At 43.1% G+C, this 121,896-nt stretch overlaps 2 protein-coding genes across 7 annotated transcripts in view; one reads left to right on the top strand and one right to left on the bottom strand.

Annotated features, from left to right (window-relative positions):
* Positions 1-13,234: 13,234 nt before the first annotated feature.
* cip2a (cellular inhibitor of PP2A) lies at positions 13,235-69,565 on the top strand. 6 transcript variants are annotated; one of them, XM_078232946.1, is made up of 22 exons: positions 13,235-13,345; positions 14,665-14,768; positions 19,762-19,909; positions 24,260-24,369; positions 24,900-24,994; positions 27,731-27,827; positions 34,169-34,291; positions 35,711-35,856; positions 37,412-37,487; positions 39,191-39,418; positions 43,884-44,043; positions 44,887-45,028; positions 45,299-45,398; positions 49,998-50,116; positions 53,499-53,679; positions 56,300-56,374; positions 60,042-60,152; positions 62,163-62,359; positions 62,850-62,963; positions 63,102-63,184; positions 65,625-65,764; positions 68,460-69,565. In XM_078232946.1, exons 2-22 carry the CDS (start codon positions 14,667-14,669, stop codon positions 68,628-68,630), a joined length of 2,718 nt encoding a protein of 905 aa, XP_078089072.1. In that variant the 5' UTR covers positions 13,235-13,345; positions 14,665-14,666; the 3' UTR covers positions 68,631-69,565. The 6 variants fall into 6 exon arrangements, with proteins under 6 accessions (XP_078089072.1, XP_078089075.1, XP_078089076.1 ...); XM_078232949.1 differs by lacking the exon at positions 37,412-37,487 and adding an exon at positions 37,759-37,804 and having other exon boundaries at positions 13,241-13,345; XM_078232947.1 differs by having other exon boundaries at positions 13,253-13,450.
* A 45,683-nt stretch (positions 69,566-115,248) lies between these two features.
* LOC144506192 (immunoglobulin kappa light chain-like) overlaps positions 115,249-121,896 on the bottom strand; it is a 74,158-nt gene continuing 67,510 nt past the window's right edge. The window contains exons 5-6 of the mRNA XM_078232047.1: positions 117,628-117,732; positions 115,249-116,685 (exon numbers count right to left, since the gene is read on the bottom strand). Of these exons, the coding sequence (XP_078088173.1) occupies positions 116,558-116,685; positions 117,628-117,732 (233 nt within the window). The 3' untranslated portion in view covers positions 115,249-116,557. The remainder of the gene's footprint in view (positions 116,686-117,627; positions 117,733-121,896) is intronic.

Genomic DNA, 121,896 nt, shown 5'->3' with positions numbered 1-121,896 from the left:
TCATAGAATCATAGAAACCCTACAGTGCAGAAGGAGGCCATTCGGCCCATCGAGTCTGCACCGACCACAATCCCACCCAGGCCCTACCCCCACATATTTACCCACTAATCTACGCATCCCAGAATTCTAAGGGGCAATTTTTTTTAACCTGGCCAATCAACCTAACCTGCACATCTTTGGATGTGGGAGGAAACCGGAGCACCCGGAGGAAACCCACGCAGACACGAGGAGAATGTGCAAACTCCACACAGACAGTGACCCGAGCCGGGAATCGAACCTGGGACCCTGGAGCTGTGAAGCAGCAGTGCTAACCACTGTGCTACCGTGCCGCCCAATATAGATTTAGAGAAAAGGAAACTCCCACCCTGGGAATCCTCTTTCCTAGTTGCAATAATCTTTGCTTGGGCAAGTGAAAATTTTGCCAAAACAATGCTTTCCAGGGACTGACAGGATAGACAGGATCTGACGTATCCAGGCAGAGGCCTAATTTCCAGCTGTTCTACTGCACTCTTGTTGCACTTGCGATAGAAGGTCATGTAGGTTTCTAATTTTCAGTCCCTGATTGTTTCATTCACATTCACACCTCTTCCTCAATGTGGCTTTGTACTGCTTGTGAAAATTTGGTGAACTACCTGTTTTGCAACATTATTCAGAAGGAAGGAATGGAGAAAGGGAGATTATGATGATGTTGCATTTTCGCTTCTTTATCTTCCTCCCTCTTATTTATTTTCTCTTCCTTCTGAATTTCTATTCCTTCTTTTGTTGTTTCTTTAAATCTGTTCTTTTTTATATGCAATCACCAATTCAATCCAAAACCAAAAATTTAAGCGTCAATTCTTGCTTGGTTTTATTAGTATAACTTTATTTCTGATGTGTGAGCATTCCCTTTTTATAAAAGAATGTAGAATCTCTCTCTCTTTTTGAGTGGGAGGATCCAATGCTGCACCTGCCATGTGTGAGGACTTGCAGTTTGAAAAGATCTCCCCAGGTTTACCAGTCATTTTAAAAAACTTTTTGTTGCATTTACTGGTTTACTTTGACTTCTTTGGCAGTATATTCACTGGCTTATTTTTTTCTCTGGGTTCCTGCTTTGACTTTTCCAGTCTCTCTGGGGTTGTAGTTGAGAGAAAAAAAGCTAGGATGAATCCGGAGTGCTTTCTTTTAATTTTAAAAACTAATTGCTACTCCCAGCCTTTGCTAATACCTGATTCCCACAGCCAGTTTTACCATAATGCAATCAATGGTGGTGTGGTCTGCTGGGAACTGTTCCTTGATGCCAGGTCCAGGTCTGTGATGATTTTTAAAACTATTTTGCTGGAAAATGCTTCTCATCACCGGTTTGTCTAAAACTTGTTTTTGCCGACAATCTTGCTGGAAAACACATCTCGTCGCCAGTTTTTATCTTTTGCTGTTATATATTAATGCGGTCAGCTCAAGCTAAAAGGATGAAAGGTTTCCACACAGTGCATTACTTAACCAGTTAGTCGAGTGTCATTAGATAGGTGTCGCTTGCTTACAGTCCAGGATGGTCATGATGTGGAGATGCCATTTCACCTGATGAAGCAGCAGCGCTCCGAAAGCTTGTGAATTCAAATAAACCTGTAGGACTGTAACCTGGTGTGGTGTGACCTCTCTTCTTGTCCAGGATGGAAAAGAGGGAAAAACCATGCATGCTTCTGATGACGTCACTATATGTTATGTGAATAATCAAACAGGGATACATTGGTTTACAATACATTACAAGAGGAGAAAGTAATATTGTGGTGCCTGTTACCTTGAGACTTGTCGGTTAGTACAAGGCAGAGGTTAAAAAGGTAACAAACATAACATTGCAATCAAAACTCAAGTTTACTGCATTAAAGGCTGATAATGCTTTATTTTCCAGATCCTGCTTGTAGTTTAAGTGGCTGTATTTTAAAATGGATGTTATGTAATAAGTCACTAAAGTTTTTTGTTCTGGAGAGAGAGAGATGGAAGTCCTCTAGGGGGTTAATGAGTAATGGGATTTTGACTTTCATTCTAAGCTCTTGTTCTGTAAGTGAACACTCGAAGACTCCCTTTGTCTCCCCTATGCTCTGTGACAACTGCTCTTTGAAGTTAATAGATTTAAACATTTCATAAAAAATGGGTTTTGTGTGAAAATTCACTTTTTCCTTCAGGTGTTTGAAAAGGTATCTTGAAGACTTGAGATTCAGGACACCAGTTATTTCCTTGTTTCTCTTTTTAAAAATAAGCGTATGCTCATTTAGATTTAGCTTTAAGTTAAGATAAATCATAGAAATCATAGAAACCCTACAGTGCAGAAGGAGGCCATTCGGCCCATCGAGTCTGCACCGACCACAATCCCACCCAGACCCTACCTCCACATATTTTACCCGCTAATCCCTCTAACCTACGCATCCCAGGACTCGAAGGGGCAATTTTCTTAACCTGGCCAATCAACCTAACCCGCACATCTTTGGACTGTGGGAGGAAACCGGAGCACCCGGAGGAAACCCACGCAGACACGAGGAGAATGTGCAAACTCCACACAGACAGTGACCCGAGCCGGGAATTGAACCCGGGACCCTGGAGCTGTGAAGCAGCAGTGCTAACTACTGTGCTACCGTGCCTCCAATAAAGAATAAAGAAGTTATAAGAATGAAAATATGTACATTTTCATATATATATATGTGTGTGTGTGTGTGTGTTTGCATGTAATGAAGGATGTGTGTGAGCTTTAATGTGTTTTCTTCTCTGAGTTGTAATTTGTGTGAAGTCTCAGCACTTTGAATCAAACACCTTACGATGAAGATTGTTCGTTGGATTAAACGAAAGTATAATTAAATAAATCAATCTTTAAGTTATAAGGTCCGAGTTGATATTTTGGGCCAAAAATCACAATTCAATACACTGAAGGAGATACTGAAAAGGACCAGTCTTTGCACTACCCTCTTTCAGACTAGCAGGGAGTCAACTCTTTCTAATAGCAGCTTGAGCTTTTAGGCTGTTCTACCTCGAGCAGAATGGAACATTTGTACTTTTATTTAGTGGTAACTGCAAATATAATAAGGTTTCTAGCAGCTTTAAGAACCTGAGATTTTATCTGTTGATTTTCAATGCCACAGCATGGTTATAGTCCAGAAGTTTTATGTTACCTTTCAAAAAAATAACTGAACTGACTTTGACTAATTCTTACCAATGAGTATCAGACTTATGGTAAATTACTTTTGAAGAACAATGATACCATCTAAGATAAAGAATGTGTCGATAGACATGTGGGACTTTTAATCTGGATGCAAATTCACACATGAGAAAAGGGTAGTTTTAATTTTGATGGTGTAAATTACAATTTTGAAACAACTAATCCTGAGTTGGATTGACAATGGAAACTTCTTATAAAGTTTAAAGATTTGAGGTTTGGTTCCTGATAAAGTTTGAAAAGAGGAAAGGGATGTTTTTAAGTATTGACAACAAATAAAACTAATTCAAAATGCTGCAAGTTTCTGTGTTGAGAAAGAGGTTTAAACTGTCGCTGTAAATCTATTCCCAAAATATAAAGCCTTGAAGAAGTTAGGCAGAGAAATCCAATCAACACCACAAGCTATGTGAATTTGGATGATTTTAAAATGAAAAAAGTTAGGCACGATTTAGCCAGTTACTTATGAGAAAGTAAAACGTTGATCAAGGGGAAGAAGCCAAAGAAGCAAAACAAGCTAATGCCTGGAATCAAACAGAAATGTTTGATTTCTCTTTTAAAGAAATTGGGTGGAATTCTCCCCAAAAAATTCTAAGTGGCGTATTTGCATAAAAACTGGAGTAAATCTTGCTGCTTTTTTCAGTGTGACTTTCAAAATGAATCTCCCACACTCAGAGTGCCCTCGCATGAATCATGATGAAAATCAGTGGGCGGGGCCTATTCCCACTGGCGAGGCCGGCAGCAGAGCACGGAGCAAGACATTGCACATGTGGCAATCTGTCAGCACCAAGATTGGCGCATACGCAGCAGCCTGCACAGCCAGCCTCCCGATTGCTAGCCAGCTCGATTGCTGGCCAGCTCCCGACCCTACATTGCTGGCCCACTGACCACCACCGCCGCGCCCCCCCCCCCCCCCCCCCCGCCAATTGCTGGCCTCCTGGATGTCTCCGGACCAAACTCAAACAAACCACCCCCCCCCCCCACCCCATCTCTGCCCCGTGGGCAGTGCCAGGGAGGCAGGCTGGCACTGCCAATCTGGCAATGCCCAGGGGGCACCCTCCTTACCCACGACCTCCTAGGGGATCTCTATGGCCCCGCTTCACTCCAGCGAGCCAGGCTGCCAGCTCCCCGTTAGTGAGACGCTATTGTAAACCCCGCTGAATGAAACACTCCTGGCGGGGGCGGTGGGGAGAGGCTAGCGGGCCCAGAGACTTCAGTCCCAAGACCGCTAATGTGATTAAAATTCTAATTTAAAAACTTTAATCAACGCTGGAATTCTGACGGCCAGAGACGCGCAGAGGCCGTGGCGCCCGCCCTACATGGCCTCCGTTTATGTCTCTTGCCCTCATTATGCGGGATTTTACGGCCTCGGATTATCCCAAAACTATAAAGTCCTGCCCGAGGTCAATGACCTTTCCAAGGTCCGTCCCTCGCCCACTCCGATTCCTGTGGCAGGCAAGCCAGTCAAATTCCAGTCATTATATGAATATTTTAATGGGCTGTGAGGTGTCTCCAGACAAAATAAACTGTATAAGGTGGTAACAACTGCATGTGTAAAACTGTACAAGGAAATGGTTATGGGATGGGTATAGAGTTAGGGAAAAATTACACAATGTACAAACCTTTCAGAGAACTGAATTTCATAATCTGGCCATCGCCTGAAACATTGGAATCATACAGGGAAAAATAATTAATATCAGGAGACAAAAGCTCCCTTTGATATGAAATGGTTAACATGGCTTTAAAAAGTAGGAAAACTTTTTTAAATGATCATAGCGATAGAGAAAGTGACTCTAAGAGAATCTTAAGATAATCGTAGTCAGAGGGAGTAAAACTATTTAAAGTAAATGTGCAAGGAATTTTTGATTGAGACAATGGAAGGGTAAGGAGAAATAATACTTTTAAATTATCCACAAGTTGGATACAGGCGAAAGGAGGGTGGGGAAAGGATGGGTGGATGAATTACTGACCATATTAATGTGCCCGCAAGCTACACTAAGTAGGATGACAAGATGAATGCCATGATGACTGTGGTGAACCATCGTTGGTTCACCACTGGGGTTGTTATTGTGTTACTGTTGGGCTAGGGTGTTGTTGTTATGGGGGTTGTACTATGTTGTTGGGATAGGGTGTTTACCTGTCCTAAGTGTTATCATGGCACACTCCAGTGGGGTCCCGCCTCCGGTGGCAGGGTATAAGACCCCCTGCTCCGGCAGGACCCCTTCAGTCTGAACGGGTGAATTTGTGTTAGTAGTTTCATTGTTAATGTATTAAAGCCTTCAGTACTAAAGCCTTGTTTCCGGGTGCTCATTGAGGTGCATCAATTTAATACATTAACTGAGAATATGGAGCAGATCCTAAAACCGGATCGTCTGACACTGGACCCACGTGCGGTCGGTGCAGCTAACACGTTCGAACATTGGTGGAAGTGCTTCGAGGACTACCTGGCAGCCTCGGTAGCTATCACTACGGACAGTGATAGACTCCAGGTCCTCCACGCAAGGGTAAGCGACACGATTTACCTAGCCATTCGTGCAGCTTCCACTTACCAGGGTGCCGTCGAGCTCCTAAAGAATAGGTACATTACGCCACCCAACGAGATCCACGCTCGTTATCTCCTCGCTACACGACGTCGGCAGTCGGGCGAGACCATAGAAGACTACGCCAATGAACTCCTGCAGCTTGCCAGGGCTTGTGACTGTAAGGACGTCTCCGCCGAGCAGTACATGCACGACCTCGCCCGAGACGCGTTCGTAGCAGGGGTAGGGTCCTCGTATATCAGACTTAAATTACTAGAAAAGGGGAAACTCAACTTGACCCAGGCAATGGGGATGGCCGTGAGGTTGGAGGCGGCGTCGAAGAGCTTGGCGCTGTACCCCGAGGACCACGTGCAGTCAACGTGGTTGGAGCAAGCTCTGCTCCCTCCTCGCCCCGCGAACCCGCGCTCCCAGATCGATTCGACGACGGCGGCAGCTCCAGGGGGCCAGCGATGCTATTTTTGCGGTGGGGCTAAGCATCCACGGCAGCAGTGTCCGGCAAGAACGGCGATCTGCAGCCAGTGCGGTAAAAAAGGCCACTACAGCAAAGTCTGCAGGTCCAAACCTAAAAACGGCAGTGCAGCTTGTAACCCTCCAGAACGGAGACCATCTCCTTCGGCGCTGCAGTACCCACGAGGTCCGACCACGTGCGACCTCAGGACGGCGCCATCGTGGCAAACAGAGGAGGAGGAAGGCCACCAGGAGTCGCTGCGCTTGGCGCCCTCGCCCATGTGCGATTCATGGGGGCGGCCATCATGGTCCACGACGACTAGGAGCGACCAGCAGGGGTCCTCAGCATCCACATCGGCAGCATGCAGTGACGCCCAGGGGCCAACGGTGGCGTCGATCTCTCTGGATCAGACCAGGCATTTCAGACTGGAACATTCTATGATGGAGGTAAAGGTTAGTGGCAGAACTGTAAATTGTCTGTTTGACAGTGGGAGCACCGAAAGTTTCATACACCCTGAAACTGCTAAAAGGTGTGGACTCCGGGTTCTCCCTGCCAAGCAGACCATTTCCATGGCATCACAGTCCCGGTCTGTACCGATCCAAGGACGATGTATGGTAACTCTTGAGGTACAGGGCACAGTCTACGAGCAATACAGGCTCCTTGTGTTACCTCACCTTTGCGCGCCAATTCTCCTCGGACTAAATTTTATGGTCCACATGAAGAGTGTGATCCTACAGTACGGTGGGCCACTCCCTTCACTGGCCGTAGGGAACCAGCCGCAGCCTCCAAATTGCCCAAAACGCCCCGCGTGCAATCTATCCACCCTGAAGATCACGACACCATCCCTTTTTAAAAATCTGGTACCTGGCTGCAAGCCCATCGCTACTAAAAGTAGGCGTTACAGCGCTGAGGACCGGATCTTTATTAGATCTGAGGTTCAGCGGCTCCTCAAGGAAGGGATCATACAGGCCAGTGCTAGTCCGTGGAGAGCGCAGGTCGTGGTAGTCAAAAGCGGGAACAAACCTCGGATGGTCATCGACTATAGTCAGACCATTAATAGATACACGCAGCTGGATGCGTATCCTCTCCCGCGCATTTCTGATATGGTCAATCAGATTGCGCAGTACCGAGTGTTTTCTACCATAGACCTTAAGTCCGCCTACCATCACCACCACCACCACCACCAAACGTTCCAGGATCCCCTGCACCATCGCCTCATCAGGGCCGGCCGGCCCGGGAGTCTTTGAGGGGACAGCCAGATGTTGCTTTGAGAGAGCCACCGCAAGCACCTGCTCCGGTTTCGCAACCGGTGTTGAGAAGATCGCAGCGTCGGTGTGGTCCTCCAGACCGTCTGGACTTGTGAATCCTGTTATTTTTTTTTGTCATTGTCTGTTTTCATCCACCCCGCCACCTTTGGTTCCTAAAGGAGGGGTGAATGTGGTGAACCATCGTTGGTTCACCACTGGGGTTGTTATTGTGTTACTGTTGGGCTAGGGTGTTGTTGTTATGGGGGTTGTACTATGTTGTTGGGATAGGGTGTTTACCTGTCCTAAGTGTTATCATGGCACACTCCAGTGGGGTCCCGCCTCCGGTGGCAGGGTATAAGACCCCCTGCTCCGGCAGGACCCCTTCAGTCTGAACGGGTGAATTTGTGTTAGTAGTTTCATTGTTAATGTATTAAAGCCTTCAGTACTAAAGCCTTGTTTCCGGGTGCTCATTGAGGTGCATCAATGACAGGCAGAGTTATGCACCCACTGCGCCCCCCACCACCTCACCCCCCAACCAGGGAACTGACCCCGGAAGTGAAGAAACGAGGTAATTCATAGGTGGAATAACAAGATGCATTGTAGAGTTGTGCCCTGAGGTGAGGCAGTGGACCGGGAAATAAGTGAGGAGGAGCAGCTCCCTCGGGATATGCTAGAAGTAGGAGATAAGGTGATGGTTAAGGAGGCACCAGAACAGCTGGGCTTTGCCCCACAACAGATAATACTGAGTACTGTTATGTGTACTTTTGGAAGCATTGGGCACAGGCAAATGCTCACATCTCGCAGCCTGTTTCTGTTAGCAGGAAAGCAAACAGCACTCACTGAACTATCTTGTTTCAGATAAATCCTCAGAATAATGGCAGTTTGAAGGACAGCAGCAGCCATTACACTTTTCACAATAGTAACTGGAGCATGGAAGGGGAACATCAATAAAAACCACTTGTCTGCATCCAGGACGGTACGTGCAGATACTTAAAGACAGGAGTGGAGAGTGGATGCGGAAACCAAGCATTTGGATTGCTGAGTCACTACTGGTAGTCATTGTGTCATTCAGGTGATATTATTAAAAGGGGAAGTCTGACTCAGGTAACATTACCCTGACTTTTTGCACAAATGACATGGCTGGTTACATGATGTAAAGGGAATGTTCGACACCAGCTTGGCGGTTGGGTAATTCTGGTATCAGAATTAGGGGTGGGGGCATCTTGAGGGTGCCCAACACAGGAGTGATCATTACAGCGTGATGGACTAATCTACCCCCATTTGTTTGGGAGTCAGGATTGGAGGAACAACATTGTCATGGGCAACGTACAAATGTTATTAATCATTTTGGTTGTAGCAATACAAGGTGCTTTAATTTGTCACCTTGTTGGTATCAGAAACTCACTTGGTGCCCAGCCACCATACCACCATTCCTGGATGGGATGGTCGGAATCGGGAAACCCAAAGTCATATTACATGATGCTACAATGATTACCCTAGAGGTGACCTACAAGTTGACCAACTGACCTTGTTAGCCGATTGGGCAAAACAACAATTACAGTTCTTCTGCCCCCTGGATAGCCAGAACTGCAGGACGACTGTGATTTGCAGTCCAGGGAACTGAAGAAAGTTGTGGCTGTACAGGTTGAGAGGGAAGGTATAATGGAGGTGTGAAACTATTATGTCATGTCATCATTAATGTAACATATTCACAGTCCAAACGGGAGGCATATGACATGTTGGCTCAGGACCTGATAACATTGGGTCAGATATTGAAGATATCAGATTTGGTGCTGCTCCTCGACACTTATACCGGACTGTGAAGAAATGAGACCGTATCAATTTACATGAAGAATGATAGGAATTAGTAGTTACATAGCCTGCAGCAGGAGGACTGGGGCACACGATAAAGTTCTGATGAGTATACCACAGGAATACACTAGCGGAACATATTGGTGGGGGGCTTGAAATACATTTTTGTTTGCTTGAATCTCACAGACTCGAGAGTTGTCTTTTTTTTAACCACAAAACCACATTTTCCGTGAAGCAGAAATCATTGTTGGATTACCACTCCGCTAAAAGATTCCCCAACTCAACGCTGCTCCACATATCTTCTGGGATATTCCGAACCCGATTTTTCCAGAAATGCAGACTGCTATGTCCCTCAAGGTCCTTCTTTGAAGCGGAGTAGAGGCAGGGGAAGATTGGAAATGCCCCTTTTTACAGCACCAGCTCCCGTAGGGGAAATTCAAATGCCCAATCTTTGAATGTTAGTAACTGGATAAATGAATGGATAGGTTGGTAGGGTGGGTGAGTGAAATGGTGGGGAGGTGTTTAATTAGGTCGGGTGGGTGAGATGGGTATGTGGGGAAAGTGGATAACTGGGCAAGGAGGGTGAGTGGGTGAGTTAGTAGTCAGCTCTGGTTGGAAGCGGTAGTCAGGTCATGGGCTAGTCAAGTTTGGTTAGAGGGGTAATAAGGTGGCGAGGGGGTTACATGGTCAGGAAGGATGGTCAGGTTAGGTTGGATGTAATTGGAGATCGGCGGGGGGGGGTGGGTTAATTGGGTGATCAGAGGACTATTTGGGTCAGGAGGGTTGTTTGAGGAGTTTGGGGGGTAGGGATAGTTGTGAGAGGGGGGTCAGTGAATGATTTGGAGGTTAGTTCTGGAAAAACCCAGAAATTAGATGAAGTTTTAATTTAATGTTTCTGGATAACTATCTGGATAGTTCTATGGAACTGTTCCAAGTTTCCGACTCTACCTCAGATTCCAAGACGATTCCCATGGAGATCCTATGTCAGGACATCTGTACGGTCCCAATGTGAATCCTCAGATTTACAAAAATCTGTGGATCTTTAATTATGAGGTTACTAATTAACCCTTTAATTTGGCAGACCTTCCCAAGAAGGCAATGTTGGTCTCTCACTAGCTCTCCAGTCAGCAGATAAGACCTCTGTCATCTCTAAAAATTTGGCCCTTAGTCTCTGCCAAAACAAACAGTACAGCAAAGGAACACACCCTTCGACCCACCAAGCCTGTGCTGACTCGTGACGCCTTTTTGAACTAAAAACCTTTGCTTCTACACAAAGAACAAAGAACAATACAGCACAGGAAAAGGCCCTTCGGCCCTCCAAGCCCGCGCTGCTCCCTGGTCCAAACTAGACCATTCTTTTGTATCCCTCCATTCCCACTCCGTTCATGTGGCTATCTAGATAAGTCTTAAACGTTCCCAGTGTGTCCGCCTCCACCACCTTACACAGTCCATATCTCTCTACTCTCTGCCTTTCATGTATCTGTCAAGATGCCTCTTAAACATTGCTATTGTATCTGCTTGCACTATCTCCTCTGCTTGTAAAAACCTTGTTTTGGAGGTCTCGTCTTGTCTCATTGGATCTGTCTCCATCCCCTTGGCCCTCCAGTGAAATGGCGTCATCCAGACTCGAAACGTCAACTCTGTTCTCTCTCCACAGGTACTGTCAGACCTGCTGAGATTTTCCAGCATTTTCTGCTCTTGGTTTCAGTACCCAGTCCAAACTCCATTCCCTAGCTACCGACTCCCTCCTTCTCCCTGGATACAGACTGTAATTAAGCCGGTTCGATTGTTATCTTTGTGACACACTTGATCCTGCAATGAGCTTCTGACATCATATTCATGTAATCGCTGAGGAATAATGCAGATCTCTATCATCTGACTTCATCCCACCTCAGCTCATCTACTGCTGAAACTCTCAATCATGCCTTTATTACTATCAGGCTTGATTATTAGTATGTACTCCTGCCAGGCCTCCCCACATTACACATTCTGTATAATGTCATCCAAAGGTCTGTTGCTCATATAACTTACTTAGAATCATAGAAACTCTACAGTACAGAAAGAGGCCATTCAGCCCATTGAGTCTGCAGCGACCACAATCTCACCCAGGCCCTACCCCCTACATATTTACACACTAATCCCTCTAATCTACGCATCTCAGGACACTAAGGGCAATTTTTAGCATGGCCAATCAACCTAACCCGCACATCTTTGGACTGTGGGAGGAAACCGGAGCACCCGGAGGAAACCCACGCATACACGAGGGGAATGCGCAAACTCCACACAGACAGTGACCTAAATTGGGAATTGAACACATGTCCCTGGAGCTGTGAAGCAGCCGTGCTAACCACTGTGCTACCGTGCCGCCCCAAATGCTATCACCACTCTGTTCGTTGACCTGCATTAGTGTCTGGTCATGCAACATCTTGATTTTAAAATTCTTATCTTTGTTTTCAAATCTCACCAACATGGCTTCACCCCCTCCCTATTTCTGTGACCTACTACACTTCCACAAACTTCAGAATATCTGGGCTCTCTAGCCTCTTTCGCATTCCCTGTTTTATTCACTCCACTGGTGGCTGTGCTTTCAGTTCTTTCAGTTCTAAGCTCTGGAATTCCCTCCCTTAACTCTCTTTCCTCCTCTTTAAAGCATATTTCTTAGACCAAGCAGCAGACATAATATCTCTTTAACTCAGCATTTTGCTCGCATGTCCACATATAGAATATAGAACAGTATAGCACAGGAACAGGCTCTTTGGCCCATGATGTTGTGCTGAACATGACGCCAAACATGTCCATCCTAGGACTGCTGCAATTCTCCAGTGAAGCCAGTGCAAGCTGGAGGAGCAGCATCTCAGCTTTTGGTTGGGCATATTGCAGTCCTTGGGACTCAACATTGAGTTCGACAGCTTTAGATTGTGACCTTTCTCCTCCATCTTAAATCTATTTTATTAACTATCCCATACATGCATTGCCTCAGTGCAACTCCCCGCCTCCCCCCTCCAAACAGGCCATCTGTCTTTTGTTTGTAAAGTTGCTGCTTTTTGTTGCAATCTCTAACACATTCTTCCCTCTTTCAGTTCTGACCAAGAGCCAAAGGACGTTGAAAAGACGTTCCTTCTTGTGGGACAGTCTAGAACAAGAGGATATAGATATAGAGTGAGAGGAGGTAGGTTCAATACTGAGAGGAGAAACTACTTCTCAGATGATTGTGAATCTGTGGAACTCACTGCCCCAGAGTACAGTGGAGGCAGAATCAATTACCAGATTCAAGAAAGAAATAGATATGTTTTAGATGAAAAGTGGGATAAAGGGCTATGTGGAAGAGGCAGGAAAGTGGAGTTGAGATCAGGATAAGATCAGTCATGATTGTGTTAAATGGCAGAGTGGGCTCAAAAGAGCTGAATTGCCTACTTCTGCTCCTAATTCCCTGCAGCAAGGTGGCCCAGTGGTGAGCACTGCTGCCTCACAGTGCCAGGGACCCGGGTTCAAATCTGACCTTGGGTGACTATTTTTTGTGGAGTTTGCATGTTCTCCCCATGTCTGCGTGGGTTTCCTCTGGGTGCTCCGGTTTCCTCCCACAGTCCAAAGATGTGTGGGTTAGATAGATTGGCCGTGCTAAATTGCCCCTTAGTGTCGGGGGAATAGCAGAGTAAATACGTGGGGCTATGGGGATAGGGCCTGGATGGGAATTGCAAGCTCGATGGGCCAAATGGCCTCCTTCAGCACCGTCGACTCAATGAAAAATTCCTGTGTTCCCATGACTCGAAAAGTTAAGTCTGCTTCCAGATGCTGTCAGACGTGCTGAGCTTTTTGAAGCATCCTCTGTTCTCATCTGGTATCTCCTCATGTGGCTGGCGTCACACTTTGTCTTATAATAGCCCTGTGAATCACATTACAGGTGCTTTCCCCAGCCAGTTGTTGTTGAGCTGACAGGGAATCCCAGCCAGGAGGCGGTACCCTCGCTTTGTGACGTCAGAGCGCCGCCCGCCCATCGGAGCGAACCACCGCGCAAGCGCTGCTCAGCGGGCTGGTCAAAGTATATGCGGGGAGGTACTGACTCACCCTTTGGGACGCGGCCTACAGGCGTTTCAGTAAAAGGATTAAACCAGCCTCGGAGGTCAGAAATCCAGCGACACTCTTTAAAAGCGGAGCAGTAACGCGCGCGGTTCCAATCACACAACCGGCCGAGCCGCTGCCTGGACAGAGAAACCGTTGGGATGTGGTAAACCGTGGGGAAGGGGGGGGGGGTGTGCATGTGAGGGATGAGTTTAAAAACACGCCCTAATGCAGAACTCACTTGATTATAACTACAAGGGAATTTGCTGGAGTAATAACATCAAAGCCTCAGTATCTGCAGCAGTTTTCTTCTTATTAGTATTTTGAGCGAATGCTGGTTTGTTCTAATTCCCCCCCCCCGATCCCTTTGCCGCAGTGGTAAATGCCGACCATTTTAAACTGAGCGCGCGGGCTGGAGCGCGCTGCGACCGTTAGGCGGTCAAACCAAACCTCTGGAACGGCAGTGACCCCCCCCCCCCCCCGGTATTGCCCCTCCGACCAGACCTGCTCTCCCCCCCCCCCCCCTCATTTGAGCTGACCGCCTCCCCCCACCAAACCCACAGGATACTCTTCCCCCCGCCCCCAACTGCCGCCTGGCAGCCCCATCATCCGATCTGATCGTCCCCAGCTGACCTGAACAGATCTGCCTGCCTCTCCCTCCCTTTTGGGCTGGCAGGTGGTTAGCACTACTGTCTCCCGGGACCCGGGTTCGATTCCCAGCTTGGGTCACTGTCTGTGTGGAGTCTGCACGTTCTCCCCGTGTCTGCTTGGGTTTTCTCCCACGGGTCTGTAAAATGTGCTGGTTAGGTGCATTGACCCGAACAGGCGCCGGAGTGTGGCGATTTGTGGAATTTCGCAGTAACTTCATTGCAGTGTTAATGTAAGCCTACCTGGTGACACTAATAAATAAAGACTGCCTACCGCACCGCCTGACCATCCAGAGCTCCCATACTGGACCTGACCCACCCTACCCCATGTCTGACTTGACTCCTACTCCCCACGTTCAACCTGATCTGACCCCCCCCTCACCCCGTCCAATATCCTCACTCACCATAATACTGTAAATGCTTACCTTATTTTTAATGGGATCATTAAACTCACCTTTATGGCAGCTAATGCCATAAAAGAAAGAGTATACCTTCCTTTGCTGAATTTCTTTTGGACTCCAACACTGCCTAAATTGCACCTGGCCTGAATCAAGAAGGTCGGTGAGATGAGCATTGAAGAAATTTAGCACAGGTAAGTGGGTAGGGAGTGGCAATCTGGTACTGTTTGCCATTCAGGGGATGTTATAACCCAATAATTTATTTATTTTTGATAGAAATGCCACTAAGATTGTGAAATCTATCAATGTAGTAAATTCTGTTTTTTGTTACCTAGAAATGGATCCAACTTCTTCCATGAAATCTCTGTTACTGGCTATTACCCAATATAAAAATGCAAAAACAGAAAGCAATGTTCTGCAAGTACAGAGACAATTGGATGTAAGTACAGCATTTGTTGGATGAAAAAGTTGAAATGTAATAATACTCTGGGCAAGCGTGAGATGTTTGTATATATGTGTGCAATCACACTGCAAAAACAATTAATTGGCTATGGAATGCTTTTGACACTAATTTGATTTCCTCCACCTTATTGCTGCTCTCCCGTCCCCCCTCATTCCCTAATTTTTCTCCCTCCTTTCTCTAATTGGCATAAAATTCTTCTCCATGGTTTTGACTCTAACATTTATAATGGATTTGTCTTATGTCGGTACTTGTAACAAAGAAAGCCTTGTTTAACTGTGTCAGCATTTTATAATGGAACAACTTGTAGATCCAGGGTGAATAGTCAATCTTGTGTAAAGGTTGACACTAACATTTGGCCAAAAATAGTAACACTTTCTACTACTTATGCTCCTAACTCACAGATCACAATCAGTTAGGATAGGCAACAGCACCACCTCCATGATCATCCTCAACACCGGTGCCCCACAAGGCTGTGTTCTCAGCCCCCTACTATACTTACACACCTATGACTGTGCGGCCAAATTCCCCTCCAATTCGATTTTCAAGTTTGCTGACGACACCACCGTAGTGGGTCAGATCTCAAACAATGACGAGACAGAATACAGGAATGAGATAGAGAATCTGGTGAATTGGTGCGGCAACAATAATCTCTCCCTCAATGTCAACAAAATGAAGTCATCGACTTCAGGAAGTGTAAAGGAGAACATGCCCCTGTCTACATCAATGGGGACGAAGTAGAAAGGGTTGAGAGCTTCAGGTTTTTAGGTGTCCAGATCACCAACAACCTGTCCTGGTCCCCCCCATGCCGACACTATAGTTAAGAAAGCCCACCAACACCTCTACTTTCTCGGAAGACTAAGGAAATTTGGCACGTCAGCTACGACTCTCACCAATTTTTGCAGATGCACCATACAAAGCATTCTTTCTGGTTGTATCACAGCTTGGTATGGCTCCTGCTCTGCCCAAGACCGCAAGGAACTACAAAAGGTCGTGAATGTAGCTCGATCCATCACGCAAATCAGCCTCCCATCCATTGACTCTGTCTACAGTTCCCACTGCCTCGGCAAAGCAGCCAGCATAATTAAGGACCCCACGCACCTCGGGCATTCTCTCTTCCACCTTCTTTCTTCGGGAAAAAGATACAAAAGCCTGAGGTCACGTACCAATCGACTCGAGAACAGCTTCTTCCCTGCTGCTGTCAGCCTTTTGAATGGACTTGCCTTGCATTAAATTGATCTTTCTCTACACCCTAGCTATGACTAATAGAACATTCTGCACTCTCTTGTTTCCTTCTCTATGAATGGTATGTTTTGTCTATATAGCATGCAAGAAACAATACTTTTCACTGTATACTAATACATGTGACAATAATAAATCAAATCAAAATCTCTCCCATCGGCCAACTCTTACCCTCTCGCCAACTTTCTCCTGCTCGTCGCTTTCTCTCCTGGGTCCTTGCTGTGAGCAAGGACTCAGGAGAGGGGTGACGAGATGGAAGAAGTGAGTGAAAGGAACAAGCGAGGGAGTTGAACAGGAAAGTGGCCTGTGGGAGAGAATCTCGGGGAGCAAGAGATTCCATACCAAAGCGGCATTGCTCTGTCGGCCCCACCACAAAACTATTTCGACTGTACAAAAATATTACTTGTGCATAAGTCAATAACTTGCCTTTTACACTAGCTTATATCATATTTTTGGAAGGTGTGGTGAAGGAATTTCTTCTGCAAATTTCCCCTGTGCTCAGACGGGATTGTTTTGTGTTTTTGAAACATTCAGTTCACTTATTGTAATTGCCAATTGTATGTTGCCAAAAGGCAGTTGAATTTATTAGACTCGCCTTTCAAGGAACTGCACAGATTCCTTTATGCCGTATGATTCAGTCAATTGCCAGTTTAAAGCATTTTGGGGCTCAGAATGTAGTTCCTTGTTTTTGAAAAAAAATCTTTATTTTTTTTTCTTGAATTGAAAATGTGAAGAATCCAAAATTACAGTTATAAACAAAGCATTGAAGAAACATGGAAGGATCGCTTGGACTCGAACAAAATATTTGGTTGCTTTTAAATTTAATTAAAAGACACCTTCCAGACCGATAACAAAAGCTTCATTCTGGTTAAAAAACCTGTGTGTGCAGTACGTCTATAACACTGGCATCTATCTAGCAATGTGGAAAATTGCCTAGGTATGTCCTGTACACACAAAGCAGGTCAAATCCAACCCAGCCAGTTATTGGCCATTAGTCTATCTTGATCATTAGTAAAGTGATGGAAGGGGTCGTCCGCAGTGCTATCAAGTGGCACTTGCATAGCAATGACCTGCTCACTGATGCTTAGTTTGGGTTCCACCCGGGTCACTCAGCTCCTGAGCCTGTGTTCAAACATGGACAAAAGAGCTTAACCATTTTTGTGCTAATGACCAGAAATTGAATACTGTGGCCACAGGAGCAGGTCAGAGGCTAGGAATCCTGTGAGGTGCAACTCACCTCCTGACTCCCCAAAGCCTGTCCAAGACACAAGTCAGGAATGTGATGGAATAGTCTTCACTTGCCAGGATAAGTGCAGCTCCAGCTACACTCAAAAAGTTTGGCACCATCCAGGACAAAATAATCCACTTGTGGATGATCATCCACAAGCATTCACTCTCTACACCACTGATGAATAGTAGCAGCAGTGTGTACCATCTACAAGATGCACTGCAGAAAGGCTCTGATGCAGCACCTTCAAAACCCACAACCGCTACCACCTGGAAGGACAAGGGCAGCCGACATGGGAACACCACCACCTGCAAGTTTCCCTCCGAGCCACTCACCATCTTGACATATTGCTGATCCTTTGCTGTCACTGGGTCAAAATCCCGGAACTCCCTCTCTAGCAGCACAGTTGGTGTACCGACACCACAGGGACTGCAGCGGTTCAAGAAAGCAGCCCACCAGAACCTTCTCAAGGGGCTGGGCAAATGCTAGTTTCGCTGATGACACTCACATCCATTTATGAATTTTTAACAAAAGGATATCTGAGTGGGGAAATATTTTGTTTTCTTATCTTCAGTTTTCCCTTTGATATTAATGTGAAGTAGTAGAAGAATTGTTAGGCTGGTTAACAGCTGAATATAAACACCACTACCATTGTCGTAGCAATCATTATACCAGCAGATGGTGGTCTTGTCTAGCAGTTTTTTTTTGGCTCCTACAATCCATTTGATGAGGAGGGGCTACTTCTCAGTTAGATAAAACATCAGACTACTGAGTATCTTTTAGAGATCATTAGAAAGTTACAAGCTACAAGCCATTGCTATCAGATAAGGGGTGCCTCAACCTAGAGAGTACTTTCAGGTGCAGGTTGTCGTCTTCCCTTTGTTGCTGACAAACACCAGAAATCCACCATTAAGCCATGTGCAAATCTGGTCACCACATGTCTGCGATTTTGATAAACGTCATCCTCCCCTCCTACAATACATCCTCCCCTCCAACACTCCTCCGCAGTGACAATAGACCAACAGTTTCTTCTAACCCAGTGAAAAATCTGAGCCTCCAGCAGTGTCCCACTTCACTATGTCAAGGGACCATAGTGTACCCCCTACCCGATACTAAATACCAGGGCTTGGAAATTTCTGGGAGCCTGCAAGTTGAAACTCTCGTCTGTGATCTGACTAAGTAAATGACTCTGGATCGGCTGCGGATGCCTCTAAAGGTGCTGCAGCAGCCACCATGGCCCAAGCCCTCTTCTGAGCAATTCCCAGTACAGGAGTTCATTCCTTTGTGAGAAGGTTTTGCGCCTCAAAAAATTTCAAAGCGACTAATCATAGAATCCCTACAGTACAGAAGGAGGCCATTTGGCCCATCAGGCCTGTAATCAGTGACAATCCCACCCAGGCCCTATCCTCATAACCCCACACGTTTAACCTGCTAATCCACCTGAGACTAAGGAGCAATTTTCTTTTTAGTATGGCTAACCTGCACATCTTTGAATTGTGGGAGCAAACCGGACCACCTGGAGGAAACCCATGCAAACACGGGGAGAATGTGCAAACTCCAAACAGGCAGTCACCCAATGCCAGAATTGAACCCGGGTCCCTGGCTCTGTGAGACAGTGGTGCTAACCACTGTGGCATTATGCCGCTTACCATTGTGTTACCCTGTCTTGATTGTAATTTCTGTCAGGCCTTTTGAACAAGGAAATTACAGAAACTCCTCAACCTTCGTCTTTAACATGGTTTCGGATGCCTAAGGTTTCCAACTGGAATTTTAAGTCCTGGTTTGGAGAGATTAGAATCTCAGCCCAGAATCTTGCTCATATTCCAGTCTACACTGCCATTGCAAATGGGGCTTGTGTGTCCCCCAACTGGAGAGCCTAGTTATTAGACTAATTGGCACTTATTGCATAGTTTTGCTTTATATTCTAAGCTTGAAGACTGTTAAAGGATAAAAATTAGATACATAGATTAAAAGAATTTAATGAAATAGAGACTATTGATTTATGACTTTCACAGAATAATAGTCAAACATCAACAAATTTTCCAGTGTACCCTTTGATACAAATGGAATTTGACACTCTCATTCCGTTAGTGGCCCTGATGTCACTTACATAGCTTGAGTGTCCCTTTTATAAAATAATATCTTTTGTACTAATGCTTATAGAAAAAATCTAAATGATCATAGAAACATATAACAATGTATTTTTGAAGTTATTGAATATACTGTATTCTTCAAATGCTCACTGCAATGTTCACATCTTAAGGATAGGCAAATGCTTCTCCTGTTCAATTTACAGTTTAAACTCTGTAATTTGTATTCATTTTGATGAAAAATAGAATATTGGGTGAAATGAGCTAAAATGACAACTGATTTAGAAGATTCTGGATAAGTAGACAAAGACCCAAGGATTATATTTGGCATACTGTTCTTGACACAATGGTTATTCATAGTGTAGAAATATCGGGGGAAATCAAATTTTGAAATATTCTTTTATCCTTCTAGGTAATTTGCGGGACAAAAGCAGTAATGATATTTGCAACAAATCAAAGTTTACCAAGTGAATGCCTGAATAGCCTTGTGGAACTTGTTGGTGATCCTAACACAAAAGTTACATTGACTCTAAAGATTATTGGATTGCTAACGCAGTTAGGTATGATTCATTTTGATAGATTAAATTGAATGCTGTGGTTCAATTACATTATCATTTTTATTTTCATTTTATACTGTATTAAGGTGTCTTCATACATGAATAGTTACAAGTTTAAAAGCAAACAGATGTTTATCTATATCAATATTAGGTCTCCTTTAGGGAATAATTTATACAGTGGTTCACAAACTGAACTGTGTCTGCAAGTGGGATGAGACATATGCAGATGACAGAGTGATGTGATAAAACCACAATTAGAATAAAACCAACAGCATTAGTAGAATGTGAGGGAAAAAAAATGGTCATAATTGCAAACTAAAAGCTCAAAAAGGGGATAGTAATTACCAAAGATTTGAAAGTCATAACGGCAGTAATTAATATAAAATAACTTGAGGCAGAAAAAGCTGTATGAGAACTTATTTGCCAGAAACCTGTTCTGAATAAGTTTGAGAACTATTAGCTTATATCCTTTGTTGAAAGAAGGTGATTATTGCTTCAGAAATAAATACACAGTATTTAAGGAATGTTATACAGTGAAAAGAGGCAAGAGTTGTTTTTTTTTCTCCCAAAAAGAAAGGGTAGGAAGAAAATTTGAGTCCTTCAAATTTGCATCCAGATCTGGAAAAGGTCAACCCCTTCAGTGCCATTTTGGTTGAAGGCAAGTCTGTCAGATGAATGTTCTGAACAGACCTCCTGTGACAGAAGAAAGACTAAAGAGGAGACTGACAAAAATGAGTATTCCTGTTTAGTTTTAGCAAGGTAAGAAGTTTAACAACACCAGGTTAAAGTCCAACAGGTTTATTTGGTAGCAAAAGCCACACAAGCTTTCGGAGCTCTAAGCCCCTTCTTCAGGTGAGTGGGAATTCTGTTCACAAACAGAGCATATAAAGACACAGACTCAATTTACATGAATAATGGTTGGAATGCGAATACTTACAGCTAATCAAGTCTTTAAGAAACAAAACAATGTGAGTGGAGAGAGCATCAAGACAGGCCAAAAAGATGTGTATTGTCTCCAGACAAGACAGCCAGTGAAACTCTGCAGGTCCACGCAACTGTGGGGGTTACAAATAGTGTGACATGAACCCAATATCCCGGTTGAGGCCATCCTCGTGTGTGCGGAACTTGGCTATCAGTTTCTGCTCAGCGACTCTGCACTGTCGTGTGTCGCGAAGGCCGCCTTGGAGAACGCTTACCCGAATATCAGAGGCCGAATGCCCGTGACCGCTGAAGTGCTCCCCAACAGGAAGAGAACAGTCTTGCCTGGTGATTGTCGAGCGGTGTTCATTCCTCCGTTGTCGCAGCGTCTGCATAGTTTCCCCAATGTACCATGCCTCGGGACATCCTTTCCTGCAGCATATCAGGTAGACAGCGTTGGCCGAGTTGCAAGAGTATGTACCGTGTACCTGGTGGATGGTGTTCTCACGTGAGATGATGGCATCTGTGTCGATGATCCGGCACGTCTTGCAGAGGTTGCTGTGGCAGGGTTGTGTGGTGTCATGGTCACTGTTCTCCTGAACGCTGGGTAGTTTGCTGCGGACAATGGTCTGTTTGAGGTTGTGCGGTTGTTTGAAGGCAAGAAGGGGTGTGGGGATGGCCTTGGCGAGATGTTCATCTTCATCAATGACATGTTGAAGGCTCCGGAGGAGATGCCGTACTCACCTGAAGAAGGGGCTTAGAGCTCCGAAAGCTTGTGTGGCTTTTGCTACCAAATAAACCTGTTGGACTTTAACCTGGTGTTGTTAAACTTCTTACTGTGTTTACCCCAGTCCAACGCCGGCATCTCCACATCATAGTTTTAGCAAGGCAGCTATCTCTTTAAATCCAGTCACAATACATACGGAGTTGAAAAGCCTGCTGAAATTAAAATCCATATCTCAGCAACATCCAAATAAACAGGGGAGGCTATGGCCTGGCGGTATTTTCGCTAGACTATTAATCCAGAAACTCAGCCAATGTTCTAGGGACCTGGGTTCGAATCCCACCACGACAGGTGGTGGAATTTGAATTCAATAAAAATATTAGAATTAAGAATCTACTGATGATCATGAAACCATTGTCGATTGTTGGAAAACCCATCTGGTTCACTAATGTCCTTTAGGGAAGGAAATCTGCCGTCCTTGCCTGGTCTGGCCTACATGTGACTCCAGAGCCACAGCAATGTAGGTGACTCTCAACTGCCCTCCAAGGGCAACTAGGTATTGGCAATAAATGCTGGCCAGCCAGCAACACCCATGTTCCATGAATGAATTAAACAAATGAAAATGAGCTGTTCGGTTATGTAAGTGGCAGCTGATCATTTTTGAATGTGGTTATTGAGTGCAACAAGCATATGGAGCAAGTTAGTTGAAAGAGGGCAGGCACGTTATTTGGAACTGTCAAGAGATTTAGTTTAGCCTCACTCCCACAGAAATGATAAATACTAGAAACACAATGTTCTACCAAAGAATATCAGATTGATTCCACCTTTCTTATTTTTCCTTTTTGAGTTAAATTAGGGAATTTCTGCTGCCGATGTATATAAGACCATAAGACATAGGAACAGAATTAGGCCAGTCGGCCCATCGAGTCTGCTCTACCATTCAATCATGGCTGATATTTTTCTCATCCCCATTCTCCTGCCTTTTCCTTAACCCCTGATCCCCTTATTAATCAAGAACCTATCTATCTCTTTCTTAAAGACATTCAATGACCTGGCCTCCACAACCTTCTGCAGCAAAGAGTTCTACAGGTGCACCACATTCTGGCTGAAGAGTGTGAATTTTAAAGGATCGTCCTTTTATTCTGAGGTTGTGCCCTCTGGTTCTAGGTTTTCCTACTAATGGAAACATCCTCTCCACGTCCACTCTATCTAGGCCTCGCCGTATCCTGTAAGTTTCAATAAGGTTCCCCTCATCCTTCTAAACTCCCAACGAGTACAGACCCAGAGTCCTCAACCATTCCTCATATGACAAGCTCTTCATTCCAGGGATCATTCTTGTGAACCTCCTCTGGACCCTTTCCAAGGCCAACACATCTTTCCTTAGATACAGGGCCCAAAACTGCTCACAATATTCCAAATGGGGTCTGACCAGAGCCTCATTCAGCCTCTGAAGTATATCCCTGCTCTTTATTCTAGCCCTCTCGGCATGAATGCTAACATTGCATTTGCCTTCCTAACTGCTGACTGAACCTGCACGTTGACCTTAAGAGAATCTTGAACAAGGACCCCCAAGTCCCTCTGTGCTTCTGAGTTCCTAAGCATTTCCCCAAGTCCTTCTGCAGCCCCCTGCTTCCTCAATACTATCTGTCCCTCTACATATCTTTGTATCATCTGCAAACTTAGCAACAGTGCCTTCAGTTCCTTCTTCCAAATCGTTAATGTATATTGTGAAAAGTTGTGGTCTCAGCATTGACTCCTGAGGCACACCACTAATCAGCTAGGAGCTGTTCTATAGTTGCTAGTTCTTGGTTTATTTAATAAATTGCTTAAATCTTTTCAATTGGAAACATGACCTGATATTCTAATGTTTACCTAAGGTAGAAGAATCCTGCCAAGGTGTAGGACAATTTATCACAGTCAAAGCAATTAAAAGGTTGTGTGTTTTAGACTGAATGCATTATGTAGAGCTATTTGAGTATCAGAACTAAGATACTTTTGAAGTTGCAGCAAGCAGGACTCACCTTGCAAATTATCTAAATTGGGAATGCTAAAAAATCCAAAGGAATAAGAGTAGAAAGACACAAAAGACATTCTCATCACTGTTTTTCTGGAGTGATGGGCTTGAGCTAAAAATGAGCTTTCCCGTTTTAAATTTTTGATGATTTTGTGACTTTCGGTTTATTATAAATCATCGTAAAAATACCAGCTGAGGCTTTTTCTTCCAAATTAATGAAATCTAATAAAGCTAATCATTGTAATTTCTGTATAAAAGTATAATTTGGTTTATGGTCAGTTAAGATTAATTACATGTATTTTTTTAAGGACATTTTTAAAATCCTTTGATTCTTTTTTGCTTTTCTGGTTTTCACTGCTAGCCTGACAGCATAACAGGCAGCCCACTTTCAAACTTGTGTGGTTCCATTACCAGTAATTGAGAGGTGTGAGAGGACAAACCACAGTGACTCACTCCATGTGTGGAAGTGTCTGACCTCACTTTGGTGTCTCCCTATAAAGAACATTGAAACCAGGGCATCCCTGTGAGGGGAACCACTTTGTTATAGAGTGTAGTGGTAGTTTAATGAACTACACTACCATTATATTGCACTTATAATTACAGAAATGGGCATTTTGTTTACATGGAACTATTTCACATTATTGCACTTGTCACCAGTATCAGTTTTTAAACATTTTATTTTATGTTTCTATTCCAGCATCAGACAATGAAAGTAGAGAGACTTTGCACACATACAACCTCATCAGTGCACTTGCTGCAGTGGTTCAACATTACAGTTCAGCTCCCAATGAACAGGTTGTACTGCAGGTATGAATCTCGTATAACTGACAGAACCACCTTTTGTAGCTTTGGCATGGGAAGAGGAAAAGGCTCCAGGATGGAATAAAACAATAGATGTTAAATTATTAGAAAATCAGAGGAGTGTTTTTAAACAACAACTACTATCAGACCAGAATCATTTTGTTAACTGCCTTTCTATGATATTTAAAGATTAAATAGGACATCGCACCCAGCATAACAATTGCTGATCCTTTTATCTAAAAGTAATGTAAAGCAGAGTAGAGAGTTTTATTTTCTGATTTTCCTTTTATTCCAACCTGTTTAATAGATGTTATTTTCTTTGACATTTATTATCTATCAAAAATCTCCAAGTAAGTTTCAGATAAATACAATTAAGGATTTACTATCGCACTGTTCTGTGGCTGTGTATTTCTTGCTCTTGAAAATAATTACATTAAAATTTGAGCACCAGAGATGTATGTAATTATTTATAATGTATGTATTGATTGCACAGCTTCAAATTTTAATAAATTACTTAATCATTTATTTTTCAACAGAGCTTGCAGCTTCTACAGAAAATGACTTACAACACCAGAGTGTTTAATTGTAGTGCAAATATTGATGTGCTGATTGCTTTTCTGGTAAAACATATGTAAGTTTGAGACAACTTTATTGTTACTAACAACCTGATTAGAACATCTTGTATGTTTTATGCAGCTTTTAATATTACCTTTGTATTGAAGCTCTCACTCCTTCCTAATGTCTCTGCAGACCATTTCCAATTGCTTTCACATTACTGATCGCTTGATACTTTACCACCTGGTTTCTCAGTCACACTCATCTGAACAAGCAAATGGCTATCTGTCCAACGGATTATCCCTCCTTTTTGCAACTTGTTTTCACCCTTTTCAAAGCCAGTTATTGTCATCCTTTTTTTAAATTCTCCATCAATCCTACCTCTGTCAACGCCTTTCTATCCAACACCTTCAAAGATATAGTTGACACATGACCACATGCTCACATCTTTCACAAATTCTGTTTTAAGTTCTTCCAATCATCTGATTTCCAATCTACTTAAAGCACAGACTAGGCTGGTCAAAGTTGATGAAAACTTTGTGTGTTGCACTTGTTCCATCTTGTCATCTTTAGCCCTTTGCACTATTGAACGTTGTTATCAACTACCTTTCCTCCACAGTCTACTCTATGTAAATATGTGCCAGTACACGAACAATTTCTCATCCCATAATCACTGCTGTCTCGCATATGTTCCACAGCCCCATACTTGGTTGTCCTCTTTACATAATTTACAGTTTGATCCTTAGCAATTTCAGTGACACCAGAAGAGGGTAAGCTTTTATGAGAATGCCAATGACATCCAAAACTGCCTATTTATTACTACCAAACAGACATTTGTTACACTTCTGATTGTTCGTTGGGGCCTGGATTTCCTTTAGCCTAATGTCAGTAGAAACAAGCAACCTGGTTTATACTTTCACTAGCATCTCCATGTCATGACCTGAACTCTTCTGTGATGTTCTTTCAAGTTAAATTCAGTGTTGTCTTTTTGCTTAACAGTTAGTCCATCATTAAAATTACATTTTCAACCTCCAAGCATTGTCCGCTAGCACCTCCTCTTCATTGCTACGGAAATGTTGCCCATGTCTTCACCTTTGCATTGATACCTGATTCAACACGTCACAACATTCAGCTAATCCAAAACACTACTTTGTCTTGTCCACTATAATGCCCTTCACACCCCTCTCTCCTGTTCGAGTTTGTGATTTTTAAGATGTGAAATGCTAACTTTTTCAGCTCAATTTCTTAATTAATGAAATAGGATACACCTTATATAATTAAATTTGTGGAACCTCTTAAAGGCAGTGATTCTAAACTGGAAATGGCTACAAACAAGTATAAAAAGTGAAACTGGGGAAACATCTTCTAGCTGGGCATGTTACAGCCTTCTCGTCTCAACATCGAATTCAACTTCAGATGATTAGCTCTACCTCACCTCGACCCCTTTGCTTTCATTTTATTTATTTTTAATGTTCTTTACCTTTTATTGTTATCTTTCTTTCTTTTTCTTCTCCCTCCCCACTCTTTCCCTTTATCTTATTTCCCCTTTCCTTACTTTTCTCCCCCTTTGCTTCCCTTTTCTCACTTTTACCTCTCTCCTACCCATCTCCCCCCTCGCCCACATGTTCAACTGTCACAATTTATCCTCTGATTTCAGTTTCTCTGCCACTTGGCCATTCACTTCTTCTAGTCTCTCTATGGATTGCCATTAGCACCTCTTCACCTTTCCCCTTGTTTTTGTGACTACGACTCATCTTTCATCCCCTCACCCTATAGTATAAATAACTCCCACTTTCTATGCCCTTTAGCTTTGACAAAGAGTCATCTGGACTTGAAGTGTCAGCTCTTTTCTCTCCTTACAGATGCTGCCAGACCTGCTGAGATTTTCCAGCATTTTCTCTTTTGGTTTCAGATTTCAGCATCTGCAGTAATTTGCTTTTATAAGAAGTGAACATATTGGACAGTATGGGAAATTAGATGTTCACTTAATTTTTGTATTGAATAAAGCTCTAATGTAGAACTTTATTACTTGCATAAACATGAATTTAAAAGAAAATTATACTACTGACTTGAAGGACAGAGTTTTGGTTTGGACACCAGATAATCAAGCTCATGGCAACAGATTGAATAGTAAAACTTTGTTAACTGCAAAATACAGGCAAGATATAATTACTCAATCTAGAGGACAGATGTACACTATCTTATGTCTGTCATGCTACCTAAGTGCTCATGCATCACAGAAAATTGAGTTGTTTTGACTGTTTATAGATCAATCTGCTTATTCAAAAAACGCTTGTAACTAACATCTGTGTTACTTTCCATTGTCTTCTAAAGATTGGGTCATTACCTAATGCACTGTTGAATCATTTTCCAACCATCCTGTTTGCAGATGTTAATTTTCTACCATGACATGAGTTAGTTACAACAACTTGTACATAAAATATTCTAATTATATATTTAATTTCAATATTGTCCACAAGTAATATTAAACCGTAGCATGGTGAAATCAGCTGATTAGAAAGTTTGACTGGTCAGAGTTTTAATTGAATTTATCAGCTTATTTGCAATCCAAGTCTGTTTATTCAAAGAAGCTGGAGTTTTGCTTTACGATATTTACACTTAAACAGACCAGATACTGCATAGCCAAATGACTACCAGTTCTAATTTGTTAGCTAATTTGCAGTTATGACCAGTCTTTATTTGAAAGCTTAATTTTAAGCACCTTATTGCAGGTAGTAAGACGTTATTTTAAAGTAAGGTGTCTGGAAAAATCCCAGATGAGCAAATTAATGTGAATTCTGTTTGAATTTAGTCAAGCCCCAGAAGATGAGCTAACCATGCCATGTCTAGGGCTGATGGCAAACCTGTGTCGTCACAATCTTTCTGTTCAAGCCCATATAAAATCTTTGGTAAGAGCTTTATTTATTCATTAATGTATTTTTTTCTTTTTGGATTATACTAAACTGAAATCATGATCGCAGAAAATTTAATTGTTGAGTCTATTTGTGTTAATTCCAAGACCTCGTCTGCTGAGAAAAAATGCCCAGCTGAGCAATTTAAATGAAGCAATAGAAGAAACATTTTTTTTGCACGAGCAAACCAACCACTGAAATGCATTATTCAAAACTTGAGCACTACACAAGCTGTGCAATCAAAGTTCAGTCATTTCATAAAACTTCAATTGTCATTTGCTTCCTGAAAACATATTCACAAAGTTGCACATCCTATTTACCATCACAGTATTGGTTCAGTGAGAATATTTAGCTTGATTGTATCTGAGGTCAGGGCCTCCCACATTATTACAATCATGGTTATAATTCAAAAAATAGTTTATTAGCTTATTATTTGGGACATCCTGTGATAGTGAAAGGTGCTATATAAATACAAGGCTTTCATTTTTATGTTAACAGTAGACTGAAAGTGGATGTGGCAATTGCAACAAAAAGAAACAAGATCCTCAGGTACACTGCTTCAGACTCAGCTGTAGCTTGTTTAACGCCTCAAGCTTGTTCCACCATTTAGTTGAGTCTTACTTGCCCTTGATTCATTCCCCAAAATAGCTTTACCTAAAAGAAAGCCCATTAGAGTGTTCTTACTGGCTTGTCATGCCGGTTGATCAGTGTGGCAGGCCAGTAAGATGAAAAACCTGTCAACCATTCTGTTATTGAGAAGTGCAGGATTGTCAGGGGGCTTGACAGGGTAGTTGCTAAGAGGTTATTTCCCATTGTGGGAGAGTTAAGGCCAGAGGGCATAATTCCAGAGTAAGGGGTTGCCCATTTCAGACAAAGACAAGAAGGATTTTTTTCCCTCTGAAGGTAGGGAATCTGCAGAATTCTTTAACGCAGAGGGCTATAGAGGGTGAGTCGTTAACTATGTTCAAGGCTGAGATAGATTTTTAATCAATAAGGGAATCAAGGGTTATAGGGATAAGGATTATCTCATCAGATCAGTCATGATCTCATTGAATGGAGGAGAAGACTTGATGGCCTAAATGGCCTACTTCTGCTCCCTATGCCTTATAGCTGACAGTGAACACAGGTCAAGGGTACGTAACTTTAACATTGTCTTATCTGGAATAGAAATATTGAGTACGAAATTGGGCTCAATGGCACCTGTTGTTTTGGGTGCCATCAATGGCATTAGAGGTCTGAAATGACTTGATGCCAGGGCTGCTATTCTTATATTTAATGTTCCAGGTGACGTGCTTTCTGAACGCATGCTCAGTTATGTGACTTTAAGTGGCAAGATTGATTACGTTGCCACTGGCTTTGAAAGTGAATGTTGTGATGACCTTTTCTGGGTCTGGTTCTTTTGAGGTTGTGCCAGAGATATTTGTAGCATCCTGCAGTTTACCATCCACTGTTAGCATGAGGGAGACCATTAAGTCTCATTATTCCAAGAGAGCACACTTCATCTTATTCCCTGTTGCCAGAGGTAGAGTGAGCACGGGGATTATGTCAGATTGCAGGTGCAGAGTGCCATTGACTCCATGCACATTGCTTTTCAGGCTCCACATGGCACCGTCAAGTACTGAAACCAAAAAGAATTCCCCTGCTGCAATATCCAGCTGATGTGCTGCTTAAGGTCATACATCATGCAGGTCAATGCCCAGTGTCTGTGCAGCAGGCATGATGCCATTATTTCATGTCATTTTTCTGCACCAGCTGTACTTCAACCATCGGGGATATCTAAAGGGTAACAACTGTGCACTACCAGTAACTGCATTCCCCAATTCCCTGTTCCTCAACAATTCCACACTTTTGTATTCCCTCTGATGTTGAATATCACATTGTCCTCTTGGCCACGATGCAAAAGGTTACCACGCTCCATACCAAATTTGTATTGAAATCATGCCATGTTGTGTATAAAACTCAATTAATTGTCCTGGTTCATTCTCTTATTGCCTGTTCTGTGTGTCTGCTTCACTGAGTTCTTCTACGTCATGCTGTCCTTGTGACTCCAACATAGCTGGTGGAAAGCTGATAACTTAGATTGTAGGAAGCTACTGATGGCCTTGGAGGATGACCTACAAGGTATTGCTTCATCATCTCAGCATGAGCAATCTGGCTGGCTGACATGCAACATCAAGGACCATTGGGATGAGGCAAGGGGACAACAAGTGTAAGTGCCACAGAGGCACTGTTGCTCTCAGAGGTTGGCATCTCAGCAATCATAGCAATTTGTTGGAGGACACAATGTTGGACTTTTAATACATGCTGCAAGCCCCTTTGAATGCTTTTCTGCAGCCAGGATGACAGCAGTCTAACGTTGTGTGGTAGTAAACTTATTTTGCATAACCTTGAAATGAGCTTCGACTTCAGTTCTCTGGCAACTGACAGAAACTGCTTATTCTACAGTTGATACTGAAATATCAACTATCATGATTGGGTCCACAATGCATTGATAAGAGTTGACCATCACTTCCGTGCTGGAAAGGCTGAGCTCTAAGCTGTGTGCAAAATCTTCTGTCAAGTTGGTGCTGGATTCCTCCATATTCCTTAACCATTGAGTACAGGCTTTCAAAGTGCAATGAATTCTGTTGTGTATACCTATTGGCTGCCTGCTCTAGCCTGCCCCATTGAAATGTTCATCAGAGTTGTGAGCTGCAGAACTCATGTCTGATGCCCTGGTGAGCTGGTACCTATGCTATCCTTGAAACTGGACACAAATGCACTGTAGCCAGGGCGGTGTCTCTCAATGTGCAGATCCTGCCCCTATTCTATCCTTTTATATACACGTATCAGTATCTGGGCTTTTTGGCCGCAAATGTGAATTCAAATGACAGGATGCTGACCTCATGACTCTTGGTTTCCTCAACTGCCTGACCAAGTTGCACTTCTTGGATATCTGAAAAGACGAGGTACATGGGTGAAGAGGAGGAAAGGCACAGGTTCATTCTTACACCATTTGCTGCTTGTATGTCAGATGAGATTGTATGATGAAGTGGAATTTGAGAAAAGAATTAGTTATGTGGATTCCATTGTCTTCATTGGTTTCAACCTTGCAGGTGGCCATGGCCTCAGTTGTGGCATTCCCAATGCTGCTGTCATTGTCTCCTCCATTGGGGTTAGAGCATGCAGTCGTGCCCCCTTCTCCGGTTAATTCCTGCAGTCTTTGGGTGTGCATCACCTCTAAGGGTGAGTGATGTCAGTGAGTGCCATACAATATGCCTGAGTGATGTGACTGTTGTAGGTGGCACGGTGGCACAATGGTTAGCACTGCTGCCTCATAGCGCCAGGCACCTGGGATCAATTCCAGCCTCTGGTCACTTTGTGTGGAGTTTACATGTCTGCGTGGATTTCCTCCAGGTGCTCCAGTTTCCTCCTCCAGTCCAAAGATGTGTGGGTTAGGTTGATTGGCCATGATAAATTGCCCGTTAGTGTTAGGGGGATTAGCAGGATAAATACTTTGGGTTATGGCGCCTGGGTGGGATTGTTGTCGATGCAGGCTTGATGGGCCAAATGGCCTCTTGTACTGTAGGGATTCTATGAACAGCTGACAATGCATGAGATGTAGATATGAGGCTTGCAACCCTGCTATTTGAGGGTTTATTAGGTATGAATCCTGATGGTTTGCTGCTAGGTGAGCAATGGGGTTCTGATTATTTGAGTAGCAACTGAGGCTTGTGCATCAGTGGTAGGACATGGTACTTGATGCATTCACAGACTGTTACCATGTACATTAGACCTCTTGTGACACTACAACTTATTCTTTGGGACTAGAATCTGGCATTGATGACCACAGTTACCTGCCTCCACTGCCTTTTCATAATGTTTCTGGCCTTTTGGACCCCTGTGGATGCAGCACGGTAGCTCTTTTTTCAGATCCTCCACCAAGGCCTCCAACACAGGTTCAGAAAACTGAGCTGCTTGCATAATTTGGTGAAGAAGGTGAATACATGGCAGATAAAGTTCAATGTGGAGAAGTGTGAGGTGATGCATTTTGGTAGGAAGAACATGGACAGATAATAGAAAATAAGAGATGCAATACTTAAAGGGGTCCTTTCCCTCCCCTGAGTTATTTTCATTAAGTATTTAATTATTTACTGATATTCTGTCAGCATTAAACTTGTCTTCAGGTTTTAGCATTCGTCCAGGTTTTGACTCTTTCTACAAGTAAGTTATTTACTTTCCATGTTTTGACCTGAAGTTTACTGAGCAGCAGATTTTGAACTGGTTGATCACAATGTAGAAACTTCACTGCACCTGCTCATCCTTTCTGACAAGCCAAGTTTGTTTAACCTTGGATCAGTATGGATAGGCAACAACACTTCTTCCATGATCATGGAGCAGCACGGTGGCAGAGTGCTTAGCGCTGCTGCCTCACACTGCCAGGGACCCGGGTTCGATTCCTGGCTTGGGTCACTGTCTGTGTGGAGTCTGCACATTCTCCCCATGTCTGCATGGGTTTCCTCCGGGTGCTCCAGTTTCCTTCCATAGTCCAAGGATGTGCGGGTTAGGTGAATTGGCCATGTTGCATTCTCCCTCAGTGTACCCGAACAGGTGCCGGAGTGTGGTGACTAGGGGATTTTCACAGTAACTTCATTGCAGTGTTAATGTAAGCCTACTTGTGTCTAATAAATAAACTTTACTTTATCCTCAACAATGGTGCCCCACAAGGCTGTGTTCTCAGCCCCCTAATATACTCCTTATACACATATGACTGGCCAAATTCCCCTCTAATTCGATTTTCAAGTTTGGCCATGATAAAATTGGTTTGCTGACGAACCACTGTAGTGGGTCGGATCTCAATGACGAGACAGAGAATCTGGTGAACCGGTGCGGCGCCAATAATCTCTCCCTCAATGTCAACAAGATAAAGGAAGCGTAGAGGAGAACATGCCCCTGTCTACATCAACGGGGATGAAGTATAAAGGGCCGAGGTCTTCAGGTTTTTAGGTGTCCAGACCACCAACAACCTGTCCTAATCCCCCCCCATGCCGAAACTATAGTTAAGAAAGACACCAACACCTCTACTTTCTCAGAAGACTAAGGAAATTTGGCATGTCAGCTATGATTCTCACCAACTTTTACAGGTGCACCATAGAAAGCATTCTTTCTCGTTGTATCACAGCTTGGTATAGCTCCTGCTCGGCCCAAAACCACAAGAAACTACAAAAAGTCGTGAATGTAGTCCAATCCATCACGCAAACCAGCCTCCCATCCATTGAATCTGTTTACACTTCCCGCTGCCTCGGTAAAGCAGCCAGCATAATTAAGGACCCCACGCACCCAGGACCTTCTCTTCTGCCGCTTTCCGTCGGGAAAAAAAAAGTCTGAGGTCACATACCAACCGACTCAAGAACAGCTTCTTCCGTGCTGCCGTCTGACCTTTGAATGGACCTACCTTGTATTAAGTTGATCTTTCTCTACACCCTAGCTATGCCTGTAACACTACATTCTGCACTCTCATTTCCTTCTCTGTGAACGGTATGCTTTGTCTGTATACCGTGCAAGAAACAATACTTTTCACTGTATGCTAATACATGTGACAAAAAATTAGAGGAAGGCTAGAACATAAACATAGAACATTACAGCGCAGTACAGGCCCTTCGGCCCTCGATGTTGCGCCGACCAGTGAAACCAATCTAAAACCCCTCTAATCTACACTATTCCAATATCATCCATAGGTTTATCCAATGACCACTTAAATGCCCTTAATGTTGGCGAGTCCACTACTGCTGCAGGCAGGGCATTCCACGCCCTTACTACTCTCTGAGTGAAGAACCTACCTCTAGTTGTTTTTGCCTACATGATCTAGTTCAGCAAAACTGATCTGGCACAAGGTCAAGCTAAGATGTTGATCATTTCCTTTTGGGTGACAATCGTCTCTTTATTTTCCTGTAAGTAGAGAAGATGGTGGCAAAATGCTAAATTTCTGTCCTACAGCTTTTATTTACCTGGGCATTCCTCCATGTTTGATTTTTGCAGGTGGCAGGAGTTTTGTTCTTCTGGGTAGCCATGTAAACTACTGTTTCCACAGTGAAACACTGCACTTTAATGGGAGAGATCCAGAACTTGGGAACCTGATAATCACTGTTTGCAGTGTGTTGTACTGGTCCTTGGGGAAGAAATTTAAATTAAGTACATTTAAATCTGTGGTATTATTTTGTAGTTTCAAGTTGAATTAATATAATTTAAGCTTAAAACTTCAAATTGAGCAGACTATAATAATAGATTTTAAAGTATTTGATCAATTGGAAAAAAACATTTAATTGAATGTTCTCATTTTAACATTGGTATTTCCACAGAACCACGTAAAAGGATTTTATCGGTCTCTTATTAAATTCTTAGCTCACAGTAGTTTGACGGTGGTTGTTTTTGCACTTTCTATATTGGCAAGCGTAACTCTCAATGAAGAGGTTGGAGAAAAGGTAAGACCTGAAATGCCTTTTGTTGATCTTGTTCTTGAACCTTCCTGTTGTTGATGGGTTGGGAGCCATTATAGGTCAGTGTAGACTTGGGCAAGAGCAGAGATAGAAGTAGGCAGAGGTGGAGAGGATGGGTCAAAACTGGGTCATATAAGGCACAGAAGCTGCGCATATAGTCCAGTTCACCCTGAGACAATGGCCAGAAAGAAGGCTGGCATTGGTGGCTAAGAAACAGTTTGTGTGGAGAGGATTGGTGGAGAAAATACTAGCTTTGGTCTACCCAGTGTTAATTCAATTTTAATTCATTATAGTCCCCGTATAGAACAAGCAATCTGCCTGATGCCAAAGCACTGAAGAGGTGATGGTGAGGTGGAGCTGTGAAACCCTACATGTAGCGAGCAGTTTTGCCAGAAGAGGATAAGACCTTATTGTGCTGGATGTGCCCCAGCAAGACTTTGTTGATGAATGGCTAAACCAGTTGTGTATTCATAAATGTCCAAGTCTGTGTTCAGGGAATCACCATGGCGAAAGATGGTTTTACTGGAGAGAAGGGTATTAAAGGTTGTGGTTAAGGTATGATTAGCTTAGTGATAGAAGTATCACAGAGAATGGAGGGCCAAAGACTAGACAATTGTAAATTTGAGTATTTCGTTACGTGACTTGGGCAGGAGAATTATTTTGCAGGTGGATGTGGAAGGAAGTGCTATTGGAACAGGGATGTGAGTGGTGTGGATTCAAAGAAGCAATCCAAGGTGTCTTTGTCTGAATGAGATAATGGAAATAGAGAGGTCATGTGAGCTAGTAGGATCGAAGGAAGTAGGGTGCAAATATGGGTATGAAAAGTTTTAATGAAAGGAAGGATGGACAGACTGGTAGATCAGGTAAACTAGTTTGGGCTACTTAAACATGATCAGCATTCCTGGACTCTTAAGTCTTGGCTTTTTAAACCTGCCATTATTTGCACTTGGGTAAGTTTTTAAAAAAGCTCTTGGGAGTGTGTATGCATTACATTTCTGCGAAATATACTGAGTAGCAATCTTATAAGTATACAAGTTTCTTACAAGTGTTGGAGAGTTTCTGTGCACTGTGGACATCTAACTAAAGGGGTGGAGAAGGCAGGGTTTGAAAACATTGCAGTAGAGATAGTTACCTGATGACCTGCGAGTACAGTAAGAAGTCTCACAACACCAGGTTAAAGTCCAACAGGTTTATTTGGTAGCAAATACCATAAGCTTTCGGAGCGCTGCGAGTACCTGCGAGTATACATAGCTCCCCCAAGTGCCTTTAGGGAGGCATTGCATGCATAAAACAATTTGACATTCAAATTATTTTAAGTTTGTTGCTGGTCAATAGAAGGACATACCAGTGTATTCATTCTCTCATTCCGGTTTCTGTGTCTCAATGTTTCTGTTTTAAATGCAGCTGTTTCATGCCAAGAATATTCACCAGACATTTCAACTTATATTTAATATTCTGGTGAATGGAGATGGAACATTAACCAGAAAATATGCCGTAGATCTTTTGGTGGATCTCCTTAAGAATCCCAAGATTGCAGATTTCCTCCAAAGGTAGAGTGTTCTTTGCTGGCATTGTATGAAAATTGCGCCCAGGACTATCTGATCAAGGAGCAACTAATGCCAAATAACTGTAATGTTTTTTTAATAATTTCATTAGCTGTGCATCTAATTTTTTTCAACTTTAAATTAAATGTTTTGGTAGCTAGTTATTTTGATATACAATACTCTCATGATGCCTTCAGATCTACAATTTTGAAATGGGAAGGAACATCTCAGGAGAATGCGGTGTGTTCCCAGCCCAATCTTTTTGTGCAAAATACAATTGTAAATACGTCATAAGCTTAAAAATCTCATTATTTTGGATTTATAAAGATCAGCCATTTCAGGTTTCTTCAATCCCCAGAGGCTTGAAGTAACATCACTGACTTGCCACTGAAGAGGAGATGTTTGACTGTTGGCTGTGTAGGGCATTAACAACCCATTTGGCAGTTTTTTCAAATTTTTTGTGCTTTTTGCAATCATCAACTCAAACTCCTGTGATGCCAATCTTTAACTCAAAATCAGAAGGTTTATGGTTTGAATCTTACTCCAGACTAGGATGGTATTCCAAACAAAACTAAGGGAGTACTTTGGAACTGTCAAATTATTGAGATAGAACTAATATGTAATCTAAACAATCTTAGTTCAATGGTAGCAGGCTCAACTTTTGAATTTGAAAGTTTTAGTTCAAGTTGTACTTGAGACTAAGCATGTAGTCTCGGCTGCACTGAGGGACTGCTACACTAACAGAGGTGCTGTCTTTTGAATGTAAAGTTAAATCTGGACCAGGTCTGACTTCTAAGAAATCCTATTGGAGAAAATTTAAGGCCAATGTTTATCCTTCACCAACATTGCAAAGTTAAATGGTATGGTCGTTATCTCAGAGACTTTGTTCATTACAAATTGTTTACCATATTTCCTGTACTACAATATTGACTACACCTCAAAAGTACATCATTGTAATTTTATAAAGCATATGAAGCACTTTCAGACATCCTGAAGTTGATAGTGCTATACACTGGAAGTTCTTTCTTCTAATCTTGGTATTCTGTTTGGAAATCTAAGTTTAGATACACGGAACTCAAGTTTGAATTTTGATTTGGCCCAACTGTTCTGTAGTAAATGCAGTAATTTGAGTCCACTATTTTGAAACATTGTCAAGAAGTTTCGTCCGTTGTGTGCAAGTTCTTTGAGGATAGCACCAACTCCAAATAACTGCTGACTTTTTGATTCTTGGATTCACTCCATTAGTGAACAGCATTTAGTTGAAGGAAGGACAGGTGTTCCTTTATGCTGGAGCCTGTTTCTTTGCTCAAATTTACAATGAAATAACTATAAATTGTTTGTCTTGTTTCCATGCTTATAATTGCTACTTTCTTTCTTTTCATTTTGTTAAACCTCAAAAATGCAAATCCCTAGTAATGTTTTGATTTAACATTATTGTTATGATGTCATCTCGTAGTCTTTTTCCTCATGCAGAATAGATATGTTTATTGTAGCAATGTAAGAATATGGTGGATGTTGCAAAAAAAGTGACTTGATGTTCAAGTTCTTTCTCTCATGTTAGGTATGAACACTTTCAATCATGCCTGGGTCAAGTGTTAGGCCTTTTGCGCGGTAAGGACTCCAATTCAGCAGCCAAGGTATGAGCTATTTAATTCTCAGGTGTATCACAAATGTAAGAAGGAATGTTTATTTAAGTTAGAAAGGATTTTGACGTTTAGAATTGCACTGTTATCTTTGAAAGTGATTTTGCTAATACTGTTTTTGTTATAACATGATACTTGCTTCATAATCTGCATAATTTAACTAAACTTGTTTAAATCTTGAAGAAATTTTCTAACCTTACTCGAATGAATGTAAATACTTTTTCTCTCTCCATTTTCTCCCTACATGGTTCTTGTGGTGCTACAGGATGTTCCCTTCCTGTTCAATTTCTCTAACATACCCAGCCTGCGAGGTTTGCAACATTTTCAAAATACTTCAGACTGTGTCCTTACCTGCACTTGCATTATCTTAATTCTTCAGAGCTTTACTGCCTTGCAGTGCTCCTGTAAATTGATTTCAAAGTCCCGATTATCTCTTTCAAATCTCTAAAATTCTTCCCAACCTACCTCGGCAATCTTTAATTCTTCGGAAACTAGGTTATTCCTTATCTTCAATTTCCTTTGCACCACTCAGCTCTGATTCAGATTGTGCATTCTTGTTCAAGATTCTTCCAGAAGAAATAGTTTTTTTTGTATCCACCCTACTGTTTCCCATATCATTTTAAACACCTCAATTAGATCATCTCACTCTTTATAAACTGAAGGAACTAGCAAGCTAGACTCATTGAACACATTGAGTCCTGTTATCCTTCTGGTGAATCTGCACAGCACCTCCTTCAATTTCACTATATCTTTGTTGAGGGTCAGTGTCCAAAGCTGAACCTCATTCTCCAGATGAGGTCTGACCAAGGTGTGCAGATGCAGTGTAAGTTTAATTCCACTGCCTTGCAGATAAAGTTAGCATTCCATTAGCCATTTAAAAATTTGTGTACATGGACACTTAAATTTCTCCTTTAAAACTGCTGGTTCCTCACCATTAATATTCTAATTTATCCTTCTCTGATCCAAAGTGAATTACCTCACTGCTACCTACAAGGATGTTGCATTGTCCGAGTTTATACACTTAATGAATTCATTTGAAGTTTTATCTCTTGCGGCACTATGACACAGTGGTTAGCACTGCTACCTCACAGCGCCAGAGACCAGGGCTCAATTCTCTGTGGAGTTTGCACGTTCTCCCCGTGTCTGGGTTTCTTCCGGGTGATCCGGTTTCCTCCCACAGTCGAAAGATATACCGGTTAGGTGGATTGGCCATGCTAAATTGCCCCTTAGTGTCAGGGGGATTGGTAGGGTAAATACCTGGGTGAGGAGGAATGGGCCTGGGTGGGACAGTTGTCAGTGCTGGCTTGATGGGCTGAGTGGCCTCTTTCTGCACTGAATGGATTCTTGATTTTTCTCTTTTCTGTATTAAGAGCTAACACCAAACAGTTAATTTTACTTCATTGGTATGAGTGGATCCAATTTGATCTTTCAGTAATGTTCAATCCCAAGGAAAGGCAACAAACAGATGGTATAGTACAGGCAGCATGGACTTTAAAGTAACCAATTTTAAAACAAGTAGCACAATTGTAATATAATACAGCTAAAAATCGTTTGGTCTTCAGTGATGTGTAGATAATAAGAGTGCACAGAGGGATACAGAAAAATAGAGGCTAAAGTTAAATTGGCACCATAGTGCTTCAATATCATCTTGAATGTTGTGTAAAAATTTGGTTTAATGCAACTTTTCTCCCCCACAGATCCTTGAACTCCTTCTCGCTTTCTGTTCAGTGAGCAGTCTCAGGAGAATATTGTGTCATACAATGTTTGGAACCTCCTCTGAGCAACGGATTACAACAGCTAGCCTCAAGTCGCATGTTAAACCTTCAGAGCCAATTATCACTCTTATCCATTGGTCAAGTCAACCACTAGAGAACTCTGAGAGGTGTTCATTGTTGGCTTTGGTTCTTCTGAAGGAGCTGTTTGAGGTACACATTCTTTGAATGCACCTAAATAATGATTGACGGGAAAAATGTATTTATGATACCTAATGCCCAGCAAAATATTATGCTTTTATCTGTAGCCAAGTTTGCTGACAGTACCAAGATAAATGGTAAAACAAGTTGCGAAGAGGATAATGTCTGCAAAGGATTAAATGAATGAATGAAAATTTGTCAGATGGAGTGTAATGTAGAAAAATGTGAGGTTATCCCCTTTGGTAGGAAGAATAACAAAAGAATATTAGTTAAATCAAGAGTATAGAATCCTATGGTTATAGAGGGATTTACGTGCCCTCGCACCTGAATCACAAAATTAGCATGCTCCTACAGCAAGTAATTATGATGGCAAATTGAGAACTGCTTACAGTTCTGGTCTCCTTATTTATGGAGGGATATGCTTGGAGGCAGTTTGTAGGTTCACTTTGTTGATTCCTGGGCTGAAGGTGTTGTATATGAAAAAAAGGTTGAGAAAGCTCATTGAAATGTAGGCGATTGGGAGGTGATCTTATTGAAAGATATAAGATTCTGAGCGGGCTTGACAGGATGGATACTGAGAGAATACTTTACTTTGTGGAGAACTGGGTTTGGCTTGATCTGATTTGATTTATTATTATCACATGTATTAGCATACAGTGAAAAGTATTGTTACTTGCGCGCTATGCAGACAAAACATACCTTTCATAGAGAAGGAAACGAGAGAGTACTGAATGTAGTGTTACAGTCAAAGCTAGGGTGTAGAAAGAGAACAACATAATGTAAGGTAGGTTATTCAAAAGTCTGACAGTAGCAGGGAAGAAACTGTTCTTGAGTCGGTTGGTATGTGACCTCAGACTTTTGTATCTTTTTCTCGACTGGGTGCGTGGCGTCCTTAATTATGCTGGCTCTTTGCCGAGGCAGCAGGAAGTGTAGACAGGGTCAATGGATGGGAGGCTGGTTTAGTTTCAGAATAAGGGGTCGCTCATTTAAGACAGATGAAGAATTTCTTCTCAGAGCATCATTGGTATTTGGATTCTCTAACTCAGATCAGGAGGTTGAGGTGGAGAGAAATTTCAAATTTAAAGGAATTGCGAGTTATGGGGAGCAGACAATAAAGTGAAGTTGAGGCCCAGATTAGATCAGTTATGATCCATTTGATTGATCATGCAAATCCAAGGGGCAATATGCCTATTACTGCTCCTGTTTCTTTTATGTTTTTAGTTCTGACTTAATTGTGGACTCTGCCTAGAAGTTATAGCTTTGCAGAATAAAGTTTAGCAATGGCATATTATAATGCCCTATTTCACCACCTGACCGTATCTATATTTGCAGCAAACGTTACATCAGACTTGACTTGGAAAATTCAACAAGCATTCTTTCCTAATGTTTACAAGTAATATGAAGGGAGAGAAACGCAAGCATAAACATCCAACTTTGTTTCAAAATTGTACCTCTAATCTTCCGCAGTTAAACAGTGTCAAATGAGCTCAGGTTGACTGTATACTAATGAACTTTAGTGCTGATAATAGAGGGTTATTCCTGTTGCTGTTATATGATGCAAGTTTCAGTTGTGTGTAGTTTCGAAGGTTATCCAAGGCTATCATTCATTATCATTTCTCAGTCGCCAGGCATTGTATTTAAAGTTTAAACTAAGTGGAAAATCCAGTCAGTATATTTGTTTTTGCTCATCTCCTCGGCCCATAGAGTGCATCCATCATCAGAACACTTGCACTATATAGATAAATAATGAAACATGAATCACAGTTGCGTTATTCTTTTTTTTAAATGTAGGTTCGCTCACCATTTTTTGGATCACTGTGGGATTTCTGCCTATTTCCATTGTAATCATAGTATGTTTAATGTTTTCAAAATTTCTATTAATTAGGCAGTGTTCCAGATCACTACACCTGTGTTCAAAATGTCTGGGGGAGGTGTGGTCAATTGTGGAAAATCAATTGTGGAGTTACTGACTTAAATCAGATATTAAACTGTCCAACATTTCCTAGGTATGTATCGGAGTAAATCCCAGGTACCTTGGCCAAATTCCCACCCTGAGCTTGGGGGTTGGAGATATTTATGGAGGATCATATGTTTCCCCCTACCCACCCCATCCATCCACGTCTTCAACTCCTGCCCCAAAGCTTAAATATGTATCCCCTAGCTAGTGGCAAACAGCTCATTCTTCTCCACCTTAACTCTACCATAATCTTGTATAACTCCATCAAATCTCACCTCGGTCTCCTTGGCTTTAAGAAGAGTAAAGCCATCTCCTCCAACTTAACTTGTAGCTAAATTCCTCCATCCCTTGAACCATTCCAGTAAATCTCCCCTGCACTCTCTTAAGGACCCTGCTAAACATTTCATTACCAGAGTTAGATGTAATCTAATTGTAGCCTAATCAAAGCTTTATAAAGACAGCATAACTTCTCTGCTTTTATGCTCAATATTTCTTTGAAGCCCAAGGTCCCAGATGCTTTACTAAGTGCACTCAATGGCCCAAATCTTCCTGTCTCCAGGTTGTTGAAGATGGTATGTGCGTCAAGTCCCTGTGTAAGTCCTGACTTGCAGTGGCTGATTGCCTGCTGCCTAGGATCCTCCGCAAATTTCTCCAACCTCTGAGCTCAGGGCGAAGATTTGGTTTAGGTGAGTAGGATGTACCCTAGATACTTACCCAAGAAATGTTAGACAGTTTAATACTTGATCTAACTGGAGAACACTACACTCTCCCTTCTGCCAAAATGCATCATCTCACAATTGTGTCTTAAATTCCATCTGACATTTGTCTTTGCATTCTGCTAGCCCATTTGTCCTGTTGCAACTGATAATATCCTATGCCACAACTTCCAAGCTTGATATCATTGGGAAATTTAGCTCAAGTCATTATCTGAAAAACAGCCATTTACCACGACTCGTTATTCTCTGTGCTGAAGCAAATTTTTTACCCAAGTTGACACCAACCCTCCGATTCCATGTGGCTCAATTTTGGCAGCCAACCTATTATGTGGTACTTTGTATGGCTTTAGAGAAACCATTTGACAACACCCATCACATTCCCTTCATCAACCTTTCCTGTTATCTCAACTTCAGCTAGATTAGTCAAGCTTTGTACAAATCCATGCTGGCTCTCAAATAATGCACACCTCTTCAAGTAAGTTCCAGTTGATTTTTTTTCCTCTGTTTATTCTGAAATTTTATCCACCACTGATATTAAATTCACTGGCTTATGGTTACTATAAATGTCCTTGCACTCTTGAATGAAAGTGTCTCATTAGCCACTCTAATCCCCTGGCACCTTCCATGTATCTACACAAGATTGGAAGATTTTAAGTCAAATCCTTCTGCTATATCCACTTCCTGTTTCCTTTAGCAACTACTATGGCTTATCCAGTCACGGCATAGCCAGCCTTTCGAGTACATTCTGCCTATCAATTTTCACCACATCCCTTACCTCTGCCATCTCCTATGCTACCAATGTTTGGTCAACATTCTCTTCCTTTGTAAGCATTGATTCAAAGTACTCATGAGGGGTTCTAGCTTTGTCCTGTGCCTCTAGGTGGGGCTGACCCTCTTTGTCCCCAATAGACCCCACCCCTGCCGCTTAAAGTCTGCTTTTGTTCTCTATCTCGCTCTTTTCCATGTCATCTAAGGAACCTTGGCTCTAGTTGTCCTAACTTTCTCTTTTGTTGGAATGTACCTAGCCTGTTACAACTTTTCCTATAGCTAGCTTCAGTTTCACTTTACCTTAGCTCGCTGTCCCCACATCCCATTGATAGCCCACTTTCCATTTACAAGTTCTAATTCAGATTGTTTGTTGCCTTTCTCCATTACTAATCTAAATGTGATGCAGTGATGATTCTTACCCAGGTGTTCCCCCACATACCTTTGCTCCGCTTGGCCTATTTCTCAACATCATATCTAGCAAATTCTCCTTTCTTATTGGACCAAAACGTGCCTGTCAAGGAAGTACTCCTTTCCTTTCACCTTAACATTATCTCAATGAATATATAGATAATTAAAAGACCCCCAGTTTAACCACTCTATAGTTTTTGCACGTTTCTAATTTCTTGGCAGACTTGCTCCTCTAGTAAAATAATTACTTCAAATTCATTCTAATTTCATTGTTAGAATTTTCATCCTGTTGTCCTTAGCCCCACTCCTTTGTGCTTTTTAATCTTTAACTTTTTGGTCAAGTTTTACTTGAATAGGAAGGGAAGTTGCAATAGATGCGGTTGAACTTTTGATTTCGATATTAATGATAAAGAAGTCCATTATTTCCTTCCACTTGTTCTTGAAGATGATTGTGACGGGGGTAGTGGAGGGAGATATTTAAAGAGATAGTTGGAAGTGGAGAAAATAAACTAGAGATTTTCTTTGCGTTCCAAAATTATCCTGGAACAATGAACAATTTAATGAAATAGTTTATCCCAGACTTGGACTTATTGTGTAATTAAACTTTATTTTCTGTAACATTATGCAGGAAATAATGGATTGTACCCTTTGGACTACAGTTGAACCATTTATGGCGCTGCTTTTTCCTGTAATCCTGGAGCAGTTAAAGACTCCAGATCATGCCCAAGAGGACACGCTGACGAAAAAGAAATATGATCGAATTGCAAAAGCTCTTGATGTCCTATTAGATATCCTTTCTGATTAGATGCAGTTAAGTGAACTGTTGAGCACTTAAATAGATCGCGAAGGAATTAAATTCTGAGCTATTTCTGTCCATTGGTTATATGCATTTCTGGTCATTGAACTTTGTCCTTGTTAATTAAATTTACATTCTGGGCAAAAATACAGCGAAATGTACTCGATGTGAAGAACTTTCACTTTGGGAACTTTCAACATTGAGATTTTCTTCAGTCTTGATGCAGAATATTCTTCATTTTTTTCAGCCCCTATACACAGCTAAATACATCCATCCTGCGACTAAGGGGTGAAACACTATGATTGCTGACTATATGAATCCAAGTGCTCGTGTATATATTAAAGCAAAATATTGTTTCTAATCCTTCAACTAGGAAACAACAAATTAGTCAATGTAACAACTTGATTTGTTGACTTTAGATTCCACCAATTTGGTCGTATCATTTTGAGTGTGTTCCTTGTTCTGGATGTCATTATAGAAGTTGGCATGTTATACCGTTGTGAATTTCTTGTCTTGTTTATGATAGTTGAGCTTAATGATTTATCAATGTCACAAGCCTTTCTAAAGCACTGGCAAAATGTTTTTTTTATGGAAAATAATCCATTGAGTGACAGTATAACTTCCTGATGCTAAAACTTGTGTATAATTTGACAAATACTAAATGATCAATTTTTTTGGGATCATTACAATTTTGTATTTTTACCTGACTAGAGAACAACCTACTGACTTGAGAACCAATCTCAGACTATTAAAATTGTAGCATGTAAAGCTGAGCTGTATTTGAAGGAGCAGGAAATGAACAAAACATTTGTCCTTTTCTTTAACTATGTTTTACTGCTTTGTGGAGATGAAACAATGAAATTGAATGTTGCTAAGGTTCTCACAGCCAGAAATTGTGTCTCAATTCTGGAATATCAATTCACATACAATAGGATGGAAATTGGCCTACGAAGCAATATCACAGATGTGGAGCTATGGTAAGCAGTGGGGTTGCCTTGCAAAGTTTAAGAAAAAGCAGAATTACCAAATAGTTTTGTTTTCTAGTATTAGCTACAGGAAATGGATTTATGAAGCTCAATCCGTTGAAGCTCAAATTTTAAAATTCTTTCATGGAGTATTGACACGTTTATGTTTATCAGGGACTATATATGGAAGTTAATTATAACAAGCACTTGGAGTCTAGAATGAGTTTTTCATTGACATCTTTCTGAATTGGTGCTTTTTCTCCTCCTGCTCTACATTAACAGTAAAATAGGTGCAGATGTTGTCCTGAAGACTCTCAGCCTTATGAACAGTGTCAAACAGTTGGTGCCGAACATGGAAGCAAGCTTTTATAAGATTTTGCAGGTAATACTTAGACTGGGTTTAAAAAACAACTTCTATGGGATATCTTTTTTCTTTCTGCTTTATTCAAATTAAAAATAATGTATTGCTTGTTAAGTGTTCGTCTTAAATTTGTAGAAAAATGTCACAATTAGGTAGCACAGGGTAAGATGCTGTGGTGAATGGATGGCACTTGCCATTCATTAAACTTGCAGGTGCCTTTGATTTTTTTTGTGGGCTTTTGCTTGGCAACTTGAGGTCATGATGGGGAGTCTAATAGCTGCCATCCTCAACAAAGATCACTGGTCAGTTCTAGAGCACAATACTTGATTGAAAAGAATTCCTTATGACACCTCTGATTCTTTTGCCAATCACGTTAAATCTGTGTCTTCTAGTTACCAACTTCACTGCCACCAGAAAATGTTCCTCTGGGTGAGTTTTAGGCAGGGCATACCAAACGTTAGAAACCAGGTGTTGAAGTGGAAACTTTCCTGCTTCTTGACTGTGATAGAAAAACTCAGCAAAGTTCGTTCCGACAAAGCAACTAATATTTATTTACGAAAGACTGCATGCAGCTTTGGCTGAAAACTTGAGTTCAGAGAGCAGTTGGTACAACTTGCTAATTCCTCCTCAAGTTCGCAATTACACAAAGAATCAGTTCAGTATTTATACATAATCATTATCAGTTTGCGTGACCAGAGCATATTCAGGAATTCGTTTAGTAATAGAATCACAAGCAATGTCATTAATCATGTCATAACTTGTTGACCTCCTAGAACTCTCTGTCTCATCATTCATACCCTTATCTTGTCCTTTGATGGAACAGAAAAAGGTCAGTGACTCCTTCATCCCTGACCTTCTCTTGTCTTATTCATACATCCTTAAGTGATGCGGAGTCAGCCTTATCAAGTCTTACAGGGGTCTGGCATTTTGAAATAGCCTTGGTCAGCTGTTCTTATATTGTACCAAATAGCTGACCAATTTTCCCATCATGCTATTCCTTAGTTCGTACAACTTCACACAGGTAGCTGCAGGACCAGCCATCACAGAGTAGGTGGATTCTGGGGATTTGTGGGGAAAGGAAGAGATTTATAAGATGCCAGTGCAAGTAGAATGGAGTGATAATGAGAATTATAGAGCTGGGAAAGCTTGTGGAAATTGGGTGTGGCAAAGTCATGAGGATGAAAACAAGCAACAGAGGAAGCAATGCCATGATGCCTTAAATCAACTCCTCACTGAGGCACTCTGAGTCGAAGCCAGTTCAAAATAGCATTTTTAATTCAAGCAAGTCATGTAGATATAAAAGAGTTGACAAGATAAACTTTTTTTATATCTTTAATTATTATTAAAAACGGAAGAAATGCAATTTCATACTTGAAACAACAAATTTTCAATGTCAGAGGTTGTTTCGCAGTAATTAAAACTTACCTGCTGTTAAAAATTCGCTTGAATGGATAAGCCCTATTTTTTTCTAGTGTGTTTAGTAGGGACCAGAACATAATGATAATTTAGGCTCACCATTTTTAGAGCAAATTGGACAACAACTTCCAGCATCTGTATGTGCAGATAAATGCAGAAATCAGAATGTTGTCCAATTTGTCCTCCAGAAATTTCATTCTAACAGTAAATCAGCAACAATTTCTCAAGCATCTAAACACGAGGATATGAAGTTGTAGTACTTAGCTACCAGATACACAAAATGAAGACTTATGGAATCGGGGCAATGTGTTATCATGAATTGAGGATTGGTAAGCAGACAGAAAACAAATGAGCAATAAACAGTTCATTTTCAGGTTAAAAGACCGTAATCAGTCGGGTACTGCAAGGATTAGGACTTGGCCCTCAGATATGTCTATGTGGATTAAGCTTCATATTATTTCTAAAGTGCCATGACACTTAAAATATTTTTTTGTTTCTATTTCGTAACATATTTAATACAGAAAAAGCCAAACATTCCACAAATCATTCTATCTAAATTGACCCCTTTATTTCTGAGACATTTTGTTAATCAATTGCAAAATTTAATATCCATGAACCTGTTCAGATATTTCTATTTTCGTTTTGAAACTATTATACCTTAAGTCCAGCCACCTGGTATGATATTTGCACATACTACCTTTGTAAGGAAATTGTGTAAATTATCCATTATCTTTAATTTTCATCATAAGTCTCTGTCATACATAGAAACATACATAGTAAATAGAAGCAGGAGTCGGCTATTTAGCCATTAGGGCTTGCTCTGCCATTCATTATAATTTAGGTCCTTCTTGAAATCACATAACGTTTTGGCCTCAGCTACTTTGTGGCAGTGAATTCCACAGATTCACCACTCTTTAGGTGAAGAGATTTCTCCTCTCAGTCCTAAAAGATTTACCCCTTGTCCTCAAACTATGAGCCCTAGTTTTAGACTCTGCCGCCATGAGGAACACTCATTCTGAATCTACCCTGTCGAACCCTGTTAGAATTTTCTGAGATCCCCTATCACTCTTATAAATGAATATAATCCTAACCAGATTAGTGTCTCCTTATATGGCAGTCTTGCCAGTCCAGGAATCGGCCTGGTAAAGCTTTGTTGCATTCCCTCTATAATGAGAACATCCTTCCTCAGATAAGAACACCAAAACTGCACTCAGTACTCCAGGTGTGGCCTCACCAATGCCCTGTACAATTACAATGCAGCATCCCTATGCCTATGCTCAAATCCTCTTGCTATAATGGTCAACATACCATTTGCCGCCTTTACCTCCTGCTGTACCTGCGCGCTTGCTTTCCGTGACTGATGCATGAGGACACCAAGGTCTCACTGAGTATCCATCTCTCCCAATTTACACTCTTTCAAATAATCTGCCTTCCTATTTTTGCTACTGAAGTAGATAACCTCACATTTATCTGCATTATATTGCAAATGCCCATTCACTCAGCCTTTCAAATCACACTGAAGCATCTCCGAATCCTCCTCACAGCTTAGCGTCCACCCAACCTTTCTGCAAATGTGGTGATAATACACTTGGTTCCCTCATCCAAATCATTAATATATAATGTGGACAGTTGGGGTCCTAACAGAGATCCTGCTGATACCCCACTAGTCACTGCCTGCCAGTTGGAAAAAGATCGATTTGTTCCAACTCTTTGCTTCCTGTCTGCTAACCAGCTTTCTATCCATCTCGAGACATTACCCGCAATCCCATGTGCTTTAACTTTACATAGTACACTGCTATGTGAGATCTTGTCAAAAGTCTAAATAAACTACATCCACCAGTTCTCCCTGTTCAACTCAGTGAGTTACGTCCTCAAAGAATTCCAGTCAATTTGTCAAGCATGATTTCCCTTTGTAAATCCATGTTGACTTTGTCTGATTATATCACTGCTTTCCAAATGCTGTTTTATGAAATCCTTGATAAAAGACTCTAGCAACTCCCCTACTACTGACATTAGGTCTGTCACTGGTCTATAGTTTCCTATTTTCTCTGTACTTCTCTTTTTTGAATAGCAGACTTGCTCTCCATTCTGTAGAAACCATTCCAGAGTCCAGTCATTTCTTTGTTCCCTGTTATAAAGCCCCCCATTTCTGACTCTAAGGGGCCTACATTCATTTTTGTCAATCTTTTTCTCTTTACAAACCTTTCAAAACTTTTATGGTCAGTTTTTATGTTCCTGCTAAGTTACTTTCATACTCTACCCCTTAATCAATCTCTTGGTTTACGTTTGCTGCATTATAAATTGTTCCCTATCCTCAGGTCCACCACTTTTTCTTGCCAATTTGTATGCTTCCTCTTTGAATCTAATACTACCTCTAATTTCTCTTATAAGCTATGGTTTGGCTGCAGTTCCTTTTCCACTCTTGTGCCAAATAATAATAAACAACTTTTGGAGTTCCTTGAATGCCTGCCATTACCAGTCCACTGTCCTTCCTTTCAGTAATTTTTCTGGTCCAACGATTGTCTTATATGTCCTAGTTACCATTATTGAGATTCAGGACCTTGGCCTCAATCAACATCTTCACCATCCCCCATGATAAAAAATTCTATCACATTATGGTCATTCATCCCCAAGAGTTCTATCACAGCTAGATTGCCAACTAATCCTCTCTCATTGTACAATATCCAGTCCAAGATGGCATGTTCCCTTGTTGGTTCCTCAACGTATTGGTCTGGAAAACCATCCCATATACACTCCAGAAGTTCCTCCTCTATTGTACTGTGACTAATTTGACACTCCCAGTTTATATAGAGATTAAAGTCACCCATAATTATAGATGTTCCTTTATCACATACACCTCTGATTTCCTGTCTAATGCTATTCCCAACGTTACCACTACAATTTGGTGGTCTGTATACGACCCCACAATTTCATTTTGTCCCTTGGTGTTTCTTAACTCGACCCATACAGATTCCATATTGTCTGTGCTAATATCTTTCCTCAATATTGTATCAATATCTTCTTTAATCAACAATCCGACTCCACTACCTTTTCCTTTCTGTCTGTCTTTCCTAAACACTGAATAGCTCTCTCATTCTTTATGTCCCTCCAGGAGGACATGGAGAAAAGTTAAAATAGTAAACCTAAATAATGGTACAAAATATGGATGTTATTGCTGTTTACAGTTTTTTAATGTTTCTTCAGGACCAACGACTTACTTCACCATTGTCGTTTGCTTTGACATCTGAACACAGAGAGCATGTACAGTTTGCATTAAAAATCCTATTTGAGGCAGCACCTTTGCCTGATTTTCCTGCTATAAAGTAAGTTTTAAAGGTATTTGATTTATTTTTTCTGTTGCATGCTCAGAATCATCGTGACCATGTGCCATCAATTTGATAACCAGCGTAAATCAATAAATATAATTTTGTTGATATTAGTTACATTGCATAGGATAACACCTCAACTAAAATAGTGGACAGAGCGATGTCAAACAAACAAGTAAAAGATTTATTGAATATTACCAACAGTAAATATTAGGCTACAGCAAAAGCAAAATATTTCAGAAGCTAGAAATCTGAAGTCAAAACAGAATGCTGAAAATAATCAGATCAGGCAGCTTCTGTGGAGAGAGAAATGGGTTAGGTGGAAGATCTTTGATTTGACTTGGTCATTGACTTGAAATGTCAATGCACTCTCCACAGATGCTACTTGACCTGCTGAACATTTCCAACATGTTGTAATTAGCAGGTTCATATTTTAACAAGCTGACAGTGTTGATGTCTCATTTTCAAATGGTATGCCAAGTTCTAAGAGCTACGTTCCTTTATGTTGCAAAATATGGGGAAAACATGTTGTTTAGTCTGTCATGGCGCAAATTACACTCAAGAAATGTAATCTAACTGAAAAGCGTGAACTTTGTTGCAACATGGCATAGTATTTATATGAGCCCTTTCAGCGGCCCACAATATCTTTTCTGGTTTCTGAATTGCAAGTGCATCACAGTACAGACAGATCATCCAATATACCACCTACTAAACTAAGTTGATGTATGGGAAGAACTTATGGAATTGAGGCTCAGTGGTTTGATTAGCTGAAATGAATGGCTTGGAGGTTAACTGCTATTGATAAATTATCCTTCTTAAAATACAATACAAAATCTGTTACAGGATGAATTACATCACCAGTATTACCTATTTCCTCCTATATATTTTGTTTTCAACATTTTGGCTGAATTTAAAACTTCTGGTATGTTTTGAAATTTCCTTGCTGTGTAATTACAATTGCAGTGTTAATTCTCTCCTGGATATGGTGAAAGATGAGGAAATTTTCCCTGAAAGGGTTCAAAATTGACGATAAGGAAATGTTGAACAGATTATTGGTACTGAAAGTTGACAAGGGACTGGGACCAGCTGAGATGCATCAAAGAATATTGAAGGAAGTGAGAATGGAAATTTCAGAGCCACTGGCCATAATCTTCCAGTCTTCTCTGATTCAGGCCGGTTCCAGAGGACTGGAGATTTGCAAATGTCTTTGCCTTGCTCAAAAAGGTGTAAGAATAGCCCCAGTAATTATAAGCAAGTTAATTCAATATCGGAAAATATTATTTGGGAGATAATTAGTAGTCGCATGGAGAAATGTGGGTTTGTTTCAGAAGAGCCAGTCTGGATTTCTAAAGGGGAAATCGTGTTTATCTAATTGCTGACATTTTTTGGTTTGGAGGTGCCAGAGTTGGACTGGGGTGGGCGCAGTAAGAGGTCTCTCAGCACCAGGTTAAAGTCCAACAGGTATATTTGGTAGCACGAGCTTTCGGAGTGCTGCTCCTTCATCAGGTGAGTCACTCACCAGTTGGACTTTAACCTGGTGTTGTGAGACTTCTTACTGGAATTTTTTGGGGAGGTAATAGAAGGGATCGACGAGGGTAATGCTGTTGTGGCATTCATGGACTCTCAGAAGGCATTCAGTCCTTTGCCATGCAATAGACTTGAGAAAAGCTATCACTCATGGAACAAAAGGGACAATAGCACTGTGGATACAAAATTAGCTGAATAGTAGGCAAAAAGTAATGGCAAATGGATATATTTCGGGCATAAAGAAGGTTTGTAGTGGTGTTCCCCAAGGATCAGCAATTGGGACCCTTGATATATATTAATGATCTGGATGTTGATGTGCAGGGGACATTTTCAAAGTTTGCGGATGATGCGAAGTTTGCATTGTAAACTGAAGAGGGGGACAGTGTAGAATTTTAAAAGAACGTAGACAAGTTGGTGAAGTGGGCAAATAAGTGGCAGATGATGTTCAATATGGAGAAATGTGAGCTGATGCATTTTTGCCAGGAGGCACATGAAGAAACAATATGAAATAAAGAGTAAAATTCTCAAAGGGGTGCCGGACCATAGGGACCCGGTTGTATATGTGCATAGATCATTGAAGGTTGCAGGATGTGTGGAGAGAACAGTTAATAAAGCACATATTATTCTGGGTTTTGTTGATAGCGGCATAGAGTACAAAAGCAAGGAGGACACTAGTTAGACGTCTGCTGGAATACTGTGCACAGTTCTGGGTGCTGCACTGTAGGGAGGGTGAGAATGCAGAAGAGGTTTACAAGAATGAATCCAGAGATGCAGTTATGAGGATATGTTGGAGAAATTGGCACTGCTCCTTTGGAGAGAAGAAAGCTAAGAGGAGATTTGGTAGAGATGTTCTTAATCATGAGGGAGCTAGAAAGAATAGATGAGGAGAAACTGTTTCCTCTTGTAACAGGATCAAGAATGAGAAGGCACAGATTTTAAGTTATTTGCAAAAGAAGCAAATGTGAAATAAGAAAAAACTTTCCACAGAGTGGTTTGGCTCTGGAATGCCCTGCCTGGAAGCGTGGTGGAAACAGGTTTAATCAAGGCATTCAAGAGGGCATTAGATTTCTTGAATAGAAACAATGAGTGGAATTTTACGCCACTTTTCGCCCGTTTTGCAACGGGAAAATGTTGCAAAATTGGGCATAAAGCGGCTAGCATGATTGGCACTGGTTTACGCGACTGACACGATGTTACGACACCCGGATTTCCACGTGGTCAGCCACTCGCCGGAAATAGGCGAGAGGCTGATTAATTTATTTAAGTTTATTAAAATAGTGATTTGCGTGTCTTTAGTGAGCCTGGTGCTTAATCGTCCAGGCTCGCTTGCCTTTATAGCCTCGCAGGAGAGGTTCTCTCTGGCAAGGAAAACACCTGCTCCCCATTAACAGGGAACAATTGTGTTGGCCTCGCCAATGGAGCCAGAGGCCATTAAGACCCCCGGGGCGTCAGCGTGCATGATGCGGGTGACCCTTGGGCACTGCTGGCTGGGGCCTGTGGGGACAGGCCAATGGCTGCCACTCTGCATGCAATCGGTGGGGGAGGGAGGGGGTCCGCGATTGGTGCGGGAGTGAAAACTCACCCAAAAAACAGATCTGGAACTCTCCCATTTTCAGACTAGCTGGGCACTTAGAAAAAAATGTCGTGAAATTCCACCCAATGTGCAGGGTTAGGGGGAAAGGCAGGGGAATGGCACTTAGTCATCATGCTCGTTTGGAGAGCTGGTGCAGATAAGATGGATCAAATAGGCTCCTTCTGTGTCATAACAAATCTGTGATTCTGTGATATGTTGCCCTGAATATAGAAATGGTCGAGGACAAATTTTACACTTGTGCTGTTTTGTTCCTTTCAGGCTTGGGGAAAACATTGCTGCCAATAATGCATATAAACAACAGAGCACTGACCATGTAATGAAAAAAAATCCTGTCCACCAGCAATCAGCAAGTTTTGTAACATCAAAATGTTCAAGTACAACCAGTGCTGCCAGATCCAATATTCATGAGTTGATTGATAAATTACAATTAGGAACGGAGGTTTGTACTGCATGTTAATAGGCATTATGGGTTATATGTTTATATATTATTGTTTGCTTATAATATCGCACTGTCTTCTGGCAGATATTGACACTTTTTCAGAAGATACTAAAAATGCTATTGGACCAGTGATTCATCTTATTAATCTTTATATTCCATCATGGGATGTAGATATTACTGGCGAGGCCAGCATTTATTATCCACCTCTAAGTGCCCTTGAAAAGTTTTGGTAAGTGCAGCCTAAAAGTGCTGGTGAAGGTACTCCCAAGTGTTGTTTGGGAAGGAGTTTCAGGATTTTAATGCAGAAATACTGGTGTATTTCCAATTCAGGAAGATGTTCGCCTTGGTGTGGGTGTTCCCATGCGCCTGTTGTCTTTGTCCTTCTCTCTGATAGAGCTTGCTGGTTTGGGAGGTGCTGTTCAAGAACTCTTGGTGAGGTGCAGCAGTGCATCTTGTAAATGATACACACTGCAACCATATTGCACCAAAAGTGAAGGGAGAAACGATTCAAGTTAGTGGATGGGAATGCCAGTCGTAGATGGAATATCTTGAGTGTTATTGGAACTTTGCACAACCAGACAAGTGGAGAATATTCCATTGCATTATGATAGTGAGGATCTCGGGTGGAGACAGAGAGAGATTATCCATTCACATCTTCTGTTTGAAAATGGTTGTGTATATTTCAAGCTTGTTTTCTTTGCATTTTAGCACTGAGCTCCAGCACCATTGAGGATGTGGGTGTTCATGGACTCACCTCCTTCCATTAGTTGTTGTAACAGTCCATCGCCGTCCACAACTGGATATGACAAGTTTCCAGAGATTTGATCTAATCTGTTGAATGTGGAATCGCTTGGTTATATGTGTACTATGATGATTCTGTTGTCCAACATACTTGTAATCTTGTATCTTAATCTGTTTAGCATCTCATTTTTAGTATGTCTGGTGCTGCACCTGGCATGCTCATTGGCATTCTTCATTGAATGGAAGTTGGTTCCCTAGCTTGATAGAAATGCTGGTGTGAGGAATATATCTGGCCATGAGGCTTCAGATCGCAGTTTAACACAATTCTGATGCTGCTAATGGCTCAAGGCACATGAGATCCCCAAATTTGAGGTGTTAGATTTCTTCTGAATCTATCCTATTGGGTAGTGCTGCCGAATCTTCAATGTGAAGGTGGGACTTGGTTCCAGAAGGACTTTGCAGTAATTACTCCAATCAGTACTGTCAAGGGTAAACACACATGTGACACCTTTGTGAGGACATGTTCAGACATGGTTTTCCTTCATGTTGGTTTTCTCACCACCTATGACCGGCCCAATCTGGCAGCGACATAGTTGTGATTCTAATGTACCACCCAGCTAAAATATATTTTGTGCCCTTACTATCTCGGTACGTTTTTTCGACTGCTGGTCGAGGGAAGGTGATAGCTGATAATCAGCAGAAAGTTTCCTTGTTTGATCTGGTGCTATGAGACTTTACTTATAGAACATAGAACAGTACAGCACAGAACAGGTCCTTCGGCCCACGATGTTGTGCCAAGCTTTATCTGAAACGAGGATCAAGCTATCCCACTCCCTATCATCCTGGTGTGCTCCATGTGCCTATCCAATAACCGCTTAAATGTTCCTAAAGTGTCTGACTCCACTATCACTGCAGGCAGTCCATTCCACACCCCAACCACTCTCTGCGTAAAGAACCTACCTCTGATATCCTTCCTATATCTCCCACCATGAACCCTATAGTTATGCCCCCTTGTAATAGCTCCATCCACCTGAGGGAATAGTCTTTGAACGTTCACTCTATCTATCCCCTTCATCATTTTATAAACTTATGGAATTAATGTTGAAGTCAATCACAGCCTATCCCTCCTGACTATATACCATTCTGCCACTAGAGGTGGTAATGAGGAGCCTTGGATGTTGCTGGAGTTGGTGAAATGTATGAATCTGAGTATATTTAAGTCCAGATGCTGATTGATTAGTCTGTGGGACTCCTCTTCCAGTTTTGGCACAAGTCCCCAGTTGTTGTCGACGGGGATTTCAAATTAACTTGTTTTGGAATGTGGATATTGCTGGCAAGGCTGTCATGTATTGCCCAATCTTAATTGCCCTTGATAAGGTGGTGGTTGTGAGCCATCTTTTTGAATAAAACTAGCTTCCCAAGACATTTCAAAAGGTAGCTCAGAGTCAACCACGTTGAACTTGTGTCTCCGGAGCATTCGTCCATACCTGTAGATTACGAGTCGCCATGCTACCAAACGCCCATATTTAATCAATGTTAATAGTCTAATTGAGGAAAGTGGAGCAATATAACATAGACTACATTGATGATTGAGTCTCATTAAGAAATTTAGCTGTAAGAATTGTTTGAAAAAAATGAAGGTTAATTTTTTGATTGTAACAGTTTCCTGAAATTGTGTATTGAAGCTGACCTCGAAGCACAAATGTTGAATTTTTATTTGCCATATTATATGCTTGAGTTTCACAAACTATTTTGTTGTCAGTTTTGTGCAAGAAATAAACACCTGTAAAAATATTTATATTTAGTTCTCTGCCGAGCATTCTGTATTGACTTTCTTTTTATTTAGCTGCTTAACAATACATTTAATATATTTTTACAGCTGAAGGAACAAGTCAAGGATGTGAGGCTGTCAGATATGATGGATGTATATGAGCAGAAACTTTCATCTCTTGCTGTAAGTACCTGTTGAATTTGATATTTTTAAACAGGCAGCATTGAAAATTGATAAACCAAAATGTGCCATATGTTATCGGAACAGAAACCACATGATGTTACATCAATGAAATGTTCTTCTAAAGTTGACAAAAATAAGAAAATACTGAAACATTTTAAAATTCTCTCTTGATTGGTTTCAATATGGTTTCTTTTGCAACTGAATGTGAACAACATGATGTGTTGAATAACATAAGCTGCACTTATTTACTCTCCAAGTTCAAAGTGAAATTCTTCATTGTGATGTAATGCTTTTGAAATCATCCTAATAATCTACCTCCGCTGCGCATCTATAAATGTCACGTCTGATGATTTGGTGTTCTTTTACTGATGTGAAAAGCACTATGTATAAAGTTGTAAAGAGCTTATTAACTGCATGGAAAAAATGTATGAAATTGTAATTCTTTGCTCCTCGGTGTCTTGTAAATTTGTATTATTTGTGTAGCTGAATAGATTTTTACACATCCTGCTTGCATTTATATAGTACCTTGAGCACAGTGAAATATTCCAATGTGCTTCACAGATGCATTAGCAGACAAAATTTGACACGGGGCTACATCAGAAAATATTAGGGCAAAGATGTAGGTTTTAAGGAATGTCTTAAAAGTAAAGAAAAAGGCAAAGAAATTCAGAGGGGGGATTCCAGAACATAGCGTCTAGACAAGGAAACCGTTGACTGTAATGCTATTATATTTTATAGTTGCACTATTTTGAGAAAGTGAGGAAAAAGGTTTTTTTATTATCTGGATTTAAAACTGCTGCAATTTCTAAATTCCTGTAAATAGTTTAACTGTGATATTGGCTAACAGCAGAATAGAGATCAGACTATCAGGTCTTTCTGCAGAGGTTCGAAGGGATGGCTCACATATACAATCAATGCAAGGTGCATTGAAATACAAAACTGCTTCAAATTGACATGAAAAAATGAGAAAAGACATAGGAGCAAGAGTAGGTTCTTCTTCTCTTCAAACTGTTTTACCATTCAATTAGGCACTGGCTGATTTATCAACCTCAATTTAAAATTTCAGTTGCCTGGTAGCCATCGGCTTTTGAAGAGGAAGAAAGGAATAAATGTTTCCACAAACATTTGTGTGAAGTGATGCATTCAGATTTCAGTCCTAAATTGTCCAGTTCTAAATTAAAGATTATGCTGTCATGTTGTGGATCTCTCCACCAGATGAACTAGTTTCTCCAGCCATTCTATGTAATCCATTAATCATTTAAAATACAACTCTCATTGCGTAGAGCAGGCCTGTTTATATGACTCTGAGCTGACCATGAATACAGCAGCTAGTGTTACCTGAAGTCCTGAAGGTGGCAGGCAGCATAGTGTGGGACTGCTATTTGCTGGCACTGTTTCTGATCAAGTTTGTTCCTTCCTATTGGTATGTTCAGAGAGACATTTTGTAAACGCTTTTTGTTTCTCTTTAACACAAGTTTCAGCAACAATTTTAGCCGGCCATTTGCCTCCTAATGTTCTACTCTTACCGTTGTAGCAATGGTGCATTTTGTGGTATATAATTAATACAATAATGTGACATTCGTCATTCTTGGTGAAGGGTTACTCTGTATATGCAAGTTTTGAGAACAGTGGCCTTGGAAGTGAGATAGTGTGTGTGGTGGGCCTCAAAAAGGAAGGGGTTGGAGTTGGGCCTGGGCAGGGGTGATAGGGTCATCGGTTCTAGTGGGGGGGAGGGGTTGTGTGTATGGTGGGCCTTGGGGAGGAGTAGGGGTCGCGACAGGCCTGGGGGGGGGAGGCGTTGATCGATGTCTGCTATGCACTGGGGGGAGGGGGGGGGAATGATGTTGGGTATGGCGGGGGGTGGGGGGGGGTGTGAAAAGTCTGGTTTGATACAGTAGGTGGAGGAATCACATGGGTTGGAGTTTCTGTCGGTGGGAGGATGGGGTTGGTGTGGGGGACGTTGTCAGCAGTATGCGGGGGGCGGGGTGTTCAATGGGTCTGTTCAATAGCTGCGAAAAATAAGAGGCTGTAATTCTTCTAACCTTCTCTGGGTAACTATTGATGTAATTCAGTCGGAACCATCCAAAGTTTGTGTTTCTTTGGATGGTTCCCAGTGCAGGGCAATTGCCCGGGGAAAGTTTGCACTTCTGAGCAACTGCTGTGCAAACCTTAAACTGGAAACCTCCAAAAGGGATTCCCTCGCGCATCTTTGGGGCATCTTCGATTTGATATTCTGGAGGTTGACATCTGCGTCTCAACGCCTTGTGCAGAGAACGGATTTATAGAAACCGAAAATAGGAGCAGGAGGAGACCCTTCGGGCCTGCTCCGCCATTCATTATGACATGGCTGATCATCCAACTCAAAAGCATGATCCCGCCTTTCCCTCCTATCCTTTGATCCCCTTCGCCTCTAGTGTTATATCTAACTGCTTCTTGAAAACATACAATGTTTTGGCCTCAACTACCTTCGGTGGTAGTGAATTCCACAGGCTGACCATTCTCTGGGTGAAGAAATTTCTACTCTGTCCCAAGCAGCCTACTCTGTATCTTTAGACTGGTTTTGGTTCTGGACACCACACCATAGGGAGCATCTTTCTTGCATCTAGCCTATCTAATCTAGTCCTGTTAGAATTTTATAGCTTTCTATGAGAACCCCCTCATTTATTCACAAGAACCTAATATTTTGGGGGTTTTGTCATTTTATTACATATACATTTTAGTTTATGGTATTGCGGGTGCAACAATATAAAATTTATTCGATTTTCTTTTAAACTTTGGTCGAGACTATGACAGCTAAGAGATATGAAATAGTGTGAGGAAACATCTTTCCTTTTTTGACTGCTGTTTTACATGGTGCAGCAAACTTTAAATAAGATTGTTCTCCATTTTTCCTGTAATATTTTTCTTTTCAAAGGGTCAGAATAAATGACTGTTTTTTGGAGTGGAAGGCGGTGATTAGTGGGGCACCACAGGGATCAGTGCTTAGGCCCTAGCTATTCACAATATACATCAACAGTTTGGTTGAGGGAATCATAGTAATATTTTCAAGCTGATGACTAAAAAACTAGGGGGTGTTTTGAGTGATGAGGAAGAAGTAAAGAAGCTTCAAGGTGATTTACACTTTGAGTGAGTGGCCAAATACATGGCAAGTGTTGTATAATGTGGATAAGTGTGAAGTCATCCACTTCTGTCAGAAAAATGGAAAACAGAATATTATTTAAATTGTGATAGTTTGGGAAATGTTGATGCATAGAAGCACCTGGTTGTCCTTGTACACCGATCATTGAAAGCAAGTATGAACAAATGTTGGTTTTGCTTGCAAGAGGATTTCAATCTTACCTCAGCTGTACAGGTCTTTGGTGAGACCACACCTGGAGTGGTGTGCGCAGTTTGGTGGTCTTACCTAAGAATGGATGCATTTGCCAAGAGAAGGTATGCAGGATAGTTTCACCAGACTGATTCATCTAGAGATGGCTGTCCTTCATTTATACCTTTGCATGCCTCCCTTCTGATACAATAGCATGTGAACTGAGCAGGGCCTTAAACATCCTTACTTCATTTGATTTCCATATTTTACAATATCACAGATTGACGTTTTGAAACGTGTTTTGATATTAACAATCTTTAGCATGAATATAATTGAAGTTTAACTCTTTCTTTTGTTTAGTCCAAAGAAAACCGTTTGCAGGACCTATTGGAAGCAAAGGCACTAGCCCTGGCACAGGCTGATCGTTTGATTGCCCAGTACCGCTGTCAGAGAGCCCATGCAGAAGCAGAGGTATTTTGAATATATTGCAAGACAGATAAGTAATTTTAAAGATACTGGCTGGAATTCTCTGGCTGTTCACACCAGCGAGATTCTCTGGTTCCACCGTGTGGCTTCAGTGGGAATTCCCATTGACAGCTAGACCAGAAGATCCCACCGCCAGCGAATGGGGCATGGCTGAGAAAAACAGAGCAGGAGCCAGAGAATCTCACCCATTGTCTCTCTTTGATTCAGTCTTTCAATTCAATTAATCTTTTGATTGGGTACATTATATAATTGAATTCAAATTAGAATTTTTTCAGCACAGAAATTGACCCAACATTGCCTGGTATAGACTAACTCCCTAGGTTCTAAGTTTCTAATTGTGAGGATCTTCAAAATCTAGCAGAGTAAGGCACTGTTGGATTTACCACACTAATGTCGATTATAAGTAACATTAAAAAGTTATCAAAAGTGAAGTGCCAGTAGAATGCAAATCTATTTTGCAGAAGCTGCAGTTCTTTTAATCTTTGGAAATGAAGGGCAGTAATCAATTATGGTTAATATTTTTGTAATTGAACAAAATTTAATGGGGTTTATAAAAAACGTTGAAAATTGCACAGCTTCTGAGTTATCCATTCCGTTTGTCTGGGAAGCACGTTAGAAACCACAGTAAATCCTTTTCATTTTGCTCATTTTGAAATTTGCATCAGGAGAAGGATTTCAGGCATTAACTGTTATTTACTGTTCTTCCTTTTAATTAACCTTACCGCTTTACTGGGATTTTAATTGATCAATTGGTATAGAGTTTTGGGTTGAGCCAATTTCAATTGGAATCATTGATGATATTAGGGTTTGTAACTTTTATGTGAAGGAAAATGCTTACCTGGCAGTGGATAGCGCCACTGATCAGGGTAATCGATAGGTTTAACCGAGACATTGCTAATGCAATTTTTCGAAGACATTTCGGTCTTTTGGCTAAGATGAAACATCAGATCAAGCCCAAGGTGGGGTGCAATGCCTCATCTTGTCAGCTTGGATTTTGTTTGTGTCTCTGGTGGGAACCATAAATTGGATTCTATGTGAATTTGATTTTTTGGGATGGAACAATTTTTTTTTGAAAGCATAGAATGCCGTGTGGCAGTGTGACCCTCCCCCACCGATCACCCCTAAATCCTGCCTACAATAGGCCCCACCCCCTTGGCACTGCCCGATGCCTGGTGAGCAGTGCCAAGGTGCCATCCAGGCATGGGCACTTTGCCCCTTGGGCAGTGCCAGGGGGCACAGGCTAGCACTGCCAAGATGCCCATGCCCAGGAGGGACCACGCCCGCAGCCCAACTCCTGGGGGGCCCTGATCTTTCTTTCTCTCTCTCCCCAACCGCCCCCCCCCCTCTTTATCCCAGGGGGGGTCTCCTGCTAGTTCCCTGAAAGTGGGGAGCTACTCTAAACCCCACCGGAGTGAAATTGTACTGGCAGAGTGGGAGATGCTATCAGGCCTGGAGAATTCAGTCCTGGGCCCGATAATGACATATCAATTACATTACAAAAGGATTAAAATCACTTACCTGGTCTTCCTGCTGGTTTCCTGCGTGGTCCTGACTGCGCCTACTTTCTGGCGGTGGGGGACGTGCATGCAATCAGGAACGCATATGCGAATTGGCGCGCACGCGCGTCTCCCAACCCAACGCACCAAAAAATTAGCGGGTTGGAATGGGAGAATCGCCCCCATGATCTCCAAACATGGCACCAACTTTCACATGTATTGATGGTGAACTCTACTTTTTCACTACCATCATAGACACCAAGCCTGCTACAGCAGTATGATTGCTTGTCTGATATCACTTGTCACTGCCCTTATGCACTAGTGATGTCTGATGATTTATACAGATCAGGTGTGTATTCCCTGGGTAATATTTAATGTCTTGAACATTGAATTTTCACTTTTTTTTCTAATTTGTATGTTAAGGCAGCTTCAATCTCTACTTTGTACATTCATTCTGAATTGTTCCATTTTATAAATTTGGATATTTTTTGAGTTGTAGGCACGACAGTTAGCTTCACTTTTAATGGAAGCAGAGAGAAAAAATGAGGAACTTGATGGAGCGCTAAAGACACAACTGTTGGAATCTGACCGTGCCAAGGCTGATATTGAAGAGCTTTATCAGCACAATTGTAAACTACAGGCCGTTTCTGAAGAACATGAATCCTTAAAAGTTACTTCAAAGAGTCTTGCTCAAAAGTAAGTTTGAGTGATATCCGCTCCGATTTTGGTGCAATTTTCCATCCTGTCATTTCAAAAAATGAATTACAGTGCCATCATGGTTCATTGTAAAGAAATGACTGTGTGTATGGCATGGAGCAATAATCTTACCAGTTTTGTGCTATCGTTTGGAGGCCCAACGCTTGTCTACAAGAATGGGGGAGGATCTTCCAATAAACCACTGGCATCCTTCGTTCAGCACCCTATTTCAAAGTGACAATGGATACATGGGGGAGGACATTAGGAAAAATAACTTGTGGCACTGAGGGCATTGTAGCAGAGGAGAGAATGTACCATCATGGGAGTGGGCTGAATGAACCTTGATGTAGCAACCTACAGGAGTATATTTATATTTGTGTAACTTTTTAAAAGGTTAAATGAATTGTATTTTTGACAGAATAACTTTCTTGAAAATATAATCCATAAATTCAATTTCAGATTTGTTCATTTACACAAACTTTCTTTTTAGCCTTGAGACAGTTGAAAGGCAACTTAAAGAACTACAGATTAAACACAATTCCTTAAGTGAACAAAGTGAATTGTTCAAAAAGCAAATTGAATCCCTTAAACAACAGAATGACAGGTAAGTCCATTTTCCAACCTGTGATCGGATGTAGTATTTATAGTTCCTAAGTCTATCAGAATGACTTGAAGTCATGTTTGTCAAGTGTAAATTCTTTTAAGGAATCGGTAAAATTTTGTTTTTCTTTTTGAATCTTAGATGCCTTGCTCAGTTAGCAGAGATGGAAGCACAGAAAAAGGATCTATGCATTCAGTTAGAGGAAAAGGACAATAAATTAATGGGTGCGTCTTTGGTTTTTCACTCACCTACGTCCATTTGTCTGCTTCAAAATGTATTTATTATTTGAACAGAAAAGTGAAATGTGCCACGGAGTGATGGGATGTATTATATTACATTTGTATGGTCTTATGTGTTCCAAATGGTTCAAGTCATCGGGAAAAACCGTCATTGGAAATTTGTGTGTGATCCTATTGGGAACTTAAAAGAAGATGGAGCAATAGGAAAACTTTATAATAAATCTTCCCCTATCTTAAGAGCATTTAATTTATGTTAGGATTGTGCTTTTTACCTTGCTTCAAAACTTTAGGTAGATGGCCCAACAGGAAACAGTTCTCACAGCTGTGCCACAAGCAGATGTAGGACAATCTACCCAAAGTCAGAGGCCCCTTACGCTGTTCTACATTGGTCCTTTGTTCATGTCGAGCGCTAACACAATCTTAGAAGTTCATTGCATTTCATGCATTTCTGTAATTGGAGGCACACGTCAGGGAAATAATTCAATTCATCATTTGAATTAAAATTACGGTTACTGTATGAATTGTAGTCACTTACAGGTATCAGGCATGCGGTTTGTACATGAATCACAGTGCACATGTTCCTCCATCTTCTAACATCTCAATAGTATTTTCTTTTTATCAAAATGCTTTTGAGGACCTGAATGCAGGAAGATTCCTTTCAGGTTCTATCTTTGCAACTGTTCTCCCATCTTTGAGATTCATGAGCTCCTGCCAGTCTACCCAATGTAGCAGACTGGCATGTTGTGTAAATTTGATCAGCTATACGTATACTGAAGTTGCGTAATTTAATGCTAGCTAAGTTATTCTGGTTACTCAAGCTGCTTTCAGATGCAAAATCGCCTAGGGAATAGACTGGGCTGGGGCTTGATTAATATTGGGGACTGAATTAGGGAGCAGTCCTACAAGAGGACACAGCTTCAAAAAAAAAGAGAACTACAGCACTTCTGATGTGAATTCTACAGTTTAAATGAAAAATTGCAATTTGTTAGAAAGCAGGGATAGTTTTAAGTGATCAATGTTTATATTTTTGGATATTAGAAAAAAGTATAGATTTCAGTGAGTTTAATGTTTGTGTAAGAAAGGGTTGAAACTCTAGTTAGATTCAAGTTAAACAAAGGTGTTTGCATGTATGGAGGTTCGGTTTCATTTCAAACAATCTGCATTTTGCTTAGATTATAATGTAAAAAGCGAACAAAGGTAGAGAATGACTAAACAGCAACCAGGGATCATCTTTAAGTTAGAAAGACCTTTTGTGTTCAGTTTTAACTGGACCCAAGGCAATTGGGGTTTAGCAGCTAGAGAGGGAACAGTTCTCACACAGCTGTGTCAGACAATTGAGTATATGGGCAAGAAAGCAAGTCCCAGAAATTAAAGAACAGATCGTTCTAGAAACCAGGCAATGAAAAGAGAGGTACCAGGAAGGTGGACAGCAAAGGAGCAAAAGGAACTGGAATTTGAACAAGTACTGTTTGTTGGAATTCAAGTAATTCAAGTAAAAGGCAAAGAAAATGTTCTGAGTTAGAGACAGCTGCAAGAACTAGATTAAAGTGAGGAACCAGATATCAGAGGTAAATCAAAAGTTTGGCGACAGCCTATGAAGCAGTAGTGTTCTATCGGTGGCTGGATACCTGAGAGATTGTGTAGAAGCTTGAATACAATGGCAGTTCAAGGCAGAAGAATACTGAAAGGAGAGTAGGAAATGTTGGAAGTGGATCCTTGCTGAAAACAGCTGAGGAAAGCATTGTTTAAAAGAAGATTCTCAGTTATGTCTTTTAGAGAGTGGAGTTTGGGAAACACTTTGTGTGGAATCCAGTGAGGCCACTTGGCTCATGGTGTAGTAATCATCCGAGGGGATTTGAGGAGGAATCCACAGAAGTTCTATTGTGTAGCATCTGCCACTTGGTTTCAGAGTACAGTGTATCTAACCGCATTTGGCCTATTACTTTACAGGGGCTATGTACTTACTGAGATTATATAGCATAAGATATGTTTTGTAACTTGTATTATCCATAAAAACCTGAATACATTTCTGAAAATAAGTAAAGGAGTATTGTACTGGTCGAACTTTTCATGTTTAATGAATGTTTTGATTTTTTTGTTAAAAGCTAATTGGCAGTCCTGTAAGTGGCCTTTTGAGCCAGGGTTCCATTCTGAGACCTTCCCATCCAGTATCAACATTAACTGGGATTGTAACATGTTTTAGTCATTTCATCAGTTTGATATACTGATGGGCTGAAAAATCTCAAGCAATAGGTTATATATACCTTGTGAAAGTTTAAAAAGTTATGTTGTCAGTAGATAGCAGGAAAGTGGCGGAAAGGCATCAATACGACAGAGCATATGTGATTGTAATAGTGCTGATAAATCTGCACTCTGCATGTTAGTCTTAACCCACTAACTTATTTTTTTTGTAACAATTTGACAGGTTTGGAACAAAATTTCCGAGCACAGCAAGAAAAAATAAAAACAACAGAGAAGGAGAAAGAGGATATGGAAGAAGCTATTGACGTTCTCCGAAAGGAGCTTAGCAAGACAGAGTTAGCCAGGAAAGACCTCAGTATTAAGGTAACTTTTATGTATTTAGACTTGTTAATCTTTCTGCCTTTCAGAAGATTGTTGAAGCACATGTGAAGATTACAATATCCAGATTGAGTTGCTGTGTCCTCTTCCCTGCATTATACTAGAAATAACTAAATTTTCAGGAGTGAAAGTAAATTTCTCATTACAAGGGTTGCAGGTACAATTGCATTAGAAACCAGTGTCTCTGACTATAATCTGAGACTATCCAGGATGTTCTGAATATTTTGTAACACAAATTTAATTGGGAATCTAAAGTCGCTAATTAGAACAAAATAAATAAAAGCAAATTACTGCGGATGCTGGAATCTGAAACCAAAAGAGAAAATGCTGGAAAACCTCAGGTCGGGCAGCATCTGTAAGGAGAGAAAAGAGCTGACGCTTCGAGTCCAGATGACCCTTTGTCAAATCTGACACAAGATGACAGCTTTGACAAAGGGTCATCTGGACTCAACATCAGCTCTTTTCTCTCCTTACAGATGCTGCCAGATCTGCTGAGATTTTCCAGCATTTTCTCTGTTGATCGCTAATTAGAACAGTGGGTTCCAAAGCTGCCTTTTACCTCAAGATTCGGATATACCTAAAGGGAACAGAAAGTTTCCTAACTACTGTTTTGAACCCAGCACAGGATAATTTGATTGTTTGTTTTCAAAGGCATCCCTTTTCAAGTTGGAGCACATGTCATAAGTCTACATAAATTGGCACTCATGCTTAACAACTAATAATTTGAGAAATTCCTTCTTGCATACTTAGGATGTGCTGTTCTGAGTTTGATAATCCAAAGTATAAGGAACAACAGCTATTTACGTTAACTGTCCAAGGTGCCAGATAAAATTTATTCCATCTTTTTCTTTACGAGTACACAAGTGGATCAAAATAAATAAACCTAACCAACAGTGGGTAGTAGGTGTTTGCTGAAATCATCCTGAGAAATAATTGCACTAGTGTTGACACATTGCTAATTTTTTATTGAATATGAAGAATAATTTCTAGTAATTTTTTTCTCCACAATATTCTGTCTCTTTTTGAATAGCGAAAATGAACTAATCACTCCCATAATTTACTTTTGTATTAATTGGCTTGGATGAAATGGTAACTTCACTTCATTACTGTTAAACGTCTTCACATTTTGCATACCATGCCTGAGTTCTCCATTGCATGTACGTTATCCAATTTCTTGTGGAACTTTTGTGTATTTCAATTTGTTGTTATGTTCTGGAACTCGTTACTAGTTTGGGCTGTAATTTGAATAAATATATTGGCCTTGAGGTTCTGCGAAGTTGTATTGTTTTTTTTCCCCAGTCCAATTTGCACAAAATTGATCAAACCAGTGCAAATAAAATAACATTTCAAATGCACTTTCAGTGTGGATTGCGATTCCAAGATCTTTTGCTCGCAATACTGGCCATAGAATCATAGAATCCTACAGTGCAACAGGAGGCCATTCAGCCCATTGAGTCTGCACCGAATGCAAACCCACCCAGGCCTTATCCCCATAACCCCATGCATTTACCTTAGCTAGTCCCCCTGACACCAAGGGACAACTTAGCATGGCCAATCCACCTAACCTGCACATCTTTGGACTATGGGAGGAAATCCGAACATCCAGAGGAAACCCACGCAGGCATGGGGAGAACGTGCAAACTCAGCACAGACAGTGACCCAAGCTGGGAATTGAACCCGGGTCCCTGGTGCTGTGAGGCAGCAGTGCTAACCACTGTGCCACCGTGCTGCACCAAAGGTCGCCTGACCAGGATGCAAGTAGATAAAATTGATCATCGTTGTACATTTCAGCTAGTTATTCAAATTGGCTCTAAAAATTGAAGTTCCATTTTTAGGACCAAAGCCACTAATAATTTTCAAATATTAAAGAAGGAAACAATCCATTGTCTACCAATGAAACAAATGAATGGGGTTCAGTAGAATACTCTCAGCTGTTGGTCTAGACACTGATTAAAAATTATTTTTGTGGGTAACCCATTTTCAGTTGCATTTGTAAACTTGCATCAGGTTACCACTTAAAATATTCCTTGATGTATTTAATACAAACAAAGGTTCAGACATTCCATCTGGTTGTGATGGTTCATGACAGATCCTATGTTTGATGACAAATTAATTTGAACTGAAAATTGTGTAAAAGAAAATTGCTTCAGAAGACTAATGCAATTTGCACTTGATGTTGCTGTGTCTAATGCGGAAACAAGTATACAGATTAGGAGCAGGTGTAGACTACAGAGCCCTCGAGCCTGTTCCATACAATATAATGTTTCCCTTGATATTAATATTCTTCTGTTGGTCCTGACCAGTGCAAGATAAAAAGCTTTGACAAAATGTTTTCTTTCAACAGTACTCCAGTTTTGTATTACCAATGACTCGCTCTCTACTTTTGTATTCAATTCCCCTCGTGATAAATAGTAACATTCTGTTAACTTTCCTCATGACTTGCTGTACCTGCATACTAACCTTTTAGGATTCATGCACTAACATATCCAGATCTCTCTGCATTTCAGAGCTCCGTGCTGCCATTTTTTTGGCATTATGTATTATTTTTGTTTATTTCCTGAATAAGAAAATTATTTAGATTCAGGAACAGATATTTAGAAATTAGTTTTGTTTTACATTAATAAATTTGTTGTTCTACACTCTTGCCTAATATAGATGTTCATTTTGTCCCATTCTGCAGTTGTCATCTCTAGAAGTGCAAAAATCCCAGGTAGAAGCACGATTGCAACAAAAAGAAGCCCTTGTCCAAGCCCAACAGGATGAACTCAACAAGCACTCTCAGATGATAGCAATGATTCACAGTCTGAGTAGTAGCAAACTACAGTCAAATACAGTAAACCTCAGTCTGTAGCTTTGTGATTTTATTGTTGAGAGAAATGGGGATTGACTCCAATATTTGTTTGTAGTCCTTGCATCTGATGCATTATATATCCCACCTATACTTTTAATCAAAAATTTGTCACCATTAAATTTTTTTACATTTTCCTTTGAAAGTGAATGTTTGATATTGCTAAGATCTGAATTGAACTGTTTTGAGCACATTTACTGGCAAGAACTTGGTAGTATTTGTAGTTAAATTTAGTGTAATAGTTCAAAACTATTTCTGACTGCATTATCCAGCTCAACATGTAGCGTGTTACATCCTTTAGCCATAAACTGACTAACTGCATAGATAGTTCAGGTCAAGACATGTACTCTTTTTGGTTAGTACTGTATCTTTTGAGTCAATATAACTTTGACATTGGAAGATAGCTGTCTCATACTTGAGCAACTGTGTGTCCTAGTGAGAAGAATGCAAAACTAGAACTTTCAAATTATGTTAATAGTAGGTGCAATTCAGTTGTCTTGTTGCTGTCCTGGATTCTGAAATGCATCAGCTATAAAGCAGCAGTTCATTTTATCTTGATCATAAAAAAACTGTGCATAAGCTAATGAATAGCACAATGTAAATGTATGGAAATGTTTTTTTTTTCAATGTTTTTATGAATGTCCCTGACCAAATTGGGAAAACACTGCTCCAAATTTAAAAAGAAATCGATTTGCAGATTTTGGGTTCAAAATAACCAACATTAATCTACTAAAAAATCACTGCACTTGCACATTCCAGTCACTTTTTTGCTTCCTGTTCACCTTTGTAATGAATTTTGATAATGTTTTAATTATGCTGTCATCTCTATATGTACTGTCTAATTTTCAGTTGGTTATATACAGCCATGCAATTCTATTACACATTTTAATTTCTTTCTTTTCCTCATACGAAATAAACTTTTTTCAAATTAAAATATGCTTAAAATTGAATGCAGACTATGGTTTATGCCACATTTGTATATGCTCAAACTTTGTTTTCTTCTCAGAAGGCTAGTGTTTATACTTTCAAGGAAAATTTTCTTAATCTCAGTAAAGCTGCAAATGTATTGTTGAAGTTCTTCTTGTCTTTCATGCCCATCCGTCCTCTGGCTTTGCACTTCTTCACCTCACTCCCACTCTCTCACCCCTGTACAATTTTATGCCTTTCCCTGAAACTCATTTCATTGACCATGCCATGCACCAGATCAAATACTCACTTTGGTGAGACCTTGTAGACAGAGTTCACAAGTGAACAACAATAGGTAGTGGTGGCACAGACAGCAGTGGGAATTTTACGTGAGAGTACAGCCTCTCCAAGCTTGCTCAGCAGACCGTAGTTGCCGTATCCCATAGATTGTTATAGAAAAGAATTATTGAGAGCATGAACAGCAAATAATGTGTGAAGAGCAGGCAGGGTTAATGTTTCAGATACATTAAGATGTGCTCTTCTGTGGATAGAGTGGCCAGCACCATGGAATTTATGTATTTAATTTTTAAAAAACATGCGCACCTTAAATATAATTGTGCAGACTCTGGATATCAATATGTCTGACAACACAAATAAGATGACAACTTTGTCTTGTTTCTTGCAGCATCCAAAAGTGCTCTCCAATATTGATAGGATTACTGCAAGAGGGACAATGGCAAATGCATACACTGATGTTGGAACTTCGCTTGGTGCTACCACTTCAGCCATTAGCTAACATGCCTTCCCTTTTGTTAGTTTGGTTTGCCCCTGCACAAGCTTCAGTGGAACCCTCACTGGCTCTAAACCCTGAGGATGTCAACTAAGAATGATTTGTGTCGGTTACATTGTGGAGAGTTCCATTGAATACTTGTGACGGGGGTCTGTTAGTACAATCCAAATGAATGTTGTATTAATAAGGGCATCATAGGCAGTGACGTGAGCAGCTGGTGATGCATCTCATCACCTCACCCATGCCTCTTCAAAATTGGCAATAGAGGATCTGAGCTCACCAAGGTTCCCCTTGAGATCCAAAGCTTGCTTCTGCACAACATTGTGCAGAGTTCAGTAAACCATGACTATTCTGGAGATCCTGGATGGTGCATATCAAAGGGTTTCTCCAAATCTGTCTCCACATCATAAACACATGAAGTGCATCTTTAACTTGCTCGTGGCATGTATGATCACTGATCTGTTGGTCAGTCATATATACTGTAGCACTGTTGTGCTTCAATGGTTGAGTTTCTGCTAAATGTTATCAGCCAAGGTTTAAATGGTTTTGCCTCATTTTGATTTTATTTTATTATTGTCATATGTATTAGCATACAGTGGAAAGTATGGTTTCTTGCACGCTATACAGACAAAGCATACCGTACATAGAGAAGGAAAGGAGACAGTGCAGAATGTAGTGTTACAGTCATAGCTAGGGTGTAGATAAAGATCAACTTAATGCAAGGTAGGTCCGTTCAAAAGTCTGATGGCAGCAGGGAGAAGATGCTTTTGAGCTGTTTGGTACGTGTCCTCAGACTTTTGTATCTTTTTCCCGACACAAGAAGCTGGAAGAGTATGTCTGGAGTGCATGAGGTCCTTGATTATGGTGGCTGCTTTGTCGAGGCAGCGGGAAGTGTTGGCAGTGTCAATGGATGGAAGGCTGGTTTGAGTGATGGACTGGGCTTCGTTCATGACCCTTTTGTAGTTTCTTGCAGTTTTGGACAGAGCAGGAGCCATGCCAAGCTGTGATACAACCGGAAAGAATGCTTTCTATGGTGCATCTGTAGAAGTTGGTGAGAGTTGTAGTGGACATGTCAAATTTCCTTAGTCTCCTGAGAAAGTAGAGGCGTTGGTGGGCTTCCTTAACTAGACTGTCCGCATGAAGGGACCAGGACAGGTTGTTGGTGATCTGGACACCGGAAAACTTCTAGAAGTTACCCTTTTAGTGTGCTTAAGTCTGATGAAGTCAGGGGACCAGGGCTAGTGCAAAATGAAACCGTTTTGGTAGCTCCTCAGAAACCTTGTGCACAACTGCAGAGTTATCCTTTTGTGGGTTACACATTATGGAATCTGTTGCCAGCTAATGAATACTTCTGATCTGGGGTGTTCTGATTTGCTGTTTACATTTGATGCATTGTATGTGTGTGAATCTATCCAGAGCTGCAAACCCAAACACTTGCTTACTGTAGTTAGCATCGCTGCAGGCAATGTTAATATAATTGATGTCCCTGGAAACTAATAGTGTGTTTGTGGGCTGCAAATTTGGAGAGCATGAATATGTTATCAGCAGAATGATCCAAGGCAAAAATGCTAAGTGTGTACGTGACTTTGCCAGTGACAGGTAAATATAAGGCAAACAAAATATCACTCAAAAACAGAAAATGCTGGAAAATCTCAGATGGTCTGACAGCATCTGTGGAGAGAGAACTGCCTACATTTCAAGTCTGAATCATCCTGACTGGAAATGTTGCCTCTATTCTCTCTCCACAGATGCTGCCAGACCTGCTGAGATTTTTCCAACATTTTCTGTTTTTATTTGGTTCAGCATCCACAGTAATTTGCTTTTATCAAAATATCACTCATTCTGATAGAACAAAGCTTCAAGTATAATAAGTACATTCAGCAAAATTACTTTAAACATGCTTTCCCACTTGCAGGTAAGAAAACAGCTGTGAGTATGGAATATTTATTGTTTAAAGTTTTATTTATTAGTGTCACAAGTAGGCTTACATTAACACCACAATGAAGTTACTGTGAAAATACCCTAGTCGCCACACTCTGGCACCTGAACCTATATTTCCATGTGCTATATTTCTAACTCACTTGCTACCATGTTCTAATCTTGCTTTAACCAGCTAGTTTCAGGAAGCCCATGGATAAATTGAAAAGTCTGTAAATATCAGTAATTTAGCAATTAATATGTTTACTTGCCAAGCTGCCTCTCCTGAGGGAGTTGGGTGCGCACAGCCTAATGCTCGAGTCAAAAGTGAAGGAACTGGATTCCTGACTTGCTGCTGTTTACCTGGTTTTAACATTCCCAGCACCACTACCCTTTGCATCTTACGTTGCTATTTTACTACTTTACTATTTCTACAGGGACTGCAGTGGTTCAAGAAGACAGCTCACCACCATTTTCTCGAGGGTAATTAGGGATGGGGGAAAAAGGTGCTGGCCCCACATCCCATAAATGAATTTTAAAAAGCTTGTTATTGGAGGCTTTGTCTACGAAGCTGTACACAGAATCATTTCATGGTACTATTCCTAGACTCATACAGCACAGAAACGGGCCCTTCGGCCCACCAAGTCTATGCCGACTATTAAATGCCAATCTATGTTCATCCCATTTACCAGCATTTGGTCCATAGCCTATTATGGCCTTGACAATTTGAGTACTCATCCAGATGCTCTTTAAATGTTGCAGGAGTAACTGCCTCCACCAACCCCTCATGTGGCGCATTCTGTAATTTCACCATCCGCTGGATGAAAGTTCTTTTCCTCTAAACCACTTGCGCCTCACCTTAAACCTATGCTCTCTGTCCTTGGACACCTCTGGCATAGGGAAAAGATTCTTACAATCTACTCTATCTACGCCCCTCATAACTTTGTATACCTTTATCAGATCCCCCTCAACCTCCCCTGCTCCAGGGAAAACAAACCCAGCCTATCCAGTCTCCTCATAGCTGAAACTTTCCATCCCAGGCAACATCCTGGTGAATCCCCCCTGCATCCCCTCGAATGTAATCATGTCATTCTGATAGTGTGGTGACCAGAAACGTATACAATATTCCATTTGTTGCCTAACCAATAAGATTGTACCAAGAACTCCCAGCTCCTACATTCTGTGCCTGGTTAACGAAGGCAAACATTCTGTAGGCCTCCTTCACTCTCTCGACCTGTGCTGCCACGTCAAGGATCTATGGGCTTGTATACCAAGGTCCATTTGCTCCTCAATACTGCGGTAGGGACCTACTGTTCATTGTGTACATACTACCCTTATAAGACTTCCCAAAATGCATCATCTCACACTTATCAGGATTAAATACCACTGCCATTGCTCTGCCAAATTTCCCACCTGATCAATATCAATCTGTAGCCTAAGACCTTCTTCCTATCGACAACTCTTACAGACTTGAAGCATTTTCACCTCGGATATAATTTTTAATCAAGTCTGTTGCTTGGAAAAAGCTTGGTTTGTCAATTATGTAGGATATTTTAATCGAGTGGTTTGATCCCCCTCTGAAAGATGCACAAATCTGAATCCAATAAATTTGATCAATCTGTGACTTCAAGAGTTAAAATGACCAGAGAGTGGGAATATTGCTGAACAGAATGACTTTAATGCTCTAAACTCAACAGGCAGTAATGTTTTTGACTGTCTCCTGCTCTAGTGGAGAAAGCTAAATATGCACAGTAATGCACAACATATCCTATACATTTTCTGCAATTTACAGAAGGAGCCACATGTCCATTTGTGCCGAGACTAACGAGGAATTCGATGAATAACTCATCATTGACAAAATAAACGGTTCAGCATTCTGAACCATTCAGAATCTCTTGGTAAAGTTTACACGCAGAGCTGCAACAATTGAGCTAAGTAGTTTCATAAATGGTGACAGCGCTTCAAGCACCATAGCTGTCTTTATGTTCAACACAGTAAGAAGTCTCACAACACCAGGTTAAAGTCCAACAGGTTTATTTGGTAGCAAATACCATAAGCTTTCGGAGCACAGCTCCTTCGTCAGATGGAGTGGATATCTGTTCTCAAACAGTGCAAACTTTATGTTCAACAGCAGAGGTTGGGTAATTGGTAGGTTTGTGGGCATATCTTGAAGTTTTTTCATATAAATATGGTGTGGATGATATGCTGACTGATATCAATGTGATGGGGCCAGTCTAAATTCAGTAACTGTTTGCTTTCAAAGTCCAGGTAAAATTCACCTTGCCCTTGGAATTCTTTGATGGGATATACTACTGGTGTAAATTACGTTTTAGCACCTTAACCAAGTGATTTATTCATGTGAGAGCATTGATGGTCAGTGTTGATGAATTAATTTGCCGCAGCTCAGTCTGAGCTTGACTATCTTGTGTCTAGGTATGTTTAGTTGAGGTCACTGGAAAATGATCAGGAGCCAGTACATTAAATGATTTTTCTCTATCCAGTGGTTTATGAAAAAATAATCATGACATGAACAAAAAGTGTGATGATATACAAATAAAACAAGCAATCCTAACTTCTAACCAATTTATAGACAATCATTAAAATAAAAATGATATAAATAAAAGGATTGACATATCAATTTTTCAGCATACAATTAATCATGGTGCATTACAAAATATATATCTCAATTTACACACAGAAATGCAAGATCTATTGCACTGCATTTTCTATTAAAGTCCACAGATCATATTGTCAGGTTGAGTTCATTAGATAATCAATTATTTATATACTATTTATAAATTTTATGATTGGGCTGCCTTATACTTTATTCATTCTTTATCTTATTTGTGGAATGGTATATTTTCTCTGTTCTATAGCACATCTACTTTTTGTGTGTTTTTGGCAAGAGATGGTGACAATGAGCAGTGAGATTCAAATTTGCTTGTGAAGTCTAATGAGAACTTCTTCTGCCTTTCAGCAAAGGAACACTTATTTTGTTGTTAGTGTGACAGCTTTGGTAGGCATTCCCTGGGATCCGTTTCAGTGCCTAGTTTCTGAACCATTAAATTTGTTCACATGCCCTTTGATATGTCCAGCATCCAAACCGGCACTGCATATTCAACAGTGAATCTTTGGAGCTATTGAATACTGATTAAGTCAATTTGAAATATGTTGTGATGTTTGCGAAGCTGTAGCATGTAAAGTCTTCCATTTGCTCTCTTAAGCATTTCACACACTTGGCAATCGTATTTGAGGTCACTTTCAATGTAGATTCCTAATATTTTAATGCCCACTTGTTGCACAATCTCAGCATCATCTAAAGTGATGACAGCTGTTCAGGAGAATTGTGTATGAAGCACACTTCCACAGAGCTGCCTTGGGTACAGTTTCACGTAATTAGTGGTATGTCACTGGAGCAATCTACCATAATGTGAAATTAGCACCTTATAGTGACTTAGGCAGCTGACCAGTCATCTGGTCCACAAAATTTCACATCTATTGAATGTGCCACAGGACCCATGTGCATAGCATGTTTCAGCCATGTCTTTAATGTAAACTTTCAAGACTTAACAAAAGGTGCGTTTAACAAGCGTATTTAGCAGGTTAAGTGTGCTAATGACCTGGCATTATGGCTTTAATTGTATTTATACCACAGTTATGGCTTTGTTTTAAAAAATCTATCTTTATTACACTGCTACAAATCAGTCAAATTATTACCGCATTGAACAGAAATCGCTTGATACAGCAGTACCACAATAAGCAGAACAACACTCAATGCAGCAGCCAAAAGTGCCCAAATATGTTCCCATTTTGACGTTTCCTCTTGCATTCTTGGGGCTGAGACTGTAAGTTGAACAAAGTACACTTTAGCAAACCTTATAGAATTCACAGAAAACATACATCTAAGTTGAAAACTATAACAATAAATAGGAAAGTTAAATAAGCAGCTGTAAGTCTGGAATAAAAATAGAAAATGCTGGAAATGACTAGGGTTCCTGAGGACATTTTAAGATTCTGATAATGTGATTCATTTTTAGGGTTCATTGTTGGTCTGACGTATTATCAATGGATTTTATTTTTAACCACTTTTTCAATCATTCCTTTTGAATTTCTGCTAGTTGGGACTGGGACACTATACAGGACGGCAGCTGTTGCTTGTGAAAAAGTACACAATGTATTTTATGACCATGTTGCCCGAGTCTGCGTTCGAGCAATTGAATGTTGTCGTAATTGTATTTTTGGCAATTAAGAGTATTTTTATCAGCTTTGAAGAAATGGTTGAAAGAACAAAGACAATAAAGAACAATACTGCACAAGGAACAGGCCCTTTGGCCCATCAAGCCTGTGCCAATATCCCTCTGTTTGCCTCCTGTTCATGTGTCTATCAAGATACATCTTGAACATTGCTAACATCCCAGCTTCCGCCACCTCCACTGGCAGTGTGTTCCAGGCACCCACCACCCTCTGTGAAAAACTTTCCCATCTCCCCTAAACTTACCATCTCTCACCATAAACCTGTGCCCTCTTATAGTTGACCTTTCCACCCTGGGAAAACCCTCTGACTATCCATGCCTCTCATAACTTTGTAGAGTTTACTTAGGATGACACTATCTTTGAACTATGCATTGATATAATTGATTAACCATATTTGTAGCGTAGAACATCTGTATTAGACGGAAACTTTTCTTTCAGTTTAGGTATTGTAGTAGGAAGTATTATTGACATTTGTTCTTAATGGGAATTAATGTTCTTAATAGTGTAAACTCTGGGTACTGTAGGTAATAAAAAATTTGTCTTCAGTCTACATGACTCTAGTCACACAGTGGGGTGACAAAAGATGACCTGCAACCTAAGCCAATGGAAGAGGTGAATTTGGACTATTTTCAAACGTGGAATTCTGGAAAAATGGGAAGTGGGGGTAAAAGTTGGAAAATTGAAGTCTTTTTTAATGCACAGCTTCTGTAGTATGATTGAGACACAGTGCAACATCACTTCAGAGACAGAAGAAGAGAAAGACATCGCTGTGCAGGCAATGGTCAAGGAATCCTAGGAACTTGAGGACAAGGGGTTTCTATGTTATCATCCTTATGGCGCCATCCTTAGTTATTTCTACATTATTAATGGAGGGCATACCTCATTCAAATTGTTTTTCTTAAGCATGATTATAGTTGTAGGATATTAAGGTTGAGGTATGAAACCCTTCTAATTAAAATCTCTAAGTTTCTAACACTCAGACCCTCAATTGTGCCTGATCTAACAAGGTATGAATAATTAGCATTTCTGAATCAATAGAACTTATTAAGCAAGATTTTGCATTTACTTAACTAAAAAAAGTGGAGATAACATATCACATATCCCAATAAAAGCAGAACAGTAATCAATAAAAGCAAATGACTGTGGATGCTGGAATCTGAAACCAAAAGAGAAAATGCTGGAAAATCTCAGCAGGTCTGGCAGCATCTGTAAAGAGAGAAATGAGCTGACGTTTTGAGGCTAGATGACCCTTTGTCAAAGCTGTCATCTGAACTCAAAACATTAGCTCTTTTCTCTCCTTACAGTAATCAATAAAATTGGTAAATGCTAGACTAGATGACCAAAACAGTCGAATAGAAATCATGTCATCCTATGGTATTGTGCGCTGGTTGTACATAAGCAACTCCCCTTTTGAGTACTGTGAACAGTTCTGTTATGCAAGAGAAACTGAAATACTGGAGCTAGTGCTGCGAAGAGTCATGACACTGATTCTAAGATGCCTGACACTCACCTTGAGCTTAGAACCATTGCCTGGAAAGAAGTTGTCCAAGAGGTGATTTTATTGAGGTATACGACACTAAATGGCATAAAAGGTAAATCTGGAAATTTATTTCAAACTAAGTTATGAGAGTAAAACTAGGGTGACAACTGATCCAATGAGGAAAAGGCAAATCTAGGACTGTTAGCAGAATCTTCTTCATACATAGGGCAATCAACACATGGAATATAAGAGGCAAGGCAAAAATATAATGATTATTTGGGTTGCACAGTGGTTAGCACTGCTGCCTCACAGCGCCAGGGACATGGGTTCAATTCTGGCCTCGGGTCGTTGTCTGTGTGGAATTTGCACTTTCTCCTCGTGTCTGCGTGGGTTTCCTCCAGGTGTTCCGGTTTCCTCCCACAGTCCAAAGACGTGCAGGTTGATAGGCCATGCTAAATTGACCCTAGTGTCAGGGGGATTAGCGGGATAAATGTGTGGGGTTACGGGAATAGGGCCTAGGTGGGATTGTGATCGGTACAGACTCGATGGGCCGGATGGCCTCCTTCGGTACTGTAGGGATTCTATGATTCTATACAATGTATAGTGCAACAAATCAACAACATGGTGTTTCTAAGCAGAGTTATCATGGTGGTTCATAACAAAAGAGATGATAAAGTACTTTATTAAAATATAAGGCAGGAATTTCATTTGACAAAATATATTCCCATTGGGGTGGCTGGTCTCGTGTATGCATCTCATGGTCTGTTGAGCACACTATTTTAATTTCTACCTCAGTGATGTTTGATTTGATTTATTATTGTCACATGTATTAGAATACAGTGAAAAGTATTGTTTCTTGCACGCTACACAGACAAACCAGAGAAGGAAAGGAGAGAGTGCAGAATGTAGTGTTACAGTTATAGCTAAGGTGAAGAGAAAGATCAACTTAATGCAAGGTAGGTTCATTCAAAAATCTGATGGCAGCAGGGAAGAAGCTGTTCTTGAGTCGGTTGGTACGTGACCTCAGACTTTTGTACCTTTTTCCTGATGGAAGAAGGTGGAAGAGTGAATGTCTGGGGTGTGTGGTATCCTTAATTATGCTGGCTGCTTTGCCGAGGCAACGGGAAGTGTAGACAGAGTCCATGGATGGGAGGCTGGTTTGCGTGATGGATTGGGCTACATTCACGACCTTTTGTAGTTTCTTGCGATCTTGGGCAGAGCAGGAGCCATACCAAGCTGTGATATCACTAGAAAGAATGCTTCCTATGGCGCATCTGTAAAGGTTGGTGAGAGTCGTAGCTGACATGCCAAATTTACTTAGTCTTCTGAAAACGTAGAGGCGTTGGTGGCCTTTTTTAACATGGGGGGGGGGCGGAACCAGGACATGTTGTTGGTGATCTGGACATCTGAAAATTTGAAGCTCTCGACCCTTTCTATTTCGTCCCCGTTGATGTAGACAGGGGCATGTTCTCCACTACGCTTCCTGATGTCGATGACAATCTCCTTCGTTTTGTTGACATAGACCAAGTAGAGAGTATCCTTTATCTATAATTCTGAACATATCCAAGACCCCACTTTCTTTGAACTTCATCGAGCTTTAGCGCAGGAAAAGTAGTTGTTTGAATTGGTTACCGTGCCATTTTTGTGCTGAACATGTCCAAAAAGAAACTTCTCACAGGTACCTTGCATTTATTATTCAGTGAATTTCTGGCCATTTTATTTCCTTTAGACATTAGCTAGCCTCTAATGTTATTGTAATTATATCCAAAAATCAAAATGATCTGATTCAGTTGGCCCGGAGGGTTTTGAATAGAGGGCACTCAACCTGTATTTAAAACTGCATTATGTGTCCATCAGAGGGAGCCAGTCGAAATGTAATGCTTTCCTTGATTTTGTACACTCTTGGTAAATGTTATATGTGAGCCAAGAAAATTAAGATTAAAAGGAGATCGACTGAACTTGCAACATGCAATACTTGCATATGAACTTGCCAATATTAATAAATTCATGAACATCTACTTTAACAAAAGTACTAACAATTTTTACTAGGTTGAGATATCTTTGACTGAGCTTGTAGTCTTCTGTCTTAATATCTTGTATAAATTTATTAATTAGTCACAGGTAGTCTTACATTAACACTGCAATGAAGCTACTGTGAAAATCCCCTAGTTGCCACACTCCGGTGCCTGTTTGAGTACATTGAGGACGAATTTAGCATAGCCAATGCACCTAACCAGCACGTCTTTCGGAGTGTGGGAGGAAACCGGTGCACCCGGAAGAAACCCACACAGACACGGGGAAAATGTGCAAACTCCACACACACAGTGACCCAAGCCGAGAATCGAATCCAGGTCCCTGGTGCTGTGAGGCAGCAGTGCTAACCACTGCGCTACTGTACCACCCATTGTAGCTCAACTGTTGTTCAGAATCAACTTTTTTGTTTTATGTAACACCCCTGTGAATCATCTTGGGATGTTTTACCATATTTAAAATACTTCCCCAAAAAAGGCATATCTTCATTTAAGCCATTGTAACCTTTTGTAACTTGTATTGCAACATGCAATTTTACCCCTATATAGTCATTGGTTTAAATGTATGACCTATCTGCAGAGTCATGATGTGGAGATGCCGGCGTTGGACTGGGGTAAACACAGTAAGAAGTTTAACAACACCAGGATAAACTCCAACAGGTTTATTTGGTAGCAAAAGCCACAAGCTTTCGGAGCCTTAAGCCCCTTCCTCAGGAATTCTGTTCACAAACAGGGCATATAAAGACACAAACTCAATTTACAGAATAATGGTTGGAATGCGAATACTTACAGCTAATCAAGTCTTTAAGATACAAACAATGTGACTGGAGAGAGCATCAAGACAGGCTAAAGTTTGTATCTTAAAGACGTGATTAGCTGTAAGTATTCGCATTCCAACCATTATTCTGTAAATTGAGTTTGTGTCTTTATATCATCATCATAGAAAGAAATCATAGAAACCCTACAGTACAGAAGAGGTCATTCGGCCCATCGAGTCTGCACCGACCACAATCCCACCCAGGCCCTACCCCCATATATTTTACCCGCTAATCCCTCTAATCTACACATCCCAGGACACTAAGGGGCAATTTTAGCATGGCCAATCAACCTAACCCGCACAGTGGGAGGAAACCGGAGCACCCGGAGGAAACCCACGCAGGCACGAGGAGAATGTGCAAACTCCACACAGATAGTGACCCAAGCCGGGAATCAAACCCAGGTCCCTGGAGCTGTGAAGCAGCAGTGCTAACCACTGTGCTACTGTGCCGCCTGTGCTACCACTGTGCTACCGTGCCGCCCTGTTTGTGAACAGAATTCCTGAGGAAGGGGCTTAAGGCTCCGAAAGTTTGTGGCTTTTGCTACCAAATAAACCTGTTGGACTTTAACCTGGTGTTGTTAAACTTCTTACTATCTGCAGAGCACAGAACAGTTAATAAATACCAGCAATCCTAAACATGGACAATCCTGGCATGACACAACCTTTAAGACTAAATAAAATCAGTTTTGCAATGAAATAAATTATTCAGTGCACAAACATACAAAGCTAAATGAGAGTAAAACAGCATCATACCAAATCAAATTAATAGTTGGACATAAACCCTGTAAATTCCAATCAAATCATAGACATTCTGAATGCCTAGAATCAAAGAACACAAATAACAATGCTCCTGACAGATAAGATTTCTAATCTAATGTAAACATCATTAGCTCCAAAGTAACAAGTGGTTGGCACAGTGGTTAGCACTGCTGCCTCATTAGTGCCAGGGACCCGGGTTCAATTCTGGCCTTGGGTGACTGTATGGAGTTTGCACATTTCCTCCGGGTGCTCGGGTTTCCTCTCTCACTCCAATGATGAGCGGGTTAGGTGGATTGGCCATGTTAATTTGCCCCTTAGTGTGAGCGGGATTAGCAGGGTAAATGTGTGGGGTTATGGGGATAGGACCTGAGGGGGATTGTTGTTGGCGCAGGCTCAATGGGCCGAATGCTCAGTGGAAGTGACTGCTCACAAAAAGGGATCAGGCAACTTGTATCCAAAATATTATTTATTAGCTGGAAGAAGGGGAGGATGATGGAAATACCTCTAGCTCCCAACTTTTTGTTTCAGGCCTTATTCTCACTTCGCAATTAAATGAACAGGTAGTCCATGTTTGAAACTGTTTGGAAATCACGAAGGTGGCATAATATAGCAGTTGTCTAAAAGATTATCCAAATTTGACATGATGAGAATGCTTGGGGTTGCCCGAAGCTCTTGGGAGGTCACTAGGGTTTCTGCGGCTCAAAAGGTTTGGCAACCCCTGTCCTATTACATACCAAGGTAAACTCAGCTAGCAGTCTGTCCTTACTGAGTTATATGTTTCCCAGACAGACCCTTCAATTTAAAATTCTCACCTTGAAATCTCTCCATGGCCTTGCACCACCTATCTCGGTAAAATCTTCCAACCCTACAATAACCCTTTGAAATTCTCTCCTTCCTTTCACACTGAGCTCTCATGCATGCCTTCATTCCACATCATTTCATCAGCCCCCAGATTCTGGAATTGCCTTCCTGGACCCTTCTGCTTAGTGATCTCCCACGTGTTCTTTAAGGCCTTCCTTAAAATCTATCCTTTTGGTCAAGCCATGTGTCACTTGCCTTGTGGGGTGGCACGGTGGCACAGTAGCACTGCTGCCTCACAGTGCCAGGGACCCGGGTTCAATTCCTGGCTTGGGTCACTGTCTATTTGGAGTTTGCACATTCTCCCCGTGTCTGTGTGGATCTCCTCCGGGTGCTCCAGTTTCCTCCCACAGTCCAAAGATGTGCAGGTTAGGTGCATTGGCCATGCTAAATTCTCCCTCAGTGTACTTGAACAGGCGCCCGAGTGTGGCGATGAGGGGATTTTCACAGTAACTTCACTGCAGTGTTAATGTAAGCCTACTTGTGACTAATAAATAAACTTTAACTTCATTTTTAACCTCGCATTTGTTTTTGCTTAGATTGTGCCTTGCAATATGTTTTTCTTTGTTAAAGGCTATAATGGCCACAGGAGAGATTACTAGAAGCAGTTTGTGGAGGGTACATGCTTGCTAATTGTTGCTAATGGACCTGCAAACTCAATAGAGCTTCTGAAAATTGGCTTCATTGTCGTTTGCTCTTCAAAGGCTTAAAGCAATGTGCATAATGGAGGTGATAAAAATGAGATGTCTTGTTGGCAGGTATTGTGCTTTACAAAGTTAGAAACAAATTAAATTGAAGACGCTCATAAGAAGATATCACTCCACCTATCCTGCAAACCTGTTTGTATTTTGTTTGGATGTATCATCAAAAACTGAATAAAATTGCCCTTACTAGACTAAAGCAATATGGATTTCCTGTTTTCCAGAGTGTTTTTTTTTGTTTTCACTTCCTTACCTACTAATTTCCATTTTACCTAATAGCATAATCTGGCAGTCGATATTGTGAAAACCTAGAACCATAGAATCCCTACAGTACAGAAAGAGGCCATTCGGCCCATCGAGTCTGCACCGACCACAATCTCACCCAGGCCCTACCCCCATATCCCTACATATTTATCCACTAATCCCTCTAACCTACGCATCTCAGGACACTAAGGACAATTTTAGCATGGCCAATCAACCTAACCCGCACATCTTTGGACTGTGGGAGGAAACCGGAGCACCTGGAGGAAACCCACGCAGACACAAGGAGAATGTGCAAACTCCACACAGACAGTGACCCAAGCCGGGAATCGAACCCAGGTCCCTGGAGCTGTGAAGCAGCAGTGCTAACCACTGTGCTACCGTGCCAGAATCTCCTGGTCTGGTTTGGTATTCAGATCTCAAGTTGAGTGCAATCAAATTGTGAAAAGACCACCAGTCACAGAATCTGCCAAAATACTGTCCACCAACAGAACATGGGAAGAAATTGCGGGAGTCTCCAATCTCTCCTCCCTCTCCAAGCCTGGCCACAGTCTCCCTTTCCACTGATAAATGTTACTTCATTGTTCTCCTTCCTGTGAATCTGTTGTGTGATCTACTTAGTTTGGTTCTGGTACTTTCACTTGCAGAAAGGAGAGTGAAGTAGCTCGAGTCCCTCCAGTACTCTTTGCTAACTTACTTGGAATGTGACATTGGAAACAGATTTAGACAGGGAATGGGGAATCCGAGACATCTCTATCGACAGAGGTTCTGTTATGTTGGTTGCTATATAATTCCAAACTAATGTTGAAGTAGGTAAATATCACATACAATGGAAGGAAATACCAATGAATTCATGAAAACTGAAACAATATCAGAACAAATTTCAGCTATGGTATCCTATAATTGGTAAAAGCACAATATAGGTCAGCTCAGTCTAATATTTTTTTTTGAACTAATCCAAGAAATTATGCAATTGATTTTCTCACATATGTCCTCCTCTTCAGGGCACTCAACAACACTAGGTGCAGTGGTGGCAAATGACCTGAAAGGCTCTTACTCAGGCCTTCCATACTACCCTTTCACACTGTCCATTCTTTCAAGGAGCTGGGTTCTAATGTAGTTGACTGCTAGAATGAAGGTCTTTCCTCAATCCGTCTGTTGCAATGCTCATAGCCAAAACAAATTTAGATAGTTTACCACAGTGGTACAGCGGTTAGCACTGCTGCCTCACAGTTCCAGGGACCCGGGTTCAATTCCTGGCTTGGGTCACTGTCTGTGTGGAGTCTGCACTTTCTCCCCGTTTCTGCGTGGGTTTCCTCCGGGTGCTCCGGTTTCATCCTGCAGCCTGAAAGACGTGCTGGTTAGGTGAATTGGCCATGCTAAATGCTCCCTCAGTGTACCTGAACAGGCACCGGATTGTGGCGACTAGGGGATTTTCACAGTAACTTCATTGCAGCATTAATGTAAGCCTACTTGTGGCACTAATTAATAAACTTTAACAGTTTCTGGATGGCCTCACTCAAAACTGCCCACACTCGGGGCGGCACGGTAGCACAGTGGTTAGCACTGCAGCTTCACAGCTCCAGGGTCCCGGGTTCGATTCCCGGCTCGGGTCACTGTCTGTGTGGAGTTTGCACATTCTCCTCGTGTCTGCGTGGGTTTCCTCCGGGTGCTCCGGTTTCCTCCCACAGTCCAAAGATGTGTGGGTTAGGTTGATTGGCCAGGTTAAAAATTGCCCCTTAGAATCCTAAAATGCGTAGGTTAGGGGGATTAGCAGGTAAAATATGTGGGGGTAGGGCCTGGGTGGGATTGTGGTCGGTGCAGACTCGATGGGCCGAATGGCCTCCTTCTGCACTGTAGGGTTTCTATGATTCTATGACACTCTAGTCTAGAGTTATGAGGATTTAAGAAAGTACATTTATTTTACATTGAACACTCATTTTACAAAACACTAATGCCTTATTTATATCCAAGGTTAAAGAACAAGTTAATCAAATTTTAACCTGTAGCCAAAAATTATTGACAGCTTACCTGTTAGAGTGTAGGTGTACATTTGCGTCATATCACTGGTTGTGATTTCACAGATATATTCCCCTGCATCTTCCAAAGTTATATTTCGCAGTATAAGGGATGAATGTGTCCGGTTGCTCAACACGACTGATTGGTTCTTCTTACAACTTGAGTTTATATCTCCATTTTGGTAGATTGATTCACATATCATCACCAATTGAGAGCTTTCTGTTTCCCTAAACTTCCATCTAATTTTCAACTCCTGACCATTGTAGGCGAACTTGCCGCAGATCATGGCAATGTATTTATCCTCCGTTTCATTCAACCAGTCTGAAAAAAAACCCAAAATATTTAACGTGTAACATAAAACATTATTTTACTTTTCCCATTTTGTGTACTCAAGTGGCAATGGGTGGCACAGTGGTTAGCAATGCTGCCTCACAGCACCAGGGGCCCGGATTCGATTCCCGGCTTGGGTCACTGTCCTGTGTGGAGTTTGCATGTTCTCCCCGTGTCTGCCTGGGTTTCCTCCGGGTGCTCCGGTTTCCTCCCACAGTCCAAAGATGTGCAGGTTAGGTGGATTGGCCATGATAAATTCTCCCTCAGTGTATCTGAACAGGCGCCAGAGTGTGGTGACTAGGGGATTGTGATGACTTCAGCCAGGCTAATAAGGTTAGCTTGCTAGAGTATGAAGTACCTGATGAGTCTTGCCTTCCGCGCCCGCTGGGCACCGCAATGGCTCGGGGGTGTATTGTAAACCCCGAAAACCACATTATGATTTAATGTTTTAAGTTTCCTTTGTACTTTGTTTTTTGTTCGGGCTGTTCCCCCTCCTTTTGGGGAGCTGCCCCTTTTAATTTGTCCCTCAGTTCATTTGAGTTAGCTTATTTGTTTGGTGTACAAAAGAGATACCTGAATAGTCCTAATTGATGGTTAAATCAGGGAGCCTCATGCTCCCTATTTAAAGCAGGTGTGTCAGACTCCCAGCCTGCAGTCAGCAGGGAGTGACTGGAGAGCTGGCTGTGTACAGATGTATGGTGTAAATAAAGTAATTTGGTGATGGGACTTTCACCTCTGTGGAGTCATTACAGGGATTTTCACAGTAACTTCATTGCATTGTGAATATAAGCCTACTTGTGACAATAATAAATAAACTTTAACTTTAACTTTAGAGAGCCCATTGTAAAATGGTTGTATTTATTTGTGCTGTAACACTAGGGGGAGCACTTCCTGCACATGGCATAGGTGTAGTTACAGTGATACAGAAGTTGGTCTTGCAGCTATTGCATATTGCACCCTAAAGGTATGCCTGAAATTGAAGATCAGGATAGCAAACCGTCACGGTAAGAGATGAAGATAGTAATAAGAAAGTAGCATCAATGCCAGCAGCAATAACTAGTTCTCCAGCTGGATGCTAAATGCAGATGTCTTCCAATGGTTTGTTGGCTGAGTGCGCAAGCAAAACTGTTCCTTGTGCCTTTGAAGTCAGCAGCAGGAGTTATAATGTTGTAAAATGTACAGGAAACAAGGAGAAAAGGATCCATTCTCTATGTGGGTGAAGGTTCGGCAGGTCGGCATGGTGACACAGTGGTTAACACTGCTGCCTCACCTGCCTTCAATTCCGGCCTTGGGTCACTGTCTGTGTGGAGTTTGCAGGTTCTCCCTGTGTCTGCGTGAGTTTCCTCCAGATGCTCCAGTTTCCTCCCACAGTCCAAAGACGTGCTGGTTAGGCGGATGAGCCTTGGTATATGTGTGAGGTTACAAGGATGGGGAAGGGGTGAGGTGGGGGAGATGGGCCTAGTTAAGATGCTCTTTTGGAGAGTTGGCGCAAATCCGATGGGCCGAATGGTCTCCTTGTGCACTGTAGAGATTCTATGGTTCCTTTAAAAATTCAGCAAGATACTTGATAGCACTGTAGGAACAATGAGGGCCCCCTGCATTCATTGTGACATTATTGCTGCAGGAAGTGAATCTTAGGAAGGACGTGTCATTTATTTCCCTATCTGGGTGGTGAAGAAAGCATTACAGGAATTGGAAAACTAGTGACTTGACTTGAACAAAAATGATTTGTGTCTTGACTTGCGGGGTGGGGAGGCGGCGGTGGAATTGACTTGGTTACTGTGGTGAACCATCGTTGGTTCACCACTGGGGTTTGTTACCATGTTACTGTTGGGCTAGGGTGTTATTACTGTGGGGGTTGTACTATGTTGTTGGGTTAGGGTGTTTACCTGTTATAAGTGTTACCATGGCACATTCCAGTGGGGTCCCGCCTCCGGTGGCGAGGTATAAGACCCCCTGCTCCGGCAGGACCCCTTCAGTCTGAACTGGTGTATTCGTGTTAGTAGTTTCATTGTTACTGTATTAAAGCCTTCAATACTAAAGCCTTGATTCCATGTGCTCATTGACGCGCATCAATTTAATACAGTAAACAGAGAGTATGGAACAGATCCTAAAACCGGATCGTCTGACACTGGACCCGCGTGCGGTCGGTGCAGCTAACACATTCGACCATTGGTGGAAGTGCTTTGAGGACTACCTGGCAGCCTCGGTAGCTATCACTACGGACAGTGATAGACTCCAGGTCCTCCACGCGAGGGTAAGCGACACGATTTACCTAGCCATTCGTGCAGCTCCCACTTACCAGGGTGCCGTCGAGCTCCTAAAGAATAGGTACATTACGCCACCCAACGAGATACATGCTCGTTACCTCCTCGCTACACGACGTCGGCAGTCGGGCGAAACCATAGAGGATTATGCCAATGAGCTCCTGCAGCTTGCCAGGGGTTGCGACTGTAAGGACGTCTCCGCCGAGCAGTATATGTACGACCTCGCCCGAGACGCGTTCGTAGCAGGGGTAGGGTCCTCGTACATCAGGCTTAAATTACTAGAAAAGGGGAAACTCAACTTGACCCAGGCAATGGGGATGGCCGTGAGGTTGGAGGCGGCGTCGAAGAGCTTGGCGCTGTACCCCGAGGACCACGTGCAGTCAACGTGGTTGGAGCAAGCTCTGCTCCCTCCTCGCCCCGCGAACCCGCGCTCTCAGATCGATTCGACGACGGCGGCAGCTCCAGGTGGCCAGCGATGCTATTTTTGCGGTGGGGCCAAGCATCCACGGCAACAGTGTCCGGCAAGAACGGCAATCTGCAGCCAGTGCGGTAAAAAAGGCCACTACGGCAAAGTCTGCAGGTCCAAACCTAAAAACGGCAGTGCAGCTTGTAACCCTCCAGAACGGAGACCATCTCTTTCGGCGTCGCAGTACCCACGAGGTCCGACCACGTGCGATCTCAGGACGGCGCCATCGTGGCAAACAGAGGAGGAGGAAGACCACCAGGAGTCGCTGCGCTTGGCGCCCTCGCCCACGTGCGATTCATGGGGGCGGCCATCATGGTCCACGACGACTAGGAGCGACCAGCAGGGGTCCTCAGCATCCACATCGGCAGCATGCAGTGACGCCCAGGGGCCAACGGTGGCGTCGATCTCTCTGGATCAGACCAGGCATTACAGACTGGAACATTCTATGATGGAGGTAAAGGTTAGTGGCAGAACTGTGAATTGTCTGTTTGACAGTGGGAGCACCGAAAGTTTCATACACCCTGAAACTGCTAAAAGGTGTGGACTCCGGGTTCTCCCTGCCAAACAGACAATTTCCATGGCATCACAGTCCCGGTCTGTACCGATCCAAGGACGATGTATGGTAACTCTTGAGGTACAGGGCACAGTTTACGAGCAATACAGGCTCCTTGTGCTACCTCACCTTTGCGCGCCAATTCTCCTCGGACTAAACTTTATGGTCCACATGAAGAGTGTGATCCTACAGTACGGTGGGCCACTCCCTTCACTGGCAGTAGGGAACCAGCCGCAGCCTCCAAATTGCCCAAAGCGCCCCGCGTGCAATCTATCCATCCTGAAGATCACGACACCATCCCTTTTTAAAAATCTGGTACCTGGCTGCAAGCCCATCGCTACTAAAAGTAGGCGTTACAGCGCTGAGGACCGGATCTTTATTAGATCTGAGGTTCAGCGGCTCCTCAAGGAAGGGATCATACAGGCCAGTGCTAGTCCGTGGAGAGCGCAGGTCGTGGTAGTCAAAAGCGGGAACAAACCTCGGATGGTCATCGACTATAGTCAGACCATTAATAGATACACGCAGCTGGATGCGTATCCTCTCCCGCGCATTTCTGATATGGTCAATCAGATTGCGCAGTACCGAGTGTTTTCTACCATAGACCTTAAGTCCGCCTACCATCAACTCCCCATCCGCCCAGAGGACCGACAATATACGGCCTTTGAGGCGGATGGTCGTCTATACCAATTCCTCAGGGTTCCATTTGGTGTCACCAATGGGGTCTCGGTCTTCCAGCGTGCTATGGACCGAATGGTGGACCAGAATGGGTTGCGGGCTACCTTCCCGTACCTGGATAACGTCACCATCTGCGGCCATGACCAGCAGGACCACGACACGAATCTCCAACACTTTCTGCGCACTGCATCTCGCCTGAATCTGACCTATAACAGGGAGAAGTGCGTATTCCGTACGCGTAAGTTAGCCATCCTCGGATACGTGGTGGAAAACGGGGTCATTGGCCCTGATCCAGACCGTATGCGCCCACTCACTGAACTTCCCTTGCCCGCTAGCACGAAAGCACTGAGGAGATGCCTCGGGTTCTTTTCGTATTATGCACAGTGGGTCCCCAACTACGCGGACAAAGCTCGTCCGCTCATTAAGTCCACGACCTTCCCACTTACGCCGGAGGCCCAATTGGCCTTCAAGGTTTTGAAAAGCGACATCTCGAAAGCCACGATGCACGCGGTGGATGAATCCATCCCTTTCCAGGTGGAGAGTGATGCATCTGACTTCGCCCTAGCCGCCACACTAAACCAGGCAGGCAGGCCCGTCGCGTTTTTTTTCCCGCACCCTTCAAGGCCCAGAGATTCGGCACTCAGCGGTGGAAAAGGAGGCTCAGGCCATTGTGGAGGCAGTCAGACACTGGCGCCATTACCTGGCAGGTAAGCGGTTCACCCTGATCACGGATCAACGATCCGTGGCGTTTATGTTCAGTAACACGCAGAGGGGCAAGATCAAGAACGATAAGATCTTGCGGTGGAGAATTGAGCTCTCCACCTATAATTACGATATTATGTATCGTCCAGGGAAGCTCAATGAGCCCTCGGATGCCCTCTCGCGCGGAACATGCACCATCATGCAGGAGGACCGCTTGAAGGCTCTCCACAATGATCTGTGTCATCCTGGAGTCACCAGACTCTACCACTTCATCAAAGCCCGCAACCTGCCCTACTCGGTGGAGGATGTCAGGTCAGTAACTAGAAGCTGTCGGATTTGCGCAGAATGCAAACCACACTTTTATCGACCAGACCGGGCACATTTGGTCAAGGCCACTCGCCCTTTTGAGAGGCTGAGTGTGGATTTTAAGGGCCCCCTTCCCTCAACGGACCGGAATGTCTATTTTCTCAATATAATAGACGAATATTCCCGGTTTCCGTTTGTTTTCCCCTGTGCGGACACGTCAACTGCCACCGTCATCAAGGTTTTCAGTGAACTTTTTACCCTGTTCGGGTACCCCTGCTACATTCATAGCGACAGGGGCTCGTCGTTCATGAGCAACGACTTGAGGCAATTCCTGCTCTCATTCGGGATTGCCTCTAGTAGAACCACGAGCTACAACCCTAGGGGTAACGGACAGGTGGAAAGGGAGAATGCTACAGTCTGGAAGGCTGTCCTACTGGCACTGAAATCCAGGGGCCTTCCAGTCTCCCGTTGGCAGGAGGTCCTTCCAAATGCGCTCCATGCTATCCGCTCCCTCCTGTGTACGGCAACCAATGCTACTCCCCACGAGAGGATGTTCTCATTCCCTCGGAAGTCGTCCTCGGGGACCTCATTGCCAGCCTGGTTGACGTACCCAGGACCCGTCCTTCTGCGGCGCCATGTGAGGTCTCGCAAGTCCGACCCCTTGGTCGAACCGGTCCAACTCCTCCACGCCAACCCTCAGTATGCCTATGTGGCATATCCTGACGGGCGAGAGGACACTGTCTCCATTAGAGACCTGGCGCCCGCAGGGGACGTAGCAACCCCTGTCGCTCCTATTCCCCCAGTCACAAATCCACTACTCCTCATTACTTCCCCAGACGTGGCGCGGTCAGCACCGGGACCAGTGCATAACACTTTTACTCCCATGTACAGCTTGCCTGAGACTCGGAGATCGGCGCCACCATCATCACCACCACCACCACCACCAAACGTTCCAGGATCCCCTGCACCATCGCCTCACCAGGGCTGGCCGGCCCGGGAGTCCTTGAGGGGACAGCCACACGTTACTTGGAGAGAGCCACTACAAGCACCTGCTCCCTTTTCGCAACCGGTGTTGAAGAGATCGGCACCTGCTCCGGTTTCGCAACCGGTGTTGAGGAGATCGCAGCGTCGGTGCGGTCCTCCAGACCGTCTGGATTTGTGAATCCTGTGATTTTTTTTTTGTTATTGTCTGTTTTCGTCCACCCCGCCACCTTTTGTTCCTAAAGGAGGGGTGAATGTGGTGAACCATCGTTGGTTCACCACTGGGGTTTGTTACCATGTTACTGTTGGGCTAGGGTGTTATTACTGTGGGGGTTGTACTATGTTGTTGGGTTAGGGTGTTTACCTGTTATAAGTGTTACCATGGCACATTCCAGTGGGGTCCCGCCTCCGGTGGCAGGGTATAAGACCCCCTGCTCCGGCAGGACCCCTTCAGTCTGAACTGGTGTATTCGTGTTAGTAGTTTCATTGTTACTGTATTAAAGCCTTCAATACTAAAGCCTTGATTCCATGTGCTCATTGACGCGCATCAGTTACACTCTATACACTTACCCACATAGCCATTTGTGGGTAACATAATGCAAAAATACAACAAAGCGATGTGCTTCAAATTTGATCCCAGGAGCATAGAGCTTCCTAGCAGTTCACTTAATTTGACAAAGAGGAAGATATGAGCCACAGAAAATGCTGCAACTACAAGTATTGTTCAATAATCAATTTATATCGAATTCGAGTATTGAAGCAATCCTGTAATATTTTACATATTAGTAAACCCTAATGGATGGCATGGTTGCCTCACAGCGCCAGGGACCCAGGTTCAATTCCTGGCTTGGGTCACTGTCTGTGTGGAGTCTGCATGTTCTCCCCGTGTCTGCGTGGGTTTCCTCCGGGTGCTCCTGTTTCCTCCCACAGTCCGAAAGGTTAGGTGCATTGGCCATGCTAAATTGCCCCTCAGTGTACCTGAATTGGTGTTGGAGTGTGGCGACTAGGGGATTTTCACAGTAACTTCATTGCAGTCTTAATGTAAGCTGTCTTACAACTAATAAATAAACTTTAACTTTAACTAACTGTAATATTTGGGAGGTTTCTTTAAGGATTATTCATCAATTGTTACCTTGCATTTTCCAGGTTGCAGTCCATGACTTCTGCAATCGTTCATTCTTAATATTGCATTTGTAGGTTTTGTTTGATAGTCGATCAATCTTCAAAATTCTTTTAACATTGTGTAATCCTTCTGCATCAATAGAGTCTTTTGAACTTGCTTGATTAGTTAAGTTATTCCCATTCTCATCTTGCCATAGTAATGATGGTTTTGGATAGGCCCCAGAGGCAGAGCAGGTAATATTTCCTGCGCTGTCTGCAGGACTCAACATGTTTGGGGGATCGAGTTTTACATTCTTCCATTCAGCTGAGAAGAAATAAGAATCCATTATTAAGACAACTTAGCTTCTCAGAGATATTACTATTCAGCTGCACATGTAATAATGGCAATCAAAAGCAGAAGAAATGTAAAACTGTCTGCTGATTCGCTATCAGACATTTTAAACTATTCCACAAAGCTAAAATTCCCCCACTTCTGAATAAGTATTAATGTACGATTTAATATTATATTTATCATAATATTATATTTATCAACTTCATTGCAGTGTTAATGTAAGCCTACTTGTGACTAATAAATAAACTTTAACTTTAAACTTTAGATTTCCTCTCACTCGTTCCCAGGTTTATTCTTTTAAGGTTTTGCATTGTGTTGTCAGCTCCGTGTGTCAGTACAGCCTTGACCATGTCCTGAATTTCACATCCATTAATGATATGAATTGCTTTGAGATGTTTCACCCCAGTCGGTGCTGAATTGAAACAGCATCCTTTGAAATTTTATATCTCAGTGTTTGTCCTCCTGTATGTGAGGGTATCTTTGGGATATGGGTCAAAGGCAGATTGATGGAGTTGAGGTACAGAGCAGATATGAAAGGCACTAACCAACCTTCTCCTGTTCCTATCTTTCTATGTACATTTTTTAAAACTTATTTTATTTTGAGATTATATTATAAATGTAGTTCCTTGACTCCTCAATAAGATTTAGGACGTGGTCTTACAATCTCGTCCCGCCTGACTTTTGGCGAGGTGAGGTGGTAAGATCGGGAGAGAGGCAAAAAATGAGAAATGCATCTGGTTTCTCTCTCCACTCATCACACAGGCCCTGTTTAGCTGGAGAAATTGGCCTCACGTCCAGAAATGGTGCAAAGCCGATTTAAATGTTAATGACAAGCTTAGCTATCATCTGGACTCAGTCAGCTTAACCACCTCACCGCTCGAGGCTCCCCCCCCAGCGAGAATCACAGATGAACTTCACCAGCAGAGACCAGTCATGATGGCCACACCAGGAGAATTGGAGGCCATTGAAGCCCTCCGGGTGGTCAGGGGAAGGGCTGGGCAGTGCCCATGGGACAGTGCCAGCCTGGAAGTGCCTGCCTGGCACCCTGGCACCTTGGCAGTGCCAACTGGACAGCCTGGCACTGCCCACCGGGTACCATAACTGTGTCGGGGTGGCGATCAGAGTGGGAGGGAGATAACTTTGCAGATGGGGGCGATCGGCGTGGATGGGTGGCGATGTCTGTGTGGTGGGTGAGGGGGTTTGACCGGCATAGGGGATGATTGGAGGCGTGGGTGGGGAGCGTCCGATATCTATTGGGAGATAGACTGGCATGAGGCGATTGGCGTGGGGCGGTACCCGATGTCCATGGGGCAGGTGGGGGAAGGCGGCGAGAGATCTCTGGAAGATCTGGACAATGGCGCCCCAAGAGCTCAGCATCTGGCTTTCCCGGTGAGCTAAGGCTCCACTCCCCCCTTGCTGGCGAGAATCACACCCTGGCACTTTTTTACGCTAAGTGCCATAGGTTTGCGACTCATAGCTCGCCCAAAAAACCAGTGCGATTCTCTCCCATTTTCACGTTCGTTCGGCAGTTAGAATTTCTTTTGTAAAATCACGCCTTGAGAGTTTTCACATTCTATTACTTTCTAATCAAAACCCAGTTCACAGAAAATACATTTCAATGGAAAATGGCATATATCTGACCAGCCACTTGTAGGAAGGTAACCATTTCACGTTTTCCTTCTGACGTACTGATGTAACATTGGTACAGTCCTTCATCAGCCATATTAACTCCTGCAAGCTGAAGGGATGCATTGCCATTCATTATCTTATCGATAAAAATCTTTGTCCTTCCAATGTAGCTTTGATATTGCTTGGATAGCTGATTTGTCCCTCGATAAAAGCTGTGAACCACAATGGTCCCTGTAGGCAAATCGCGCATCCAGTGAAGCACTATCTCAGACAAAGGTGCTGGTTGAAATTTGCACGGCAAAACAACGTCCTTGGAAATGATGCCTATAATGCTCTCACCTAAAAGGAATTAGAGCAGAATTAGGTTAAAATAAAAGTACATGAAATTTATGATCCAATTTCCAAATAGCAGTCAATATTACTTCATCGTAAACTATAAGTTTATTTATTAGTCACAAGTATGCTTACATTAACACTGCAATGAAGTTACTGTGAAAATCCCCCAGTTGCCATACTCTGGCACCTGTTCAGGTCAATGCACCCTAACCAGCACGTCTTTCAGACTGTGGGAGGAAACCGGAGCACCCGGAGGAAACCCATGCAGACACGGGGAGAGTGTGCAAACTCCACACAGACAGTGACCCCAGCTGGGAATCGAACCCAGGTCCCTGGAGCTGTGAGGCAGCAGTGCTGACCACTGTGCCACCGTGCCGCCCTACTGAAGGATCATCAGCAACAACTAAGCACAGAATGGATCATTATTTTGTGGGTGAGTGGCTGATGGAACAGGTTGCTATGCAACATTAATGTGTTAATAGAAATATCAACACTGCTTCTCTCTCCACAGATCTGTGTAGACCCATGACGGATATATGCAAATAATTAGATAGAATATAAGTATTAGGTAGAATCATATATAAGTAGGACATTATTTTTTAGAATTGAGAAAATGGTTAATGGGCTCTGGATTTGATAGTCTTACCCTGTTTCTTTAAGGGGGCAGACGGAGAATGCTTCCCACTGACCTGGCATTGACTTATCTTCAGATAACTGTTTCTAGTCATGTCTCAGCTTTATAAATTAAGCTTTTCCCCAGTTTGGGACTTATATTCCATAACTATCCTAAAACTTAGTGAACTTTCATCACTTCCACCAAAGTGTCCCTCAACAGCGGCTGGGATTCCCCCAAATAAATTCAAGTGTTGAATTCGGTGAAAACTGGAGTAATTCATGTTGTTTCTTTCAGTGGGAGTTCAGAGACGAATCTCCCACACTCTGTGCACTGCAGAGTGCACTAGCGTGAATTGTGCGAATAATCAGTGGGTGGGGCCTATTCCAGCCTGAGAGGCCGGCAGCATACCGCTGAACACGCCTCTGCGCGTGCACTGACCCTGTCAGTGCCAGCCGCAAGACCGCCGCAATGCCGGCCCTTCAACCCCCCCCCCCCCCACAGCCCAATCATTGGCCCCCCCCAACCATTCCTGGGCCAGTTCGAACCCCCCCACTCAGCCTGCTCCGATCTCCAGCACCTCTCCCCCCCCACCCCCTCCCGATTCGGCAGTCCCGAACCCCCAGCAGCCTGACCGCCCCTCCTCCTCCCCCCCAGCCTGCCCCGATCGCTGGCCTCCCTCCTTTCCCCACCAATCCTGTCTGCAGAGTGGCAGCGTGACCTCCCAGGCCCCGCCCCACCAATCCTCACCCCATAGGCCCTACCCGCATAGGCCCCACCCCCTTGCACTGCCCCATGCTCGATGGGCAGTACCAAGGTGCCCCCTGGACTTTGGCACTTTGTCCCTTGGGCGGTGCTAGGGAGCCCAGACTGACACTGCCAGGCTGGCAATGCCCAGGTGGCAGCCCCCCAGCGCTGGGGGCATCCCCCCAGCGCTGGGGGCATCCCCCCAGTGCAAAGTACCCACTCACCTGATGAAGGTGCAGCACTCCAAAAGCTCACGATACCAAATAAACCTTTTGGACTTTAACCTGGTGTTGTGAGACTTCTTATTAAAAGAAACAATCCAAGCCTATTTAGTCTCTCCTTATAGCTCAAATGTTCCATCTCAGGCAACAACCTGGTGAACTTCCTCTGTATGCCCTCTAGTGCAATCACATCCTTCCTTTTGGTGAGGTGACCAGAACTACACACAATACTCCAGCTGTGGCTTAACCAATGCTCTGTACAACTCCAACATAACCTCGTTGCTCTTATACTCTGTGCCAAGACTGATAAAAGCAAGTGTCCCATATGCCTTCTTAACTAGCTTATTCACATGCCCTGCAGCCTTCAGGGATCTGTGAATAAGTAGCCCAAGAACCATCCATTCCTCTGAGCTTCCCAGAGTCTTGCCATTCATTAAATACTCCCTCATCTTGCTAACTTATCCTTTATTTTGCTATCTTCCTCTTTGTTTTGGAGGATTTATAGCTAATTTAACCTTCAATTATTTTATAGTTAAAGCCAACATACAAATATAAAACATCAGTAAAGTGGAATGTTACCTGTGCTCAGTAGATGGGAAATTCCAAAAGCACAAAACACGACAATTTGGCATAACATTCTTGTTCTTCCTTCAATCAATTTCATCGAAAAATATCTTCAGGCAGATTCTTCATTTCATTTCTCAGCGGAACAGTCGAACACATTCCTTAAAAATCAATGAAAAAAACAATATTAACATTATGGGCAGAATGTTATCAGAAGTTGGCACTACCTGGCTATGTCCCTCTCCCCTGGGTGCTCTACTGACCTTTGCACCCCCGTGGAATCTTCACAGCAGGTTCATGCCTGGGTCAACCTGTTTTAAACCTCACCGACATGACGTGAAAATCTCTTGGGGGGGGGGGGGGGAATCTGGCAAGGGGGGTCTTCAATTAGATTTAAATTTATTTAACTGAATGCAAATTAGGTTCTTACCCATTATGAGCATGAACATGATGACATCGCCAGTGAGGGACAGCCCAAATTGGTGATCGCGATCTCACCAACAAAATTGGGGATTCTTGGCTTTTGCCCAATCTTGAGCGCCTACCAGCGATCTTGTGGAAGAAGAGTGCGGCCTCAAGATCCCACCCAAAATAAGAAGATAAGAAATAGGAGCGTGAATGGGCCTCTTGGCCTGCTCCACCAATCAATAAGCTTATGGTTAATCTTACTGTAGCCTTAACTCCACTTTCTTGCCTGCTCCAGGGTGATCAACTCTTGCGGAGAAGTTTTAAGGAGCATGCTGGCATGGGCAATGGATTCCCAAAGGGGCAGCATGGTGGCACAGTGGTTAGCACTGCTGCCCCACAGTGCCAGGAAACCAGATTTGATTCCCGGCTTAGGTCACTGTCTGTGCGGAATCTGCACGTTCTCCCCGTGTCTGCGTGGGTTTGCTCCGGGTGCTTCTGTTTCCTCCCACAGTCTGACAGACGTGCTGGTTGGGTGCATTGGCCATGCTAAGTTCTCCCTCAGTGTACCTGAACAGGCGCCGGAATGTGGCGATGAGGGGATTTTCACAGTAACTTCATTGCAGTGTGAATGTAAGCCTACTTGTGACACTAATAAATAAACTTTAAACTTGCAGTGGTGTGGGATATGGTGCTTCTAGATCTGTGAGAACATTGTTGGGATGGGTGTGGTGAGGAGTGTCCTGTTCAGGGCTGTGAGAGCAGGAAGTGGGGGGGGGGGGGGGTGCTGTGAGAGCAGGAAGTGGGGGGGGAGGGGGGGCTGTGAGAGCAGGAAGTGAGGGGGGGTTCTCTGGAAGGTTTGTCAGAGGGCACAGAGGCAGTGTGAGTACTACTGTGTATAAGGAAGATTTAAATATCCAAATTAATGAACGATGAACATCTGGATGTGTGCAGCCCAGGATATGGGACAGGGGCTCAGGTACGTGACAATCCTGTAAAATACAGGACAGTAGGTCAACCTGGCTGTTCATAACTTGCGACTCCCTTCTGGGTAAAAAAATCTGCCTAACTCAGTCTTGAATAAATTACCCAGCTTCCATTGCTCTCCAAGGATGGAGTATTCCAAAGACTCACAACTCTCTGAGGGAAGAAATCCCTCCTTACTTCCTTCTTAAGTGGAAGGCCCCTTATTTTGAATCCACCTCCTATTGTTCTAGATTCCCCCACAAGGGAAAGTTATCTCAGCATCTACTCGATAAGCCCCCTCAGAATCTTTTATCTTTCATTAAGATCACCCCTCATTTTTCTAAATTCTAATGAGTATGGGTCCAACCTGCTTAACCTTACTTCATAAGACAACCCTTTCACCCCAGGAATCAGCCCAGTGATTCTTCTCTGAACTGCCTCCAATGCAAGTATCACTCTTCTTAAATTTGGAGGCCAAAGCAGTATGCTGTATGCTAGGGGTGGAATCTTGTGGCAACGATGGGGGTCTCAGCTGCTAGCTGGAGACCCAATGAAACCCCTGCGTTGTCTCTGTATGGGAAAGCCCAATCAAAGGCTGGCAACTTTTCTGTACTCAGTAGGTTGGGAGTCACGAGGGTTCCTCCACCTGAAGGTGCTCATTGAGGAATGCATTTAATGATAAATTAATTAGCAGTGAAGCAGTTAAACCCCCTATAGCAGAGGGCATTGCACTCTGGATGGATTGTTTGGACCATGGATGCAGCCTTTCCTACTGGTGGTACCTCAGTATTGTGTTTTGGTCTCCTCGTCTGAGGAAGGACATTCTTACTATTGAGGGAGTCCAGCAAAGATTCACTGAATTGATTCCCGAATGGCAGGACTGACATATGAAGAGAGACTGGATTGACTGGGCTTGTACTCACTGGAATTTAGAAAAATGAGAGGGGATCTCATAGAAACATATAAAATCCTGATGGGACTGGTTAGGCTAGATGCGGGAAGAATGTTCCTGATGTTTGGGAAGTCCAGAACTAGGGGTTGCAGACTAAGAATAAAGGGTAAGCCATTCAGGACTGAGACGAGGAAGAACTTCTTCACTCAAAGTTGTGAACCTGTGGAATTCTCTACCACAGGAAGCTGTTGGGGCCAGTTCATTAGATATGTTCAAGAGGGTGCTGGACATGGCCTTTGCGGCTAAAGGGATCAAGGGGTATGGAGAGAAAGCGGGAGTGGGATACTGAAAGTGCATGATCGGCCACGATCATATTAAATGGTGGTGCAGGCTCAAAGGGCCGAATGGCCTACCTCTGTGCCTATTTTCCATGTTTCTATGTTTTGCGGCCATAGGCTCCAACAGCCTCTGGCCTGGCATAGGGAAGTGGTCTCCATGGAGATGGGACCTCTGTGTAAGGCAGAGGCGCTGCTCCGCCATCAGTAACATAGCAGCTCATTTGCAAAAAACAGAATTAATTGGGTCTGTAATAAACCTAAGTGGTTGCTTTTCCCCATGCCTTGTCAGCTGATTAGGGTCCCCACCCACCAGAACCTTCTCTGCTGGTGGAAAGGCAACCGTCATCATGGGGCCTGGAAAAAAGCAGCCCGATAAAAACTCATAAACTTCTCCTGTTGTTGGATTAAAGATTAACTAAATCACACCAAAGTCAAAAGTTTGAAACAACCTTAGACCTTTAGAACTCCAAGCAATGAAACTAGTGTGTTCAGAAATAAAATGGAGCAGAATAGGACCGAGGCTTTAGTGCAAATTTACCAAAGTTAGCAATAAGCATAATGCTTATTGTTTCCAATTCAGAGTATTAAAGTAAGTTGTAAATTGATTTTTTTACATGTTCTATCATTTCAAATATAAATGAAAACAACAATGAAACCAAATAGAATTCTGAAAAAAAAATCATTGACTAAACAAGTGCGTCCATAAAAAAGTAAGTTGTACAACATTCAATAAGCATTCAGCATCTAATTAACAACTGAGACAAAGAAGGAAAGGTTAGGGACCCTAATCAGAAGCTGGACCACAAGAAGAGATGATGGAATTCAGGTAGGAAATTCCAGAGCGTTGAGCCTGAATGGCTGAAACTCAGCTTCGAATGGTGAGATGAAGGAAATAGCTGTGGATGCACAACCATCAAAGGGCAGAGGTATCAGTCGGAGCTTGTAGAGTAGGAGGAAGTTCTAGCGATAGGATTCCGCAAGGTGAGTAATAGAGATAGGGTTCAGCAAGGTGAGTTATAGAGATAAGGTACAGCAAGGTACATTACAGTGATAGGGTACAGCAAGGTACATTACAGAGATAGGGTACAGCAAGGTGAGTTACAGAGATAGGGTACAGCAAGGTGAGTTACAGAGATAGGGTACAGCAAGGTGAGTTATAGAGATAGGGTTCAGCAAGGTGAGTTATAGAGATAAGGTACAGCAAGGTGAGTTATAGAGATAAGGTACAGCAAGGTGAGTTACAAAGATAGGGTACAGCAAGGTGAGTTATAGAGATAGGGTACAGCAAGGTCAGTTATAGAGATAGGGTTCAGCAAGGTGGGTTATAGAGATAGGGTAAAGCAAGGTGAGTTATAGAGATAGGGTACAGCAAGGTCAGTTATAGAGATAGGGTACAGCAAGGTGAGTTAGAGAGATAGGGTACAGCAAGGTCAGTTATCGAGATAGGGTACAGCAAGGTGAGTTACAGAGATAGGGTGCAGCAAGGTGAGTTAAAGAGATAGGGTACAGCAAGGTGAGTTACAAAGATAGGGTAAAGCAAGGTGAGTTATAGAGATAGGGTACAGCAAGGTCAGTTATAGAGATAGGGTACAGCAAGTTGAGTTATAGAGATAGGGTACAGCAAGGTGAGTTACAGAGGTAGGGTACAGCAAGGTCAGTTATAGAGATAGAGTACAGCAAGGTGAGTTATAGAGATAGGGTACAGCAAGGTGAGTTACAGAGATAGGGTACAGCAAGGTGAGTTACAGAGATAGGGTACAGCAAGGTGAGTTACAGAGATAGAGTACAGCAAGGTGAGTTATAGAGATAGGGTACAGCAAGGTGAGTTACAGAGATAGGGTAAAGCAAGGTGAGTTATAGAGATAGGGTACAGCAAGTTTAGTTATAGAGATAGGGTACAGCAAGGTGAATTATAGAGATAGCGTACAGCAAGGAAGAATTTAGATAGGGAAATTAGAAATTTAACTTTACAACAGTGAACAGTGTGAGCCTAATTTGGATCGGCGGGGGGTGGTGTGGGGGGAAGGAGTGGGGGAGCAGTCGGAGGAATCTGAGTTTTGGTGGAGCTGCTGCTTGAGGAATTTGGAATATAACGAGCTGGTCAGGTAACTACTGGACTAATCATGTCTGGAAATGTTAAAGGCAAGAATGACGCTTTATCAGTCAGAGAATTGAAATCGATTTGGAGTTGGAAAATGTTATTGAGATGACGTCAACAATTTTAGCGCTGGGGAAGATGTAGGAAACGTATCTCAGAGTGTAATAAGATGGCAGGGTTGTGAACAGACCAGTTTAATTTGGGACAGTGGCTGGGTAGAAGGAGGATATTGGGATTAGTGTATGGAGTTTGCTGTGGCAGGAATCAACTGAAAATGTCTTTGGTCTTTCCAAACAAAATTATTGTTCATCCAAGATTAGATGTTAAACAATAATTTCTTCATAAGCACTCCAATCACAATATGTTGTACATCTCATTGGTTCTGGATAAAGAAGTCATATCAGGTTGATGCAAAAGCCTTGTTCGCTGAACCCAGAAAGATGCCCACAACCATATCTGTAGACACTGTCACATCTACCTGGCATAGACAGTGGAGGGGTTTTGCTCACTTTATTCAGTGCTATGTGGCACTGTGCCATCTCCTGCAAGGCCAAAGGCATAGAAGATGCAGCATATAGGATGGTAACAGTCAGAGGCAGATATGGCTCACTGCCGGACATGCTACACTGCTGGTTTATGGTGTTAGTACCATGGAATGTGTAGGAATTATGCATTTTGTCTGTGTGTTGATCTGCAAAGCGAAAGATTCATGAAAAACTGTTGTGCTTTAAACCGGTCTGAAATGTGAAATGGTGAAATTGCATCTTATCACTGAGGAATATTAAGTGCGGTCATGCACAGGGGAGTCTTGTTTACCTAGAATTGGACAAGAACTGCAGGCTTGTGGAGTGGACTGTGCAGTAACTATCTAATTAGCAGTCTCAGGGGAGTCTGCTGGATATGGTCCAGCAGGAGAAAAGACCCCTATCCGGGGTCCGATACGGTGGAGAAGAAACAGAAGAAAGAAGACAAACGGAGAAGAAGCACTGAGCTTCTGAGCACTGAGTCTGTCCCTGTGGCTCAGAAGGGAAGGGGGGAGAGCAGGAGAGCAATAGTTATTGGAGATTCAATAGTTAGAGGGACAGATAGGAGGTTCTGTGACAGTGAAAGAGACTCACGGATGGTATGTTGCCTCCCGGGTGCCAGGGTCCATGACGTCTCGGACCGTGTTTTCAGGATTCCTAAGGGGGAGGGGGAACAGTCACAAGTCGTGATACATATCGGTACCAACGACATAGGTAAGAGAAGGGACGGGGATTTAAAACAGGAATTTAGGGAGTTAGGGTGGAAGCTGAGAGCCAGGACAAACCATGTTGTAATCTCTGGTTTGTTGCCGGAGCAACGTGCTAGCGAGTTGAGGAACAGGGAGAGAGTGCAGATAAACACGTGGCTGCAGGGATGGTGTAGGAGGGAGGGTTTCAGTTTCATGGATAATTGGAGCACATTCTGGGGAAGGTGGGACCTGTACAAACAGGACGGTTTGCACCTGAACCAAAGGGGCACCAATATCCTGGGAGGGAAATTTGCTACGGCTCTTCGGGGGGGTTTAAACTAATTTGTAAGGGGGATGGAAAAACGAGCTGTAGTCCAGAAGCCAGTGTTGAGTGTAGTGAGGTACTGAGGAGGGTATCAAGGTCGCAGAAGTGTACCGGCAGACAGGAAGGTGGGTTGAAGTGTGTCTACTTCAATGCAAGGAGCATCCGGAATAAGGTAGGTGAACTTGGAGCGTGGATTGGTACTTGGGACTACAATGTTGTGGCCATTACGGAGACATTGTTAGAACAGGGACAGGAATGGTTGTTGGAAGTTCCGGGGTATAGATGTTTCAGTAAGAGTAGGGAAGGTGGTAAAAGAGGTGGGGGAGTAGCATTGTTAATCAAGGATAGTTTAACAGCTGCAGAAAGGCAGTTTGAGGGTGATCTGCCTACTGAGGTAATATGGGCTGAAGTTAGAAATAGGAAAGGAGCGATCAGGTTGTTAGGAGTTTTCTATGGGCCCCCAAATAGTAATAGAGATGTGGAGAAAGAAATTGCAAAGCAGATTATGGATAGGTGTGGAGGTCACAGGTAGTTGTCATGGGTGACTTTAACTTTCCAAATATTGATTGGAACCTTTATAGTTTGAATAGTTCAGATGGGACAGTTTTTGTACAGTGTGTGCAGGAGGGTTTCCTGACACAATATGTGGATAGGCCAACAAGAGATGGGGCCACATTGGACTTGGTGCTGGGTAATGAACCGGGCCAAGTATTAGATTTGTTTGTGGGAGAGCACTTTGGAGATAGTGACCACAATTCGGTGTCTTTCATTATTGCAATGGAGAGGGATAGGGCCGTGCGGCAGGGCAAGGTTTACAATTGGGGGAGGGGTAATTATGATGCGGTTAGGCAAGAATTAGGGAGCATAAGATGGGAACAGAAACTGTCAGGGAAAGGCACAAATGAAAAGTGGAGCTTGTTCAAGGAACAAATACTGCGTGTCCTTGATAGGTATGTCCGTAGGCAGGGAGGAAATGGCCGAGTGAGGGAACCATGGTTCACAAAAGAGGTTGAATGTCTTGTCAAGGGGAAAAAGGAAGCGTATGTAAGGATGAGAAAACAAGGTTCAGTTGGGTCACTTGAGGGTTACAAGGTAGCAAGCAATGAGCTAAAAAAAGGGCTTAGGAGAGCTAGGAGGGGGCATGAGAAGTCCTTGGTGGGTCGGATCAAGGAAAACCCCAAGGCTTTTCACTCTTATGTGAGAAATAAAAGAATGACCAGGGTGAGGTTAGGGCCAGTCAAGGATAGTAGTGGGAACTTGTGCATGGAGTCAGAAGAGATAGGAGAGGCGATGAATGAATACTTTTCTTCAGTGTTCATCAAGGAGAGGGGTCATGTTTTTGAGGATGAGAGTGTGATACAGACTGATAGGCTGGAGGAGGTAGATGTTCTGAGGGAAGATGTATTAGCAATTTTGAAAAACCTGAGGGTCGATAAGTCCCCTGGGCCTGATGGGATATATCCTAGGATTCTTTGGGAGGCAAGGGATGAGATTGCAGAGCCTTAGGCTTTGATCTTTGGGTCCTCACTGTCCACGGGGATAGTGCCAGAGGACTGGAGAGTGGCGAATGTTGTTCCTCTGTTCAAGAAAGGAAATAGGAATGACCCTGGTAATTATAGGCCGGTTAGTCTTACTTCGGTGGTCGGTAAGTAAATGGAAAAGGTCCTGAGGGATAAAATTTATGATCATTTGGAAAGTTGCAGCTTAATCCGGGATAGTCAACACGGATTCGTGAAGGGTAAGTCTTGCCTCACAAATTTGATTGAATTCTTTGAGGAGGTAACTAAGTGTGTAGATGAAGGTAGAGCAGTTGATGTCGTATACATGGATTTTAGTAAGGCGTTTGATAAGGTTCTCCATGGTTGGCTCATGAAGAAAGTAAGGAGGTGTGGGATAGAGGGAAATTTGGCCAATTGGATAAGTAACTGGCTATCTCATAGAAGACAGAGGGTGGTGGTGGATGGAAAATTTTCAGACTGGAGACCAGTTACCACAAGGATCAGTGCTGGGTCCTCTGCTATTTGTGATTTTTATCAATGACTTGGAGGAGGGGGCTGAAGGGTGGGTCAGTAAATTTGCTGATGACACCAAGATTGGTGGAGTAGTGGATGAGGTGGAGCACTGTTGTAGGCTGCAAAGAGACATAGATAGGATGCAAAGCTGGGCTGAAAAATGGCAAATGGAGTTTAACCCTGATAAGTGCGAGGTGATTCATTTTGGTAGGACAAATTTGAATGTGGATTACAGGGTCAACAGCAGGGTTCTGAGGAATGTGGAGGAACAGAGAGATCTTGGGGTTCATATCGACAGATCTCTGAAGGTTGCCACTCAAGTGGATAGAGCCGTGAAGAAGGCCTATAGTGTGTTAGAGTTTATTAACAGGGGGTTTGAGTTTAAGAGCCATGGAGTTATGCTGCAACTGTACAGGACCTTGGTGAGACCATATTTGGAATACTGTGTGCAGTTCTGGTCACCTCACTATAAGAAGGATGTGGAAGCATTGGAGAGAGTGCAGAGGAGATTTACCAGGATGCTACCTGGTTTGGAGGGTAGGTCTTATGAGGAAAGGTTGAGGGAGCTAGGGCTTTTCTCTTTAGAGCAGAGGAGGATGAGAGGCAACTTAACAGAGGTTTATAAGATGATGAGGGGGATAGATAGAGTGGACATTCAGAGACCATTTCCTCGGGTGGATGTAGCTGTTACTAGGGGGCATAACTATAAGGTTCATGGTGGGAGATATAGGAGGGATGTCCGAGGTAGGTTCTTTACTCAGAGAGTGGTTGGGGTGTGGAATGGACTGCCTGCTGTGATAGAGGAGTCGGACACTTTAGGAACTTTCAAGCGGTTATTGGATAGGCACATGGAGCACACCAGAATGATAGGGAGTGGGATAGCTTGATCTTGGTTTCGGACAAAACTCAGCACAACATCGAGGGCCGAAGGGCCTGTACTGTGCTGTACTGTTCTATGTTCTATAAGACCTGGCGACCAAAGCAAAGGAAGTGGTGAGTTCCTCTGTCCACTCTTGATGCAGGCAGTATATAGCTCTCATTGATCAGTAAATCCCTGCCTGGACTTCAATTTGTCCTGTCTCTTTTACAATAAACTTGCTCCATTTCAGAACTATCCCTGTCACATCTGATACTGTACTAGTAAAAGGTTAAATCCTTACAAATGATACAGCAGGCTATTCTCTTGTACCATCCATTTAAGGCTGTTAAGCAGGGCTGAGGGCTATAATATTTCATTAATTACCTATAAGCTTATTATACCTGAATGTTGAAATTCATTCCCCTTTCTTTTTGTCATATTTCTCTCTCCCTTCAGCTCTAGCAGTGGGTTAAGGATAGCTTTTAAACTCATCCAAAGGCTGAATTTATTTACAATAAATTGCGCAAACCAGCCTCCTATCCATTGACTCTGTCTACACTTCCCGCTGCCTCGGCAAAGCAGCCAGCATAATCAAGTGTAGTGGAGGCAGATTCAATCAAATCCTTTGAGTGAAAATTGGATAATGATCTGAAATGAAATGGGAAACGCCAAGGGGTGTGGTCTCGGTGAATTGCTCTCGCAGAGCGCTGATATGCACATCACAGACCGAATAACCTCCTTCTGTGCTGGGCAGCAAGGTGGCACAGTGGTTAGCACTGCCGCCTCACAGCGCCAGGGGCCTGGGTTTAATTCTGGCCTTGGGCTACTGTCTGTGTGGAGTTAGCACCTTCTCGCCGTGTCTGTGTGGGTTTCCTCTGGGTGCTCCGGTTTCCTCCCACAATCCAAAGTTGCGTGGGTTAGGTTGATTGGCCATGCTAAATTGACCCTTAGTGCAAAGGGGTTTAGCAGGGTATATACATGAGGGTTACGGGGATAGGGCCTGGGTGGGACTGTTGTCAGTGCATGCCAGATGGGCCGAATGGCCTCTTTCTGTACTGCAGTGATTATATTCTATCGCCACTCTATGATTCTAAACACATACCTCCTTCCAGCCTGAACAATAGGGAAAATTCCAAAGGAAATTTCTAGAAGCTGGTGTTAATTCTGTAGTGCTGCAAGTGTTCTGATGACAATTTAGTTTGTTACTGGCTGAGTACTGGATATTAAAAAGATCCCAGGATTGAACGCTGAATTCTATTACATTTTCTTTTCTCAGCCTGGCCGACAGTAGGAATTCCAAATAGTTCAATGTTGTCAGGTTGGGGAGGAATAAAGTCATTTTTTGCTCCTAGGAAACTGTGCATCTGTGGGCATCAGTGGACCCAATCAGGTTAAGAAATAAATAGCTGCCTTGAGGACAGTACTGGCCGCTGACAACTCCAGCAGTTTTTCTTCAGTTCCGAAGAAGAGTCATATTCGGCTCAAAATCACAGCTGGTGCCAGACCTGTTGAGTATTTCCACTACTTCCCTGTTTTTATTTTGCATTTCAAGTGCTTGCTTGAAGAGCACTCTCTCACTGAAACCTCACCGAAGTCTTATGAAAAGGAATGTTGCTGAAACTGCGTATTATTGAATCAAAGTCCAGCACTAAAGACTAAACCTCTGCTCAAACTCGAATTTGCTTACACGTTTTGTAAGACTTAAAAACCAGTTTACTTACATTTTCTAGGTTTTCTGTCTGTCCTCCTTGTCCTGTAGTTTCTTTTAAGTTGTTCATTACCTTTCACAACCCACAGAGCTTTAACATTTTTAAATTCGAGCTTCCTGAACTGAAATTCCCTGTCAAGCGAAGGTTTCAGGGCGGAGGGAGTATCGTAGATCAAATTCCAGATCAACACACCCTTTCTTGTACTATTAAGTTGTGATGTGGAGATGCTGGCGTTGGACTGGGGTGAACACAGTAAGAAGTCTCACAACACCAGGTTAAAGTCCAACAGGTTTATTTGGTCGCATAAGCTTTCGGAGTGTCACTCCTTCTTCAGGTGAGTGAAGAGTTGTGTTCACAAACAGGGCATATACAGACACAAACTCAATTTACAAGATAATGGTTGGAATGTGAGTCTTTACAGGTAATCAAGTCTTAAAGGTACAGACAATGTGAGTGGAGAGAGCATTAAGCACAGGTTAAAGAGATGTGTATTGTCTCCAGCCAGGGCAGTTAGTGAGATTTTGCAAGCCCAGGCAAGTCGTGGGGGTTACAGATAGTTCGACATGAACCCAAGATCCTGGTTGAGGCCGTCCTCATGTGTGCAGAACTTGGCTATCAGTTTCTGCTCAGCGATTCTGCATTGTCGTGTGTCGTGAAGGTTGCCTTGGAGAACGCTTACCTGAAGATCAGAGGCTGAATGCCCATGACTGCTGAAGTGTTCCCCAACAGGAAGAGAACACTCCTGCCTGGTGATTGTTCATTCATCTGTTGTCGTAGCGTCTGCATGGTCTCTCCAATGTACCATGCCTCGGGACATCCTTTCCTGCAGCGTATCAGGTAGACAACGTTGGCCGAGTTGCAAGAGTATGTACCGTGTACCTGGTGGATGGTGTTCTCACGTGAGATGATGGCATCCGTGTTGATGATCTGGCACGTCTTGCAGAGGCTGAAACAATACACATCTCTTTAACCTGTGCTTAATCCTCTCTCCACTCATATTGTCTGTGCCTTTAAGACTTGATTACCTGAAGAGAAAACTCGGCTGTGCAACTGGAGAGCTACATGCTAGTTTTCTCACTGAACCTGACACTCTGGCAAATCATCAGAAGATTCCACCCTCTGCTTTCCTTTCCACAGATGCCGCTAGACCTGCTGAGTCTTTTCAGAATTTTTCTGTTTTTATTCCAGGTTTCCGGCAGTATTTTGTTTGATATTAAAGTGCTGTAGATAAATAAATTTACACATCACTTTCAGTGAATCAGCAGGAGTAACAGTGAGGAAATGGATGACGGAATGAGGCTCCCGCCTTTAATTTAAATACATTAAAATAAATTTAAATGGGGGAGGGAGAGACTTGTCCACCGTATGATACCCCCAGGTGGGGAATTACCCCCCCCCACTCGTCAACATGACATCAGTTTCTGCAAAACAGGAAGCTGTCGATGGGAGCCTGCTAGGGGCACAATGGTTAGTATAGCCCACACGCTAACCTGGCACTGCCCCCTGGCACTGCCCTCCCGGCAGTGCCCACCAAACTAGGGAGTGTCAAGGTGGGTGCAGAAAAGCTGAGGGTTTGATTTTAACTGTGCGTGGATGGGTTTTGGGTCAGTTCAAATTGAGTCCCACGGGCCAAATGGACCATCACAGCAACGCGGCTGCCAAATAATCCTCGCCAGGCATAAGGGGAAGCCGTGATATTTTAACCTGACAGGCTGGGTAGCTGATTTAAAAAATACCAAAATTAATTTAACCAGTGGAATTCTCTCCTGCTTTTTCCAAAGTTCATTTTAATAATAGGTTTATTTCAGTAATCAATACAAGGGTGCCACACCTTCAGAAAGAAGCAAGGTAAACCTAGCCAACAATATAAAATTACCAGGCACATTGTGTAGATCAGCATGGCACAACCTGTTGTTAGGCAACTGGTTTCAAGATAATCTCTGGCTCATTCCACATAGGTTTGCTGCTGAACCTTCTCTGTCAACTTACAGTAAGAAGTCTCACAACACCAGGTTAAAGTCCAACAGGTTCATTTGGTAGCACAAATTGTGCAACCAAATAAACCTGTTGGACTTTAACCTGGCGTTGTGAGACTTCTTACTGTGCCCACCCCAGTCCAACACCGGCATCTCCACATCTTGTCAACTTACAGCACATGCAAGTATTTCTCTGCTTGCGTGACAAGGTGTTACCCGATACAGGGTAACACCTTGCACACTGTTAGAAGATCTTTATTGTAAATATGACCCGGGGCAACTTTATTTGAAGAAACATCATGATTAGGAAAAGGTGAAACTAAAGACCGCCCCCCCCCCCGCCACCCCCGCCCCGCACCCGCCTCACCCCAGAGTAGGAACTTGTAACTTTGTATTTGCTCCCATACAGGAATAACCCTTGTCGAAATGGGATCCTGTACTGCGATCTTTATTTGGCAGTGAAGAAACCATGGCAACATTTGTCACTTTGGCCATTATCAGTTTGGAATAATACCTGTGAGTGTTAGAGAACAAGTTGGTGGTGCAAAATTAAATGACTCACATGAGGGCGGCAGCACTGTCGAGGATAAAGGCACCCTCTCTCCCGTCAGCTGTTTAATTTATCACCAACATTTCGAACAATCAAGCAACTAACAGGGGATGGAAGCTCCATGAATATCCTCATCTTACGACGGTGGAGTCCAGCTCGTGAGAGTAAAATGCAAAGCAAAGTGTCAATCCATCTAGGCATCCTCCTGACCTTCCCATCACCACCAGTGCCAGTCTTCAGCTACTTCCATTCACTCCATGTGACATTATTAGAAAGGCAATGGTCAGGAATCTCCCAAAAAAATTCTAAATGTTGAATTTGCGTAAAAGTTGGAGGAATGCCAGCTGGTTTTTTCAGCAGGATTTTCAAAGTGAATCTCCCACACTCTGTGCACTGCAGAATGCCTCAGGGAGATTCACGCTGAAAACCAGGGGACAGGGCCTATTCTCACTGGAGAGGCCGGCAGCATAGCGCTGAGCGGGGCCACTGTGCGTGCGCTAATCTCCGCTATGACAGATCAGCACATGCGCAGTGGCCCCGCACTGCTGGCCTCCAATCGCTGGCCAGCCCTGCAGCCACTCAACACTGGCTGTGTGACCCCAACCCCCCCCACCCTCAGTTTTCTGGCCTCCCGGACGTCTTCCGATGTTCTCCCCCACCCCCACACAGCCTGATCCCCCCCAACCAACCCCACCCCCCCCCCCCCCCCCCCCCCCCCGGCAGTCCTGACCTCCCAGCCTCGATGGCCAGCCCCGATCAGCCCTTTCCCTCTCTCTGACCGTGATCCCGACTGCAGAGTGGCAGCGGGACCGCCTCCTCCCCCACTCCCACCAATCTCCGCCAAATAAACCCCACTTCCAATAGGCCCTGCCCCCTCTGCCCCCCTTGACACTGCCCAATGCCCAGTGGACAGTGCCAAGATGCCCCAGGCATTGCCATTTTCCCCCTTGGGCAGTGCCAGGGGGCCAGGCTGGCACTGCCAGGCGAGCAGTGCCCAAAGGGCATCCCCCTTACCCCTGACCTCCTGGGGGGCCTCCGTGGCCCCCTTCACTCCAGCAGGCTCAGGCCGCCAGCTCCCCATTAATGGGACGCTGTTGTAAAGCCCGCTGGAGTGAACCACTCCAGGTGGGGGGTGGTGGGGGGTGGGAGAGGCTAGCAGGCCCGGAGACTTCAATCCTCAGCCCACTAATGATAGGGAAATCAGAATTTTAAAATGGAAATCAGCTCCACACCGATTTCTGGCGTGGAGCTGATGGCTCAGGAAATCCAGGTCCCGGAGGCCGTGGCACACAGTGGGAAGCCTGCTAAACAGCCTCCATAATGTCTCCCAGCCCACAGCGCTGCTAGAGCAGCACAGCAGGCTGGGAGAATCCCCCCCATATTCCAACGGCTGGAGGCCTTTGCTCCTCAAGTAGCCACTCCCCCAGCTAAGCTTTTCTAGAGCCGCTACTCCTGCAGGAGGATATGGAAAATAGCACAGGTATCTCCAGGAGTCAGCTGTAAAAGAACAGTGCTTTATTGCACAAAATTAAGTAAAACAAAACAGCAAACCTGTGGTGAACACAAACAGGTCCCAACCGTGACAATACAATAATGGACCCACTCAGGGGCTTGCTTTACAAAGCATTCAGTATGCGAATTACCAATCACCAGGGAGCTCGTATCCTACAGGTCCGACAGGAAGATCAATCAGGGATTCCCCCTGTAAGTCCTGGGGGTTATCACATAACTCTTCTCCACAATAAGCAGGACAGATCTAACTAAAACAATTACAGACCCATTAGCCTGCTCCCAGTCACTAGCAGAGAGATGGATTGGGTCGCCATCAGAGCAGCATGTTGAGATATTCTGGGACAGGAAGATGTGTCTGCGAGAACTGAAAAGTTTTAAGTTTAAGTTTATTTATTAGTGTCACAAGTCAGCTTACATTAACACGGCAATGAAGTTACTGTGAAAATCCCCTAGTTGCCACACTCTGGCGCCTATTCGAGTACACTGAAGAAGAATTTAAACGGCCAATGCACCTAACCAGCACGTCTTTTGGACTGTGGAAGGAAACTGGAGCACCCGGAGGAATCCCACGCAGACACGGGGATAACGTGCAGACTCCACATAGACAGTGACCCAAGCCGGGAATCGAACCTGGATCCCTGGCGCTGTGAGGCAGCAGTGCTAACCACTGTGCCATGAAGCCGCCCCCCAAAAAGGGAGTCACTGGCGATCAAGCCCAGCATCGTTGCTGACTGTAAAATCTGGCCCAACGTTTGAGTCAATGAGTGGCATTGATCAGAAGCGAGACATGAAATGCTCTCAAAGGTCACATGAATGTTGTGCTATTGAACAGGTCAGGTACTGAGTATTTTGAGTTGAGTAGCTCGCCCCCTGACCCACAGAGCCTTTCCACCACCTACACTGCCCAAGGTAGGAGGCTGGTCGAACACTCTCCTCCAGCCTGTGTGGGTGCAGTTGTGACAGAAAATAAGATTTACACCATTAAAACCACCCCCGTTGACAAGATTAAACATTGATTTTTTATCCACCCCTGGGTTGCCTTGGCTGCACTGTATGCGATGTACAAGATACAGTGCAGCAAGCTGTCAAGGTTTCATCCCAAACCCGCAACTTCTACAAACTGCAAGGATTAGGGTTACTGATGCATGGAAAAGCCATCACCACCAAAGTTCCTCTTCAAACCCCACATCATTCTGATTTGGACGTAAATCATTGTTCCTCCATTGTTTCTGGGTCAATATTATGGAATTCCTTACCGCGTGATGCTGAAGGTGCACTTTCTTCAAATGGTTGGCAGTGGTTCAAGGAAAAAAAGCCCACCACCACTTTCTGAAGGCAATTAGGGGCAACCGATACATGCCAACCTTGCCAGTGCAGCTCACATCCCAAAGAATGAAAAACAAAGCAGGAAGTCAATGATTTGATTTGATTTATTATTGTCACATGTACTAGCATACGGTGAAAAGTATTGTTTCTTATGCGCTATACAGACAAAGCATACCATTCATAGAGAAGGAAAGGAGAGAGTGCAGAATGTAGTGTTACAGTCATAGCTAGGGTGTAGAGAAAGATCAACTTAATGCAAGGTAGGTCCATTTAAATGTCTGACGGTAGCAGGGAAGAAGCTGTTCTTGAGTTGGTTGGTACGTGACCTCAGACTTTTGTATCATTTTCCTGATGGAAGAAGGTAGAAAAGAGAATGTCCGGGGTGCGTGGACATTCTTAATTATGCTGGCTGCTTTGCTGAGGCAGTGGGAAGTGTAGACAGAGTCAATGGATGGGAGGTTGGTTAGAAAATGCTGGAAAATCTCAGCAGGTCTGACAGCATCTGTGGAGAGAGAATAGATCCAATGTTTCGAATCTGGATATCTTGACTGGAAACGTAGGCTCTATTCTCTCTCCATAGATGCTGTCGGACCTGCTGAGATTTTCCAGCATTTTCTGTTTTAATTTCAGATTCCAGCATCCGCAGTATTTTGCCTTTATCTTAGGCCTTTAAGCCAATGCTGGCGGGGGACCCTCCTATAAGGCAATGACATTTTCACCATGGGAATTATGATAGGTGGGTGAGTAGATTCATTCAATGTCATTGGTTCACCATCGCTGTACAACTGACTGCAAAATCCAACCTATCACTTTCGTCCTTTCAGAATTGAAAGAAATCCATGACTTATTGAAAAATAATCATGTTGTCAAGAGAAGACCACACTGGAGAGTTAAGCATTGAGACCTGAATCATGTCCATTGGAAAGTCTACCCTCTTTTCTCTTCATACACCAAATGAATATTTAGATATCCTTATGGGTAAGGCTGTGACTGGCATAATGTGGGATACAACTGAATAAGGTAATCAGTTACAGTTACACTGACTCATAGTTCAGAAATATTAACTATGTGGAAAGTTAAATATTCATTGTAAATCATTCTTAGTCCTGACAATGATGGGAATCATTAATCAGTAAGTAAATAATTGTTTAAGGGGTGCAAAGTCACAGAGGTGAGTGTAATTATATCATAAACATCACTTGTCACTGAACTAAAAGACACAACTCTATTTACAGATTTGATTTGATTTGATTTGATTTATTATTGTCACATGTATTAGCATACAGTGAAAAGCATTGTTTCTTGCACTCTAAACAGTCAAAGGATACCGTTCATAGAGAAGGAAAGGAGAGAGTGCAGAATGTAGTGTTACAGTCATAGCTAGGATGTAGAGGAAGATCAATTTAATGCAAAGTAGGTCCATTCAAAAGTCTGACAGCAGCAGGGAGGAAGCTGTTCTTGAGTTGGTTGGTACGTGACCTCAGACTTTTGTATCTTTTTCCCGATGGAAGAAGGTGGAAGGGAGAATGTCCGGGGTGCGTGGGGTCCGTAATTATTCTGGCTGCTTTGCCGAGGCAGCAGGAAGTGTAGCCAGAGTCAATGGATGGGAGGCTGGTTTGCGTGATGGATTGGGCTTCATTCATGAACTTTTGTAGTTTCTTGTGGTCTTGGGCAGAGCAGGAACCACACCAAGCTGTGATACAACCAGAAAGAATGCTTTCTATGGAGCATCTGTAAAAGGTGGTGAGAGGGTGATAAAGTTGTAAACCAAAAGAGAAGCAAACCATTGAGGCAATGACTTGTTTATGCATTTGTTATCTCACTTTAATGTCATACAAATCCTCCTGTTCTAGTCAATACTGTAAGAAATTACAAGAGACGTTAACAAACGTGCAGAATTAGCATATTATTGGCAAATGAATTCAACAGGGTGAGTGTGGATTATCTTGGTATTAATGATGAGGAGTCACATATTACTTAAAAAATGGAAGCCTGAATCGGATAGAGGAGGGTACGGAATACAAATCACTAAAAGCAGTGACACAGCTTAATAAAGTATAATATTTTAAAGTTGGTTAGTCATAAGTAAGATGTACATTAACACTGCAATGAAGTTAATGCGAAATTCCTCTAGTCGCCACAGTCCGGTGCCTGTGCAGGTCAATGCACCTAACCAGCACGTCTTTCAGAATGTGGGAGGAAACCGGAGCCCCCGGAGGAAACCCACACAGAAACGGGGAGAATGTGCAAACTCCACACAGACAGTGACCCAAGCTGGGAATTGAACCCGGGTCCCTGACACTGTGAAGCAGCAGTGCTAACCATTGTGCTGTCGTGCCACCCCTGTCTGCAGCCATGCAGATCAACATTGGGACGATGCAATTTTTGTTTATCACCTCAGCTGTGAAATTTTATATCAGTCTGTGTGACTCCAGCATCGATTCCCTGATAGTCAATCTGCCTGGAGCTGCTTAGCCAATAACATGACCCGGGCAGACTGCTACTCAGTGCTTAGTAAAAGGAGGCTGTCCACCTGTTCTCATACCAGAGAGAAAACCAGTCTTCAACACTGCAGCAGCCAAGCAGGAGCTCCCCCCCCCACCCCCCCCCTCCACCACCGGCATTGATTCTGCACTGGGAGCTTTGGTCACTGAGGTGGACTCCAGGAGGGAGGCAATGTTTCCCCGGGTGGGGTAGGAAGCCCTCCAGATTCACCTTGAAGAGGAAATGGGACCACATGACATGTCGTCTGGTGTTACAGATGTGGCAGCAAAACAGGAAGAGAAAGAATGACGTCAGACGGGTGGTTAGGCTGTTTCATTTCAGGGTAGCGTCCATTCGCAGCATTCTGCCACATGGTGTGTGCTCTTTTTCAGCACCAATGGTGCTTAGGGTACCATTGGCGGTGTTGTGTGGTCCACACTCAGTAAGCAATGACAGGCCTCGTGCTGTGGCGACACCGCTATGTCAACCAATTTTGTGCTCACAGGAGTTTCTATTTGTTGGAATATCAGATAGCCGTCAATATAAGATAGCCATAGATATTTCCAAAATGGCGTAGAGGAGTGTTTGAACATTTTGAATAATGCACTTTACAGTCTTTGAATAAACTGTTTATATATGATAAGAGAGCTCTGGACCAAGCAGAGAGTAGATGACGGTGTCATCAGTGTTCGGTTGCTCTCTCCCACTTTGGCCACTGTCAGGCACGGCTGATTCCTTTGTCGATGAAACCATTTTTTCTGCAACAAGCCAAACAGGAAATTTCTCAGAGAAGCTCAATAGACAAAACAACAGCAAAGGTTACAGCCCATAAATACGGTCAACTTCAGTGTGGAGAGATTGCTTTAAAATGGAAGCCAGATAAATTAATTTATTCTTATTTGATTTGATTTATTTATAGAATAGAAACCCTACAGTACAGAAAGAGGCCATTCGTCCCATCGAGTCTGCACCGACCACAATCCCACCCAGGCCATACCCCTACATATTTACCCACTAATTCCTCTAACCTACACATCTCAGGACACTAAGGGGCAATTTTAGCATGGCCAATCAACCTAACCCGCACATCTTTGGACTGTGGGAGGAAACCGGAGCACCCGGAGGAAACCCACGCAGACACGAGGAGAATGTGCAAACTCCACACAGACAGTGACCCAAGCCGGGAATCGAACCCAGGTCCCTGGTGATGGGGTGGGGGGGATGGGGTGCTGCTGGCAATGGTCGGGGGGGAGGGAGGGCGGCAATGCCAGCCATGATTGAGGTGGGGTAGGGGGCAGGGGGGGAAGGGGCAGCCATGCTGGTGACGATCGGGGGTGAAGGGGGGGGGGCAATGTCGAGGGGGGAAGGGGTTGGGGATGCTGGTGATGGTTAGGAATGGGAAGGAGGTGAAGGCCACAGATACCTCAGTGGGTGGAGGGGGGGGGAGATTAACCCTAACCCTTTCAAAATGGCAGCCCAATCTCTTACTGGAGCTGTTTCCTTGCTCTAAGAGTCCCAGCCTCGCCAGAGTGACCGTGCAAATCATGGCCACTCTTTGTTTTGGCAGTTAAAGAGACAAGATCTGGAGAGAAAACTGGCCAGTGGAGCCAGTTTCTGACTGGGACTGCTGAATTCTCATACATTTCCGCCCTCTGACTTTCTGACTGTAGATTGAAATGTAAAAAATCAAGACTACTTACTTGCAATTAAACATGCCCAAAACACTGCAATGATCACGAACACCATCAATGCAATTAGACAGCTAACTGTTGGGGATATCCAGAATAGGTTATCACTGGGAGGACCTGTTGAAAGTTATTGGGAACATGGAGTGAAATCTGTGTTGAGAAATAATCCACAAAGCATCACTCAAGACTTCAATCTTATTTTTTGCGTACAGTGTAACTGTTAAATAAATTTGTATGACAAGATGATGAAGGTGATGTGGGCTGTTTGGTAACCATAATGGGGGCGATTCTCTCAGCTGGGAGACTTAAGTGGAGGCCGTTTGACGGGCTCCTCGCTGGGCGCCACGGCCTCCGCGAGCCTCTGGCCGCCGGCTTTCCCGCGCCATCAGCTCTGTGCCAGAAATTGGCACGGAGCTGTATAATTTATTTAAATTAGAATTAGCACTTCATTAGCAGGCCCAGGGCTGAGGTCTACTAGATTCTGCCCCCACCCCACCAAGAGTGTTCCACTCCAGCGGGGTTTACAATAGCCTCACTCCTGGGGGAATGGCAGCCCAACCCCACTGGAGTGAAGGGAGGGGGGGTGCCATGGAGGTCCCCCTGGAGGTCATGCATGAAGGGGGTGCCCCCTGGGCATTGCCAGCCTGGCAATGCCAGCCTGACCCCCTGGCACTGCCTAAATGGCAATGCCCAGGGGGCATCTTGGCACTGCCCACCGGGCACCAGGCAGTGGCAAGGGAGTGGGGACAGAGGGGTGGGGCCTAATGGGGGTGGGGCCTCTGGGGGGAGATCGGTGGGGTTGGAGGTTCCCGCTGCTACTCTGCACTTTGGAATCGTGGGCAGAGGGAGGGAGGGCAGCAATTGGGGTGGGGGGAGTGGGGTCAGGATCTGCGGGGGGGGTGGTGGGGTTGGGGTCTGCGGGGGTTGGGAGATCGAGGCGGGCTGGGGGAGGGCAGGGGTTGAGGCTGGCCCGGACATGTCCGGGAGGCCAGCGGTAGCGGTTGGGGTGTGGAGGGGTCGCATGGCCAGCGATGTGGAGGTCACGGGACTGGCCAGCAAGCGGGAGACTGGCAATGCGGGGCAACTGTGCATGTGCCGAACTCGGCACTGACGGATTGGCGCATGTGCGGGGGCGCACTCAGCACTATGCTGCCAGCCTCTCCTGCGGGAATAGGCCCTGCCCCCTGAATTTTAACTGTGATTCACACTGGTGCATTCTGCTGTGCACAGAGTGTGGGAGATTCATTTTGAAATTCCCGTTGAAAAAAACAGTGGCATTTACTCCAGTTTGACGCGACTTTGACACTTTGAATGTTTTTGGAACAATCGCCCTCACTATTTTTTCAGTAAGATATTCATTTTATACACTTCACCATGGCCATTCTACACAACTAACTCATGCCTATATCACTGCACATTAAAATATACCTGACAAAAATTGTCCATAGATTCTCCTCTTCCCACTTTAGTTTTAACTGAAAGGCGTTGGTAGCAAACACACAATTGAAGCCACACCTTGGATAGCAGTCAAAAGCCCAGGGGTTCCCAGAAAGTGACTCATTGTGCTGAGTGTCTCAGAATGGGACAGACACTAATTCACTCATTTCAACCAATGGTGCCCTCCTGTGCTCTTTGCGACACTACTGGGGCAGTGGCATTTCAAACTGGCACTTGGCCACCATATCAGAGGAAGAGTTCAGTGACTCACTGGGCAATTATTGTTTCCCCTACTGATTCATGCACCCAGTTGCCAGGAGGAACTTTGTGCTGGAGAAGAGTGCAGAGCGCTTCATGCAAAGGAACATAGAAGATGGACATGGCACCCTCACACAGAGAGGCCACAGAAGACAGTCACTCTGAGCAGCCAGAGGCCTGGGGGAATCAAAAGGTCAGGAAGAAGAGGCACGCTTCATACGCTCCAAGAAGGAGGACGAGGGGAAGCAGGACAACCAGGTACTACCCTGGGGAAGGGTGTACAGGCCTAGCACATCCGACCTCAATATAACGGGAAACCAGCGTCAAAGGTGACAGAGGCTTAGCCGTGAGCTGGTTTAAGTTTAGGTGGACAATGAAAAATTATCCATCTAAACTTAAACCAAGGAGCATCTCAGTGTTTGAGCAGAGAGGGAGGGAGCTCTTCAAAGACTCACAAATCAGCCATCAGGCTTGTAAAGCAACTATGTGTGTGTGAGTGTGTGTATCTGTGTATGTGTGTGTGTATGTGTGGGAGGGGGTGGTGTGCGTGTGCGGCTTGTATGGCCGACAATTGCCATGGGTGGGTGTCGACGGGTGTGGGGAGGGGGGGTGGGGGGTGGGGGGGCAGGAGGAGAAGGGAGCGGAGACCTCGGCAGTTCTGGATGCGAATGTCCTTCGAGCAGCTGTCGGACATTGTGTGCCGCCAATGGCTCTGCCTACAAACGGAGGCAGTGTGGTACCTGGCACCTCAGGGGCATAGGGGGGCACCCACTCCCGGTGGCTGTGAAAATGACAGCCGCCCTAAACTTTTTGCTACCAGGCTGGCAGTGGAAACCTGTGTGGCATCTCACAGTCGTCCATACACAAGTGTGTGAGGGAGGTCACGGATGCTCTGTACGCCTGGGCAATCCAGTATGTCAAATTTGACGTGGGCAAGGCCCAGCAGGAAGCCTGGGCTGCAGAATTGGTGGCCATCACTGGAATGCCAAATGTGCTGGGGGCCATAGACCGCAGCCACGGCACCCTCAAGGCCACTGAGGAGAATTCTGCACGTTTCATGAATAGAAAGGGGTTCCATTCCCTCAACGTGCAGTTGGTGTGTGTATGTGTGTGTGTTTGAAAGAGAGTGTGTGTGTGTGTGTGTGTGGAGAGAGAGTGTGTGTGTGTGCGTGTGTGTGTTTGTGTAAGAGAATTTGTGTGTGAGAGTGTGTGTGTGTGTGTGAGAGAGAGTGTGTGTGTGTGTGCGAGAGTTTGCGTGGGAGAGAGAGTGTGTGTGTGTGTGAGAGTGTGTGCTTGTGTGTGTGTGAGTGTGTGTGCTTGTGTGTGTGTGAGAGTGTGTGTCTCTGTGTTTGTGTGTGTGTGTGTGTGGCGAATGTTCCCAATCTGAAATGCGGAACAAATGAAGTTAAAGCAAGCGGTTTGGGATTTTTCCATTGTTCAAGAAGAAGGTTCAAATTGCACTGTATTAATGCCATCTAAACCAGTCGTCCATCTCCAAAAACCCTTCAATCATAACACAACAAAGAGCCGGCTGTACTGCTTACAACCATACTCGGGGACCTACCCTACCGGTCAAGGTTGAAGCAATGGGTTTTAACCCCCACTTCTCATTGGGTACGCCTCCACTTGCTCAGGAAAGGCATTCATATTTCACAAAACCCACGGGAGGATCTATCCCCTGCCCTTCGTGCCCATCGTAACATGCACCATGTGATTTGTGCAACGTATTTGTTCTAAAAGCATGTTCAGAGAAGGTGTATGTGCTTGCAAAGTACAACTACAAAAAGGGACAAGGATCTTAAAGCTGTGGCATGGGCTTTGGACCATCCTGAGTAAATAGCAGGGACTGGGGGGAGAGATAATAGATCTGAACCCTGACAAATGGTGAGCCGTACAACAGCACCTTTCCAATATTGAACTATGACCTGACGTTCGAACCAAAATTGTGGCAGGAGAATGAACGTGATTCAGGAAAGAAGATGGTAGCAATGGGGCTCCATGGGTAGGGAGTGAGCAGTAAATTGTATTGCTCTTGAATGTATGCCAGAGTGAGCTTAGAATAAAGGAAGAGACCTCCGGCCACTAGTCCATCATAGAACCATAAAATCCCTACAGTGCAGATGAAGGCCATTTGGCCCATTGAGTCTGCACCAACTCTGCAAAAGAGCATCTTACCCAGGCTCACTGACCATAATCATCCCCTTGTGGATGTGGTCAGGATTTTTAACACTGGGATGTCCATAATGAATAGCCTAGATGTTGCGAGTTTGGAAATGTCAGTTCATCGATTACATTACGGGTTAGAGGAAATTATCCAGGGGATAGCAGAGACTCAACAACAGATGGGTACAGAAGAGGAGATAGTCTTAGGAGAGTTAGTGATCTAGTGGAAGAAGATGAGTGACAGGACCACATTATCAATGAAATATACAAGAAAGGGGGAGATGTATCTCGTCAGGCAGTAAGAATGACATCTGCATGATGTATGGTTCTTGGCTCATGGAACAAACCAGAGTCAATCTTAGGAAGATCGTGCAGGAGAATTTACCCTCCTGGGTTAAAATTGTGCACCTGAAACAAGCCTCA

The sequence above is a fragment of the Mustelus asterias genome, chromosome 17, assembly GCF_964213995.1.
Source record: "Mustelus asterias chromosome 17, sMusAst1.hap1.1, whole genome shotgun sequence".
NCBI classification, from domain to species: domain Eukaryota; kingdom Metazoa; phylum Chordata; class Chondrichthyes; order Carcharhiniformes; family Triakidae; genus Mustelus; species Mustelus asterias.
The sequence above is the reverse complement of the archived record's forward strand: the minus strand, read 5'-3'. Positions and strand labels throughout refer to the sequence as shown.

Excerpts from the sequence above, each read along its gene's own strand:
- cip2a (XM_078232946.1), top strand. The coding sequence starts at position 14,667 with ATGGATCCAACTTCTTCCATGAAATCTCTGTTACTGGCTATTACCCAA. Across the intron at positions 14,769-19,761 it reads AAGTACAGAGACAATTGGAT|GTAATTTGCGGGACAAAAGC; the intron begins GTAAGTACAGCA and ends TTATCCTTCTAG. Across the intron at positions 45,029-45,298 it reads ATCACAGATGTGGAGCTATG|TAAAATAGGTGCAGATGTTG; the intron begins GTAAGCAGTGGG and ends CTACATTAACAG.